The 121,896-nt window shown below is 42.8% G+C and overlaps 4 protein-coding genes across 12 annotated transcripts; 2 read left to right on the forward strand and 2 right to left on the reverse strand.

Moving 5' to 3' along the window:
• Window positions 1–22,677: 22,677 nt before the first annotated feature.
• On the forward strand, window positions 22,678–71,524 carry TRIM24 (tripartite motif containing 24). 2 transcript variants are annotated; one of them, XM_085049564.1, is made up of 19 exons: window positions 22,679–23,129; window positions 42,595–42,713; window positions 50,907–51,054; window positions 52,483–52,615; window positions 53,905–54,021; window positions 55,007–55,121; window positions 55,798–55,944; window positions 58,578–58,695; window positions 58,842–59,107; window positions 60,123–60,287; window positions 61,796–61,975; window positions 63,182–63,317; window positions 63,998–64,070; window positions 65,342–65,510; window positions 66,083–66,381; window positions 68,136–68,268; window positions 68,892–68,966; window positions 69,363–69,512; window positions 70,525–71,524. In XM_085049564.1, the coding sequence occupies exons 1-19, from the start codon at window positions 22,751–22,753 to the stop codon at window positions 70,732–70,734; spliced, it is 3,132 nt and encodes a 1,043-aa protein (XP_084905690.1). In that variant the 5' UTR covers window positions 22,679–22,750; the 3' UTR covers window positions 70,735–71,524. The 2 variants fall into 2 exon arrangements, with proteins under 2 accessions (XP_084905691.1, XP_084905690.1); XM_085049565.1 differs by lacking the exon at window positions 61,796–61,975 and having other exon boundaries at window positions 22,678–23,129.
• Window positions 71,525–72,885: 1,361 nt separating this feature from the next.
• SVOPL (SVOP like) lies at window positions 72,886–85,920 on the reverse strand. Of its 4 annotated transcripts, none has more exons than XM_085049567.1 (16): window positions 85,848–85,920; window positions 83,752–83,910; window positions 83,127–83,218; window positions 82,129–82,227; window positions 81,649–81,720; window positions 81,443–81,567; window positions 80,567–80,630; window positions 80,243–80,368; window positions 79,696–79,824; window positions 78,323–78,396; window positions 77,003–77,205; window positions 76,401–76,512; window positions 75,930–76,006; window positions 75,421–75,510; window positions 74,994–75,107; window positions 72,886–73,118 (listed from the first exon to the last, which is right to left on the reverse strand). In XM_085049567.1, exons 2-16 carry the CDS (start codon window positions 83,828–83,830, stop codon window positions 73,078–73,080), a joined length of 1,497 nt encoding a protein of 498 aa, XP_084905693.1. In that variant the 5' UTR covers window positions 83,831–83,910; window positions 85,848–85,920; the 3' UTR covers window positions 72,886–73,077. The 4 variants fall into 4 exon arrangements, with proteins under 4 accessions (XP_084905693.1, XP_084905694.1, XP_084905692.1 ...); XM_085049568.1 differs by having other exon boundaries at window positions 75,930–76,011; XM_085049566.1 differs by lacking the exon at window positions 72,886–73,118 and having other exon boundaries at window positions 74,219–75,107.
• A 4,028-nt stretch (window positions 85,921–89,948) lies between these two features.
• ATP6V0A4 (ATPase H+ transporting V0 subunit a4) lies at window positions 89,949–117,209 on the reverse strand. 2 transcript variants are annotated; one of them, XM_085049570.1, is made up of 21 exons: window positions 117,086–117,208; window positions 111,483–111,675; window positions 110,960–111,038; window positions 110,027–110,121; window positions 108,996–109,121; window positions 108,527–108,621; window positions 107,638–107,764; window positions 107,163–107,245; window positions 103,282–103,375; window positions 102,623–102,835; window positions 102,189–102,339; window positions 101,199–101,338; window positions 100,748–100,905; window positions 100,204–100,297; window positions 98,496–98,614; window positions 97,361–97,577; window positions 96,455–96,562; window positions 94,433–94,558; window positions 93,354–93,471; window positions 91,443–91,614; window positions 89,949–90,416 (listed from the first exon to the last, which is right to left on the reverse strand). In XM_085049570.1, exons 2-21 carry the CDS (start codon window positions 111,597–111,599, stop codon window positions 90,323–90,325), a joined length of 2,526 nt encoding a protein of 841 aa, XP_084905696.1. In that variant the 5' UTR covers window positions 111,600–111,675; window positions 117,086–117,208; the 3' UTR covers window positions 89,949–90,322. The 2 variants fall into 2 exon arrangements, with proteins under 2 accessions (XP_084905696.1, XP_084905697.1); XM_085049571.1 differs by lacking the exon at window positions 96,455–96,562 and having other exon boundaries at window positions 117,086–117,209.
• Window positions 117,210–118,302: 1,093 nt separating this feature from the next.
• Window positions 118,303–121,510, forward strand: TMEM213 (transmembrane protein 213). Of its 4 annotated transcripts, none has more exons than XM_085049572.1 (3): window positions 118,303–118,576; window positions 120,205–120,261; window positions 120,743–121,510. In XM_085049572.1, the coding sequence occupies exons 1-3, from the start codon at window positions 118,495–118,497 to the stop codon at window positions 120,913–120,915; spliced, it is 312 nt and encodes a 103-aa protein (XP_084905698.1). In that variant the 5' UTR covers window positions 118,303–118,494; the 3' UTR covers window positions 120,916–121,510. The 4 variants fall into 4 exon arrangements, with proteins under 4 accessions (XP_084905698.1, XP_084905701.1, XP_084905699.1 ...); XM_085049575.1 differs by having other exon boundaries at window positions 120,208–120,261; XM_085049573.1 differs by having other exon boundaries at window positions 118,314–118,576; window positions 120,746–121,510.
• The last annotated feature ends 386 nt before the right edge of the window (window positions 121,511–121,896 follow it).

Consider the following 121,896-nt stretch of genomic DNA (forward strand, 5'->3'; position numbering starts at 1 on the left):
CTATTCTTTTCAAGTTATCAATGCATTTTAATCTCTTTTCCCATTTATCCACCTATTATTACCTCCTTCAAAATGTGTTCTAAACCCCTACATATGATGGCAATAGGATTCACTAGCTTGGTGGGTGATTGAATTTTTTTTTTTCTGAAATTTTGGTTTGATATGCTCCCATCAGGTGACAGCACTGAGCACTGGTAGACAGCAGTTATATTTGTAGTGGATTATTGGAACCATGGGAGCATGGGGTTTCCTTGGGTTCATGACTTGTGTCTGCATCATCCTCCTAGTTGTCCCAGCTCCTTCCCAAGCTCCAGCCAGTTTTGTAGGAAAAAGGGAAGTTGTCTGGACTACCTGTGGGCTTTGTTGTAGGTGGGACAGTGTTAGCTGCTTGGTGTCTGAGCTGCACCCACCATTCCTTCATCTCCAACAGTCATTTGGGTCTTGTTCTTCTCTAGGAAGCTGCTCATTTGCAGCAATAATTAATGATAGGAATTAATGATGGTAAGGTTAATTTTAAGCACAGAAAACTCATCTTCTGTAATCCTGAAAAGCCCCATGTGGTCACTTATTCACAACTCATGCATTTTCTTTGCAATATTTTCTATTACACCTGAGGAAACAAAGATCCTATTCATGTTGCAAGAGAGTCTGCGTAGTTTCACAAATGAAGGATTTTTTTTACATTTGTAAACCAGAAAACAGAAACCAGGCATCAGGTCATGTATACAGGCCATAGTTTGGCAGACACTTATGCCCAAATTTCAACTGGAACTTGACTTCCAGGAAACTTCAGGGTATGTTAAAATTCACTCTGCTGCTCTGAGGTGATAGCATGTTTGCATGGCTTGATAAACAATGCATGTGCACCAGAAGTATTTTGTTGATTGAGTTTAGCCTGGTGAGGTCTCACATCTGTGCTGATCCATTCACCAGTGGAGAAAGAAAGTTTTCAGTGCTGCTGCTGGACTAAATCACCAAGTGCTGGCAGCCTGCTGGGGTGGTGTTGCTGGGCAGATCATCAGGTGTTGGCCAGGAACTGAGGGCTGCTCACACAGGACAGCAGATCCTTCCTTCCTTCCTTCCTTCCTTCCTTCCTTCCTTCCTTCCTTCCTTCCTTCCTTCCTTCCTTCCTTCCTTCCTTCCTTCCTTCCTTCCTTCCTTCCTTCCTTCCTTCCTTCCTTCCTTCCTTCCTTCCTTTCCTTCCTTCCTTCCTTCCTTCCTTCCTTCCTTCCTTCCTTCCTTCCTTCCTTCCTTCCTTCCTCCCGCCCTCCCTCCCTCCCTCCCTCCCTTCCTCCCTTCCCCAGTCAAGACAACTGTCTCCCTGATGAACCTGCAGGACTACAGCTGACTTTGCTACAGGATAGCATGGGGCTTCATAAGCCAAATTATCACTTTTTCTCATCCCTCCATCTTCTTCAGCATTTTCTCCCAAACCTTGACACTCCCACCGCTGTTAAATATACATTTTAACAGCCTTGTTTAGCTGAAATAAAATGATAGCTTATTTAAACTTAAAAAAACCCCAAAAACCAAACCACCTTTTCTTTACACTTGTTCCTAGCTCTTTCTTTTTCTTTTTCTTTTTTCCAGCTTTGGGGCCAGCTCCTTTGGCTAATGGATGATCCAGTGAATTTCCAGGATCCATTATGTGTCTGTGAACACCACAGCCCTAGATTGCAACACCAGCCCAATTCATTGCTCTGCTGGCAGTCATCCTAAGAGGTGGGGAGTGTTTAAGATTTTAGGAAGAAAGCCAGAGTTTGCACTCTAACAGTACTAATTTCATACATTCCCACCTGCATTCCTCATTCTGTAATTGGGCTGTGCTTCCATCTCCACCCACATCCTGCCCTGACACATCTCCACGTGCAGGTGACAGGGGCAGTGACAGGTGAGCCAGGCAGCTCACAGGCTGAGTCACCCAGGGAAGGGAGCCTGTCACCTGGCAATTAGGATGGAGGAGAAGGAAGTGTGCCAGCCAAGCAGGTGATCTCAGCAATGCATGGCACCCCACATTCCAAAAAGGATGTTGCACAATGCTGGCTGTGACAGAGACATGTGGAGAAGGACACCAGAATGCATTTCCAGAACAGCTTTCATGGCAGGGATTAAGAAATACCAAAGCTCAGCCTATTTCTTTTCATGGTCCACTTTAAAACCAAATATAGCAATCAAGCAGTGGTGGAGTAAAACCCTCTCAGCCTTTTTGGTCACTTTTATATGGGTGTCTTTTCCTCTGCATGGAGGCTCAAAAGCAAGATCACAAACACTATTGATGAGTGTGGAGCAATTATGCTATTTGTTGGATTGCACACACAATAAATGTCTGTGAGTCATGTGCTATTAGCCTAAGCACTGACACACTCATCACCTCTCCTGCAGGTAACCACTGGATTTCTGCTGGTCAGCAGATGGTAATCACATGGGGAAGTGCCAGACTCCACTGCTCCTTTCAATGGGATGACCCTCAGTTTGGCTGAGTTGCTCTTTTATTTTGATGGGTTTCTTTCCTCAGAATTTTAGAGTTATTTCAGTTGTTAATTTTTCCATGAGTGCTCAAGTGACTGCTGCCAACTCAACAATTTCACTTCTGTTCTCGTTTCAGCTTTTTTTTTATATGTATATATCTTTCTTGGCTAAAGTGTTTGTGCTGTCACCTATAGGTTAGCAACCTTTTTTTAGTAAAGCAGAGTTGGGGTCACACAACCTGCCTAAGCCTTGTGTTAAAATAGTACAAGTATGAAAAATCTAGCAATATGGTGGGAGACAGACTGACCTGTACTTGTTTGACATATTTTTGAGCACCTTGCTGGCTTAAACATGTGGGTCTTGCCAGATATGGCAAACAGACTCAGAAATGGATACTGACACAACCACCATGCAGGGTCAGATGTGATGTGTAACTGGTGGTATTAGTGATTGTAATGCCAAGCAGAAAGGTCTGGGAAGAAATGGACTTCAAAGGCAAAATTACCTAGAAATCAGTGAGATGAAGCTGAAAACAAAACAGTGCTGCGTGATATTCTGACTTTGACCATGCTCAGTTTTATAAGAATAATAATAGAAAAAAAACCCACTGTGAGGATAATTAATCATTGGCACAGGTTGCTCAGAGAGGTTTGGCACTCTCCAGCCTTGGAGGTTTTCCAGAGATGGATAAAACCCTGAGCAGCCTGGTCTGAGCTAAGCATTGACCCTGCAAGGAGAGAGATGAACCCACTGGGCACCTCCTGAGTCCCTTCCAGCTCAGATCACTCAGGATTCTGTGAGTCAAGTTACCTTTGGAGCCAAGGGCAGGTGAGGTGAAGAAATAGTGGGAAAACAGAGGGAAAATGCTCAGTGTTTTCCAGTATGCCCATGTCTCTGTACACTGGGCTGCTGCCATCTGTGTGAGGTGATGCTGTCTCTCTCCAGGTCCTGTCCTGCTGTTCCTAGTCTCTCTCCAAAGCTGCTGCTGGCCTTTGTCCAACATCTCCCTGAGCTGTTTCAGCTCACCAACCTGAGAGAATGTGATTTTATTTTTTTAACTGGTTGGCTTTCTGCTGATTTAGATAGCTGAACTACTTCCCTAAGAGGCAGATGAGTACCACAGCATGAGGAGGAGGTGGGAACATTGGAAGGTGGTTAACATTGGAAGGAGTCAGGGTGGGCTGAGCCCTCTCAGTGGGAGTGAACCATTACATTTGCCTTGCTGCTTCGTGAAAACAATGTGATGTATCTGCAGCAGCTTTAATATGGGCAGAGCAAATTGGGCAAGCCCAAAAAGCATGCATTATAAAAAAAATAAAAATTCAGAAATAAAAATTCTATAGTGCTGAGACAATGAACAGTGTGGAATTGCAGGAAGGAACGTGAGAGTAAACAACAGTGACAAATAATGTCCAAGGAAAGATGAACAGAGATGTATCAAATACCTAGCACTTGAAATTGAAACTCCTGCCATGGTAGGAAACCACAGATCTTGTTTACCAAGTTACAAAAGTCCTGTGTGGGTTGTTTAAACAGGAAATGGGCTGATGGAAAGCAAAGATAGGGAAATATGTACAACAGAGATAACATGGATAAGCAAAGCATTTGAAAGAAGACAGCAGCAGAAAGTTAGCCCTACTTTGACATGAGATTCTGTGACATGAGATCATGTGAATCTCTTTAAGAAGAGGTCATCATTGGTACAATGATGATATCAGAAAAGCAAGTTGTAGTCCAGTAGGTAGCAGCAAAAACACAATGAAAGACATTTTGGTTGTAGTAGAAATGCTAAGAGACCACGATGTCACTGCAGAAGGAAAATTTAAAAAGTTGTTTATAAAAACCTAGGGAAAAATATCCAATTTTTACAAGGGGAAACGTGGAGTTGTTAAAATAACAAAATGTGAGAGTGGGAAAGTGTCTCTCTGCCCTGTGCTGTAGGGGAGGTCATCTGCAGTGGAATACCACATGAGATGACAGAGAACTCGAGGAGAGCAGCTTCTGGACTCAGGCCCAGAAAACCAGCTCTTCATGCAAAACAGCATCCTGAAAGAGCACGTGGAGTGATGTGCTTTGCTCACCACCAATTTCATTCATTATTTTCTAAGGTCCCTTGGCACGGGCGTCAGGAATGCCTTGTGGAATTTCAGCACTCAGCTCCTGCAGAGAGGGCTGGATGGCTGCATCTGGGAGTCCATCTGAGTAAGAGCCTGGTTCCCTTTGAAAAACTGGTGTGAAACAAGGCTAAACTTACTTTTTGGGGCTGTTTAGAATTATCCTGCACAGCTCCTGTGTAGGCAGCACAAGCAGCAGCATTGGTGGGGTGGGTGGCACATCTCTTGGAAGTGTAAACTGTGCTAGTAGCACTGCTTTACTGAGCCATAGACCTGAAAAAACCTGGGAAGATATATAATCTAGCAAAAAAAAGGAAGCCAAACAGGATTCAGAGTCAGTTATCAAAGCAAACATCCCTGAAAGCATAATACCAGGCATTGAAGTCATGCTAGAAAACACAAATTCTGGGAAAGCAGAGCAGCTTGCCAGTCCTGTCCACATCCCACTTCTGAGTAATTAGGAAAGAACTGACAGTAAAAATAGGAGAGTCTTCCACCTCTCATTTCAGCATATGGAAATTCAACATATTCCATTCCAGAACGGAAAAAAAGATTTTTTAGAATTATTATTTGCATGTAATTGCAATGCTAAAATAGACCCTGAAAAATAGAGACATCAAAGATGCTAGGAAAACGAGATGCCTTGAGAAAGAAAGTGCCTATGAAAAAGTCTGAATGTTGGTCTCTGTCTCAGCATAGAATTGAACTTCCCACTACCAGCTCTCCCTCCACCACAGCCAGCAGCAAGCATGGGATATAATTGTTGAGCACTCTCTGAACAGCAACCCCCAAGAATTCCCCCTGAGATGATCCAGTGTGTGTGAAAAAGACTCACCTGACAGGAATGATGTGATCAATGCCAACCATGTGTGCTGGAAACTGCAAGGAATGACAGAAGGAAATGGAAGACAATTCCCCAGCAAGAATATCCTAAGGACTGCTAAGAGGATCCAATGTATTCCCCACAAGTGCTCTGTTTGCTCTTCAAAAGCAAAACTTCCATTAGCTAGCTTGCCACTGGAGGCAATACTTGAGAACATTACTGAAGGGGAGGAAAATAATGCTCTTGCTCCAGAGATGCAAAGAGCAGCTCACGTCCAGGCTAAAGCACTGTATGAAATGTTCAAGGAGTCAGGAGTTTGGGAGAAAGTCCATGCCAAGAAGAGCTGGCAGGTGTGGGACTCAGGTAGTCATGCTAGAGTGGAAATTATTCCATCCCTGATTAAAAGGGCTTTGCTTTTCATGTGTCTTCAAAGGTATCTAGAGTCTACTGGTTTTACTAGCAATGATGGTTTATTTTTGTTACCTAGACTGAGTGAGAGAGCTTTAATCAAACTGTGTTGTATTAGAGACAGTTCTGCTGTTTAACCATAAATATTTGGCTGTGCAATCTGGTGTTGATCTGCAAGGTTATTAATATCTGTAAAATAAGTAGTCCTTTTTTATTTGCATCATCTACCAAGTTTTTTTCAGCTTCAGCTTATTAAGTTTGAGCTCAGAACTGAATGTGCTTTTTGAGATGATTCCTCATTGAAATAAGGAGGCACATTGAATACATTCAGGATAGATTGTTTCTGCTACAATTCCCAGCCATTTTCTTAGCCAAGTTTTAACACAAAAGCACTAAATCTGTGCTTCTTTAGAAAAGTAAATCTCTGCAGTCTGTTCTCAGCTTTCTTCTACATTTCTCATAATAACAAGCCCACACATAGCCCAGATTCCTCAATGGTAGCTGTTGAAATTTTTCCACCTTCTTGTGCTATATATATTCCTATGTCCTGAGCAGCAGCCTGTGTCTGTGTTTTGAGCACAGGCTGCTGTTATTTTAGATACCTGCCTCCAGAAAGGAGCATCAGTGTTTCTTACATGTCTCCATAATGAGAATTTTTTCATTACTTTCACAGAGGTTTAACCTCGTTTCCAAAATGAGGCCGTTCCTGTTCTCCAAGTTAAATAACTAAATACATATATGTGTGTGAGTGTGAGTATATAAAATGTTGGGAGGCTGTCAATCAAGACCCATATGTATTTATATGTATAGAGTGGTTGAAGTAAAGAGTTTTATTCAGGAGGGACTCTTAAATGTGTCTCTTCATTTTAAGCACCTACTGAAGATAAGCTTCATGTGTGTTTACACATTTTTCTGAATAGGTGTGCATGGAAGAATAGGCTTATTTTCCAGAATCAAAACCCTGACTGAAATGTCACTGCCTGGATCACTTGCTGCTTGCAGGGCTGACAGCAGCAAGGGGATATAAACCACATTTCACACTGGCCTCACCAGTAATAAAAGGATATATTTCATGTGATCATACAACATGTTGTTCCTCAGGTGAGACCCTGAGCTTTAGCAAGCTGCATTTATGCAGTGGAAGCACCAAGATGAAGGTCATGGGTCCCAGAACACAGCTGTGATGAGGCAAACCTACATTGTGACATTCAAATTTGTTATATAATTAGAGCATTCAATTATAGACTGAAAGACATACTTAGGCTGTGTTAGAATATTCTCTGATGTAAATGAGGTTGGGTTAATTCCCTTACAGGCTGGGCAGTGACAAGAGGTGGAGATAAGCTCTCAGTACTAACTGGGGACAAAATTAGGCAAGTGGCATTCTTCCCTGCCCTGCCCTGCCCTGCCCTGCCCTGCCTCCTCCTGTGCCCTGGTCCTGTGGCCATGACAGCCACCCTGCCACTGAGAACAACAGGGCAATGTCCACCTTTTGTTGTAATCTGCTAATAAATGATTTCTCCTTTGGGTTCCAAGGGCAGCTCTGCCCTCGTGCAGGCTATCCCACAAGCATTGGGAACAGCTAACTCTTCAACAGTTTCAGCAGTTTTCTTGGATTAATACTGGATTAATTTAGTCTCTGAGAACAATAAGTTTTGATGGCAGAGCTTGTCTCTCTAGGCTGATCTGGCAGGTTCAGCCATAGCTTATGTAAGCTGGAACATTAGGGCTTGTTTCAAAGAGAGAGGGAAAGTGAGCCAAGACACAAACATGGGCCCCTATTTTCCTTTGAAAAATATGATCAGCTTTCCATTTTCCTCATAGGCAGCAACAAGCTACTCCTCTGAGTGAGCAAAGGGTCCTTTATATTTTGGAGATATTTGAGGAAATTACCATGGCATTATTGTTCCGTAAGTCACTTCCAAAATATTCTAGATCTCATGCAGAGATGGAAAGAGTTTGTGACCAGACTGCACAGCCTAGAAACAACTGAGATTAAATGCAGGGGCAGCAGGCACAATGTCCAAAACAGATAAATCAGGGTGACTGCATAGTTGCATTCTTGTTTTTCCACTCTACTAACAGAGAGTGCAAAATAAGCCTGTGCAGCAAAGACATGGAAAAACACAGACTGGAAGAAATATTTATGTTGTATTAATATATTCTCTGCTCTAAATGATTTTGGGCTAATTACTTATCAGACCAGAATGGGATAAGCAGGGGAGATAAGCTCCTAATATCACATTAGGAAAAATCAATTAAACAGAATAAACATCATTTATTTGATTCTGCTCTTTCCTATTTCAATTGCCTTGCTTAACAATCTCAGCAATGTTCTTTAACAATTTATCTATTTTCTTAAAAAAAAAGAGAGAAGAATGAAAACAAGCTGGAAAGAGATGAATTTTATCATGGCTCCTGGTTCTCCTCAGCAGATGAACAACTGCAGTATCAGCAGAGATTTCTGCTACTCGAGTCAATGGAGTGCCACTGCCAGTCAGGGGTGTCATCCTCTGAGAAAAGCACTCCCAGAAGAGGATTGCTGATGGGCACTGGTGAGAAACAGGAACTGAGGATTTGCTTGATGGCTGTGGCAGCAGATAATTGGATAGATGTATATTCAGAGAGAAGGTAACCCGTTGTGTCTCCTCCAGCCTCTCACCCTCCTTGTCCTTTTCCTTTCCCCACTTCATTCCAGACCCCAATCATCTTCTCCTGCAGGAAGTCACAGTGGATCTCAGCTCCTGATCTCCCAATCTGATTAGCTCCTTAATCACTCCCCAATATGACATTCTTTGCTTCCAATCTACTTAACTGGACAGCCCTAACTCCCCGATTCCTTCTCATGACCCCATTCCAGTATCTCTGAGAAATTCTTCACAGTGCATTTGAGCAACTCTGTCCCCTTGATCATTTGTGTTTCTGGGACCTGAGGAAGGCAGACCCTTCCTTTTCTTTTGTTGCCTAGACCTCTTACAGCTCCTGCCCATCCTTTTTCCTTTTTCCTTTTAGGAAAGTGTTCTGTTGAAATCAAAGTCATCTTTACTAAACAGCACCATGGCTTTTCATACACTTATTCAATGAGATTAAAACCAACATGTCACTGACACAAAAGCTGTCTTCTATCAGATTTTAAGTCCTTACACCAAACTTGCAAGATGTAGGCTTTGTCACAGAAGACACCAGAATTTTTAAGCACAGCACATTTTCCCCTACAGCCTGTCAGACATGTCAGACATGTCTGAGTTGTTTTGCACTTGTTCCCCTTGAGAATGTGTGTCAAGTAAAAAGTCCTGAATGATACAATCTCATATTCTTTAGACAGGACAATGCATTTAATCTTATAAAAAGCATTCTAATATATTTAGTGACCACTACACAGACTTTTATTCCTTCGAGAAGATAAGGAATGTCCTTGCAAACAAGAAAAATTAGATCCTGTCGTGCCAAGGCCTCTGCTCTAAGTAGTTCAAGGTGACCAGTGTACAGCTCAGAGTGTTACATAAAACAATTTGCAAAGATCAGTGAAAATTAAACACAAAATGACAGCTTCTTCAAGAAAACAAGATCCAGTGAAAAGCCCCAAGGACTAGGTTGAAATCATGTCCAGTGAAGATAAAAACAATTGAGACTAGACCCAGTAGGACTCTGGCAGAGTAGTTGAGAGAAGATTCTCAGTCAGGTGCAAGAAGCATGACACTGATTAAGTGGGTGATTATGATGAGATTTATTGCTAATACAGTCTCTACATATTTTCATTGCAGTGCATAATAAAAGCAGGTTTAAAGGGCATTAAGGTTCAGCTGGAAACATGCAGGTTTGCAGAAAGCACAATTGCAGAGCACCCATGGAGCTCCTTTAGGATTTTATCTCCACATGTGGCTGATCTTGGTTAGCCCTGTTACTCACCTGTCCAAAACTGAGTTCCCATGCCTGCAGGGGTCCCTGCTGGGTGGGATCCACCTGGAAGCTTCCTGCAGCCTCAGGAGGTCACTTTGCCCAGCTGGCCCAGTCTGCAGGAGCATTTTGTGTCCTTCTGCAGCCCATGTGCAGCAGGATCGATCACAGCCATCACCTCTCCCCCATCTCTGGAATGCATTCATTATGCAAGAATCCAGACACTTCCTCCTGCAATTCCCACCTGCTGCTCTTATCTTAGGATAAATCACATTGCCCATCAAAGGCTGCAATGGAGAGTGGGGTGGTGGATGTGCAGGACACACTCCAAGAGCAAACTACTTTTTGTTGCCATCCCAGGGACAAGATTGATATGGTAGAGTAAACCTTGCTAAGAGCAAAACCATGAGTGGGTAATAAGAGTCATTCTGACTCTCTGGTAACCCAAATCTTGAGCTGCAAGGATGCTTAATTTGGCCCAAACTGCAGACAGACAGGTAGACAGCAGTAGCACAACAGCCTGGTTTGTGCTTTTCCTTCCCTCCCTGCTTTCTTTCCTTTTTCACGTGTGTTTCCCTTTGTTTTCTGTTTGAGGAATTTGAGGAATTGCCTGAGATACTAAAGCTATGTCCTTCGGAGAGCTGCTGCGATGCTGTTAATAAAAAGCCTCCAAAAAGCTGTGTTAGAGACAGAAAGGCATTGCTGCATTTCCATCTTTCCGTGTGACCAACAGACAACATGCTGTCCTGAAGTTTTTCTAACAAAAAACCTGAATTTGCTATTCAGTGCCAACCCCAGAGAGATGCTGAATTCCCTTTCCCTGCAGCTCTTGTGCTCTTTGTCCCTCACCCATGGCTCTGCCTCTCCAGGGAAGGACTGGGCTCTGTCAACAGCTCCACTAGAAGTTCCAGCCCATCTCAGTGAGCTGAAAAACTCTCTTTTCTGAAACAGAAAACCTAATACTTTGTCTTTCTTTCTGTGCCTAAGCCTGTTAAACAGTGGTGCTTTTCTCACATGGACTTTAAATGGTGAATGAAAATTGGGGTTTTAAAATTAAATTTTGCTTTTCTGCATTCTAAATATTTTTATTCTTCTTTTTCCCCTTATATTTTTCTATCTTTAACAAAGGGTTTAAAAGATTTCGTGTGATCCATATTGCCACAGGAATAAATGAGCATTTGAAACATCAAACCCTATCCAAAGCCTGTTTAGTAATGCAGTTTTGTTACAGTGGCACAGTACCTTTAATTCATTTGACCCTCTGGGTCTGTTTGCTTTACTAAAATTTGACTCAGCAAAGCTAAATCCCCTTGTATCACTCTGCAAGACAACTCGTTTTATGTTTGGATACAAACCAAAGCTGCATAATCAACCCTCACCCTATTCCAGTTAGTACTCAGAGGGCTGAATGGAAAAAGAAATTGTGATGGTTGTACAGAAATGCACCTAATTTCTGTGGGATGCTCACAGAATATCACGACAATAGATGATGTATTAACTACTATGTTTACAACACTCTTTTTGCTTGGCATAGTTTATGTATTTATGTAAGGGCATGGCAGCCTGCTGTCATTGTATTGTGCAAAATTCTTGAGTGGATGCCATGAAGTAATCTTTCTTTTCCAAATTTATTTTTACTTGATAGTTGGGAAAGTGTTCCATAATGACAAGCTCTGGAACAAAATCTAAAACCGGGGCATTTTCTGTGTTTGAAAGATTTCTCCACATGATTGCAAATAAGAAAATTATGGAAATATCTTTTCCTCTTTCTATTCCATATTGTTTGGTCAATATGGTTTGTACTTCTCTCTTGCTATATACGCATGTGCAGATTTTATTTTGTCTCTGGTTTATTTTTAATATTTATTTCTACTTATTAACAGAGCAATCAGTTGCCTAAGGATGTGCTGGAGCGAACCATTAGAGGAAAGTTACATTCATTTCCATATTCAGGGTATGGAAGGCTAGCCATGGATATCTCTTTCCATTTAAGTATTTTAAATCCATTGGAAGAGAATTAGGGGGTTGGTTAAATACAGTTTTTCTTCCTTTTTTTTTTTCCTTTCTCCCCCATTTCATGTTAAACATTCAAATCCATGAAAAACAGCCTATTACCATGAGCCATAAAGCAGTTCTTTCCCTCTTTCAGAGAAATCTCCTTGAAATGTGCACAGCCTTTTTGATCTCCAGGCACCCAGTCTGGCCAAACAGATGGAGTGTTTCTACCTGGGCTATTATTTTCTTTTCCTCTTCTCCCCTTTGAGCTAAGCCATGTTCCCTGTTCACCCCAAGGAAGGACTTTTAACCTGCTGTTCATCATCAGCTGTACATCATCAGCCCTGAGCAGATCACACAAAGTTCTCAGTACTCTTCAGTGCCAAGCAGCAGCTCTCATGGACCCCAAAGCATAGGGGCACATCTGCCTCATTTCCCTGCACTGCCTGATGGCATTTCCAGCCTCAGCCAAGCTGGGGATGCCACAGGACCACTATCGCTGTTGAGTCGCTAGCAGACTGAGAAGACCCAGGTTCAAAGGGGCATCAAGAAGAAGAATTTTATTATTTAATTCCATCCTATATAGACTTTTCAAAGGTCACCCAGATTGGTCAGTCAGAAACCTCCCCCTAGGGCTGACTGGCCAGGCCTGAACTGTCCACATCCCGAGAAACTGTTTTTAATAACATCCAAACTTTATCTTTGTTTATAAAACACAGGAAGAAGAGAGAGAAGGATTCTCACGGGAAAGATCTGTGCTAGCCACAGCCCACAGCCTGAAGAGGAAAGGACTGAAATACTGCTTTCACCTGGGTATATATGAGAGGTAATCGTTGGCTGCTTTTAAGTCTGAATCACTCAATTTTCAGTGTCTTGCAATATCTCTAACACAGTTTCTGTCTTCCACTACCTTGTTAAATGGAAGAGAGCCTTCTCTTTCATTTGAAACACTGGTTTTCTTCAGCTCCCTCTATTTCCTCTGAAAGTCCTTAGGCGTTTTTCCTACTATAACTCTGTGCCTCAGTACAGCACCTCACAGATAACCATATAAAAGTGTGGTATATGTGATACAACTCCTGCCTGGCTCTGATCTGACACAGCCCTGAAATGCTGTTGGGATGTGATTGCTGCATGGCAGTCAGCACAGAGCTAGCACAACACTGGGGGGAATATTAGAGGCAACAAGGATGCAGCAATATGGGGAAGAAGGCAGTCAAGTGTGACAAAATGTGAGTAAAGGAATGGAAAGGCTGAAATGGAATATTAACAATAAATACACTCGGGTAAAAATATCGGAGGGTGAAGGTTCCTGCTCTCTGCAGACACTGGAAACAGATGCTGACAATGATAATAGAGTTTTTTTTCATTTGTAATACAAAGGAATGTATGCAGGAAAAATGAGGCAGGAAAATGAAAGGAAAATATTAACAATTGCACCGGAAACTGGGAAAGGTGTTGGACTGGCATCACTCCAGTGACAAGAGCAGGAATCATTAACTTGAGCTATTTAGCATTCCTATCAGGGCAAAACTGGAGAAAATTACAAAATGGAAAAAATTCTGCACTGATCTGTTGGATAACCATAAATAATTTAAAGAAACATCTATCTTATTTCTTGCAAATCAGTAGAAAACGGATTATGCTGTAATGTAGTTTCATCACAGCTACCTCCTTTTATCAGGAAATGGTGGAGGTTTTGAAGCTAATGTACATTTCTTTGACCACTCCTATTTTGGTTGTTCAACTTTTCTCCAGGTAAAAAAAGAGTTGTCATGTTCATTGCTTGATTCTGCTGCTATTCAGATCTGGTTTTACGTTAATTCTTTTCCGTTTGTCACTCACCTGTGATTAATCAAGCAGAAACTAAGAAATAAAATGATGTATTTTGTAAAGGTGAACTAAGGTTTCAGTAAGTGTGAAACCGTGGGTAGGAACACTGTGACAGAACTGTGTCAGGAACTCCAGCTTGGTCTAGTTCTTGCTACTTTGGGTGAGTTATGCTGAACCATATTTTCTGAGAATCTGAATTTTAAGTATCCCTGCTATGTTCTTCATAATACAGTACAACCTCTGTAGGAGTAATAACTTGGGAAGATTTGGCTTTGGTCAATATCTGAAATGAAAATTATGTCATTAGCTGTGAGTTGTCTCCCAGGGCAAAAATACACCCAGTTATTACTTGAGACCAGGAAAAAATTGCGATATTCTCGTTATTTTAATCTTTTACTAGATGATGATAGTGGCAAATTAGAAATTACTTCTGAGTTCCAACTTCATTTTAACATTTAGGATATCTGCCTGCTGCACATTTAATATGATTTCCAATTACAACAATATGTGAGATATCTCAATCTTTGAGGTCCCTCACAACAGGCCCATGGGACAGCAAAATGCAATTTCTGTGCAAATGCAAACAGAGCAATAGACTGTTTCTCCCAGGGAAGTATGTGATTGATATATGTATATATATAAAACATCTATATGTATGTTTTATAAATATAGGTGTGTGTATATATCTATAAAGTCAATCCAGTTGTGTTTAAATCCAGAACGTGTCTCTGATGCATGAACCACAATCCTTGATCCTATATCCTGAAATGTCAAATGATACCCTCAAAAAATATATTAAAACTCATTATATTCTAGATATATTACTAAAATATTCCTCTGGGGTATGACTTGTTTGAATAGAAGTACGAGAAAAAAATTAGGTATTTTTCACTTACATATTGCCCACAGTTCTATAGATTTATGAAGAAAACAAACCTGGAGTGCTGCATTGCACAACTTCATAACACTGCAGTTAGCTTTTCCCTTGTATTTACAGACTGGCTTACTTTAAAATCTATTCAAGCACTGGAAAATCATAAATATGCAGCTCCACCGATCTGGAGGTCAGGTTTCTGTGACTGTAATACATAGCTTCTTTTGGCAAAGCTCTCCAGTTTAGGGTCAAACTCTTCTTGCTTTCCTCACGTTTGATTTAGGATGGAAATACACACGTGAGTGAAAGAGAAGGTTTTGTCACAGTATTGGATGGCTGCACAGTGCTGACTGCTCCAAAGATGAGTAAAAATACACACTAAGGTTGTAACGTAAGAGGAGCAGAATATGCAATGTTTGGTAGGAATATTTCTAAGAGGTGTTTCAGCACCTTCGTGGTTTCATAGGAAATCTAACTGAAATATTGCTGATATATGGCTATTTGCCTCTCCTTACCAGAACTTCTGAAGGCTCATAGTTGAAGCCTCATTTTCACACCTATATTAATATCATTAATATCACACATTTTAAATAAAACAAGTCAAAGGATATAAAAGCTAGTATCAGTCTTAACACCTTCAATTTCTGATCATAAATGCAATGAAGAATCACCCCTTCAATTTAAATCCAGAGGAGAGCATGGCTGAGAACCTCAAAAGTGGCATCACTGATGCTCTATAACCCTCTTGTGATAAGACACAGTAGAGCTGCCACTGGCATTGTCACTGAATTTTGAAGATTCTCTTTCCTGCAGCCAACCAAAGAAAACCCCCTGCCCCACAAAATAAACCTGGAACATATAGCAGTGCTGTGTTCAGGGCGTGACTGAACATTTGAGCAGCTGAAGTGGCACCACTTCGTCACTTTTTATTTTGGCATTGTTGCCAAAAGAGATGTACATCATATCATAACTCCAGGAAGGAGTTTCTGTGGAGGTGGAAATTGGATGTGGAAAAGCAAAGACAAAGTGAACCTTGCCTATCACCCACCCTTCTCCCCCAGATATTAACCAAACACAAAGATTTTGAGAAGGAAATGTTCTTAGATGTTCAGTGTTTGTCTAGATCCATAAATGTCTTGAGGTAACAGAGAGCAAAATTGTGGGGTTTAGCTATCACCTATCCAAAGTTCCTATATATAAAATCTTCTCTCTTTAATTTCATTATCATATAATGCCCTAAGAATTAATACCACAAATAGTTCCATTATCATATAATCCCCTAAGAATTAACACCAAAAATAGCGACGGCAGAATGAACAAATTGGAGAGAAGCTTGGGATATCTCATCCCTTCTGTCTCGGGGCTGAAATGAGTCATATTGCCATGTCTCCTAGGGCAAAGAACACTTTCATAGCTGAGAGGTCAGGCAAGAGCCTTGAAATTTGAGTTCAGCAGTCTTGGGGTCTGTCCAGACACAGGTGGTTGAAGGTCCCAGAATGTGTTATTCCAAGTAACACAGTCCTGTGTCTATGCCCTGTGGCTTTTAACCAGGATTGTGACTTGTTTATCCTCTATTTTGTTGTCCCACCCTCTATTCAGGGCTGCTCAGAGAAGTTGCATAATCAAACAGAAGAGTTGGTTTGGCTCCAGCTGCTCCTGGTGCCTGTTGACCAGTGTGGCTTTGGTTTAGTTGTGGGGACAACACTTGGGACACAGTGAGAGAGAAACCCAAAATAGCTCAGAGGCTTTTGAAGAGCTGAACGTTTTATTTTACTAGCTAGTTACCACTGCAAAGAAAAATTTTAGTACCCAAGATAAGATTAGCTTTATCTTTCTGCTAGGAAATTTGTAGCATGCTCCTTTGACTTAAATTGATAGACTCTAAATTTTCTAATAAGCTTTGCTTCTTTGAAAACCAACTGCCTAAAACCAGCAACATGTGAAAGCAAACCAACCCTCCTTATTTTCCCTGTAGGTATAGTCAGAATCCTATCTCCAAACAACCTTAAAGAAAGTTTCCAATGCTACTTTTCTATTCTTGTTAGTTCAGCATAGCCAACAGTAAAGGCCTTGTTGACATTAAGCAAATGTGCAGTGATGCAGCAAAATCAATTTAGTCACACTGATGCAAATCCCTCACACAGATGTAATGCCTGTGTGCAAAGTAGGGCATTTCTGAATATACCCAATATTTAAAATGAAGGGAAAGAGAGAGATCCTATTCCTCCCAGCTGATTCCTTAATGTGATTCAAATAGATGCCCCTGAAGTTGAAAGAAAGGGACTTTCTGGTCAAAAATAAGGAGTACTGTTGATCGGGAAGGAATATTATGAGCTTTAAATTGCAAGTTGCAGTAGCTTAACAGATGGAATAATATTTATTAAAATACCCTTTAGATTTAAACTGAGGACACTTGACCTTAAAATCACTAGGAAAAGAAATATGTGATTGCATAACTCCATTATATGGTTACTTTTCAGAAGTGAAAATTAATGTGTTTTTTGGTCCTGGGCTGTTTTTAGTAATTTAATGTGATCTGCTGTCAACAAGAGGGAAAACAAACCTCTGATGCTCAATAAGAACAAAATGTACCTTACTGTGGGTATTCAGTTAAAGTTCTATGGGCAAAAATGGCACAGCCTGCAAAGGTGTTATTGAAAAACAGGTGGGGGCAGCAAGGGAGGAGACAGTAGGAATACCAGTAATGAGGTAATGACCATCTTCCTTTGTGGTCTGCAGAGGTTTGGGAATTTTTTCTTCTTCTTCTTCTTTTTTTCTTTTTATTTATTTTTAAATTTTTAAAATAAAAATGGCTTAGAAAACAGTGAAATTGAAGTAAAGGTTTTAGTAATTTGGTAAGTGTCTTTTAGATGTTTTTGGAGGAAAAAATTTCCAAAGACTTCATGAGGCAGTATATAATTTATTTAACATCGTAATTAATGAAATATCAAAATCCAAACAAAATACATGTATTGAAAACATAGTTTTATATCAAATCCAGACCATGTTGCAATACTTTTCTCTTAAAAGTATTTTAAATTTGGGGAAACTCTTTCCCATCTGAACGGAAGCACATTCTGAAACCTGGGAACCTTTTTGTTAAGTGAATCTTTGACTCTCCTTGCAGCTAAAGACTCACACTAGGGAAATGAAAAGCTATCCTGCAGGGCTTCTTTTCCATCTACTACCTGACTCTTTAAACAACATTTTTCCTCCTCCATCCTCCCTGAGAAAGCAGTCTAGGACATCCCTTTTCAGGAATGAAGTCAGGACAAAATCTCATCCTGGTGGGTTACAGTCTCCCAGCAGAGCCAGGTGACTTGAGGAAACACTGTTTTGTTCAATCATTCACAGGAGCTGGCAGTGCTTCATTTTTTTGTTCCAGTGACAATCCTAAGAAAAAACGGAGCAGGAAACCCTCATGAGATAAGGAATCACAGAATATGCTGAGCTGGGAGTGACCCACAAGGATCATGGATACAGGGCAAGGAAGTGCTTAGCCAGGTAGGGAGCTAAGCAATCAATTATTACTGAATTTCAAACCCACAGGCAATACAACTATACCCCCTGCTTGGTAATTACTGAGATTCATCAACAGAAGCTGTGGCCCCCACTGGGCAATTCCCAAGTTCCTTGAAATGAGTCTAATACCCAATGAGGTTACTTGTGCTGCTGCAGAGAGATATTTCTGGCCTTTTACGTGTCGGAAAAGAAACTGGATGTGACAGATTTGGAGCTGCCCTGTGATAATTTAGGAATATGGTCTGCTGGCCTGATTATTTGGTTGAATATCTGGGTTTAACTCATCAGAGGTTAGCTTGTAGTTGCATTCTTAAATTATCAGGGCTGATCTGTACTTGTTAGCCTGGGATGCTGTCACGGTCCACTCATAAACAGACACGTGATGCTTTGTACCAGCTACGATTTCAGAGTGCAAAAAGAAAAGAAAACACAAAATGCAACAAGTCAAGGGAGTTAAATTTCAATCCAAGGGGGAACTTTATTAATTTAGTCCGTAAAGCAGCCTGCGATAGAGAGAGAAAGAGAGAAAATTGGGAGACTATGGGGAGGAAAGGGAAGGAAAGTGGCTATAGCTACCACCACGGGTCCACAGACGTCCGGCGTCTCTGGGGTCCCGGTCAGTAGGTGTTCCTTTGCCTTTGCAAAGATCCGTGGGATCTCTCCGTGGGGAAGATTTTCGGAGTTCAGCCACTCCAAAGTTGTCTTTTATGCTAGTCCATACACCTGGTCCCTCCTTGCGACCCGCCTTTGCTCCCCCTTAATTCTTGTGGAGATTTGCCAAACTCCACTTGGCAGGGCCAAGGGAGGAGTGTCCGAGGCATGGTCGGCAGGTTTTTCACAACGGGTGTCAGGGCAACGGGTGCAAAGCCTTCATCACATACCCACATTGGCAGGCACAAGGCCTTTGTTTTGTACCAACTCAGGCAGGTACAAAGCATTTGTTCCATACCACCTTAGGCAGGCACAAAGCATTTGCTCCCTACCAGCTTCAGGGAAGTACAAAGCATTCTCTGCCTAAGTCCTGCACCTGTAGTTTCTGATGAGAAATGTTGAGACAGAACTCGATTCTTTCATCGACCCTTACCGATGCCCCACTTCCATTGATGCTGCACAGCCAGGGAGCACAGGGACTTGGAAGGGGAAGAGATTCAGTTTTGAACCATACCATCTCTACATGGGCAAGCCTAGCATCCTGCTCATCCCTAGGAGAGACATCAAATCAAAGCCAGCAAGTAAATTCTAAGTGCAAAGAGCTTTTAGTTACAAGATCTCCATTGAGAAGTTCTTCAGTGCAGCTGGCAGCCTTTTCTTTCTGCAGCTGAAGTTTCTGAATGATAACTTTTTGGGGAGTCTATTACAAGGATGTAGATTACAAATGGCAAAGATCTGGACTGCAGTCACAAAGTGTATATCTGAACAGAAAGCAAAATTCTGCAATTCACCTTAAATGGGATGTTCAGCAGAAGCAGAGGATGGAGTAAAACTCACAAATTGTGAATGAAGTAAAGAGTAGCTTAGTAAGCTCTAAAGCTCTTCTATGAGCGTGGAAGAGAGAAGCAACCTCAGCTTCTGGATGTTTCCTGTAGCTAATCCTCCTAATTCCCAGCTATCAGCTTGTCACCATCATCATTCCTTCTTCACTGGTTTGACTCATTCCAGTGAAACACTAGAGAGCCCAACAGGTCATCTTCTGTGAGAAACTAGACAAAACCATCAGCTGTTTTCAGAACATATTGCCCTGTGGTGGGCTTGTCTACATGACCTTTTCCAACAGCCCCAAGCCAGCTCTGGGGTCCCTGGTGGCCAGGTTTGGGGTTGCTGTGGCCAAAAGCTGTGCACCCAGAGCAGGATAAGGGATGCCACTTCTTTCACTGATCGTTGTCACCTTTTGTCTAAACAATGTGCTTGCATTTAAAGGCTTTTTGCCTCCCTCCCTTTTCTTCATCTACCCTGTAATCACCCTGAGATAACCAATCACGTGGAATGGTTGGTTATCTCAGGGTGATTATTTCTGTTCCTCCATGCCCTTTTTCTTCCTGCCCTGAGTACTCCTAATATGGTGCCACCACTAAGAGGACGGCTCTCAAATTCAAATTATGCAAGTTCAAGCTTTCATTTTCAATCAGATGCTGTTCAGGTGCCATGCAACTACAGATTTTACAGCACAGTTTGAGCAAGCTTTGCAAACATCCCAAGCAAACAAACTTTGCAGGAAACATAATCCTATTATTTTACTAATCTTTGGGATACTGCCTCATGGGGATCATCATTTGCAACAGAGCATGTGCTTGGCTCCTCCACAGGGTGATCTTTGTACCATTACATAGTATTGCTGTTTTCCTGTGTGGACATCTATTGGAGAAATAGTTTACACTAGTTACAGAATCCACCTAGTTTGATGATCTTATGCCTTGTTCTTACTCCTCACAAATGTATTATTTGCTGGGTTTCCGATCATGTTTGCTCTTGAAACTAATCAACCATTCTTCAGTTATTGCCTGTTCCTCAACAGAACACTTCTAATGGTGTTTCTGATAATTTTCACCTTGCAGAACCTGTACCATCCCCCTTTAATTCCAGAACCCATTTCATCATTCACACTTGCATGCTCTCAGCCTGTTAGCTCCTGTCACAATGGGCTGTTAGCACATCATCATAGGGTGCTGGATAGCCAAACCCTTGTGGGGGAGGAAAGTGGACCACAGGGCTCTGCCCTACTGCTTGGTGACTCTTAACAAAGAGACAGAGGCAGCTGGACCGGGAAACAGAAGGTGCACTTCAGGAGACTCCTTCTGGAGGCATTTTTGCCCTATGTGTTGGCAGGTCAAGCCATGAGAATGTATGTCTTGTCCCCTCCATTCATATTCTTAATCAGAGAATGACATTTCCCTCTTAACAATTCCTCATTGTAAAGCCAAATCCGTTCCTCCACCCTGAAACAACCTGTAGTATTGTTCTCCTGTTAGCATGATAAATTATGCATGTGAGACATGCTGAATCATGACAATGCTCCTGTACACAGTTGTTCCTCATGCTGAAGAAACTTGTACTTTTCCATGAGCAGCTTTCTTATGGTCCTGTTTATTATGGGACTGATGTTAGGGTCTTGACGAAATTGCAAGGAAGTGAGAAGTATACTAGCTGCTCTGGGAATTTAAGCACAGGCATCTGGAATATTCTGAGGAGTTGGATCAGTTTATGGTTGACCAGCGACCAGTGTGAAAGCAATGCTTGGTGTCTGCACACAAAGAATCTTACATAATCTTAGAACAGTTTGGGCTGGGAGACCTTAAATTTTATCTGTTTCCACCCCACCCTGCCATGGGCAGGTCACCTTCCACTAGTCCAGGTTGCTCAACGTCCTGTCCTGGTAGATAATCCAGAGAGCAGAAATTTTCAGTTCCCCTGAAGTTGCTAGATAGAGCTTAAAGACTGACTAGCAAAAAATGATAAAAGAATGTCAAAGTGTGCACACAGTACGATAAACGTAGCTGGAACCAGTAGATAAACAGATAATGAGGAAAACAGTGGCTTTTTGGGCGAAGTTATGCAACAAGAAGCAACAGCACATGCCCAAGAGAAGTTCAAGGAAAGGTCATCTGTCACACTGGGGGCACTTGGTATGACCACCAAAGCTTTACCCCTTTAGACAACCCTCTAGGAACATTAAAGGACTTCCAGCAGGAGGTGGATGCATGTAAATTAATTCTATGAAAAGTGATATTATGTATTAGCCAGGGTGTATGCTGCAATCAACATCTATGATCATGATGGAATAAATAGCTTGTAAATTTCATGACACACATGAGATTAACAGAGCTATCCTGATGTGTCCAGAGCTGTAATAAAGAATGCCTGCTGTTGAATACTCAAAATTGTGTTAGTTTTCTAGCTGATTTCAGTATCAGTCCAACATTGCCTTGAACACTTCTCTAGGCAGCCTGTTCCAGTGTCTAACCAGCACAATTCTTCAGGCCCTTGACTCAATGAAATGCTGTGTCTCAACCAGAACTGTACTTTTCCATTGTACCTTTTTAATTGCACCAATCTCCAATTAACTCCAGTGAGGTAACATGGATGCATGTGGTGGTATTGCTGTGATTTGCCAAGCCAAACAGAGGCCAAAACTTACAGACTCTAACCTGCACATAGGGGCAGGGAAAAGGGTGACTTCTTTTAATGCCTTGTCTGAGGGACTAAGCACATGGCACAGGACTGTGTCCAGATGGCTCTTGAATATCTCCAGTGAGATACTCCACACCATCTATGGGCAATCTGTTCCAGTGCCTGGTTATCTGCACAGTAAAGAAGTTCTTCTTCATTTTCAGGTGGAACATCCTGTTCTTCCTCTCACCCGGACAGAGCCACGTTATGCACCCAACCGAGAGAGAACACCCACTGGGACTGCTGCCCGGCCAGACCGGGGACTGGCTGTGCTCCCGGGGTGGGCGGGGCTCCGGTGCTGGGGCGGGGCTCCCGGGGTGGGCGGGACCCCCGGGGTGGGCGTGTCTCCCTTTGGGGGCGTATCTCCCTTTGGGGGCGTGTCTCCCTTGGGGGCGTGTCTCCTTTGGGGGCGTGTCCCCTTTGGGGGCGTGTCTCCCGGTTCGGTTGGCGCGGGGCGGGCGGGGCCGCGCGGGGCTCACGTCGCGGGGCGGGGCGGGGCGCGGGGCGGTTGGCGGCGCGGCGGGGCAGCGCTGCCGGGCGGCACACAAACACCGCGCGGGGCGGGGGCCGGGCGGCGGCGGCGGCGGCGCGGGCGGGAAGCGGCGGGGCTGCCCCGCCTCCCTTCGGCTCTCCGGCGGCGGCCGGCGCAGGACAATGGAAGAGGCGGCGGCGGCGGTAGCGGCGGCGGCGGGGGGTCCGTGCCCGGCGGATCGAGCGGGGGCAGCGGCGGCGGCGCTGAGCGGGGAGAACGAGGCCGAGAGCCGGCAGGGCCCGGCGGAGCGCGGCGGGGACGCGGCCCCGCTCAACCTGTTGGACACTTGCGGCGTGTGCGGGCAGCCCATCCAGAGCCGGCGGCCCAAGCTGCTGCCCTGCCTGCACTCGGTGTGCCAGCGCTGCCTGCCGCAGCCCGAGCGCTACCTCATGCTGCCCCCCGTGCTGACCCCCGCGGCCGCCGCCGCCCCCAAGGAGCCGCCGGCCGCGCCGCCCTCCTCGCCCGTCTCCTCGCCGGCCTCACCCCTGCACTGCACGCCCGGTAAGTGTCCCTTCTGCCGTACCCCGGGGGTGCCTCCCCTTCGCCCCGTGTCGCGATGGGAGCGGGGAGCTGTCGCGACAGGCTGCCGTGGGCGGTGAGGTGCCCGCCGCCGGGCTGCGGGGCACGGAGCTGCCGGGACGGGCTGCGCTCGCTGCTCGCCAGCGCCGAGCCTGGCGGCGGGGCTGTGCTTCGGCTCGGCTTGTTTTAATCGTTATTTTTTAAATTTCCCACCTCGGAGGGAAGGCAGAGCTGCTGTGCTTTGGCAGGACCTGTCTGTGGCTGGAGAGGAGCGGTGCAGCCGGGCCGCGGTGCGGGGCCGGGCAGCCTTATCGGGGCGGCCGGGCGGCTTTGGCTCCCGGCCCCAAACCTGAACCCGGGCTGATACCGAGACACTAAAACCTAGCGAGAAAACACTTTGTGCGGGTGACGTGTGGCCGGAGGGAGTCCTGCAGGTGTCATCCGCGGAGTGACCGAGCCTGGGCGGGACCGGGGTGACAATGACAGCACTTGTCGGCGCTGGGCAGCCGGATGGCTCTGCTGATGCGTTCGTGCTCCACTGACTCGCTAATTGCCGCGCCGGAGGGAGAATGCCGCGGGAAGTTTTGTGGAGCTCGTGTAGTCACAGAGCAGCCTGTGTCAGTGTGGTTGGAAAGTACATGGCGCTGGGGAAGATGTGGAATAAACTCCTTCACGCTGAAACTACTTTACTAATGTTTTTGATTTTTTTTCCTAGCCATCTTACGGTAGTTCTAGTGGTTCGTTTAGTTTTGTTAAAGTCAACTTCGTCTTAGAAAGACGTGCAAACAAGTATCTTGTAGTGGAAGCTGGTCAAGGTCCTGGAGAAACTTGAATGGAAAAGAGGGAAGTGTGGTGGAAATTGAGCTGCTCTGTAGGTATTAGTGGAAGTTGTGCTTATTGGGACGTGAAGTGAGGGCTTAAGTGAAAAGTAGTAACTCGAGGTTGACAGTTCTTAAGTCCTTTAGGTGGGTTTAGGAAAATTTCCCCATCCTTCCAGGAGTTCTGGCCAAAAGGTTACAGCTTGAATATGCAAAATGTTTGTGGCAATTTGTAAAGGAAGCACCCTCTTGAGAGAGGAATATTTGGGATGACTGGAGAGAGACTTGCTTTGAAATATCTCAGAAACTCTCAAGTGTATTAACAGGATATACTGAGCCTCTTCATCTATGTGCATGTCTGTGTTAGTGTATTCATTCAGTCTTTAATTTTAGCATGTAATGTATGTCACAGTCAGATGGTCTAGTCAAAAGTTACAGAATGGGAAAATCTGTGAGACCCAAAGACCATATATTAAGCTTTGTTTATCCAGGAGATGTTATTGCTCGTATGTCTATGAGTAGAGCTGTGAAGTTCTGCATGGGAGGAACAGAAAAAGCACAAAATCTGGGCTATGATATTTCAAGAGGAGTACTTGAAAATAGGAAAGAGGGCATAGGTACTGCAAGCTCAGAGTTTGCAACATAGTTTGAGAGGTAATATCATCGTTGTCTTTTGAGATTTGAGGTTATGAACAGCACAGGTCCATTCCCAGATGTTCTCTTTAAATATAGCAGAAATAGGGATGTGGAGCTGAATGAGGAATGAGATGCATCATAAGAATTAAAAGATTAGTGCTATTCAAACATCTGCTTGGTAATGAATCATAGCAACAGTAAACTTGTAGCTCTGTTCCCTCCTTTTGATTGTGAGTTGGTTCTGTATGAATGACTTTCACAGTACTCTTCATTCTGCACATTTGCAGACATACTGTGGTTTTGGTGGCAATTTTTTTTACCCTGTTGACTTTTCTCTCAAGCCACTTTCATGCTTCCACACTGCAGTTCATTGTGCAATAGGAAGAACAAAATCACACTCACCCTGAGTGATATATTTTTAATATCTTTTCTTGTCTTGGGTTTGCCCTGGTTAAAAATGACAGGGACTGCATATTAGGTAGCTATGGCCAAACGTGGTGATGTGCATTGTCTGCTTTCTGTTTTCCAACTGGTAGGAAAAAAAGCTGTGAACTTGAAGTTAGGATTGGGAAAAAAACCCACCTGTTATTGTCCAAAATGGATTATATAGAGGTAATTTGTTACAGTCAGAGGAGTTCTTTAATTCTCAGAAGATGGAAGAAAGGACAGAGCAGTGCAAAACTGTCACCTCTTCTGGTAATAAGTTGTGCAAAACGCTTATGAGGAATGACATGAAGAAATAAACTGAAGAGTATAAGCTTAGAAAGCTGGATAACAAATGACTCCTGTGATGAAAATTATGAAATTACTGTGACTAAACTGAAGAAATAAACAGCAAGGAAGCTGCTTGCGCTGGAAGGAACGTCCTAAGTAAGGAACACAATAGAATTGCAAACTATGAAAGTCTCCTGAGAGATAAGCAGACAGGCTGCTTGTGCACGTGTGCTGAGCACTGAGATGTTGCACAAAAAGAAGCCTGAAGAGGGATTGGTAGAATGGAGTCTGTCTTGAACAAAAGAGAAAATGGGATTTGAAAAGTGCTTCACCAAACCAGCCTTGAGATGGAGTGTTGTATCAATACTGAAATTAGTTGAGAAGCAGGTAGCAGAAGAGGTAGAGTTTCAAGTGTAATTTGGAGATGGTTTTTGTCTTCATCAAACTGTTTCCAAGAAGAAACATTTGTTCGCTTTACAAAATAAAGTGTGCCTACAACTTCCAACATATAGATGAGTTTATTTGGGAAAATGTTGCCTCTCTTTCTGTAAAGATTCCAAAAACTAATTAAGGAGCTGTGAAAAAAAAAGAAATGAAGCTTAAAGATCTAGAGTGAATTATGAATTCTAGAGTTGCTCACTTGAATACAAGATTCAGCATGGATAACAGCAGACAAATGGCAAGACATGCAAAGGAGTTTCATGTGATGAATGTTAACCAGAATTTCTCCTGTGAAGGCAAACTAGTGGATATGGATATACTGGATGGATATGGCATGGATATACTCTATACTGCCACATGCACTCTGTTCTGAAGCAGAATAACTTCTATAGTAAAGAAAACCTGGAGTTTCTGATTTCTGTACTGTTTCTGAAGTTTGAGGTGTTGAAGAATCGTCTATGTGTCAGACACTGGTGGTTTTAGCACTGGAGAGCTCACTTCCTGCTTTCTGAACGTACAGTAGCATCTTCTTTGCTGTAGGTGATATTTTTGGTGTTGCATTGCCAAAAAATAGGTTGTCAGACAAAACATTATGACCTGCAAGGAGTGCTGCAAGAGCAGCTCTGTAAATTTGACACTTGTGAATGAGTGACTACAGACACCTCTAGTAAATATTGGGCTGAGTTCATGTTGGTTTTCTTTTTGTTTCTCAAATGGCCATTCTTTACTATCCAGTTGTGTGAGTTACAACTGGTGCATACAAAAAAGAAGGCTGTTATTAGAACTCTGCCATTTGCCCGGATTTTGTGCTGGGATCTGCTTCAGTGAGTAGTTGAGTAGTAACCTCTACTTAAAGGGTAATGTTTGTAGTGTTGAGACCTTCATAGTACTGTTCTGGAATTTTCAAATGTGAAACAGGTACATGAAAGCTGCAAAGTTAGAGATTCTATTCCTTTTCAAAACTTTTTAAGTTGCAAGTATCCTTGTGTGTTCTTTATCATAAGTACATGAAATAAACCTGGAACTGGTGTGGTGAGATACTTGGGAACTGTGTAGCAAATAAGTAAAACCTTACAAAATGAGGAGCTTGTTACCTTTTTACCCTTGTAAAATCCTTGCTCACTCCTGTTACTTCAGCTAACTAGAAAAGCACTCTGGGAATGACTTACCTAAAATAGAGGTAAAAACCAAGTTACATAACCTTAGAAAACAAGTTATATAACCAGCACGTGTTCACATCGTGGTTTATGGTGGTTGGTTGAAATATGTTTGATGTGCTGCACAAGAATGTAACTGATAAAGGGCTAACTGCTTAAAAAGGCCTGGTTTTGCAAAAAAATCAATTCCTCTTTGCTCCTGTCTGGGGAGTTCATGTTGTTTCTCATCATTACAGAACTGCACAGCAAAGTTTTATGCACACATCATCATGAACTCTTACTAGTGTCAATGCCAAAACAGTAGAGGGAAACTTTATTTTTTGGTAACTCATCTGTAGACAAACCTGCTAGCAAACAAATCTGTATGAAGCTGGTAGAAGCATTTAATGTTTGGACAATCCCATTATAAAAACTTTTGAAGTGCCCAGACTAACAATTCAAATATGTTCAATACATGCTGTTAATTAAGGAATAAATACTTCAGAGTTACTAAACAAAGATTTCAGAGATGTTCATGTTTCAGTTAATTCCCGGAAATAATTGTATAGCAACACAATTTGAAGTTCTCTAGTGCATGGAATGAAGACTTTACCCTTGACATCCTCTCCTGTATGTGGATGGCATCTGCTTTTTTATGTCCCACAGTCAATCCTCACACAGATAGCTTCAAATTCTTTCAGATTCTCATCTGATCTTTATATCTGGACTTTCTAATGTCATCACTTCATTTGACCTTGAAAATACAGCTTTTGACATCTTAAATGTTATTTGTCTGTATGTAACATATTGTTTCCTTCATTTAGTTTGATAATGATTTGAATCCTTATTAGTTAGTTTGAAGGATGAAGTAGCTTCATTTGAGGTTTCTTATGGTGAAGTTCAATTTTTCTTCCACATCTTGGTGATCTAAGAAGACTTAAGACTCTTTTTCTAATCTACTGCTACAAATGATTTTTTTTCCATTTCATCTTTGATATTGCCACTTGCCTAAAGTGAATTTTCTCCATATTTGCTAGTACAAAAAGCCCATGTTTTATTTGTGTAGCTATACACTCATACTTTCACAAACATAGTTGCATCTATGCATCCTTTTCACAAGAATCAACTTGTTTCTGCTGTGGTGCATCAAGAATTGAATTCTTTAACCTCCAACATATGTAGATTGGGGAGTGCTAATATTTGGAAATAGTGTGTGTAATAGGAATATGTATAGGAAAGACATGTCTAGTTTTCATTCTGTTTGGATTTGTGCTTAGAGTTGAAAATTCCCAGAGCTTGCCTGTGTGAAATGCATTTAACATTGTTACAGGTGAAATACAATGTTATTGTTTTGATAGCCTGTAATGGACAAATCTCCTGGTTAAAAAGTCACAAAGCTAGTAAAAGCTTAAAATATTAATGAATGCACTGTCTAGAGAAGGTTCTTATTTTCCAGTTATAATACCCTTCTTTTAGAGAAAAGTATTCTGTCAAGATATGTATAATGGGATATGATACTTATTGTACCAGTGTAGCTTGAAGTAGGGATATATTTGCCAAAAATTACTGCATTCCTTTCTACCAGGAATCCCACAAAAATCTGGAGGCATGCCTGTGCAGCCTTCATGAAGGCAGACAACTATATGTTGTGGAAATAAGCTTGAATCATGCTTGCTCTGATGTATGATTAATATAAGTATGTAATAGATGTTTATTATCTCATGTATATATGCAGAATAGTATTTCTAGAGTAGGCTGGATGCATTTATGTTCTTCTTTCATCCATGGAAAGTGGGAGATTGAAAAGCTGGAGCATCAGGAACATCAAATGAGTGCTAAAACAACTGCAGTTGCCAAGCTCATTCCAATTGGAAGCCTTACAGAAATTGAGCTGTACAAGTTATCAAAATAGCTGTATCATTGTGTGATACTTTTTTTCAGACAAAGATCTCTATCCTCAGAGGCCAACTGAGCTCTGTTTCAATACAAAACCAGCTTATAATGTCTCTGGTTAGCAATTAGTACTTTTAGCAGTGGAAAGGAATCCTAGGTCATGAGGTGAAAGGATCATAAGGAGGGCAAATACACACTAATGTATGAAACATTCTCAAGTGTGTGTCTAATTGAGAGTGTATTGAGTTGTTTTAATGCTTATAATAGAGATATCTCTTAAAAATGCCTTGTCTGGAGAGCAAGGGAAAATAGGGATGGGTATGTTCATGAGGAGGGAAGTGGAAGAACGAGTGTGCTCTTTGTGGGATAACTCATTCCTGGGAAAAATGTCCTGAAGAGCTACTCAGTTCTTTAGCAGCGTTTTAGCTGAATTCCATGAGTGTACAAAGTGACCATGTTCCTTCAGCTTTACCCATTTTGTTAAACTTGAGAAAGAAATTTTGTTGAAACTCTTGATTCTGAATGGAATGTTCTTAAACTTGTCTTTGGTGCACAAAAATCTTTATGCCAGTATTGTGTGTGTTTGTTGAGATGCTGTAGGAGGAATTTCCATGTTATTTAGTGGAATTTCCCAGTAACGGTAAACTTGTAAAGCTGGTATTTTGCCTGTTATGTCTAATCTAAAAACAAGTCAGGGGAAAACCAAAAGGAACTTAAAGAGAATTTTAAATATGACTGTATTCCAGGATGAGTAACTGACTAGATTAAAAAATCCATTATTTCTGAAATTGGAAATTTAGGCTTTTAAAAGGTTTTTGCAATAAAATGAAATACTTTAATACAGTAGTTTGACTTTGGATGGATGCCAGATGCCCACCAGAGCTGCTCTATCTCTCCCCTTTGCAACTGGAAAGGGGAGAGAAAATTTATCAAAAGGCTTGTTGGTCAGGATAAGGATAGGAGGAATAATTCAGCAATTATCATAATGAATGTCTGCTCCACGTGGCCTCAATAACATACTGGTCATGCAGGGCTCTTCAGGTGTATATGGCCTCAAGTGTGAGTTGTGGGCCAATGCAGATGATCCAAATCTTCTGTTGACCTTACTATTTTTTACTTTACTTTTTTTACATGCCATAATGGTTTTATGATGCATTCTTTTTTCTTTGGCAAATTTAAAGGTCGCAGAAAAATTCATTTCATAGAAAAACTCCAGTGATGCTTTAAAAATTAACCTCAGCAATTAGGTAGCTGTGGCGTTGTATGCTGTTTAAACTATGTACTTAGAGCTCAAATGTGCTTTGAAGGCATCAGTGCTGTGGTTGAACTGACCAAATTATCTACTTTTTTACCTACTGGCCAGATAGTATGTATAAAACCCTAAATGTTTACCATCAAAGAAAGCATGAAACAGTTGTGTGAAGTAAGTAAAAAAAGGATGCCATTTTTAACAGGAAAAAGTCTTGTAAAATTAGCTATGAAACTGAAGGTTGAGCCAAGGAATGTCCCTAATTACTTGATGCTGTCTCTCCAGTGATTCAAGTAAATGCTTATTTGGAGCTTTTATGTGGGAGAAAATTGCATATTACCTTCCATACATTACTAACATGATAGAGGACTGATGTTAAACAAGCTTTCTAGTTATTTTTGAAGTTTATCAGTGGGCTATGGGAAAAAGGATGACAGTAAGCAAGGCTCAGCTCTTTGAACTGCACTCATGGGTTTTGAGAGCCCTTGTTTGTAATGTGGATTTGGGTCATGGAGACATCCTCATTCCAAAAAAGGAATCTGCAACTCCAGTGCTAAATCCTCTGTAAGTGGGAGTGCATGGACAGGGGAGCTAAAGCATTTGCCTTTTGAATGTAGAAAGATTTCTGCTTCTGATTAATAACTAAGTTGCCACAGGCAACTTTCTATTAAAATGGAGAGTTCCCCTTTCAACTGTAGTCCCTCAAGTGAATACAGTGCAATTTGAATAAAACAAGACTGTAGTGCAAACACCCTTTGAACTCAAATGATTGCCTAATTTGAAAAGTGACTGTATAATTTTCCCAATGAGCTGACACATCTGTCTGGACTGTAGCTCATAAAAAAGAAACAGGACTATTGTTACATACATGTTGACTTGGAAAATCCCCCTGTATTTTCTAGGATGTCTGCTTGAGGTCAGAGGCTTTTAATAAAATATACTTGGGTCAGCTTCATTCATTTCTAGGTATGTGCTTTAGAGTCTAAGCATGGTCAAGGATGTGTGGAGCTGAAGTTTGTTGAACTAATGCTATAATCCAGCCTCACACAAGTTCACATCGCTGCTGCTGAAGCTGCTATGTCAGAGTGCTTGTAACACTGATGCTCTTAGGGGAGGGAATGCTGGCAGCTGCACAGGGAATGAGTAGGTGGAAGGGAAGAGGGAGAGAGCTGCAGCACTGCTGGGACTGGAGAATGAGACATTTTAAAGTGGGAGCAAGGTTCTAATTTTAAATGCAAGGTGCAGTGCCTTGATAAAACAGCCCAGCACCAACAAGTCTGTTACTAGAAATAAGCAGCATGCAAAATGGTCCTGAACAGCACAAGTATGAACTGAAACACGTATTTTTTTTCCAACCTGGACTCTGCTTTAAAATGAGTAAACTAGTTGCTGAAATAATGTGGGAGTGTAAATTACATTTACATTGTAGTCCTACATTGCCCTCCTAGTCAGTTGGTTTAAGGAGAAGGGATAGTTAGTAGCTTTGAATCATCTTTGCCTTGGGAAAAACTTCTGTGACTTGCAACTATTGTTTCAACAGTTTTCAAGTAAAACTTGAAATTCATAGCATTGCCCAGCTGATAGTAGAACAGATCATTTTAGACTGAGGACAGTAGAACAGAACAGCACAGCCGTGGAGAATCAGATCAAGGATGTAACTTAGGCAAACAAAAGTCATGCAAAAGGCAAGTAGGCTGCCAGCTCAGCTCTGCGAGGCTGGCAAAGCAGAAGTTATGGAAAACAATATTGTGCTTGCTCAGAAGTGGGGGTTGAAGAGCAGCCATCTGAAAAGGACACTGGACTTTGAAGACCACTGAAGAAGAACCCCAAAGAACCATGTAAGGAGTGCCAATTAGGGGTGTGTCAGTGTAAAATAAAGTAATACATATATGTCAGGCAAGGGGGGATAGCTAATGAATATGTCTGCAGTGTGTACGATAAAAATTCTGTTTACCCAACACTCAGGGCACTTGATTAGGGGAAGGATCCTCCAAGTGACCAATGCTACAGTAGAGAATGCCTGATTTCTAATACTCAAAATTGTTAAAATGTTTCTGTTTGGCTGATTTCAGTATCACAGCCCCCAAGTGGTAAATTAGGATAGTGGGCAACTGATCACTTAGAAACTGAGATAGACAATTTATTTAGTAGCAAGCTTTGTTGAATGAATGTAGAGCTATATAATGATAGGTAGTGTCCCATAGCAGGACCTCAGTAATGGCTAAATGTCTGGGAACTTCAAAACTCTGGATGTAGCATTCTTCTGGATTAGATTTAGGTTTTGTGGGTTCGAAGATTCGTACCTTTTCCTGCTGAAGCAGTTGGTTTTCAGCACTCAATGGTTCTGTTCCTGACTTGCTTTTGCCTTGTTTGGGGGTCTTTCATCACACATTAGTAGCTATTGTTCCCAGTTGTTTTAGCCTATGGACTGTTTATTGAGCTTATTAACTACAGACTACTTGGCCTTCAAAAGTTTATCTTCCCACTGTGAGCAGGGAGAGGGGACTGTGAGGGTATAATCCACTGGCTAGCATATCTTGGAAATCACTGAATTTAGAGTGCTTAGATTGTTTAGTTTAAACAGCTGTTGAAGGAACTTTATCTCCTTTGAGAACTCCTAAACTTTTTCTCAGTCCCTTCTCTATGCAAGAAGCTCAAATGTGGTTTCAGAATTCATGTGTTTAACGTTGCCTGAGTAAGTATTACCTCAAAACAGACTGGTAAAATTATTTCCTTGGATAAACATAGGTGGTGTTCAGATAGTTTATCTGAATGGGAGTCCAGAGATGCTAGCAGCTCCTTCTTCAAATATTGCACTCCAGGTTGTTAAATACAATGTTTATTTGCTGCTTCAAAGCAAAGGCAGAGTCCAATGTTGTGAAAGAGTGTTCAGAAGTTTCTGGAATGGAACATAGGGGAGGACCTGTGGTCTTCCCACATCTAGCAGTGAAATTTAAACAAAAAACAAAATAAAACAAAATCAAACCCTAGTTTTATTTTAATCTTAACTCCTATCTGTACCACAAGACTTGTAAGTATTGCTCTCTTCACTCAATAAATAAGTATTCTGTGTATAGACTGTTGGCACTGGCAGCATCAATAAAATTGTATGCATCTTGTTGGATTGAGCAGGTCCAGCTGCAGACTGGGAGACAGTACTTTGTGTTGCCTTTTTCTTTTTAGAAATGGCCTTATAGCTGGACCAGATACAAGTTAGAAGCAAAGCCATGGTTTGGGGTAACTCCTGTGTCTTCTAGATTATTGTCACAATCGTTGGCACTCAACAGGGCCAAAGATCTCTCCTCAAAATAGTGATTCTAGAAGCTGTTTTGGCAAAATGAAGATGATAATGTAGGAGTATCCCAAATGGATTCAGCCAACAGTCCTCTTTGCTGCATTCCTCCCTTTGTGCAAGAGCTGAATGTAGTCTGGATTCTTTAAGAAGCTAAATGCTAATCTTGCATCCTTTAAGAGTCCATTTAGCCACAGTGTTATTGTATTGTGCTCCAATCTGATTGTATTTATTGTGTGGGTTTTCCTTTTTCCCTGCTCCCAGTTCCATTGTGATGAGGTCAGATTTAATATGGTTTCTTTGGCTGCCTTTTTGACTGATCTAAATTTTTGAGAGTGAAGTGTAGGTGTTGTGAGCTGTGGGATATCTGACTTCAAACAGCCAGAATCACTGTTGTTCTGGCTTAAAGTTGTGGCTGATTGTTTTTGCTTTTCGTTTGTCATTATGCCAGACAAGTAGATCAAGAACCACAATGCCATGGTGGAACCCTTTTGAATATTCCCTAAAAATAAAGCAGGAATAGAAGTATTATCCTATTTCATTCCCAAACTGGTATTGGATGCTAAGTGTAATATTTCCAGAACTTTGTTATAAATCCTTTGAGTCAGTATGGTGCAAGAAGGTGGAAAGAGATTGAGTGACTCTAAAGGACAAAAGGTAAATAAATGGCACTTAGGAAGACCAATTTTGGTAGAAGATGAATTTTTTTAAGCTTCATTCTTAGTACCATGAGTGTCCTGCTGGGAAAGTGCCTTTGAAGGAGCTTTTCTTTGGTTCTGAGAAAATGGAGAAAACCATAGGAAGACTAGATCTCTTCAGTGGATGTGGATGTTCTTTCACATCAGCCAACAGGATGTGGCTCATGGTTCAGTTATCTGCTGCACATTACAGCAACAGAAGGAGATTCACCCCAGGAACATAAGTGCTATCACTGCTGGCTCTGTAACCTGCTGTTTGCTGAAAGCTGTAGGGCAGCTGTTAGAAATCCCTGTTGTTCTGATTTGATCAATTAGTGCATCTCTTCAACCCAGAAGGAAGATGTTTTGTTAGTCACATTCAGTAATTTTCATGTTAATGCAATGTCAGAGGAGAAGAGAACACTGCTTCTTAATTAATGCTGGTTCATGGAGGCTGCATAGCCGTGTGTGAATCTCACAACTTGGTAGTTTTAAAGCTATGTGGGAACTTTAAAAAGCTGGGCATTTGCTTTTTGAATCTTTACAACAGTGCTGTGGGATACTGGGCACATGTAAAAGACAAATGTAAGGTGAGCTGGCTTTTCATTCCTGAGCATTTACACCCAAAATGCAATCCCTGTGACTTGCAGTATGCTTAGAGGATATTCTCCTCCCTTAATTACTGGTTGTAGGATACTGGAGGAGTTCTTGTGATTGAAGAGGATGCCCAATAGTGGATAAGAGTATTAGTGTAGTTACTGGAAAGAAGTGGATGATTTTAAGGTGTAATTCATCTGACCAAATGTAAATATCTGCTATAACAATTAGACCACTCATGACCTGACTGTTACCTAGGTCTGCAATGACTGTGAAGGAAACTTCATGTAACATTTAGATGAGTCCCACTGAAGGTATTAAAACTTGTCAGCACTGCAAAGAAACTTAATCCATCTTTCAGGTGCTAAATTTTACTCTACAAAGTCACTTCAGCATAATAAATCAGTATTAGTTTTGTGCTACCATTAAGAGTTGTGTTTTCATAAATCCTGCCTGTGACAAGCTGTATTGTTGAACAGCTTTTAAATATAACAAGTAGGCAAAATGGACTGGATTTTGGAGTCTTGGGGTTGTTTTACTGAAATAAATTAAATGGCTTGGATCTTTACTTTTTTATTCCATTAATAATGTCTTGCAGAGCACCCAGACCACTCAGAGCAATCAGACTCTGATTTAAACTGCAGGAAATAGTTACCTTTATTGTTTTCTCTTATTAGAGTGAGAATTTTCATCAGGTATTTTTTGTACTTTTCATTGTGTCTCTCCCTGTCAACAGCAAGCTTTAAAAAATAAATCTAGAAAATTTTAAAATACTGGTTAAAGTATTTGTTATATAACTGATTTAAACAGGTTTTTTAACCTTTAAAAATATTCAGAATTTATTGATAAATACATAAATTCCTCTTTCTTGCTGTTGGGGATCCAAGTCTTGGGCAGTGTACTTGGATGGTAAATGTGCTGTTACCATTCTGTCATTGAAGAATATATTGAAGAGACACTAATTAGTAAAAAATTAATTTGTCATAACAGCCCTTTTCTTCTCTCCACCCTCTCACCAAACAAAATAACCTAAACAAAGGCAGAGCCTATTATTTTAAATCAGCACATTACTTCTATGTACTTTTGAACATCCATTCCCTGCACAAGTTGATGGCTCTGAATGTTGACACTTCAGTGATTTTAGCCAAGTTTTCCTTTGGAGTTACAGGCTGCAGTTTGTTTGGGTGCAAAGATCTTCTGTGTGCCTCGATTGTGTTTTCCAACAGGAATTCAAAATCACAATATCAAAAATACATGGCATAGAATAGGCAGGTAAGCTGAAATTCAGCTGAACTAGACTATCTTCTGCCATTTCTGAATTTTTGGGATGCTTGTAATATTTAAAAAAGGCAGATATACTGCACAAGCCACTGGAGCTCTATTTCCTTCTGGAATAGTAGCTGGAAGCCAGGCAGGATATCACCTCGAATTAGGTGTGTCTGTTTAGGCATCTCAGTTGCTCCCCTGAGGCTAGTGGCTGGAAAAATGAGGGCCAAGAGGGTAGTTTGCCAAGTCTCACAGGCAGTTTGCAATTACTGAGCAGTGAACAGACTGAGAATGGGAGGAGGCTTGGGAAGGAACAGGTTGCAAGGATGCATCTCAGCACCTGAAGGAGAGAGGGAGTAAATGAGCTAGTTAAAGCTAGATAAATTGCATTATCATTCCTGTTTGGATGGCATTTTTACTGAAATACTGACTAAAGCCTGCTAAACCTACTGTTGTTCCCACTACTGCTTCTAACTTGGTTCCCTTCATATGATCCCAATTCTTAGCAGTTAATTTTTGAGGCTTTTTTCACCTTCACATCTGCTCAGTGTTGGTGGGAACATTAATGTAGTTGGGGCTAAACAGAAGAAACGGGTGACACACTCAAGTGTCACATGTTGGAGTGTAGTTTTTGCCTTTTCAACAAAGGATTTAAAGCAAACTACTCTTTCAGTGCCTGAGAAGGGCTTGGTTCTTTGGGTTGTGACTGGCTCTGGCTGCCCAAATGATCCTCTGCTAACCTGTTATTTTTGTAACTATGATTTCTGGGAATAGATGCATTGTACTGCAACTACTGAACTAGCAGCTGGTGGTAGATGAGAACTCAAAAAGATGAAGACCAGAGTATGGAATGTAGTGCTACAAAGAAATTATTATTAGCTGTGTTGTTCTCATTTTTTTTAATCCCAGTAATCTTTTTTTTAAATAGTGACAACACGTTAACATGCTGCTATTTATGGGGAAAGGTACTAATTTCCTTGTTCCAGAAACACAGGGATACAATGGACTTTGAACACTGTTGGCAAGATCCTAGAGGATCTGCAAAATGGTATTTTGGTAGAATGTATAAATCTAGACAGCATTAAACCCACTTTCAAAATGTTATTTCAAAATTAAATACTTGGCTGATCAGAGTAAATGATGCAAGAATATCCCAGAATCTTAAAAATCCTTGCATGTTGTATGTCTGAATTCATTACATACCATTTGGAAATACTTGACAATTTCAGGACTTGAAATGTATTTTAATTTTGATGAAAGAAATGCTCATCCCAGTCAGCAGTGACAATTGGCTTAATTGTTGGCAGCCTCTGCATCATCATTTAAGCACGTTCATTGCAAGACAGTGAGACTTTTTATTCATCATCTTGTACTTAAACATTGTCTATCCCACAATAACAATGTTTTCTTTTGTTAACACTCTAACACTTCTTGTAATTGTGTTGTTGAAGAAAATGCATTGGACAGTTTTGGATGTGAATGTAAACTCTCCCATCAGAATTTAAGGTATTCAGAAGTGGTTGGAGAGTCAATCCTTGCAGAATTTACCATTTTTGAAGTCTAATGCACGCTATCTAAAATGTTTGAAGGTTGGGCACGTGTAGCAAAAACAATGAACCATTTCACAGAGCAGCTGAAATATTTTAATTCAGCTCTGCAGTGCTTTCCAAGAAAGTCAATGTACTGCAGCATAAAAACTGGCCTGTAACACTCTTCCAGAGGGGGGATTACAGCTAATAGTCTTTGTCTGGCTTTCATTTATTTGCATTTCAAAGGATTTAAAATAATTTTAATTAACCACTGATTAATTATAATTTTAATAAACTTTTTGCTAGATTGGAGGTCGGTTGGAATGTTTCTATCTTGGCAGTAGTTGCCAGATTTCCCTTGAGATGTGCCTGCTTATTGGTTTAACCTATCTCCCCTCTACTAGCAGCAGCAGGCTGTCACAACTAGATGGGAGCAGCTTTTTCTGGAACAAACTGGTTTGAAGAAGTTGCCAATTTTGCAGCACCAGTAGTGGCTTAATGAGAAGCAAGAGGAAGGCAGTAATTATTTTAAAAATTGATTCAGACGTTATTGCATGTGATACTGCCTCTCAAATTAAGTTTTCTAAGTGTTTGTTCTTAAGTGGGAAACATGACCTGTGTAAATATAACCAGTTTACCCTCAAATCCATGCATTTTAATGAAAAGACTTGCAAGTATTAATAGTATCTGTAGAAAGAGCAAGAGGAGAAAAGAATCTGTAAGTCACAGTCAAAATGCCCTAATTTTCTGTGTACTTATGTTAAAAATCTTATAGCTGGTGCTGCCTTCAATCTCTGACATACCTTTTATTAGTTTTAATTAGCATGTCCATGTTTTAAACATTTTAACTGCATGTGTAACTTGCTGTTAGTATTTTTTGTTCTGAAATCTGTGTAGTTAGAATTTCAAGACAAACATCTGTGAAACTGGGAAAGGTTGGTGTACAAAACTCTAATTATTTATTCTGTGATGACTGTCATTGCAGGTAAAATTGCCAGTTGCTTCTGAGCACTCAGTTTAATAAAGAGAGCTCTCTTTCAGAAAACTAGTGGGTTTTTTGACTGATTTGATCTGAAGAAAGGGAACCATTAAGTCCTCCTTTTTTAGTAAAGCACTTTGCATCTACAAACAACAGTACTCTCTTGAATCCACAAATGATCATCCAGTGGCTTTATTAAATTGGCTCTGAAACCTGTTCACAAGACACAAATGAGCCAAAACTGGGGCAAACCAGAACAGTGTCCTCCTATTGTCTCAGGATGCTTCAGCAGTCTCGACTGTACTCCCAGGAAATGGAGATTCTAGTTGGAAATAATACTGTGTAAGTTATAAATCCATTCTGCTGAATGGCTTGAGATGCCCTTGTGGATGCAGCATGTAACTGGTGAAGAAGGCTAAGGATGGGCCATGATTTTCTCTGCCAAAAATGCAGCCTAGCATTCCTTCAAAGAGGTGCACATAGCCAGTGGGGAAAACACTTTGTCCTGATTTAGCCCCATAGGATCCATATTGCAGTCCCTAATCCAGCTCACTGCACAGCAGCATAAATCTTGGTGTTGTCATGAAGATTTATGGAACAATGGAGCCAGCATTGTTACTTTGGTTAGCAGTGTGGTGTCCTGGCCTGGTTCTAGCAAATCTGAGTGTGAGATTGCACAGCTGCTTGGGCTGCCTAAGAATGCTAAGAAGGATGGAGGTCTTCTTCTCTACTTCCACTCAAGAGCTGTATGCTCTTGATCCAACTCCAAAACAATGCTCTTGGTGCTAAGATCCAGCTATTAAGAGGTTCCTCTGCCCAAAGTAGGGTTCAAACAGGACTGTATGCTGAAGTCAATAATATGGATTTTATTTAATGTGGAATGTCAGGGAGAAGAGTAGAAAGAAATGGAAAAGAGAGCAGAAAGAGAGAGAGATTGAGTAGAAGATTGTCACCACTGGTGGATCCAGTGGTGTCCTGTTGATCCTCTTCACCCTGGGCTTGTTGGTAATGGGAATCTCGAGGTCTTTTCATTATTCATACATTATAGTAAAGAGACAAATTACTGCTTATTGGCTACACAGAGCTGTTATGCTGTTGGTTAATTGATTCCCTTGCTTCTAATGCTAATTAGTCCTCATGCTCAGTCTTCCTCTTTGTTTGAGTGGGTGGGTTTCTTGCCCTACCAAAATTACCCAATCCAAGCTGATTTCAGCACAATTGCTGAGCTGCCTTTCCTTATGGCTGTAAATTCAGCATTTGTGTCTATTATCAGTGATAGATTCTTCTCCCCCAGCTTTGTTAGCTCCCCCTAGATCTGAGATAACATTCAGATAACAGCACCCCTTTATCTTATCTGCAGTTCCTGCTGTGGTGGCTTATCTCACAGTCCAAGTTCCAGGTATCCAGGGAGGCATTTTCAGGAGGCTTCAGTGGTTGGTGGTGGTCTCAGATTTCAGCTGTGCCATAACTTGGGGTGATCTTTCAGCAATGATATGCATTCGAGCACTTGTTTTTTCCACAGTGGGAATTTTTGTCTGGATGTGTTACCCAGAATGAGCTAACCAGGTCTCACCTCTGCCAAGCCTGGAGATAGTGCTGTGCTGTCACTCCATCCTGTGCTTATCTCATGGCAAAGTCCTCCTGTGGCTGTAACAATGTTTGAGAGAGGCAACTGTGCTCTTTTTAACTCCTTACATCTGGAACAAAGGAGTAGATGGAAATGTGGGACCTCCGCACTTACTGTCCTCACAATTATCATCATGATGATGAAACTCCTCCCAGTTTAAGTAATACGTTTTTACCTTCCTGTGCTTGCTCCATTAAAAAGAACTAAGAATCTTATAGAATTACTTTGACAAATATAAACCCTGATAATTGAGATCTTTCACTTAAATTCACCATCCTGAGGTTGACTAAATATGGCTTAAAACTGATTAGTGTAGCAGTCATCGATCTAGGATTATAGCAAAAGCCAAGTTTACCCTCACAGTGGCAGAAGAAACCCCTGACATAAGGCTGGACAGCATAAAGAATTTTAGAAAAGAAAATTCATGAAGATTTTTGGAGTTGTAGACAGTTTTCCTTTTCTCCCTTCTCCCGTCTCAGACTAGAAATTCTAAGTGATCCCTTGAACAGGTAGCTGCCAATATTCTGTTGGTGAAAAGGCACATGAACCATTTGGTTTATGTTAGTATATTTCCTAATTTTTTGCCTCCCCTTCCTTTTCTTCCATATTCTCAATTCCAGCTGACTTCCAAACCCTGCTTCATGCTGCTGACACATCCATGTCTGAATTGGTTTGCCAGTCTCATTCTGTGTCTATACCCACCTCCCAAACACATGCCAAGCCTGACTCAGACCTGCAGTAAAGAATGCCTGCTTTTTAATACTTCAAATTGTGTCAGAAAATTTCTTCCCTAGCTGATTTTGGTGTCAACCCAGAGCACTGTGCTTTGTCAGGGTCAAGAATGAGCAGTGAAGGAACAGGGAGAGGGTGGTTTGTAATGGATGTTGTTGAAAAATGTGGAAAATAATCTTTTTTGGCAAGTGCGTAGCTTGAATATTAGGAGATGTGTTCACTCTTGAGTGTGGTAAATTGATTTGCTTAATTAAAGGAGAAAATCAGTACTTGCAGTTCTATTAACTACTTGACTTACCAGGATTGGATTTGCCAATTATCCTTGCGGATGACAGTATAAAAAATGTTTCAAAAGTTGTAGCCAAAATATGGAATTTATATATCAAAGGAAGCTGCACAAATGTCTGTTGAAACACAGTCTGGTAAAATGGCACTTAGAGTAAAATCAGGCTTAACATCATAGCTGTTCAGATGAAAGTGAAATGCCTTGATAACAAGTAAAAAAACTACTTGCTGAATTTCCATAATGAAGAATTCTTTAGTAAAATGGGTGGACTTTCATCAGAGCACTGCTTTATAGTGGGTTGCCAGTTAAATCTTGAGCATCTGTTGGACGAACCTTATGAAAAAGTTACTTAAATCTTGTATGAAGCACTTAGAATAAGGAATTAAGTTCTCCTGCAGAAAGTGAAATATTTAATAGTTTCTGTACTTCTACATTTTATTGTAAAAATGAAACAGGAACAGAATTAAGCCCATGCTGGTTTAGTTAAATATGGAAGTGGTAAGTTATATACTGGTGTTAAATGAATCTTGGGTGCCTCTGGATCTTCTTTAAGGCCTTAAATCTCTGTCTTCTCTCAAATGGAAGCTGCAGGTTTAGAATCTATCTCAGTGTGGACTTGAATGACTGTCCTACTGTAGGCTTTTTGCATGTGACTTCCATGTGATAAGTGATTATTTCAACCTAACTTAGTTTCAATTCCTTTTTTTCGGTTGTAAAGACTGTGGTAATTTTCTTCAAGCAAGATGTTAGTGCCTTGCATTTTAGAGATTGTTCTTGGATGTTCAAAACAAGCCACAGTGCTAATAAGACATTCTATTTTGTGCAGCTAGGAAAGGTGTCTGCTTTAAAATGTTTATATAGATCTTTTCCATTTCAACCTAGTCTAGTCATGGCCCAAGTTTTGAGCTTTACTTTGTCCTTTTCTTTCTGTTGAGAAGACTAATTGTTTAACCCTTTGTGTTACTGGTTCTCAGCTCCTTCTTCAATGTATCCCATTGTGTCTTACAGAGGAGAGGAGGGAGAGAATTATTTGTTCCTAAGCTTTTTTGCTTTCCCTTGCTTAATGTGAAGGTAGTAATGGTATTAATACAGATCCATTCTTCCTCTCTACAAGTGACCTCATTGATTTTGAATGTCCTACATTTGTGTTTCTCATATGAAATGGGTGAAGGTCAGTCACGTCACATGTAATACCACCCAGTGTCACTAATTCATATTCCACACTAAGTGTTTACTTTAATCCATTCTGTAACAACAAATCGTCAATGGGAATACATTCCCTTTAGAGTAAAAGAATTAATTTTTTTTACAAGATTAAGGCAAATTCTTTATGGCATTGAAACAAGAAAGTGTTTGACCTTGGCTGATAGAATATATAATCAGGGAAGAACAGGTAAAAGTTACTTCAGTGATAAATGAGAATTTGCTTTTTTTTTTTTTTTTTTCTCACATCTTATTGACAGGAAAGTATTAAAGCATCCTTTCAAAAGTACTTATCCTTGCAAGCTGTCTTTGAAGTTGTTTAATATCTCTTAGTTTGTGCAAGCATAATCAGATATTTTTTTTTCCCCCCAGTCGGTGTTATCCGCTGTCCAATTTGTGGTCAGGAATGTGCAGAGAGACACATCATAGATAACTTTTTTGTGAAGGATACCACAGAGGTTCCCAGTAGCACAGTAGAGAAATCAAATCAGGTAAGTGCATTACCATGTAATCAAGTTAACACCTTTTGGATGTGTGTGCATATCCTTGGCTTCTTGCTGTGTAGCCTTTTTGCTCTTGATATGCAGACAGAACTTTAAAGACATTTCATGGGGTAGCTACTCTAGAAAATCAGTTAAAGCATATGAAAATGCATGTGAAGAAAGTTAGTATCTTTCCTTAAACTATTTTACGTTGTTGATATAAACTTGCAACTTAATAGCAAAAGGTAAAAGTCAGGAATAGGCATTAGAATGGGAATTTCTGTACTTTGGACAAGGTACTTGAAGAACTCTTCACAGCAGAGACTTGACTAACACTACATCAGGAGTGTTATTGGAGATCTAAATGGACTATATCACATTACTGACAAAACATGGCATTAAATAACTGGAGCCCAGTTGCCAAGGAAGAGATTCAAAATGTTAATTGGGGAAGATGGTATATCGTAGGGATTTCTTGTTTGTTTTTCTTAAGTAGACTGCCTCTTCCTTTTACAGTCAAGTTATAGCCATCTCTTAAAAGCTGCTTATCTGGAAGAATAGTATTATTGGGATGTTTTTTTCTCATGATGTTTTTTTTCAGGAGGCAAGTACTAGTTAGTGTGGAAGCAATACCAAAGGAATAATCACATCTGTGTAGGACCAGAATTTAACAATCTCTGTTAGCAAAATATTGCATGTCTTCATTTTTAGCTAGCAAGAGAGTATCTCATATATCTCTTTACTCATAAACTTTTTGTTAACCTTCAGGAACTCATTGTAAATAATTCAGCCTCTTTGTATGTTGCTCATTCTTCATAAGAATAGTACTATGAGGTTGCTATATCAATGTGGTTTGCACTCCATTGCTCTAATATTTGGATGGTTATCTCCTTTTATTTTGAAAATTCCTCTTTTTCACTTTCCCATTTCAGGGGGCACTGAATCATTGGCTCTTGAGCTGTTTGCTTCAGGGGCAGCATCTTAGAGGTTCTTCATTGTGTGTTCTGCCTGTTTCAAGGCTTAGCAGGAATTTGTGCTTGGTGTGTGACTGAGCACATCTCTTGGGAACAATGACAGGAGCAGGTCAGGCTCATGACACCAATTCTGACCATTGAAGGCACAAGTGGTGTCATCAGCTCTGAGGAAGAGAACTTACGTCTTGCAAACCATGAAACTGTTCAGATTTAAGCAATTTTGAAAGTGGATTTCTGAGAAATGGTAGACCGTAACAAGAAACTGAAATTAAGCTGTGAGTCGCTGGAAGTACAAGTAGTGTTCTTGCGATGTAGGACTGTTTGAACTTTGCTTTTTTTTGGATTTGGCTAGGGGACATGTTGTTTCTTTGTTTGTCCCCTGGGAATTGCAGGATTGTATCTTGAGTTTTCCAGATGGTTGTGAGATTTACACAGTCTCTCAATACTGTCCCAGTAAGACTGACAAAATGAGTAGTCCCTGTTGAAAACTTGATCATAACTTTTATAGTGACATTAAAATTAGGAAGAGAAAGAAGATAACAAATAATATTATGCAGAAGCAGTTCTAAGTGTTTGTTGTTTTTTGGGGTTTTTTTGAGAGGGTGGAGCTGTACCACAGCCTCTGCCTAGTTACATAACAAGTCTCTGAGATACTGCTTTGGGGGAGAGGTGATAGAAATGGATTTTTTTTTCTTTTTATTTGGAGTAGTAACAATCATTTTTAAAGTCTCTGCTCATCCCTGCTTTCCCCTCCCAATATTTTTTTGCTTTCTGTGAAAGTTAACTGGAGAATTCCTGAGTGGTGTGAGCAGATGTCAGGGAGTTTCTTCAAAGCATTTTTGTTTCCTTAAGATTCTTCTAGACTTTGGTCTTAGTCTTCCATTCCATATTTGTTTCTCCCTCTTTGGGACACAAACCAGCAGGTTTGCAGTTAGAAACCAAGTCTGTTCTTCAGTTAAGTTCCCTGATTGAACTCAACACACTTTCTGCAGCAGTTGAAGGCAAACAAGCAGACTTTGAAGCAGCAGAATAGGACATTCATGTGCTTTTCTGCTGACTTTTTTTCTTGAAAAAATGGAGCTAGATGTTTTATTAGATACCTGCTTAGTGATTGTGTGCCTTACTGCTTGGAAAGGAATGATCAGCAGTTCTCCTTGTTTGAATAGGTTTATTTTGGTATGATAATGAAGCTTTTTGTACATTCCTTTGTACCTTGACATAAGAAAAAAACTACACTGCTCTGTAAACTTCTCTGTTTTGGAAGAGCAAAGTTAAATCAATAATAGTTAAACAGATTAGTGTACTGTCCAGGGGGGAATATTATGAGGTTTAAGGATGATACAGCCTTGTAATCAGCCTGTCTTGTTTTGCCTTTGAAGGAGTAAAGACAAAAGAAAGAAAATTTGCCATTGGCAACAGTGGCAACAGATCAGAGGAACTAAAGTAGAAAAGATATTGACACTTGCAGGAAATATTGCATCAGAGATCATCTGAATTCTGTCCAAAACTTGCTATTTTATGGGATTTTTCTACTGAGCTGGTTAGTTTGTCTTCAATAGTTTTGCAGATTTATTTGAATGCTTAAGAAATTAGAATTGAAGGCAAGGCATGGGTTTTGTGCAAGAAATGTTGTGGCTCAGAACTACTGGTCTGGAACTATGATGAGTCTGTATGTGTGTGCTGTCAGGAAGGACTGCTTTATTTCAGTCCAAGAGAGACTGCAAAAGACCTCTTGCAAATAAAATATTTGACTGCTTCAGATTCAAAATGGTACTAATGCTAAAGCAATTTGTAGCATATTGAATTAAAACTGTAGGAGAGAATGGCACATGATGGATCCTGGCATTGTGGGAAGAGAAAAATAGCTGGAACCCATGAAGATGCAATCCATCTATCTAAAATCATGTTTATCTTACCTGAGCCTGATTTGGGCAGTTCAGTACTCCACTGGCATAGCTGTGCTTTCTAGCAATTACTGCTGAAAACTTCAGGAGCACAAGAAGTGAGCATGAAGAAAGTGTAGAACTTCCTATTATATGTTCCACAAGAGCTTTCCTGGGTAGCATTAAAACTGGCTATTAGCACAGAACTTGGCAGGAGAAAAGAAACTGAAAGGAAATGCAGTTGTGATCTTCCTGAAAATAATCATTGTAGGTTGTGGGCAGCTAGGACATAAATACTTTGAAAGAGCAGATGCTTTATAATTTTTTTCACATTGGGATTTATTGAATGACTTGGCAAAATTATCAGCTTTTAAAGAAAAGTTTGAAAATAAAAATTAATTATACTTCATTTGTAAGAGTGAGCAGAAAGGGGCTTCAGACCTAAAACATGTAACTGAAGCGAGTGCTAGATTTGGGTAAGACTAAAGGATAGACAAGTAAGGGAAATTTAGGAACTTTAACAGAAAAACATGCTGTGTGCAAAGCCATGAAAATAAAAATGAGAAGTGTGAGATTGATACAAGAGAGAAGACCCTAGTGATAACATGGGTGTTGGTGCAGCAAACTGAGCCTCTAGTGCATTTTAGGTGCTAATTTTCATAGCTTCTGTGTCCAAAAGAGAACATGTGCAAACATATTTTGATAGTAAGAATAACTTTCTGTATCTTTACAGGCCTGAGAGTTTTAAGTATTGTAGTAGGAATGAAGAACAGCTGGGCTTTATGGGAGATACTAGAAATGTAGTAACAAAACTAGGTATGAGCTCAGATCTGACCCTAGATTCAGATACTAGGAGAGCAAGTCTGACTGGCATAATGAGGTGATTAATGAGGGGAATTCAGAGCAATAAGGCTCTCCAGGTTTGTATGGTGCCAGAGAAGCCACTGTTGTGTTTTTCCAAAGAACTAACATGCTTAAACAGTTTATAATAGCTGTACCTGTGGCCAAACCATCTTTGAAAGCCAGAGGTTTAGAGTGATGGGTAATAGACTCAGGAAAAGGCACAATGTGCTTTGAAGAGATGTGCATTGATGGGATGGGGGGTAAGAAGGATATGGTGATCAGATTTCATGCATTTTGAGCTATCAGCACGTGGTTCATGTTTAGAATTACACAGAGTCACTGTCTTTGGGGATTTTGTATGTGCCAAGAGTTCCATAACTATTAGCATCAGTGGGGTTTGGATCCAGTAGGGGAAAGCATTGCATCTCATTTACATTGGTGAAGTTTGGAGTTCACTGAATATTCATCTGGACTGCTTTGCTCTCTTCCTTTGAAACCTTTGCTTGATTATTTAATCTCTTTACTACTCAAAGTGTATTTAATTGGAAGAGTGGTTACTTACTGCAGTAGCTGAGAAGACAGGTCTATTACCTCAGCTCTTGCATGTAGATCTGTTTTTTCTGTCATGAAAGCTTGTGTATTTACTTAAAATAGTACTTACCTGCAACATGCTGAGTAATTTCTGCTTTCATTAAATTTGACTGAAGGCTGAATGAACACTTCCCGGGGTTATAAATACTGGAACTCGTAACTGAATTAAATGTAATTACAAGGAGAACTCAATTAAAAATAAATGTCTGGCTGACCAGAAAAAGGCTTACAGGTTAACTAGGGAGAGTTTTCTTTGAAATCACTGAAACACTGCTTGTGTGAGTCACAAAAATAAGAATGAAATAAGTTTCAGGTCTTGTAAGAGCATAACAAATATTTGCAGTAATTATACTTCCATGTACTTTTGCTGTATGGATTACTGTAATAGCTAGGAATTCTAGCAAAAGCCAACCAGTATCAGAAAATGCACAATTCAAATCAGAAGTGGATAGGAGCAAATCTGGTTTCTACATAGAAAGCATTGCTGTTTTGACAGCTTGGGTTGTGATGTCTGTGAAAAGCTTTAGAAATCTGTCTCACATCCACTTGGTGGCTTTTAAAGAGTGCAAAGTTGGGATAAATATTTTTGGTGCTACAAAGGAGGAGTTTGGATTCATTTGGCAGCACCTGATTATTGGTTATTGAATCATAGTCTTCATCTCATTCCACATAAAGCAGGTCAAAGCAGTTGGAAAAAAAAAAAACAGCTAAAGCATATTGAAGAAAAAAAAATAGGTAAAGCTCATGGAATCTAGAATGAATTAATAACTTTAAAAATTCATTGAACTTACCTAAATGCCCTGGCATGTAGCAAGTTCATCTGCCTGATTTTGCCAAAGGTGATCTGGAAGGGCTGTTGTTTGGGTTTTGTTTGTTTGTTTTTGATTTTAATTGGGTTCCTGCCTTTTTTGGTCTTTATTTTGGTTTTCTTTGACTTAAAGAATGTCTGAAAGCCTTTTTAGTTCATTTTTTTTCCCTCTGCTTATTTTGTGTTCACTGCTGGATTTTTTTTACAGCAAACCAGCCATCCACTATGTTAATCTCCACTGTGACTTTTAAAACCACGTTTGGCTATCTGGGGGCACACAGCACGATCACACCTCTCTGGCAACAAGGCTGATTTGAAAACTTTCTTGTGCTGCCCAGCCAATTCCCTCTGCAGTCAGCATTGCTGATGTAACTGAGCCTTGGGCTAGGATGGTGTAATCAGTCCTGGTTTGCATCCCAGTCTTGCAGAGGGCACAGCAAAGGAGGAGACAACTGGCAAGAGAGAAAGGAGGGAGAGGTTTCTTTCCCCAAGAATGAGGAATGCTTTTTAAATTTTTGTTTGTTTTTCAAGATGTTGAATTTAAGGGTTAAGAGCAAGTGTTAGGTTTTAAGCCCAGCTGGTAACCAAGCACCATGCAGACCTCACTTTACTTCCCCATTTCAGTTTGCTTCCTCCTTCCCTCCCCACTTTGCCTCCAGTGGGATGGGTGAGAGAATCAGGGGAAAAAAAGTAAAGCTGTGGGTTAAGCAGTTAAATAATTAAAATAAAATAATATGAAATAATTATAATAATAGTAGTAACCAGAGAGACAGAGAGGAATAAAGCCCAAACCAAACAAGTGATGCCCAATTAATTTGCTCACCACCCACTGACCCACCCTATCCCTGACCAGATTTTGGTCCCTCCCACCCAAGTGCTCACAGTTTATATGCTGAGCATGATATTGTGGTGTGGAATATCCCTTTGGCAAGCTCAGGTCAGCTGTCCTGGCTACACTCCCTCCCTGAGCATGTCCTGACTGGCAGAGCATGGGAAGCTGAAAACTCCTTGACTTTGCATAAGCACTGCTTAACACACTGATGCTCTGCGTGTTGCTATCAACATTATTTTCATACTAAATCCGACACCACAGCACTGTGCCAGCTACTGAGGACAACCCCCACTCTATTCCAGCTGAAATCAGGACAGAAAGTAAAAATTGTCCATTTCCTGATTACAGTTCACTTCCTTTAATTGTTTTGGTTCCATTTTCTAGATTTGTTTTTTTAATTATGTCTTGACTTTGGTATTTCACCCTAGTCTGTCGCTGTTGAGCAGCTAGCAGAGTAATGAATGCATCGGTTGTCAGTGGCAAGAAGGAATGACCTTTATTGTTTTGATTTCATCACATTTATAGAGTTCTCAAAAGTCACCCAGATTGGTCAGTCAGAAGCCTTCCCCCAGGCCTGATTGGCCAGGCCTGCACTGCCCAAGTTTTGGGACACTGTTCCAATAACATCCAAACTTTATCTTTATTTACAAAACACAAGAAAACTTCTCATGGGAAAAACTGTGCTAGCCACACTAGTCTACTGGTCTAGATAGGAATAAGAATTTTTATTGTTAAGAGAAGAAGGGGAAGATGAAGAAAAACCAAGGGGAGGTTAAATTTTTGAGATTATTTTGAAAAAAACCCCAAACTTTCAGGCCTCATTTTTGTAAAGAAACAGAAAAAGGGGCACAAGCCCAAGTTGTTCTCCTTTGCAGGTGACCTTTAATGAAAAGAAACTGCTTCAAACTCCCAAGTGACAGCAAGAGGGGTCAACAGCCCTTGTGTTGTAACTTCATTTCTCAGAAGATACTTGCTTTGAGAGCTAACATGATCCAGAAGAATAAGCACAGCATTGGGAATCTGGAACTCATGTTCAAATCCCACTTCTGTCAGTAACTTGCTATCTGGCCTTAAGGCAAGTTTTGTGCTAATTTTCCTCTTTTTCCTGAAGGGGAAACTGGAACAGAGTTCTATGTATATCTTTTTTTATTTGCATAAGATGTAACTATTTCCTTCCTCTTTGACTTCATCTATATTTACCTCGTGTGGGTGCAGAAGTCGTTTGGTTGAGTTTTTTTAATCAAACTGAAAACAAAACCAAAACCTAAAATTTTCTGCTTGTTGCTTCTGCCAGCAGAAATCTGTCAGTGTGATCTGTAAGGTGTAGCAATCTTCAGACACCTCGAGGCTTTGGTTTGCTTTAGCAGCAGAGCTAAACATTGCCAGAAATGGGTGGGAGTTAGCTAAACAAGTATCTGCATTAGCATGTTCACTGTTTTTTACTACCAGAACCCCATTGGAGGTAGGACTACAGAGGCATTGTAAAAGAAGGAGGGTAAAAAAATGAAATAATGTTATTATGAATGTGTGAAATGGTGTTGTCCATCATTCAAAGTTTCCAGCCTGTTGTTCAGATTGTGGCTCTAGCAATTTTTTCTTGGGTATGTATTTACTCTGTGCAGAGAGGTTTAGGTCTGTTGTCATGTTTGTTTTCCTTATTTTTTTTTTCCTAAATCTGTTGGGTATAGTCCAAAGAGCCCCAGGAGTTAACAGGGCACAGTTTGAAAATTCTTATGCATTGGTTGCAAGTCTGCTCTGGGGTAGCTTTTTTGACAATTTACCTGGAATTCTGTCTTTAAGTGATGATGCTGAGATTCTTGAGAGGAACTTAGCTGCTCAGTGCTGTGTGTGCTTCCTGAAACCAGGCAGGAAACTAAAATTAAAATTAAAGCTGTGTGAACTTAGGGAGGCTTTAAAATTAGAGCAGTGCTGGTCATGTTCTGTCATTAGCAAATATTTAACAGCATCTTACAGTAAACACTGTCTGGCTTCTCAGTGTGTAGGGAATGGCAGAAAGTACTGGTCTGACTTTTATCATGTCAGGCAAAGATATTAGAGTAACAGTGACAAAATGACCTGTTTCTTTGAAAAGTCACATTCAATTACTTCTGTGCAGTTATTTATAATGTTCCTGTACCTCAGGCAGTTTTCCGTTCTCATTTCTCTGTTTTCAGAAAACTGTAAAAGTGCACTGATGATGTATGAAAAATAACTTGTGTATATATATATTCCAAACTTGCTTTAACAGCTACCTTTTCTTCCTCCTGTCAGGTCTGCACAAGCTGTGAGGACAATGCAGAAGCTCATGGGTTTTGTGTGGAATGTGTGGAGTGGTTGTGCAAGACCTGCATCAGAGCTCACCAGAGGGTTAAATTCACAAAGGATCATACTGTGAGGCAGAAAGAGGAAGTATCTCCAGGTAACAGATTGATAATTTCACCAAGGATGTGTGTCTGCATTGGAAAATTATATTGGACCAACACACATTTTTTAAAAAAGTGATAAATTGAAATCTGTTTTTCTGTCAGTTTTTTGTCTCAGCTAAGTTGTAGAGTTGTACAGGTTGGTTTTAATTTTTTTTTTTATGTAACGTTTCAAACCAACAAATACACATAGATTTTATCTTTCACATGGACTGATTGCAAATTATTGTCTAGACTTTAGAGATCGGCTGCAGAAATTACTTCTTTAGGTATTTGGCTCCTCTTGCTTGTACTTGCGTGATTTTGCTTGTAAATATATAATTTTTCATTTGATTTTTAGAAATTGTTATATATTATTTTAAACATATGTATCATAATAGATATTTATTTTCATTCCACCCTATCTAGTACTGTGAATTTTATATATAATGTGGGATGTCACTTCTGTAATCTGTTACTCAAAGGGTATCTCCCACTTTGATACTTTAAAGATATACACTGTATTCTGTATCTCACTTTCACACCTGGTTAATCAAAAGGGAGTACTGAGTGTGCTTTTGAGAGAGGACAAAAGCAGTGGGTAAAAGTGGCTGATGGACTGTTAGGCAGAACATGACTTGGTGGTAGGAATGGTCTCAGTGCAATCAGGCCTCCTTAGGAGGAAATCTGTTGGTGAGTTGCAAATAATTTTGATTGAAAAATACAGATCTGGAAATCACTTATTCCCGATTTCCTGAAAATAAGTAAATGAATGGGTATGAAGAAGAATCCTTATGGATCTACAGTGTGAAGCTAGTTTTCATTGCAGGCCATATAATCCTTATGAGCTCAGTGTCCAACCCAGCTCCTAGGAAATCAGGCTTTGTCTGTTAAATTGTTTAATTAACAGATTCCATTTCTATGACCTGGTGGTGTTTCCTCCACCCTTTGATATTTGCTCACTAGAAACTGAAGTGAGACCTCTCACCCATTTAGAATGGGGTCCTGAAGGGACCTTTATATCCCCTGGTTATTACCTTCTGTATGTTTTACACATTTCAATGCCCATATCCTTGATATCCTGAAGTCCCTTTTCACCAAGTCACCTGAGAAAGAAAAGAGAGCACAGATTAAGTTCATCTCCATTTAAGAAAGCAGCTCGCTGGTTGTGCAATGTCTTTACAGCTGCAACAGTACTGACTACTCCTTTTGTAAATAGTTTTGTGAGGCCTTAAGAGATTATGTTAAAATAGGTTCTAGACATTTTCCATTCAATAGGGTGCTAGCTCCATGCTTGAGCAAGGAGTGAGACATTGCAGTTTGAGTTTGTGGCTGTTATATTTTCAATAAGGGCGCCTGGTACACACTTGAGCATCTAAGGAGAATTAGGAGAATGCAAATCTTTAGTTCTGTAGGCTGTACTAACATCTTCCTTTACTCAACAGAGGCAGTTGGTGTGACCAGCCAGCGACCTGTGTTCTGCCCTTACCACAAAAAGGAGCAGCTGAAGCTGTACTGTGAAACTTGTGACAAGCTGACCTGCCGAGACTGTCAGCTGCTGGAGCACAAAGAGCACAGGTATCAGAGCAAAGCAGGTGGTTTATCCATCTCACTTACAACAAGGTAGCTTGAGGTAGATTGTACTTCTGGCTGTGTGGAATGCAGTCAGGTGAAAAAAAGTGCAAAATGAAATTTTGTGCTGAGACATGAAACTCACAAATAAACAGAGATTGTATCCCAAAAATGTGACTTGTAAGTGTGTGTTACTTTTAGAATAAAACCCAATTCTTCCATCTGATCTGGTGACTTGAGCACAAGATCTTTCTTTAGTCAAGCTATTTGGTTGGAATTTGTTGCTGTGCAGCTCTTCAGAGAGTCCTTAGAAAGCACAGAGGCTGTGTTATGCAACTGTACACTTATGTGGAATTTCTCCATTTGTCCTTCAACAAGATGATTATGTAACAACATTACCAAACAGTTTCAGAATGGAGCAAAGGGGGATCTTTTTCTGTGCAGAGCCCTTTCAAAGGAAGAGTTAACCTACAGTTTGCCTCATACTGTACTTTGTCAACACTGTGACACTCAAATCCTTGTGTTGCTGTTCTTTGGTCATCTCTAACTGGCCACTGAAGCTGAAAAGCAGAATTATGTACAACTTCTGAGTACAAGGCAAAAATCTCGCTGCTTAACTCATGCAGTAGTGGTTTGGGACAGAGGCACTCTGGTTAAATATTAATATACTTGCAATACCTGATGCAACCATCCAAAGAGCTTGCTTGCCTGAGCAGGTGAATGTCAGTAGGTGGAGAAGTGTTGGCTGCTGTTGCTCCTTGGAACAGGCTAAACATTGCAGTCTTCCTCTTATATTCTCCTTTTCTTAGGATTTATATCCCTGTTATAATGTGCCACCTCTTTTTTTCCTCAAAATTGTTAAAGATTTCAGTTCTTTGATTTAAAAAGTTGCCAACTTCTGCCAACTCAGCAATCTCTCTTCTATTTCTGCATCCTTGTCTTGCATGAAGTAATAGCTTACATGCATTTTCACATTCAAAGTGATGACTACCTCAAAACATTAATTTTTCTTCTGCTAAAAGTAGGCTATGGTCACACAATATCCTTTCGTATTTATGAAAATCGTAAATTCTTCCCCCAGTATTACAGGAAATAGGCTATAAAATTAAATATACTATAAATAAAATATATCAGCATTTGCTGACATATGCTTCCTTGATCATAGTTAAATTGTAGATTTGAGCAGTTTCTTTAACTTCTTCAATTAAAGAAGTATTATTTTGTAAGTCACTCTGCTTTTTAACAAATATATCACACCTTTTACAAGTGTAAATCCCCACTGCTTTTGACTACAGGTACCAGTTTATAGAAGAAGCTTTTCAGAACCAGAAAGTTATCATTGAGACACTAATCACCAAATTGATGGAGAAGACTAAGTACATAAAATACACAGGGAAACAGATCCAAAACAGGTATGTATCACATTTTGAGGTTAAAACTGACCGAAGGCAACTTTACACACACTGAAGTTTCTTGAAATGTTTAAATTAATGTATTTTGTGCTTCTCTCCTTTAATTCTTCCAGAAAGAGGAATTCTAAAGTCTTCAGTTCACTGTAGTGAGTGTTGGCTATTCAGTGTGCTTGGTTGTGTTTGGTAACTTCTGCTCAGCCTGAGGACTCAATGGGCAGCAGTTGCTTGGGTTCAACAAAACAACTTATGCAATAAACACTGTAGAAAACAGTCTTAAATGCTTCCCCACCACCAGCACATTAATTTTCTTTCACTTAGAAAGTGAAAGGTTATGACACAATGTTTTCCTAATGTTTGTGACATGTATTTGAAGATTTATGTAATACTTTTATGCTTGGGGCTTTATTCATGGGTACTACGAACCTAGGAGAAAAATAAATCTGTAAAATGCAATCTGCAGTGAGCCTTGTGGCTGCTCCTTCAGCAGAGTTCAGGGCCAGCAGTACCCTGGGAGATTCAGCTCAGCCAGGGATGCTGAGTGGGACTTGAACTCTTCCTTCATCTTAGCAGTAGAGATTTTCCCCAATATGATATTAAGTTTTGCTGTTAGGAATTTGAGCACTGTTGTTGAAATGGCTAAATTAGTGCCATTCTGTCTTAGGTGGAAATTAGACTTAAACTGTTTTGATTGCCATGGACAACTGAAAACTGACAATTTCTATTACAATGAGCATTTAATTTGTATCAGTGACAGATGTCAGCAGTTTTACTGAGTTTGCCAGCAGTTCATTAATTTTATCATAGGTCACTCTTACTTGCCCTATTTCTCCCACTAATTTTCCTGACTATAAGTATCTGATGTTATATCTATTAATTGGTGCATATGACCAAGAAATATTGTACTCTAAGCAACAGATTTTTAATACTGTTTAGAGGGTGTGTTTGTGAGCTAAAGAATAATATTTTCTATACTGTCTACTTACAGAATTCTTGAAGTGAATCAGAATCAAAAGCAGGTGGAACAGGATATTAAAGTTGCCATATTTACACTGATGGTAGAAATAAATAAAAAGGGAAAAGCTCTGCTGCATCAGTTGGAGGTAATTTCATTTCTATCATAAGAAAGAAAAATGTCAGTCTTAATATTTTTTTCTATGTATTTATATTAAAGTAAATTTCTAGCATTGGTCTCCTGTGCATATCCTATCATGATTCCAAAGTGGAGAGATGACAAAAAGCAACTTGAGCAAGTGGGGTTTTTGGTGGAGGAGAGTTTGGTTTTTGAGGGGTGGTTGCTGTTTGTTTGTAGTTATTATCTGTGTTCTCTGCTTTGTTGATCAAGGCTGTCCCTGAGCCCAGTTTCTTTCTCCATGCTTTTGCAATTCATAATTCTATGCATCTTGCCTGAAAAGTTTTCTATCGGAATTTTTCATAAATTCAGCAATCCAGTAGCAAATGACAGGAGAGAATTGTCTAGAATGGATACCTGGGAAAATACCACCTCCAATTGTGTTTTAAAAACTGTGTGTGTGCAGAGAGGCAAACACAGACATACATATATATAAATATATATATGAAAATGGGTCATTAGCACAGAAAGTCCTGATATCTTGAGTAAATGTATACTAATTTTTCTTTTTGATAGCTGTATCAAGGGGCAGGAGTCCTCTTTGGAGGAGCTAAATACACTAGATAATTGTGAATTACCAATATGAAAGCTAATGCCTGTTAACTGTAAATCGAACCTTTTGACTGGAACTGCTTTTCTGCTTGCAGACTCTGGCAAAAGAGCATAGGATGAAACTTCTGCAGCAGCAACAGGAAGTGGCAGGTCTCTCCAAACAGCTGGAACACGTCATGAATTTTTCCAAATGGGCAGTTTCCAGTGGGAGCAGCACAGCACTGTTGTACAGCAAACGCTTGGTAAGGTTAGGAAGACAACTCTCTCCATTCCCTTAGAGACTGGAGTTAGGTCAGATATGCATGAACATGCTTGTCAGCACTACTAGGGTATTAGAATTTTTAATGATTTTCTATGAATTGGAATTTTTGTGTATAGTTTTTCATGGTTTTCACTTTAACATAAATACAGAATGTTTCTGTTAATTTAGCTCTCTGGTCATGGTTCTCCCCTGTTACAATACCATGGAACTACTGTAGATCTGCAGAAGTAGGAACAACTCCTTTTTTTGGGGTTGAAAACCATGAAGCCACAAAACACTGGGAAAAGATGTTGTGTGTCCTACATCATCATTGCACCTCTTTTCAGTACTTGCTGCAGCATCTGAGTTCATGAGAAACAGTATTTGTGTATAATTTGTCTGGTATCTGGCATTTTAATGTAAATATTATTGTATGTCTTTGTTCTGTCAGGCTCATGTCCCACTGAAAGTCTTCCAAAATAGATAAAAATTAGGATGAGGCTTTAGTTTGTCCATGCAAGCAGTTGCAAAGCTGAATATTTAATTGCTATAATAACATTTAAGGTCTGAGTGCATGTTGTCTCACTAAGCTGACAGTTCACGATGAACAGAAATTCTAGAAGATTTGAAAGGAAAAAACCAAACCAAAAGCTGGCTATGGGTTTTCCAAAGGTTACTAGACTGTACTTGCCTGATAGGAGAGATCTGCAGCAATGCTGAGGAAAGATGCTAGATGGCTTTTTTCAATTCCTAAAACTTGATTCACAAAAGTTTTTTTCTTATTTTCTCTTTGCTTAGTTGAGAAATTACCAGGGGATTTTGTGGGTTTTGTTTGGTTGGTTTTGGGTTTGCTGTTGGGTTTTGGTGGTGGTTGTTTTCCTTTTTTCAATACCCATTATTGATACTGCAGGCTATAGCAGAATATTACTTGCTTTTATCAACTTCAGGTAGTTAAATTTGTTTGGTCTGCCTTAAACTGCCTCAGCCAGTCAGATTTTTTTAATTGAACACACAAAAAGGACATCAAACTGAGTCATGCTGTTTATAATTGCTTAGTGTTGCCACAAAGACTGTGCTCCATGAGTTAGAAAACAAGTTGCATTTCAGGCTTCTTAATCATCCAAACATTAGCCAACTGAAGGAAAGGACCATCCAGCCCATAAAGCCTCAGCAAATGAGAAGTATTTTTCAAAAGAACAGATTGAGCTTTAGAAAGTTGGTGCTGCTTGGGAGTTGAGTAGCTAACCTATCTGTGGGCATTTGGAAAAATCGATTTCCAAGCAGTGATGCATAGAGGAGCATGTGTGAGACTTCTGCTCCAGCATATCCAAGCACTTCAAACCAGGGGGGAGGAATGCCCATCAGATTTAAAGGCAGCATTACAGCTCAGGGGCTATATTTTATTTTCAGGCTGTACTTTGCACTACTGCTAACACGAGGTAACTAGTCATGAGTTTATCTGCAGGGCATGTGTGCACAATGGGAGGGAAATAATGGAGCCAACTATGGCAGGAACTGTGTGTGACCAGTGCTGGGAAAAGGACAAAAGGCTAGAATTTCTCTAGTGTCATCTACTTGATTCTGGTAGTGTACACTGATATCCTATAGTAACAATGCACTTGAAATTTTTCCATGGTCATTTAAAAATCTTGAGTCTTGTTAAATGTTTTTTGTATCTGGTCTTCAACTGGCCTGCCTAAAGTTGAAAGAAAAAACTTGTGAACTGGAAGCTCTTATAAAATTCCTCTGTTTAAAAAAAAAAAAAAAAGCCAAACTTGTATAATTTTAAACAGTTGATTTTGCTAAGTATGTTGCTTGAACTTTTCCAGGAAATAATCTATCATGCAAGAAAAACAAGAGTTGAACTCCTCATTTGGAGTTTTGTTTTTTTTTCCCAGTATCTGGTGTATGTGATTCTAAACTTAGTGCCTGTTGTATTTCAGTATACCAGTGCCTGATATTTCTAGTGAAACAACTGCAAGACAGTATTTTCTTTCTAGGAACTAGATAAATACTGAGCATTTGATGGAATATTCTCTTGTGTAATCACAGTCCAGTTCTTTGGAACCAAGGAAGAATCTGAAAATATCTGTGAATCTTGAGTTTTCAAAGACAGTTTATAAAAATCTGTTCTTTGGCTGTCTGAAGAAAACTTAAATTTAGTACAAAAGAAAATTCCCTCTGATCATACTTGTTGCCAAATGGATGGCTTACTTTTCTCTGAAAGAAAAGTGAATGGGCTAAAATAGATTTGTGGGGGGAAAATCAATGGTTATGTAAATCTGAACTTCACTTCTAAGTAGCTAAAGTCATTGAACATAATGGTCAAGGTTTTGGAAGGATAGGTATTCTACAGGGAGGAAATATTATTTTTGTTTAGGCTGTAGTTAACGTATTTTTAAAACTACTTTAAGAATAAAGGAAAGATGTAAAAAATACCTCTTTATTTGTAGCTTGGACAAGTTTATCAACTCAATTCTCTAGGGGCTTGTTCAGGAGATTTTTTGTTGGTGGTTTTTTGATTGGTTGGTTTGGGGTGGGTGTGTGTTTGGGTTTGTTATGCTGTTCAGATACATGGCTCTGGCCCCAGAGTGGGGGGAAAAAAAAAAAATCTTATTTTTGTTCCTGTTCTAGATTACATATCGGCTACGGTATCTTCTCCGAGCAAGGTGTGATCCTTCACCAGTGACTAACAACACCATCCAGTTCCACTGTGATCCCAGCTTCTGGGCTCAGAATATTTTCAATCTAGGTATGATAAATTTTTATTAGCCCTTCAGTGTCTTGATCCTATTTTGAAAGCAACTCTCTTTGTGACAACAGCCTCTGCACTAATTATTTCTTGATTTACCACCACGCTTCGGTATTGATTTTATTTATTTATTTGGGTTCAAACAGGTTCTTTGGTAATCGAAGACAAGGAAACTCCACCCCATATACCCAAGAGCCCTGTGATGGAACCAAACCTGCAGCCCCCAGGCGGTTTAGCTTCCAACCAGCTCTCCAAGTTCCCCACGCAGATCAGCCTGGCGCAGCTGCGGCTGCAGCACATGCAGCAGCAGGTGATGGCGCAGAGGCAGCAGGCGCAGCGCAGGGCAGCACCCGTGCTCCTGCCCAACCCCAGGGTGCCAGGAGCCATGCAGCAGCCTCCTGCTTCCCATCAGGTAAGGCAGGACTCTTTCCAACGTGTCTCTTTTTTCCGTCCACTGAGGGAGAAAGTGAAGTGAGATAGGGAAAAAAAAAGAAAATAACTTGAATACAGATACATCACTTCAGTGAGCTTCATCTGTAGCACATCACTGTGTAGATGGGTTAGAGAGCCCATTGATTTTCTTCACTGGGAATTGAATGGGCATTTTAAACTTGCCTTGTAAAATTCATGTTAGCACTCAGCTGTATTCATTAAAAAAATAAAATCTTGTTGGATCCAGCCATGTATAGTGCTGAGCAACATTTTTGTATTTTTGTCAAGTGATCAAAAAGTGAATGTTGTTGAAGCATGGCTCTCAGAACAAGGCCATGTAAATGGGGTTTTTATGCACAAACCAGTCTGTGTGACTGACCCTGAAGTGTCTTTCCCAGGAGATAACGAAATGTAAAGAGCCAAGAATGTGAACATCATAGAAGAATTATAAACAAGATAGGGAAATCACACAGACAGGACTTTAGCTGATGCTAGGAGAGCGTGATTAGAAGCTTACAGCCAATTAGCAAGTTAGATTAGGCACGTGAACTCAAGCAATTAACCAATCATACATACCAGTGTGTCATGTGAACAATGCTTTTGTCTATAATAATGCTTGTCCTGAGAATAAATGAAATGGCACCAATACCTCTGTGAGTGAGCGTGCTGTATTCAGGGTGACTCCCAACAGAATGTCATTAATGTTTTTCTACACCTGTTTTGCTTAATACCCAATGACTCTCCCATATAACTTTCAAAGTTGGAAACACTCTCACTGGCTCTTGTGATGCATCTTCATCTATTAAAATAATTCATACCTATCTACTAGGTTTTAACATTGAAGCTCAATGGTTTGCTTGTCTAGATAAATGGTGTGGTACTATTTGTTCACATATAATTTATGAAAAGTTTCAGAAGTTTAAAAGTAAAAAATGTGTGGAACACTGCATAGGTATCAGCTGACTTGCAGAACTGTTTTTATTGTTTTTATGCAGGCACCTCCACGCTTGATCCATTTTCAGAATCACAACCCCAAGCCCAATGGTTCAGCTCTTCCCGCACAACAGATGAGATTTCCCCAAAATCAGAGCCTACCAAGGCAAGCAGTAAAGCCCAACCCATTGCAAATGGCATTCTTGGCACAGCAAGCTATAAAACAGGTAGAGTTTCTTTCTCTTTTCACTCTCCATTTAGAAATAAAACATCAAATGCGCTTTGTATCATCTTTCATATTATACTTCTAGAGTGCTTTTCCATTAAAACAGAGACTGCATTATTTCTCTATGACAAGATACCCATAGTTTTCTTAATGAGGTAACTGTCAAGTTTCTTTTATTTTGTCAGTTCTAAGCAGCTGAAGCATTATGGAGGTGTGTAGGTGTTTTCATTCTCTTATTTTGCTATCACTGTGGTTTCTCACCACTTATGCAAAACTTGGTGTGGCCATGGTGTGCACACTGCAGTCAGTGAGCAGACAAAACAGAAAACCCCAGTTCAGCTTGGTGACAGTGACTTCACCAGGAAGCAGGGAAAATCTTGGCTAAAAAGCTAGAGCTGCCAGCGTATGGCAAATCTGAACTTTTACAGGTGAGGGGAGAAAAGAAAGTCCACAGTTGTGAGACCTCTGCTGAGACTGATCAATGCCCAGCTAATCAGCAGCTGAACTGGGACAGAAGCAAACACATCATATGTTTAGAATGTTTAGGAAAGCTCATCTTTATTAAAAAGCATATTATTAACTCATGAGTTGTTAGGTCTTATGGAAGGAAAGAGAAAGTCATGTCACTAGAGTTAAGCAGGAAAGGATCAAACAAATCTGTGGCCTGAAAAGTGGTGTAATACCATATATATTTGCAATGCTTGTGGTGTCAGAGAGCTAGATATTGTACAGAAAGCTGTACAGTATCTGAGAGAACTCGTGAGAATAAAAAGTGAGTCACTTCTATTCCATGCCTCTGAAAAGAAGACTGGCCTGTCTACAAGCCTTTTTTTCAAGATCCCTCATTATTCAGTAATGTCTTTCTGAAACTAGAAGCCACTAAATAGAATGACTGACTAACAAGGAATTGAGCAGAGTCAGATTTTGCCTTCAGTTGCCATGAAATTCCATTAAAGTCATTGAAAACTGCATACATGTAAATGAGAAAGAAATTTGGTCTGACTTGACTGTGCACTTCATATCATGGTGTTCAAAGTATATGTGAATGGAGATCCAGTCAGCATTTCAAATTCTTAATGACTTAATGTTGTTAAGGGAAGCACAGCATCAAAGGCTTGAAGGCATCCAGGTGACACTGTAGCCATTTACTTAGTGAAGCACTGGAGCAGTTGTTCATTCAGCCTATTACCTGTAATGCTTTTATTTCACAAAAACTGTTACATTTCTTCCACAACACTGTCAATGCAGCATGAAATATTAATAGATACTTAACACCAAGGTATAGCTTTGAATTTAAGAATTTGCATTCATTTCTTCTATTCATAGTTTTCAACTCCTTGTCATCTTCTCTTGTCTTGTGAGATTGGTTCTTGAAAGGAGAAATTCAGAGTAGATCAGGATTTTATGTTTGAATTCAGCTTCCTACAGGTTATATCAGTATATTCAGTAGATGTGACCTGTTGCAAAGCAAATAACACCAAATTGTGGGTTACTCTCTCTTCTTTTCAGTGGCAGATCAGCAGTGGACAAACCTCAACCACCCCTTCAACGGCGAGCAGCACAACATCAACTCCATCCAGCCCCACAGTCACCAGTGCTGCAGGAGGTGATGGGAAGACATATGGCCCCCCCTTGATAGATTTGAGCTCCCCAGTGGGTAGCTCCTATAATCTGCCATCTCTCCCTGATGTAAGTGGAACCTAGAAGCAATGTTTTATGGATTCTGTTTTGAAGGCTTCATGTCTGGGAGAAATAGAAACCTTTTAGGCTGAAATTCTGTTTGTCAAGATGAGACAGTTCTGGGAAATAAACAGTGCAGGGTTGCCTGCATGTTGCTGGAAATACTCAGAGCTGTTCTGGGAGACAGCTGTTTGGACAGTTAAGAAAAATAACATTACAGGTTGTAATTGTAATTGGACTTGTTTATTTGGATGCTGCATATTTTTCCCCAGCCCTCGTAATGATGCTAACAAAAATGTGTTAACTTTCATTTACCAGTGCTCACAGATAGCAGTGGGTTGCTGATGGCATTTCTGGTAGATTTTTAACATTTTTAAAATATATTTTAACTTACTGAAAGAGCTATCTTGGGTAGGTATTAATGGTCAGCATACTGGAAATATTCCTTTGATAGCAATGCATTTATGAGGTGTCCACTGAGAAAACTGATACCAAGGTGAGGTGTTTTCTTATCAAACATTATCTTTCATATTGGAAGAAACCAAACATTTCAGAAAGTCATTCCTCCTTATCAAACAAGAGCATGTGATTTTTTACGGGAAGTTAGAATACTACACTGAGAGCCCCTAAAATAAAGTTCAGTTATCTGGCCTGAGCCGTGGTGGAAAGGACAAGTTTCCTGTTGGTTTCCTGTTTCCATTTTGAGTCAATATGCATGGCTCCTGTCCAGAAGGTGTGTGGGACACAAGGGATTGAGTGTCCTTTGAGGTACTTCCAGTCCTGTTAAACACCAGTGGATTAATGGGTGATTTGTGTATAACTTATCTTTCCTATAATATTTAATGTGAGTATCTCCAAAGAAGGTGTGGAGATAAACTTATTTGCATGTCTGAAAGCTCCCTGGCTGATTTAAGCCTTCTCTGTAGTCAGTGGGGAAAAATTGGCACTTACAGAATCATCTGCTCTTAAAATGAAGCACTGCCTGGATTTGGCTATTTGGTTTTCTTCTTAGGGAAAGCAAGATGATCTGTTTTAAAGTAACCACTTCACTTTTGGATGGGTAAACTTAGGTGAAATGCATTTTGGTCTTTGCTTTCAAAATAACAGTGACAGAGGCTTTTTTGTTTTGTTGGGGGTTTTTTGTTGTTTTGGAGGTTTTGGGTTTTTTTTCCCCTCCCAACACTAACTGCTTCCCCTTGCTTCCCCACTTTTTAGATTGATTGTTCAGGAAACATCACACTGGATAATGCTGGAAGGAAGGATGGCACTGCAGAGCAGAATCAGCCAAAACCCCCTTCAAACAGGACTGTGCAGTCACCAAATTCCTCAGTGCCATCACCAGGCCTCTCAGGTAATTAAATGTGGTGCAATTTTTGATTAAAGTGGTGCAACTGAAAAATCGAATGTGGCAATGTTAACTCTGACATCAGAATTAATCCTGTTTTATATTAAGGATAAGAAATAAGAAAATGAGGGCAAAGTTGTAGAAACCTTAGTAGGAGGTAGAGTTGAGACCGTATTTTAGCATTGTGATCAAAAGTTAAGCATCCAAATCTTAAAAACAGGGAGGGGGAAAAAACAGATTTTTCCCCCAATTTTTAGCAAAATTGGCTAAAAATTGGATAAACATTTTTCAAATTTTTAGCAATTTGAATTGAAATCCATAGAAAAGTGACACTTTCAGGTGTACAGCAGATTAAAACCTAGCAGCTGTGGTAAGAGACAAGTATTTGAAAAGGTAAGATAGTATGTAAGAGCAGACTAGAAATGATGCCTTGGGAAGGGTGCTGCAGCTCTGACACAGGATGGCCAGAGAAATTCCTGAGATGGGTGGCTGAATTTGGGCTGAATTTGGGCTCCTTCACAGTCCTCTCTTTTCCCCTTGTTATCTCATGCCTCTCATGAAAATGTATTAAACGAGGCATTTCTCACTGCAGGAGAATTTCCCCCTAAACCTGGGTACTTCCCTGGCTCATATCTCAGGCTTGGCACAGAGCTGTGTTTTGTTCTAATCTGCTCCTTGTGTCCTAGGAGGGATCAGCGTGACAAACGTGCATCCTCCAATTCGCTCACCCAGTGCCTCCAGTGTCGGGAGCAGAGAGAGGTAAGGAGAGAAGAAAATGGAATTTCCACCTCCCCAGAACATTCCTCAGTCCCTTTCTTTAGTGCATATAGATGTCGATTTGTCTCACTTTCTCTGTTAGCAGGTCAGGCCTGATGGTTGTTAGAGCAGTCTTTGATTCTAAAAGCAGTCATTTCATTTGTAATGTATTAATAGCACATCTAAAAAGGTATTAACTCTGTATATGATGGCTAGGTTGGCGTTATTAAAAGAACACCAGTTCTAAATTAAGTTTTAAGTTCAGAAAAATCAGCTGAAGGGAAAAGTTGCCTATTGAAAGCCCTTGTGGAACTATAAATTACTTCAGATTCAAGGAATTGATGTTACAAAGAGGGTTATTATGAATTTTCTGCTGCAATACAGTTAGTTAAGTGAGCACTAGATATCTACTGAGAGTCTACACAAATGTTTTTATCCCTGATGGAATATTAATGAACAAATATATTTACACAGTGTTGTTTGAAGAGTGCAGATCCATTAATGCGTTGCAATAAATTAAGGCATACATCTGACATGAGATTAATTTTTCATGCAGAGGAAAATCAGATGACATTCATCCTACTTGAGTTGGAAATGCAGGTGCTTTTTAATTTAGAATACCTTTTGCTCTATTCCATTTACATGCTAAATGCTGTGAAGGACTCTTATGAACAGTTTAAATGCTTGTTTGAAGGGTCTTTTACTTGCGTTTTAAAAAATGTGATTATATATGCTGCTGCTAGAGTTCATTTTGTTAGATTTAAAATTCTTCATTTTTATTTTAAAAAGTAAGCAGGTATTTTTGAGTTTGATTGTCCATTCTCATCCAATTAGGAGTAAAAGAAAAAAGACAGATCTGGTTCTAAAAGTAGGGCCCCAGTTTTGGTAGAGCTTCAAGGCTCTAAGAAAGTCTTCCAGGATGATATAAATATGGTGTTTTATCTGCCTTATGTGGTTGTGTGGTTTACAGTGATCAGTGGAAGTGCTTTTTTGTGTATGATCTGAAAGAAATGGAGATTATTTGCAAATCTTGCACTAATGGGAAGTCAAACCATGGTAATTCTCTAGTTTTGGAGCTGCACCATTAAAATTTTCCCTTTTGGTAATCAAAGGAAATAAGCTAGGATGTTATATTCCATAAAGAGAATAAGCTCAGGATTCAAAGCAGCAAAATAGATTAGCATCCTGAGACCTTGGAAAGCATCAGTGTTCAAAAGGTGTCCAGTTCTGACTCCTAATTTCCCTTTTTTCCTGCCTCTTGCTGTCCTTTGCAGTTCTGGCTCCTCCAGCAGACCCCCAGGAGCTGATTCCACACACAAAGTGCCAGTGGTGATGTTGGAGCCCATCAGGATCAAGCAGGAGTCAAATTCATCCAATGAGGGCTTTGATTTCCCAATCGTTGTGGTGAAGCAGGAGGCAGAGGAGGAATCCCGACCTCGGAATGTAATATTTACAGCTGGAAAGATCTCCTTGCTCTCTGGAGGGTGGTTTGTATTTATGGGGTGTAAGATAATTTACTTGTATTCCCTTGGGAACTGTTTCAGGGGAAAACTAAAAAGCTAAATTAAAAGGAAGAGGTGAAATTCAAAATCAAACTAGCCCTACTGCCAGTTAAATTAAATGGTGTGATCAGACTTTTATCCATTGAAAACCTGTGAGGATTGGAAAAAACCTGCAGAGATGAAATTTTCAGGTGCCACTAGGAAGTGTTTCCAGTCACAGTGCAGGAATAGACATAAACAAGGTTGCTAGATTATGGGCCATCAGAGATTAGTTTTTTATTAGTAGAGCAGTAAATAAATTTTCATAGCTGATTTCTTGTGCTCAGTTATAGTGTGTTAGTAATTTTTGCATGCATGTTGCAAGTTGTGTGGTTGCTTATAAATCTGTTATTAAATAACATGATAATAATAAATAACAGAATAAATCTGTTTTTCAGGTCAGTTTGCATGCTGTTAGGGTCCTATAAATTCACATAAATATTATAATCTGGCTTTATTTGTTCCTTCCTGCAGTCCATACTCACTTCATTGCTGCTGGACAGCAATCACAATTCCACTTCTGACGAAGCTGTGCTGAGAACAGATGCCCCAGACAGCACAGATGATCAGCCAGGGGTCCTGCAGGAGAGCAATTTCACTGGGAAAACAGGATGGATGGGATCATCCCACGCTGGGGAGGGCAGGAAAGAGGATGATCCCAATGAAGACTGGTGTGCTGTGTGCCAAAATGGAGGGAAGCTCCTGTGCTGTGAGAAGTGTCCCAAAGTGTTCCATCTTTCTTGTCATGTCCCTACACTGATGAGCTTTCCAAGGTAATTATGACCTCTTCAATTCTATCTGAAATTGCACTAAAAGACATTTGGTTTCTATTGTGAAAGTGTCAGTCTCAGAGGAGGAGCAGTGTCCTCTTTGAAGTCTTGTATCCAGAAGTTTTTTTAATTGGAAAAAATTTGAATTTTCATTGAAACTTCAGCTTAATTGTATTTTTTTCTACAAAATCTTTAATAAAACTCTCCCCTTATTTGACAATTAATCAAGAGCACATCTAGGGCATCTATTATTAAAACTGGGACACAGAATTAATAATCTGTCATACAGTGTTTTAAGGGTGACTGAAAACATTTACATTTCTTAATAATAATGATAAAAAAAAAAAGAAAAATTAAGAAATGTCTACAGGAAAAATCTGAAGTAATATAGTATTAAATATATTACTTTAGTGCTGAACATGGCTGCACTCCAAGCATGGGATGTGTAGTGACTGACATCTTCTATAACATCTCAGTCAGTGTTGAAAGAAGCCTTAAGCTTCCTTGATTGGCTTGTTACAAAACCATTGGTCAGTTTCTTGACTTTCAAAATAGAGTCTTAAGTAGGTTATTGTTGCAAGCATTACCAGTGTTTGCTTCTGGAATTAGTATCTTTGATTAAAATAAATGGTATTTTGCAATGCCCCAGCTTGGAAATGTCATGCAATAAGCTTGTTTGTATTAAAGGATAAAAACATTGGTCATAACATGCTTGTGGGTTAATGCTTTTATAAATATTAGGTTTTCTGATTAAATATCAGCATAGTTTACTGGTGGAAAACATTTGGATAACAAGTTAGATTAGCACATCGATCATCTCTGAATAGAAAACAGTAAGGTTTTCTTTTTAAATTTGTGAAAACTTCTGCCTTACTGTTGAAATGGAATAAAGGGTGCTGCAGAAACTATTTCCCATTTATGAAGATACTATTGGTATAACATACCTCTGAGTAAATACATGCAGTTAGATCTCCTAACCGGTTTTTGCTGAATTCTGTCTCCTGTGTGACGATTCAGCCCTCTGGTGGTGATCTGCAAGCATGCAAGTTCCTCCTTTTGTGGAGAATTATATTAAAAACATAGACTCCTCATAGTTTTTTTAAAGTTTTAGGTTCATAAATTGTGTTAGACAATCAGTGGACATAGCTTGCAGAATTAATTACATCATCATATTATGCTGATCTTTAAATCTCCAGCATTATCTTATACACCAACTGATAAAATCATGAACATCTGAAAGTTTTAGGGAGTGAAATATTTCCAGTTTTACAAAAAATCTTCTTGTCATGGGTAATCTCTGTAGATGAGTAATGTGCTGTAGATGAAGCTTGCAGAGAATATGTAGTTCTCACATATAATACTAACACTTTTCCTTCTGTTCAGCTCACATGATTCCTTCAGTCTCTCTGTAGTTAAGGTTGTACAGAGCTCTTTATAGTGCTTTCCTTAAATCCTGTGAGCTCAAGTGAAAAACTTGATTCTGACAAAGGCAGACACCATCTCTCTGTCTGTCTGTCTGCTAGGACACCATTAATGGCACCAGTGACACTAAAAGGAAACAAAGTTGTAGGTTTTTTGCCAGCTGTCTCTGCTTTTTGTAGCATTTTAAAAACCAACAACAGCAAAACAACACAGACACAGAAAAAAAAACCACCCCACAAGTGGGCAACTTACCCAGGAATATGTGGAAAAGGTGGAATATTTTGTCAAAGCTGTGCTGCCTCACTGAGGTCAATGTGTCTGTTTATCTTCTACAGTGGAGAGTGGATTTGTACATTCTGTCGGGATTTGTCCAAGCCAGAAGTTGAGTATGACTGTGATAAACCTGCTCACACCTCTGAAAAAAGAAAATTGGAAGACACTGTGGGTTTGGCCCCCATAGACCGTAGGGTAAGGATAAAACTCTTATTTAAAACTTCTAAGCTGAAGTAATTGTGGGCTGTGCTAGAAACTTTCATCAGTGTTTTACCTGCTTTCAGTTGGCAACTTGTGTAAATACACTGAAATTAGTATTTTATGTGGGGTCTTACTCTACGTGTAGAACCAGTTGTGGCAGAGTAGTAGAGAAAAGACTCTCAGGCTCATGATGTTGACACTGATTATGTGGATTATTATGATGAAATTTATTGCTAATACAGTATCTACATATTTTCATTGCAGTGTGTAATAAAAGCAGGTTTGAAGGGCATCAGGAGCAGTGTGTGTGTGGAGGACAGACTCTGTCACACCATGACTTACATGTGCTCTGTTTGTATTTTGCATTGAATGTAAGTTATAAGTCCTGTAAAAATTCTGATAAGGGATCATCAAGCATAAAATCACACAGAAGGTTTTTTAGAATCTCTTTCATGGCTCAATATCCAGATTAATATCTGGATATATTAATAATAATAATTAACACAAAGAAGAAGGAGGAATACTGAGCATCTGTTCATATTTTCTGTAGTTTGTGATTTTAGAATTAACCATGCAGGATTCCTGAATTACTTGGATATCTATTTTTCTTGACACAGAAGTGTGAAAGACTGCTGCTATACCTCTACTGTCACGAGATGAGTCCTGCCTTTCAAGATCCTGTTCCTCCCACAGTATGTACCTCACTTTTTTCCATTTTATGCTATTTTGGCATGCATATTTGCCATGTCTCTAATGGCATTCTGAAGTCCATTATCAGCTGTCAAGTTCCACATATGTTGAGTGCATTAAACATATTTAATTTTATTAAAACTCTCTGAAGGGGGAAGTTAAAAGTTGAAGCATTGGGTTGGCAGGGGATTTACAGGTAAAATTCCCCAATAACTGATTTTACTTAATAATTGAAAGAAAAAGTAAATTCTAACACTTGTCTGCTAATTTCATGTTTTGAATTATATTACTAAGAAGGTGAATTATATTACTAAGAAGGTTTTTTAAAATATGATTACCTGATTTTGAAAATTAGGGTACTCTATAGTACTAATATGAAGTCGAATTTCTCCACTTAGGTCCCTGATTACTACAAAATAATCAAAAAGCCTATGGACTTGTCAACCATCAAGAAAAGACTTGAAGTGACAAATTCGTTCTACACAAAGCCAGAAGATTTTGTGGCTGATTTCAGACTGATTTTCCAAAACTGTGCTGAATTTAATGAGGTTAGAAAAGTAAATATGTTATCAGCTTTCATTGGCTTAGTTGCTTTCAGGAAAACTGTAGTGGGGGTAGAACTTACAACACAAGAATTTATTGTATGAAACTTATTTTGATGGTGAGCCTGCAGTAAAAACATAGATCGATTTGACACAGCTGAATGTCAGGACAGCAGCTAAAGAAAAGGACAATTTTTTATCATAGAGGTTAATGGTGGGCATTATGATTTAAAATTGGTTTAGTCCTCCTTGCCTCAGATCTTCAATTCAGTGGGATTTTCATTGTGGGAGCTCTGTACTCACCCTTCTGATTTCAAGTTGCATGTTGAGTGATTGTTATTATCCCATACTGCACCTAAGGGAACGTGGGGTGAAATAGGGATGCAGCTTCTGAGTGGACCATGGAATGAGGGAGAATTACAGTGGGAATAAAGGCTTTTCCAGTGGCCTCAGTGGGGTTCTCATCCAGTCACCCCTGATAGGCAGGAATTATTCCTACCATGGTGATCTCCACTTCAGAAACTGATAGCTCTGATGGTGTTTATCACTTCAGGCCTGCCCAGTCTTCCATGGTACACTCACTGTCTACCAAAAGATCTGTAAGCTAGAGAAGTTCCTAACACCCTGAGGGCATTTCTGTGTATTTCACAGCACAACACAATTTCTCTCCCCACCCCAGTCAGGATTTAAGAGTTCTTAGAACTTCCTAGAATCTCTGTTCTTATATAGAATCTGTATATAAAGGGATTCTAAGAACTCTTAAATCTAAGAACCCAGGCAGTGTTGTTTTTGTGAGTGGCTTCTGTGGTCACCTGTCAGAAACAAATCATTGGGAGGTTTTGGCCAAAAGATCTGCCCTTGCTCTGTGATTTGCACACTTTTGCTCTTTGGGGTCTTGTGTTCCTTAGCCATTCTTGCTGCTGATGGATTTTTTTGGTAGTTTATACCTAAAAGTCCTAATGTGATCTATTCACAAAGCTATTTCCTGATGCACTGACGTTGTTAATTCACCCAACAGCCTGATTCAGAAGTGGCTGATGCTGGCATGAAACTCCAAGCCTACTTTGAGGATCTTCTGAGGAACCTTTATCCTGATAGGAAGTTCCCTGTACAGCCAAGCAGCCAGAGTGAAAAAGATAATCCAGAACTGACTGATGACTCGGATGATGACTTTGTACAGCCCAGGAAAAAACGCCTCAAAGGAGAAGACCGTCAGCTGCTGAAATGAGCCACGTGTGTTACTACAGACAGTTTTTTAAAAACTGAGAATATTTATCACTGTTATCACTGGTTTGACTTGTAGGTTTGTGAATATTTGCTAGACTTTCTACCCCCCGTCTGAAACACAAATCTGATGGAGATCAAGGCATGTGAAGAGCTTCTCTGAAGTTCCAACCTTTCATCTCATTGCTGGAGCAGCTCAGAAATTGCCATTTGCATGGGGTGACAGCTGTTTAACTTCACTTTGAAGGAGAAGGTTGTACAGAATTCAACTTCAAACCTGACATGGGTTCAACATGTGGCTTTCTGAGTTTGAAGAAAATGTGATCTCACCAGACTTTTAATTTTACCAAAGGCATGTGGCTGGCCATAATTGGATCTCGCTGTACTGTATTTAACACAAGCCATGAAAAAAGATGGTGTAATGTTATTGTCCTGCAGTACTGATTGGTACAATGGAATTGTTGTTGCCCCCAGAGAAGTCATTGGGAATTTTAAAATGTAAGGGAGAGGGTATTAAAAATAACTTTAAAAAAGAAAAAAAAGAGGGATTTGTTTGAGAGTTTCTAATGGAGAAAGAAAAGGACAGAATACTTTGGTTTGCACCATTTTTCTCACCACCAGCAGGAAACAAGGGTATTTCTGTACTATTTTGTTTAACAGGTGTCTCAAGTGTGATGTACCTCTGTTTGATGAAGTTGATGGGAAAGTCTTGAGCAGAAAAATGTTTGTTTGCAAAACCAGTCATTTTTGTGTATTTTTAAAGAGAGGAGAAAAAGCATCCTTTCTGTCCACAATCTCTTGTTCTTTTTCCATATTTCTAAATATGTCAGTCAGAATGCAACCAGCATCCACTTGGGAATACACAAGTTTAAAGAGCAAGATATTGCTCTTCAGCCCTTCATCTGCCCCTGTTAAAATCACCAGAAAATGAGGATTCTTTACTATGTTCTGTCTGCTTTCTGGGAGCTCTGACAACATCATTGGGGTTGTTTCTGCCCTCACAGGCTGCAGAGTTAGAGAAATACTTGTCTATGGTTGCCCTAGCTATTGTTTTTTACTCTTAATTTATGTCATCTTAAATGAAAACTCAGTGTTTGGGAGAGCAGGCAGTGTTTGGATGAATTGAGCTCTGATTGTGGTGAAATTTTGCAGCTTGAATTGTGAAGGGAGCCATGTGTACACAAGCCTGCTTTTGGCTCACTGTGCAGAGATCCCTGAAGAGACTGGAGCCACGTGCTGCTTGTGTGAAGGGAAAAAGGTCTGGGTTTGCCTCTCACCTGATGGGATCCTACCTGTCTTTGTCATAGGGTGGCACTGCACGCTAAAATATAGTGGACACTCCCAAAAAATACTCAGCTGGGTTTGCAGCAGGCTTTTGACATAACCTCTGATCATGTGGTGGATTTTCAGGCTGCCCAGAGTAACCATTTATTGTTCCTTTTTTTTTGGTGGATTGCAGTTTGGTGGGGGTTTATTTTTATTATTATTGTTGTTGTCGTTTTTGTTTGGTTTGGTTTGGTTTGGTTTTTTTATGGAAAGTTTTTACTACTGAAGAGAGTTGATTGTAAGTGCTTCCATCCCAGAGTAATAGAAAACAGTAAAAAGAGGTTAAGGACAAGAGCAAAAGGGTGAGGGAGAGCATTCTAGCAGCACAGGTGGGATCAGTGCACTCTACAGTAGCAAAGAAAAAATAAAGAGGCACTGCCACTGCAACATTGGAAGTCTTAAAGATCCAGCCTCACAATCAAGGTGTTCTAGAGGAAAATGCTAGGAAGAGGAGAGTGGATGTTAGTTAGTTACTTACCTGTCTGCTGTAAACTGCCTGAAAATACCTCTCTTTAAATAATCCACTGGAAAAACGATTCACTTTTTGTGGTCTTGAATATCACCCTCACAATCATCAGAAATCATCACTGCAGTGAGGTTTGAGATTTAAATTTTCCTGCCTTCAGGCAGCTGGTATTTGCTCAAAAAGTTGAGGTAAGTACTGTAGTCTTTCAAACTGCTAAAGACTGTATCTACTTTGTGTATATTTTCTCCTTTAATTCAGTTAATCTATTTTTTTCCCTTTTTTTTTTTTAATTTTCTGTGTGTTTGTGTGCAGCGTCACTACTGATAGCACTAGAAGTAGAGAGTCTTCATCCCACTTCACAGGAAGGGTAGAAAGCATCTGTTTATTGAACCATAAAAAAGGGAATGTCCTTGAGAAAGTTGCCATTTGTCTACACAAATCACTCTTACACTGTTCAGTTGCAATTTTTTTTAGAATGGAAACAGTATGGAGAAGCAATCAACATCAAATGCAGGTCACAGGAAGTGACAGAGTCCAAAGGGTTGTTTTTCTTTCCTACTCCATCCAACAGCAAACATTCGCTCTCATTTTACTTGCTAAAAAGGGAGAAAGAAAAAATAATACATAAAATTAATAAAATGGACTTAAAACCCATCAGGAGAGGATGCAGTGGAAAATAACAAGTGTTTGGGTATGTCTAAATGGTCTCAATTCTGACAGGCAGTCCTGCTTTGAGAGTGGACAGACACTGTCCTAGCAAAGTGAAGCAAGAGTAGATTCACTTCTTAAATGTCATTGTCTACATTTCACCAGAAGTTACTTATTTTTTATTTAGCTTGTTCATTTAGACCTAGTTTTAAGGAACACAGATATTATCTGGGGGACTCAGGACTAAATATTGCCATGGTAAAAAAGCTTTTATGTCAAATATTTAAATTCTTGTGTGGATTGGATGGAGTGTGTGAGGCCCTTGGACCACCACTGGCAATCCCTGAATGGCTACACAGACAAATGTAATCTCTTAAATGACCATGAGAGGCTGCAAGCTGAATTTAAGATGTAGTAGGAGCTTCTCTGAGTACAAAATAGTTCCATAGATTTTTGTTTTTCCACCCCTATGACTTGTGCCATGTAAAGGCCAGCAGCTGGAGTTTATAACTCTTATTTGCAACAAGGAGGATAATAAATTAATTAATTCCCCAGGAAAAGGAGGATCCCTTTAAGGAATGATTACACTGCCATTTTTCTCAGCCACTTTTAGCCAGTCATTCCAACTGTAGCCGAATCAAAGCTTTTGTGTTTAAAACAGTTTTAATGAAGTGTTATCCTTAGTAATTATTGTAAATCCAACCCCATGAAGGCCTAAGTGTCTCTGGCCTCTGTGCATGGGGTTGAATTTCACCCACAAGGGAAGAATAAGTTGGTTGGTCCATTTGCTTGTCAACTTTGATCCCCCCTGTCCTCTGTGAATTATCATACATACATACATTTTAAATTATATAAAAGAATCGCTTGCATTTCTAAAAAGGCAACCATTTAAGGAAGCAGGCAATAATTCTTGGTTTTCAGGCTTAACAAATTAATTAACTGTCCCATGCACCTTAGGAAAACCTTAGATTTGCCCCAGGGAAGTGTATGTATATGTGTTTATATACATATACATGTATATATATATATATATATGTGTGTGTGACACAGGTGGGTTTGTGGGGATTGGTTTCTTTGAAGTGTGATTCTGAAGCCCTCATAAACCAGTTTGATCAAACATCTGCCATGCTCTAGGCTGCTCAAAAGTATGGATTATTTAGCCCACAGTGTTGTGGTTTGTACAGGTAAGACTGCAGAGTGACACAGTGGTGTGACCATGAAAATCTCCATGCTGGTATGGATTAATTGATTAGAATCACAGCACTGCTCACCACTTCCTCTAATTAAACTGCTCTGACTTCCCCAGGGCAGACTGCTGAATTTAAACTTTGCCCCTTAACCTTGGTGCTCAGAGTTTTGGCTGATTGCTTTATAGAAAACACTGACCATGAGTGCTCAGCTGATGGACTGATGGAGGTGGGGCTCTTGCCTTGAACTGGATGCAGAAATGACTTTAGTATTTTAGGTGCTCTGTGCATCTGCTGCCCTCTATCCCTGCAGCACAGGCAGAGCAGAGCACAGGCCTGATGAGCTGCAATTTCGAGTCAGGATTGGAGATCTGTTGAAGAGGGGCTTGGATGAGCTGAAGCCAACACTCTTAGACGAGGTGGCTGGGGCTGGCAGGCTGGCTTGCTCTTTTATATGAAATAAGCTTTGGGCAACTGGGATAGCACTGCTAGAAGCTGCTGCAGCAGCATGTTCTGTGCTTGCTTATCAGGCTTGTGAAACCTCAGGAGAGCTGGGTTTGGATTGTGTCTGGATCATCACCCACCAGCCCCTGAACAGGTCTGGACAGCCAGGAGCTCCTGGGGTGCTGTACTCACCTGCAGGGCCCTGCCCTTGGTCTCGATGGGCAGTGTGGCTGCAGAGATGGCACAGGCCATGCACACGGAGGAGAACAGACACAGAGCCCCTGGGAAGGAAGCACTCATAAGGACCTGCAGGACAAAGAACATCAACATTAAGAGTGGACAAAGGGTCAAAAAATACTGAGAGACTCTACAACAGAAAGAGTATCTTGTGAACCTTAAGAGCTTTCAGAGAATAACAAATACTAGCCTGCTGAATTCCCTGATGAGAGTAAGTTAAACCTACATCTGGCAAAGACCACCCAAGTACTCTGTGTATGGGTTGGGGAGAAGGAATTAATCACATCCTCCCTTTTTTTTGGATGAATTTCAGAGGACTATCTCTGTATTTGACAGCAATGATCAGCACAATGTTTACCAAGATTATCAAGCATGCTCTTACCTGTGATATAAATGGGGCCACCATAGCTCCCACACGGCACAGTGACCCACTTGTCCCCATCCCCAGTGCTCGCATGGTGGTGGGGTAAACCTAAAATGGGCCAGAAAGAAAACTGGATTAGTGCAACAGCAATCCACAATATTTATATTTTTTTTCTTCTAAATTTCAGTCTATTATCAGACTGCAGGAGTTCAAGGAGAGTTCAAGAGAGACTGTGAGTTTTGGAAGATGGTGGTACCCAGCATCCCCAAAAACAGTGTTTTATGCGGACTGACCAACAGGTGGCTCAGTAGGACAGTCCTTTTCCACCTGCCCTTGTCATCTCCAGCTGCTTTTCTGATTCCTTCTCCCACCTTGCGTATGAAAACATTGTGGCCAGGAAGCCAGAGATACGTAGTTCAAGGAAGGCGACTCTAACTAGTCCATAAACTAGCAGTCAGAATTCCTGGCTATACACTAACGGTATTTCAAGCCTCCAAGCAGCCTAACATCCCTCAAGGAGAACCCACCTCTGCAGTGTAAATGTAGATGGTGTTGAAGTTTGCAGAAACCAAGGCACGCAGCATGAAGAGAAAGCCAACTGTGCCTGCGCTGGGGACAAAGGAGCAGAGTTAGTGTCACTGAGCAGCATCAGCAGAGATGCCAAAAACAAAGGATGCGAAAATAGTAAATGAAAAATATAACTTGTTTCTGGTGGATGTTGTTCACGTATTTTTAAATTTTCTGGGCTGTGCTAGAAAGCTTGGGGGGATGCTTGGGGGAAGATGTGTGGGCTCAGTAACACAAGTGAGCCCCTCTGCACACCACTGCAGCACAGCGTCTGCTGTACAGCCTTCCCAGCAAGGACAGGGAGCCAGGCTGAGGCTTTGCTCAGACCTACAAGGATCACTGGCCTGACAGACTGGTGACCTGAGAATCCCAGAGGTCCTGCTCTCAGCACTGCACACCTCAAACAAACCCCACAGTCTGAGCCAGAGTACCTCGAGGTGCAGATATTAAGCAGAAGGAAGAACAGGGCTGTGCATCCCATGGTGATACACAGGCTCAGACGTCTTCCAAGGAGATTGATGCTGAGAATGTTCACGGGATTTACTGGAAATAAAAAGGAAAACCATAAAATGTTAGATGATCCAACAGCAATGATTGTGTGCATTGATAGACCTTACACAGTGTGACTCAAAGATACCTCTGCATTCCCAGTCCAACCAAGTGTTCCACAAAAGGCATAAACCCTATAATTCTCATCCTGTACCCAAAGCATGTGATTTTCCCCCATGCCCCTTTTTTCCACCCTTCCCCTCAGAAGATGACGCCTGTGCTTCTCTGAAATCACCTAGCCATGCTGAGGCAGGGCAGCAATGTCTATCCTGAGCTGTGCCAGGAAGGCATGGTGAGCAGCACAGCCCTGGGTGGTTCTGCTCCCTCTGGCCACAGCCCAGCCAAACCCCAGGGCCTCAATGTTCCCCAGTGTGCCACAAGTTGCCATTAGTGCCAGGTTCATGTCCCCTGGCACATCACCAAGCTCCTGCACAGCTCCAGCCTGTGAGAGGGGAATGGCAGGGCAAGGAGGGGCAGAGCTCACACGCGATCTCCCCGGCGGTGCTGATGATCATGCTCTGGTAGGCAGCAGCCCCAAGGAGGTGGCAGTGGCAGGGGCTGTGGCTCTCCTCAGAGCCATCCCCAGGGTTCTGCAGCACTGGGGCTGCAGAGCCACAGGCCAGGTCTCGCTCCAGGAGCTCAGTGCTGGCCAAGATGACGCCGTAATAAGCGAAAGCTATGCCGAGCCTGTGGGGAGAAATGGTGCAGTGAGGGGTGGTTGGGATGGGGAAGGTGAGGAAACTGAAATGCAGCAGGTTTGGGGTGCCCTGGGGCCTCTGCTGCTGCTTGCACCACCTCTAAGTGATGAACCCCCTAACCTGAGCAGAAAGGTGGCTTGGGAATCCACCAGGCTGCTGGTCACCCATGCCATGGCACAGCCCTCCCACCTGTGTCTGTACACTGCTCTGCCTCGGTAAACCCCAACCCAGCTCATAGTTCAGCTGTTTATTTGGTTTGCCTGGCCAGATTTTGGTAGTGGGTGGGGACTGCAGGGGTGGCTTCTGTGAGAAGCTGCTGGAAGCTTCCTCCATGCCTGATGGAGCTGCTGCCAGCTGGCTGAGGATGAACCTGCTACTGACCAAGGCTGAGCCCATCAGCAATGCTGGTAGTGCCTTGGAGATAATGCTTGTTAGAAGAGGAAAATGTGCAAAAGCAATGGCAGCCAGAGAAAGAAGTGGAAACATGTGAGAGACATCTCTGCAGACAGCCAGGTCAGTAAGGAAGGAGAGGCAGGAGGTGCTCCAGGTGCCAAAGCAGAGATCTTATCCTTTCTGCCCATCAAGAGGATGTTTCATTAAGTGCCTGGAGAGGCTCACATTGCAGCCTGTCTGGCTGTCAAAAATACAGCATTGGTGATGGCAGTCTTGCCTTGTCATTGTCGAGTAATTCAGAATATGCCTGATTGTAAGCAAGCTGAAAAGTAATTTTCACTTTTTTATCCCCTCCCTGGCAGTTTCAGGAATGAGCAGCAGAATCTGAGCCACCTGGGAAGGCAGGGAATGCTGAGGGGGGATGCAAACCTGAGAACACACCAGCAACTCCTGGGAGGAGTAGGAGGCAAAGAAAGATTAAAAAACAATAATATATTTCATATCACTCATAGAGGTCAAAGGGAAAAAAAATTAAAAATTCAAGGCCTGACTTCACAATATTTTGGGTCAATGGGTTTCCACAATCCAAGGGTCTGCAGCCACCATCTGAGGCAGAGTGGTATCCTATAAATGGCAGAGTCAATGGGAGACTTCTGCTCTCTGCACACTTTCAAATGAGAGAGTGAGCTTAAAATAAGAGAAAAAAAACTTACCATATAATCCATATCTGCAGAGTGGTTCTGCGGTATTTGGGGTGGATGAGGTCCTTGAATCTTCCCCTTCTTTCCTGCAAATCATGTGATAGAAAGAGAAGTTTTTATAAAGCCATCTCTTACACAGGAGCAAGTGTTCTGTGAGAGCAGCTGGCACTGCAGGCTCTCCCGTGCTGCCCCAGGCTGCTGGTGGCACAGCCAGACTGAACATCACCAAAAACACCAACCCTCCAGAGAGGAAAGCCCTGCTTCCCCAAAGAGACCCTAAGCTGCACTCAGAGGATGGAGGAGGGGAGAAGAGAACATGCTGAGCTCTCCTGGCCCCCAGGACACCCCAGATCCCACAGTCTGCTCCCATGGTGGTGCCAGAGGGGCCCTGGTTGCTGCTGGCCGCCAGCACTGCTGGGTTGCTGTCAGCTCCCATTGCTGCTCTGCCTGTTAATCAAGTTTTTGGCCACATGCATCTTTCTGGGAGGCCTGAAGTGAGCAGAGACTGCAGGCACTGGGGGCCCAGCCTGGGCTGCTGCTCCCCAGCATCCCACCACAGAGGGGAGACAAGTTCACAGGGATGGGCTGGGTTGCCTTTATTTTTATTTTCCTCATCATTGGTTAAGCCTGAGAGGGTGCAAAACTAACAAAAGCCCTTCCCACATCCAATGTGGGTCCATTACATAAATTCAATTAAACTACAGGGAAGCTTTAATCCTGACTAATTCCAATACAATAGCACCATCTTGCATGAATTGCTAAGGACAATACTTGGTGCCTGTGGGATTGAATAAGCAGCAAAGAGGTCCAGGAAAGGGATTTAAAAGAGCTGGATAATAATTTTGAGGCCCTGGACAATGGATTTGTCTAATCTTCCTCTCTTGGGGGTCAAAGGACCTGACTAAGTCCTCCCAGCCAGCAGTCAGCAGGGCACAGAAGTCACAGGAGAAGCCTGGGGGGACACTGCACCCCCTGCAACACCCCCACAAGATTTGGGGTCCTGGGACACAGTGGATAAGCCAGGAGCACCCCTGCAGGATGGGTGAGCAATGAGGAACAACATGCTCTGCCAGGAGCCTTTCTTGTGGCAAAGAAAGCAAATCTTTTCTTAGCACAATATTTTTCTGAGCAAACACAAACTGAGCAGGAAAAAAAAGAAAAAGCAGAGGACTCCATTCCATTTTGAAGGCCAAGATTACTGTTTCTCCAAAAGAAAACTGACATCTCCATCCTCACATCCAACAGTTGTTTGGGAAAGAGCCGAGCAAGGAGGATGAGAGAGGCAGAGCAAGATGTGGTTGGCAGTCCTGCTCCCTCCCCAAAGCCCTGATGCCAGCAGCCCTGCCTGGCACGGGTGGCTGGGCAGTGCCACAGCCTGGACTCACCTTGGGAGGCTCTCTCAGCTGTCCCTCTGGCATGGCCACCCCGTTGGTCCTGGCGATGCTCTGCAGAGTGGCCAGTGCAGCCCCTGTGTTCCCTGTGGACATGTTGAACCGTGCTGACTCTGGGATGAACTGAAAGCAGAGAGGTGTCTGATGCCTAAAGATTGTTAGCTTTTTATATATATATATTTTTAATATATTTGCAGTTTTGTAGATTTTTAATACATGGCTGTATAATTTCTAACACTTGCACATACTTTAGTAGAACACCCTTTGTCACAAATTTAAGCCACCTTCTTGGAATTCTGTTTAGTCTTACTTTCAACAAAAGAATTTCTAACAAGGACATCCCATTTTGTACCAGCACTTGTGGGACATTACAAAATATAGGGTGAAGATCCTCTAGGATCTTCAGGCCCAAAGGTGGCTTACCAGGGCAACCAATGTCCTCTTGGATGTACTCGTTAGCTATACTAATTAATTTAACTTATAAAAATTGTGATAATCCAGAGGCAGTGCAGCAGGGAGTGGGGAGTGGAGATTGTCCTACCCTGAAGAGCAGGATGAGAAGGATGCCAGGGATGGAGGCAATTCTGATCAACCACCTCCAGCCAAGGGTTGGGTTCACCACTGATGCCAGGCCAATGATTAACAAGGATCCTGCCAACCAAAACACCTTTCCAGGGGAAAGAAAGGGGTTAGAACATGAACACATGGCAATGAGTTATTTGCTTCCCTTCTGGTCTGGTTCTGTGGGGAAATGTGCTAGGGAATGCTGAAATTCTGATGTGGGAGACACCTGGCTTCTAAACTGCAGTGGGACAGATCTCCCAGGACTGGGAGCTAGGAGAAAGAGGGATGTGCTCCCTTTTACCTGAGATAAGGGCAGCATGTATCCTCGGTATTTGGTGGGCAAAAATTCCGTTTTTATGATCAGTCTAGCAAAAAAAGGGGAAAAAAATGCAGAAATACAGCTACAATGAGAATTTCCATACAAATCAATTCACAGTTCAGCTCAACTTGTAGACTGAAATCCCTCTTCCACCCTGAGCACTCAGAGACAAGGAATCCCTGTCCAATATGCCAATTACAGAAATAAATTACATGCCAATTATAATATATAAAAATATTTATAGAGATATAATATTTACAACATATTATATAATATATAGTATATATATTTATAATATATAATATTGATTATAAATTAAATGCCAATTACAGGCACCAACCAGGCTTTGAGGAACCATGGAAGATGCTGAAATGTTTCATTTGTTTCCACGAGAGTCAACAACAACAACAACAAAAAAATTATTTTTCCAGGCCCCTAGTGAAGTTGTTGGTTAATATTGCGAATTTCTCCTCCCCACATCCCCCTTTCTGCCCCAACAGGACTAAAAGTTTCATTTCAGTGGGAACATTTTACATCATTCAAAAAGAATTTCCTATTTAAGCAGAATTGTTGTGACTTTTTCTTTTTTTAAGGGGGAAGCAGCCTTTCCTCATCTGTTACCTGTCTGATTGTTTTTATATGTGCTTAATAATCCCCCTGTCACCAACTTAATGCAAACCAGCTGCCCCCTCTAGTCCAGACCTCGGGGGTGCTTGGGAACTGCAAATGAGGTCAATTGATGGGGATTTAGTGAAATTGAGGAGCAGCTTTGTGTTTCAAGGCGATGTGGGAATTTGGTCCCCTGTCCCCTGCAGCCCCTCTGTCACCTTGCCTGGGCAGGGGGTGGCACAGCCTTACCCCTGTGCATGGCCTGCCACACCACCTCCCACCATGGCCCTCAGCAGCACAAACCACAGGTAAGACGGGGCAAACGAGGTCAGCAGGGAGAAATAGGCTGCCCAGAGGAAGGAGAGCAGCAGGATCTGCAAAAGGGCAGAGTTGGGGACATCAGAGGCCAGGCTGAGCGTGGCTCAGAGCAGGGAAAGGACACAGCAGTCACTCACCTTCCAGCGGCCATACCTGTCAGCCAGCAGCCCCAGCACCATGCTGAACACCATGTAGCCAAAAAACACCATCTGGGGGGAATTGGAACACAAATGTGGAGGGTCCACTCTGCTTCTTGAGCTGCAGGTGAGCTGTGTGCTCTCAGGGCAGCAGGATGGACTGCAGTGCCCAGAGCCAGGAGCACCTGGCTTCCTGCAGGCACTCACTGCTGCAACCCTCCAAGCTGGGGCTGCAGGGCAAGGATTTCAAAATAAGGATGTGGAAGTGGGGATTTGATGTGGTTTTGGCATTACTCGCTCTGGGCATGGATATCTGCTCTCATCAGCTTGATTTCTGGTTGTCTACAGTCATGGTAGTGTTCTTGCCCCTGAAAAGAGGCCCTGGGAGTTTGTGAAAGACACTTCCCAAAACCCATGGTGGTGCCCCTGACCATGACCACGTGGTGGCTGAGCTGTCTGGGGGGAACAGGAGCTACTCACTGTTGTCACTAAAGCCACCTGCCAGTCTTGAAGCTGCCACTCACACCGGATGAGAGGGGACACAACAGCTATCAGCATGATCTCCATGGCTTCAACCACCTTTGGGAACAAGGGTGAGCGTTAGCCAGAAGGGAAACCACCAGAAGCCCACAGGGAAAATCCCTCAGTCCTACAAAGCCTGCAACCAGGACAGTCCCACCATATCAACAGTCCTGTGAAACCATGGTAGCTCCACAGTGGTCATAGCCCTGTGCCTGATCTGGAAGATCTTGGTGACAGGGAGAGGAGGAGAAAAGGTGCACCTAGAAAGGAGGTACCTCCTTGGCAGAGAAGACTCTTTCCCTGCTGTGTTAGGAGATCTTCAACTGTCTCTGGAAACCAAGCTGCTTGGTTGGGTACCTGGCTGTGAATTCAGGCATCTGACATGAACTCTTAAAGCTGTTTTTGATTAAAAACATCATTGCTCCATTGGCTGGCTGCCCCAGCAGCTGGCTTCAGTTAGGAATGAGCTGATTGTTTACAACAGCTACAGACTTTTTCACCTCAGCTGCAGCAATCCTCATGGATAGACCCTCATGACATCTTTACCCCAGCCTGGCCTCAGGCTTTTGCCCAAGTTCCCAAAATAGATACACAATTAACCCAAAACCATGAAAGTTAGGAAATTTTTCATGTAGCCAGGGGTGAGAAGATGTCAGGCCTCCTGAGCCAGATTGCACAGGGTTTGGGTGGTGTGGGGGTGACATGAAAAATGCCATTGTGAGGCTGAATCTGACCCTCAGGCACTACTGAAGATGTGCCCTGAAATAGGTCTGATATCAATGGGGCCAAAATCTGCTTTCACCCATGATGACAATAGCAGAAATCCTGCTTGAGAAGGTATGAGTGGAAAAAAATGGGCTGGCTGCAATATGTGCTTATGGTTGTTATTGCACAGTAATGAGGAAAATAAGAAGAGAGCTTTTTTCAGGCCAGGGCAGATGGCTGCAGATACCTACCCCAGTGCTGCCCATGATGAGGAAAAGCATGATGTGGAACCTCCCAAACCCAATGGCTTCCACAGCTTCTTCCACTGTGAATGTCTTTTGCCCTGACCATGAAAAGAAAATTAAGACACAAAAACTGTCAGCAGTCAAATTGCACCTCATCTTTATGAAAAGTCAGTGTTTTTCGTGCTACTGTGGGACTGCACCAGGAAAAAGGCTGGAAACATCTACCAGCTGTGTGTCCACTGACCAGCCTGGATGTCCTGGTGGCCAGGAACAACACAGGGTTGCTGAAACAGTGGGAATGGAGGAAGGCAAACCTTGTACACTTTAAAATGCTTTTGAAACAGAATAACATTTTAAAAACGATCCCAAGTAAACAAATCCTCAAATTACCAATATAATACAATGTTTACACAAAGCAGAGGCCTGAGAAAAGCCAAGCCAGCCAGCTCTGCCCTCTGCCATGGGCAGCAGCCACCAGCCAGGTAGGTGTGATGGGAGGGCAGCAGAGGATGCTGATGCTGTGGCTCCATGTCCAGATGTTTTAAGCAGCTGGAGTGGCACAACTGAGGACCTTCCCTCTACCCCAGATTAACAAGGACCCAAATTTCTAGTCCTGCCAGTACAAACTCACCTTTTGGTGGTTCTTTTACCTCTGCATGGATTTCTTCCAAGCCAATAGCATTTTCTGCCTCTCCTGAACCAGTGTCCATCTCAGCTCCTGCTGGGATCCACTGTCACCGTGGGCAAGGCTAGGATCTACCTTTGAAACCTCAGGACAGTCACAGCTCACCTGAGCAAGAAGACAGCCAGTCAGTTTCTCATGCTGAGGTGGAAACATTCAGGTACAGTGAAACATGAGTTTGTTTCATGCAGCTGCTGGAAGATGTCCCTTCCCATTGGGGTTTTGGTGAAAAACACATAGAAACTTCACAGGGTTAGTTGAACTGACAGAGGTCAGTCATCACATAGCACTGGCTGTGCTGATCCCCATCCTCTCAGGGTATCCATAAACACAGCCAGATATTCTGGATTGCAGCTGGAAGCTGGATTTATCTGCCACTGTTTCTGGCTTCCTGCACCAGATCCTTTGGCCTCATGGCTGTTGCTTTTCCTCATCAGAAAAACTCATTTTAATCCCAGGGCAGGGATTAAGCACACTGATTGCTTTAACCCCCAAGTTTTCCTGCTCAGACACTGGCTCATCCTCACTCTGCTGACACCCTCTCCTTTGATTAACTCCCTCCAGGAGAGCTGGGCTTGGCCCAGGCAGCATCCACAGCCAACCAGCAGAGACCAGGGAGAGAGAGCTGGGGGGAATTAATGGCCAAGAGCATCTGATGAAAGATACAAAATTCCATTTGAGGTAGAAGGCAGCATGAACATAGAAAATATGGAATTACAGTGCTCCAGGATGGATACCTTGGCTATACTGAGGTACAGTTGTAAGGAGGTCACTATGGGCTAATGGCAGATTAGTCAGTTAGGGTCACACACACTGACCTTGCTGTCACAGATCATTACAGTCCAGCAGCCAAGAAGATCCAAAGGATATTGGTTACATCTGTCTCTCAGCAATGTCCTTGGGGCAGCAAGAGCTGCCAGCAGCATGCAGTGCCACCAGCTGATGGTGATGGCCAACAGCTAGGGACCATTTCCAAGGGGAACTGGCTCAACACAAACCAAACAAGGTGCTTGGAAGAGCCCACGGGAAGAGGTGAAGATTTACTGTGTGTCTGAATCATCAAAGGCTTTGCAATAACAAAATCTGGGCACCTGTTTTTCTCCTTTTCTGTTCCTTTATGACTAGGGACCTGCAAACACATTCTGCCCTGAGCTGCCACATCACACCTCTGGCTGGTTAAACAGATACTCTCCTCCAAAAAGTCTGTGGCAGGCACAGCCCAGGGTGCTGGCAGGATGAGCACCAAGCCCTGGGCCTTTGCCCACCCATGCTGATGCTGGGATACTCTGCTCCTGTTTGCTGAGGCATGTTGGAGCTTTTCACTGGCACTCATCTGCTCTGGGCTACATGCCCTCCTTCTGGGAAGTGCCACAGCTCTTCCAGAGAAGGGGAGAGAACCCCAATCCCTGGTGCTGCTGTGCAGAACTCCCAGGGATTGTTAGAAGGCTGCAAAGCCACCTCCAACACCTCACAGTAGCCAGACAGCCCCAGAGGTATCAGGGTATTCTCTAGCACTTCAAATAACACCAGAAATCTGTGCAGGCACAGAAAACCTCCTAACAGCTCCTACCAAACCTGTGTTTTGATCACCCCAAACCTTTGCAGCCCTGTTTGCCTTGATGGAGCAGCTAGTGTCTATCACAAATTTCCAGTCATAAATTTCCAGTCATAAATCTCCCTCTGTTTGTAAATCCAACTAAACGCCACTTCCATGAGCCAAAAGAACAGCAGTGACAAAACTGCTGCTGGCAGGGAAAATAACAATGCTCCAACTGAAGGGAACAACCAAGAGCACAGTGAAACTGCTGCTGGGACCCAGTGGAATGATGCTGTGACCCCATGGGACATGGAGAGCACACAACAGGCAGTGCTGCCTGTGACACCACCTGGGAACTTTGTCACTAAGGTCAGAGACCTTCTCTGGCTGAGAAGTTCCCCCACAGGTGAGAGTGGGGGTATCTGATCACACAAATGATCAGATGGCCCCAATATTAAGCAAGATTTGATTAAATATTTGTTCCCTTTTTTTAGTGAAGCTTTCTTACCTCTGTGGTGTCTCAGGTGAGGAGGAGAAGACCTTCCCTGTTTTCTGTCTGTTTCTCCTCTGCTCTTTCCTTTTCACAGTGTTGGCAGAGCTGTGGCTTTGGGATTCAGCTCCCAGGAGTCAGGTTTCTGCCTCCACCACCCAGTTAGGTGCTGCAGGCAGGGTGCCCAGCTGCTGCCCTGCTCCTTGTCTCATGGCACCCACAGGTCCTTCCCAGGCACTGCCCACCCCTTCTTGTGAGGATGACTCCAAGCAGATGGAAAGAAGATGCTGGGACATATCATGATGGAAACACCAGCAAGATGTTTGCAGGTGGGTTTCAGAGGTAGATCCTGCAGCAGTCAGTGCCCATCTGAGGCACCTTTGCCATCCCCTGCCTGGGCACTGCAGCCACCAGCCCTTCTTAGGCCACAGGAAGCCAACTCGGGCAGCAGCACTGTGAGAAAAATCAGGTCTGTTTCATCCTTCTCCTGATGAGGTAACAAAATGCAGGGATGTCCTAGGTTGCAATATTGATGTAGTTAAGTATTCTATTACCACCAGCTGTGGGCCATTAGCTGCTATCACCCACTCCGGATGACAGGCAATGGGCCATCCATTAGCTATTATCACTTGCTAACGACCCACCCCGCATGACAGGCAATGGGCCATCAGGGACCCACCGTGTGACTCATGGACTTATCTCATCCCATTGTGGGATGCTCTGCCCAGGAGGGAGGAACCAGGTGTTCCCACCTGGATATAACCTGGCCCTGGAACTGCCTGAGCTAGCCCTGTCTACTGGGTTCCCAGAGGACCAGAGCTACCACTGGATCTTTCAGCTGGAGACTAGACCTTCACAGGATCACCGCTTCAACTGGACTACTTCAGTTGGACTGCTACTACCACCCTAACAGGGTGTTAGGTTGTATCTGACTTTGTCAGTGCTTTTCCTTGTATTATTTCACTTATTTTTAATTTCAATCTTGACTTGTGATCTCCCACTGGTTTGTTTTCAAACCAATACAAGGGAGAATTCATGGCTTAAACTGCTACAGTGATCCCAACCTTGTGCAGCAGATCTCAGTGCTATGATAGGTGTGAGCTCCTGACTAGTAGCATATGTGCTTTACTGCTCCCTGTTGGTATTGGTGAAGGCCAGCAAGGATGCTGGGATGTTTTTTACCTTTCCCTCTCACAAGGGTTTCCAAAATCCTGTTTTGAGTTTGTACACTGAGCTGGCAGCAATGGTGCAATAGTTCTATCAAAGTGTGTAACACCCATGCTGAATCTTCTGTTTCCAAGCATCTGGAAGATATTTGCTACCAGCCAACATATGCTATCTCACAGCTTTATTTTATATCTTCCTCTTAATAATATCTAATATTCAGCTGTTATTGGCATCTGCTGAATGAGATGCACGATCCAAGCTGCCAGATCCATACCATCATGTTTTCATTGCAAAAACTCAGTGTGTGTGCAATCACACGAGGGCGCAGACGTTTCAGCATTCCAGCTCCCCAGCACTGAAGGGGGAAAATGACCAAAATTCCAGTGAAATTCTAAGCCACAAAGATGAGCTTTCAGGCCCAGGCGTTTAGGGTTGCACAAAGGGATATGACAAAATATTTATTGCATTTTTTAACCACCTAGTGATGTTTTATTTGCCATGGAAAGGCAAAGGCTGGTCAGAGTGAAGCACAAATGGATATGTCTCCATGAATGAAAGGTCCAGGAGAAAGAAAAGAGTGGGAGCAAGAAGAAAGGTCTCCATGCTGGCCAAGGACATGATGGAGAGCCATGATATGGGTAAACACTGAGGAAAGTGCTGTTTACTGCAGAAGCCAGAGACTGGAGTCCATGAAACTGTTGACTCCTGCAGTTTCTGAAAGCTCAGTCCAAAAATCAGTTCCTTATCACCAGTCCAGAGGACTTAAGAGGCTGGACAAGAACTCAATACCTGGCTTTTTTCATCTTTCACATCAAAAAGTTGTCCTGGTGGGAGGGCCTGGACACACATAGCAATGACTCTCACCAGAAGGAATAAAAAACTCTGCAAAGAATGGCAATGAGTGACTAAAAACAGTTTGCTTGCCTTCCTGTCTTTGCCTTTCCTTTCCTACATGCTCATTCACTGAATTTTGTTTTATGTTTGTTTCCTGCAAAAAGACTAAACTCATGCCACCAGTTCACAGAAACGAACTACTCCTTGGTAATGAGATGAGCTTTGCACCCAGAAGCAACCTCTTCCAGCAATGGGGAAAATTCAGATCAAGACATTGGGCTGTTGGATGTACCAAGAAGGTTGATCAGTCTGCAGGAGTGGTCTCTGCTGGTCTCTGCCATGTTCACAGAACCAGCTAAAAACCTTGTGCCACTCAGCCATGCAGGGGAATGGGCAGTCACTGCTCTGCTCCAAAATCCTCCTCACCTTCTGCAGGAAAACCTTCTTAAACCAAAGCACTCTCTGGAACGTTTCTGGATTTTTAAAGAATTCTTTAAAACAGCCCAGGCGAAACCCAGGGCTCTCCTCAAAGTGAAGCAGTGCAACCCTTCCTCTCAGCAAAGCTGAATGCTTCCTGAATATGAGTGGGCTTGGTCCTGTTGTGGAGAGGGGAAGGACCATTCCCATATCAAAAATGCTCAAGTCAGACTCAGTCTCTGCCGTGTTATTCAGGTTGCACACAGAGAGCTGAATACAGAGACCTTAATTCTGAATACAGAATTAAGCCCAGTGTTTGAGTTGCTGTTCAGCACAGTAAACAACAGACCATCTTGTCACCTGAGATGTTCACAGGACAACTTGTTTTTCTTGCTTAAAATGTGAACCTTGGATAAAGAGCAAAACACCAAGAAGCTCTGAAAGGAAGGGATATTCTGTTGCTGGTAATCTTCTCAGTTACACTGCAATCACATGAAAGGCTGCAATAAAGATAAAATATGTGTTTGTGCAGAAAATTCACCCACTGTTTCATAAAGCAAATTGTTTTCTCTGTGTTTGGTAATGCATCAAACTAGTTTGGCCTGTCTTGCTGCCAGGCAGCTTTTCTCCTGAGTAGGAACAGACAAAATGGGCTGGAAGGAAGAAACAAAAGTGATGTGCATATGCTGAGCAACTGTGACTCCATCTGTGTGGTTTTTGCCTGTAGCAAAGGTTACCTGTGCCCAAAAACTGGTGACACAGGACCAGCATGGGTCATGGGCACACTCCTGTGCCCACCTCTTCTCAGCTCCAGCTGCTGCTCCAAACCCAAGCTGGTGAAAAAGGCTCCTGGTAGCTGCTGCCCAATGTCTGTACATCTTCTTGAGACCACAAGGGAAAAACTGGGACAACTGCTTGGCTTGGGGCTGTGTTTTCTCCCCTTCACAGTAGCTGGAGGTGACTCTCAAGCCTGACTACTGCAGAATCACAACCTGTGGTGATCTTACACTGTGTGTCCTGCTGGGAACACTCCCAGGTGGGTTTTTATCCCTCTGGATATGGAGGGAGTGAGGTTAGAAAAGAAGGACTTGTTTGGTCAAACCCCTTGGAAGGGAGCACTGTCCACACAAAATCCCTTGGTGAGCTCTGTTTTCTTTATGTACTTCAGGGTTAAAAGAAGCATGGCTTGTTGTGATTAACACTATTCAGCTTGGAAGATTAGTAATTCATGAATATTTCAGAAGATCGCAGTACATCAGTACTTCAAATTCATGCCAACAGTTTTGATTCCACTCTTCTTTCTGTTCATTAGGTATTAGCATTTCTACACAATCTGCTTTAACAGCCCATCTTGAAAAATAGAGCGCAGGGGGAGTCATCTAGAGTCTTCAGTGAGAAACAAGTCAATAGAGATAAATAAAATGGCTGCCAATGTGGAAACTTCTGTTTACACAGCTCAAAACTAACACTTTTGTTAAGTGATGATGTGTGTACATTTCTATAATCCAGTGCTGTCAAGCCCTGGAGCAAATCAGATTAAAAAGGGGTTATTTTAGTAAAGCATGTAGGAAACTGCAATCCTGCAATACGATCTGTGTCTGAGCTGGTTTGCATTGTGTGCTAAATGAAGGGCTGCAATCTTATAAGGGACTTAATCATGTCATATGATCAACCACAGCCTGAAACAACAGACGAAACATGTTTTCCTTGGAAAGAAATTTACCACAATGACAAGGCAGCAAATGGAGCAAAATGCATGCGAGTCAATTGTTAATAACCTGTTTAATTCCAAAAAGCACCTCCTCTTCTCAACCAAGCACAGGCAGCTGAGCCCATCAAATGCTGAGGAGCAGGAACATGGCAAAGACATCAGTGGAGACACTGAGCCAAGGGTCCAGCCAGCCCAGATGATATAAGTCAAATCTCAACTGATACATCTTTCATTTTTCTTACATTTTCACCCAGAGCTGCTCTTCTTTCAGGGTCCACATCCCATTCTCCTTCACCCCATGTACCCTGCTCTGTGGGTGAGCAACCACAGGGAAACAGTGGAGGGAAGCAGTGATGCAGTGGCTTCACTCTTCTGTGGTGCCATTGATGATGTTCTTGAAGGAGAATGGAGAAAATTTGTACCCAGCTCCCACGTAGAACTTGTTCTGGAATTCCACCCTAGGGAGGAGCAGAGGGAAGCATCAGTGCTGCCTGTGGGCAGGAGCTACAGCCAGCCAAGAGTCTGAAACAGGGCAACCATGGCAAAAGGGGGGCCAGCAGAGATGGGGGATGCTGAGCTCTTGATGGAGCAAGCAGGGAGACAAAGGCAGCCCAGGGAGCAACGTGGCACTCATCAGCTCTGACTATCTGTCCAGCCAGACTGGAAATGCTCTTCATGAGGCCAACAGCAGAACCTTGCCTTGTCACCTGCTCCCAGCAGCTCTGAGAGCTGGGATAACTGCCTGCTAGCTGCACACTGGTGGGAGACAGACATCTCCACCTCCCTGCACAGTAACAAGCACCTGCACCATGGTTTGCCTTGGCAGTGTTTATGATTTGTGGTGGGACATTGCATGGTGAAAAAGACCACAGCAGGGGCTCAGGCAGGATGCAGGGTGTTTTGTCACCTTGCTTACGCACTGACAGTGTGTCTGCATTGCTGTCCTTGCCTGGACTGATGACCACTTAAGGCAGACATGGGCTAACTTGGAACTGGTTTGCTATAAAGCCTAAACAGCCTGAAGCTCAGCTCAGGGCTGATGACACAAGCCCTGACCCAGGTTTTCACCAGGTTTTGCACCCCCAGCTGAACTTCTGCTGCCCTAGGCAGCTGTCTTGCTAGATCCCTGGTGGGATACACAGCCCAGCATGGCTGTGGTGCCTTTGGGCTTCGTTGTGCAGCTCCAAGTGGCCACAGTGGCTCTGCATTTTTCCCAGCACAGAACTGCAGGTTACTATTTGCCTCACATGCTCACAACCAGCAGAGCTGCAGGAGGACAAGCAGGTTGCTCCAGGGAGCAGCTCAGAGCAGGGATCCCTGAGCTCCCTTTGGAATAAACTCCCTCACTTCATTTGCCAAAGGCAACTAATGTCCCAGTGCACTGGCCCAGCACGGCTAACACTGGCTGATGTGGTCACCTGTCCCCACAGCCTGTTCCCCCCAAAGGCCGCTCTGGGAAAGCCCCAGAGGATCACCCCACGTACCAGTGCAGGCGCAAGGCGTGCAGGAAGGCTGAGAGCCCCTCCATGACCAGCAGGATGGCCACTGTCAGCACTGCAAACGCCGCGAAGATGATGAAGATGACGATGAGCCCTGCCCAGCCGCTGCTGCTGAGCCCGTTGTGCATCACCATGGTCCACAGCACCTCTGACAGCTCTGCAGCAGGCAGGAAAGGGGAAACAGTGCTGAGCAGCAGCTATGGACAGACATGCAGCCTGCCAGCTCACCCATTTTCCCCAGTGGATGGATTGGCCCAGGCTAAAATGCACATGACAGTAAAATACACCTGACAGGAATCAAATATGACCACCTTGCCTCCCTGGGATGGCTGAGGAGGGAAAGTGAGAGCAGGTTGTTTTCCACTGCTCCCCTTCACTGTGTTAGTAGCTGATGGTGCTGTTTTGGCTTGACTTTGCATCACAAACCCATGGAAGCACACTGCCAAGGCTGCTGATGGATATCAGCATTCACAGCATTGGTACATCTGATGTACTCTCAGCTCAATAACAAATTCCTAACTTAACTACCCCAGTAACACAGGGTGGACTCAGAACTGAGCAATTTTCCTCTTGTGATACAGGCAAAGCAAGCACAGCTCTTCTCCATCCAGATGCTCCAGCCACCAGCTCAGCCTCCCATTTTGCCAGCCATTGGTCCTTCAATTTCAATTACCTGTTACACTTGATAACAACTGATGCAAGGGATCCCTTGCAACTGCTGCCCTCAGGAAAAAAAAATCTTGTCAATGCCAGTTTGTAAGGCTGCAATGAATTATGGTGGTTCTCCAGGCAGAATACACAGGACTGCCTTCAGCTAAGCTTTCTAGTTGTTTTATTTTATTTTATTTAGATATGTGTCCTCCATGTAAAACTAATGTGTATCAGCTTCCACTCAACTCCTACTAAGCTAATTTCTGTGCCAGAATCACAGCTTGCCCCTGTCAACCCATGGCACACCACACCACAATCCCCACTCCCCCTCCTTTCTTTTTCACTTTTTTGTGTGCTCAGTTCTTTAGGGCAGGTGCAACTCCTAGCCAGAGGCATCACAGCAATATTAATAAAAAAACATTTCAAAAAAATTAGAAACATTGAAAATCTAAGTTCCAGCCTGAGGCAATTTCTAGTATTTTGAGCATCTGTTTTTATCACAAATCGAGACAAAAGACATTGAAATGCTGTACATTCCTCATGGAATGTGATGTTCCACTGAATGTTTCTGGGAAAAATCCCAGTGAAAATGACAAACTCCAGAAGCTCTTGAGCCAGACCTTCCCTTTCTAGCTTGCTGAGCAAAATCAAAATAACTGTTTCACAGCATTCATCTGCATACCCTAAGGCTGTAGCAATTGCCTCTTGGGAAAAGATATGAGTCAATATCAAATTGATATAAGTCAAATCTCAGCTGATACATCTTTCATTTTTCTTACATTTTCATCCCGAGCTGCTCTTCTTTCAGGGAAGAAATCCCATTCTCCTTCACCCCATAACTGTACTCTGTGGGTGAGCAACCACAGGGAATCTTGTGGTTTCCACAGGGAATCCTGAGACTTCCACAGGGAATCCTGAGATTTCCACAGAGAATCCCATCCTGCCTTCACCTCCATGGACTGGACTACACAAGTGGACTGCACTCCCACTATGCCACACACCATGAGAACTATCCCAGAGGAGCCCCAGCCAGTAAATTCAGACACAGATCTGCCAGGGATCACCTCTGAAACCAGGAGAAAACCACCATGAAACACTCGGAGTGACCTAGCCTGAAGCAAAACATCCTAACACACCAATGTCCACAAGAACTTGGATTTCACGAGGGAATTCACAGGAATGGCCAAACCCCAGCAGAAGCTGTGGGCAGCATGGGGAGGTGACCAAAGGGGGACAGTCACTCACGTGCATGGGCCAAGCTCAGCGCCCAGAGCCGCAGGTAGGAGGCTGTGTTGGAGATGCAGCCAAGGCAGTATTCAATGGTGTGGATAGCTTGGTGGACAAATATGTCTCCAAAATTGAACTGAAACAACATAGAATCAAACATTTTATTAGATCCTCCTTCAGAGCTTCCTGCTTAATAGAGCAACACTCCACCAAAGGCTCTTCATACTCCTAGCTATGTCCTGAGCAACACAACAGCAATATTTCCCGGGAAAAGAGTGCTCTGGAAAGTGTCAGCTCTGTATGATCTTCCCATACATTCTCTCTGGAGAAATAAAAATCCAGTGAAAACCAAATGTTCAGGAAATCACTCATGTTCCACTCTTGCAGTTGCAAATCCTTAAATGTCAATCCAAGTTGCTGCCAATCTTTGTGATTTCTCACAGAGACAGAAATTCTTATGTAAAATAGGGGCTTTCAGACTATCTGCCTATGGGCATACACATTTTGGGAGATATCACTGAATAACTGTATCTCATGGTAATGAATAAGCAAATCTGTGAAGATTCCCTCTGGCTGGGAACAGCCAGCCATATCCACACTCAATATTGTTGATACTCTCAACTGCTACAAATATTTTTGTCACTTTTTCCTGTGTTGCTTCCTACTGTAGAAGCTCTTGACAATTTCTGCCAAAGGAAGGATTGTCTCTCTAGTCAACACTTCTTGCTGCCAACTTTTAAATGCTCCTTTGCAAGCTAGAGGAAGGAAAACTCACTGACTCTTGGGAAAGGGTTGACCTTCTCTGGGTGCAATGTGGAAGTGAAACAACTGCCCCTGAGGAAACAAAAGCTTGAGGTTTGCAAAAGCTTGAGGTTTGAAAGGACACCTACCATCACCAGGCAAAACCAAAGGAAAAATGGAGAGGAATTAATTCAATGATAATTCAAACCCTGTTCTGTATGGAAACACAAACCATTGCAACAGTGTGTGGATATCATGTTAGAAAGAAGAGCTGGCAACTCTGCAAAATCTTCTGCTTGACTTTGTGTTTCTACTGTTGTGTCTATCTGAACAATTTGCTGTCCGAATTTTCTTACCTCTTCATCATCACCTTCATGGCCACCACTGTGGTCTCCCTGGGAAGCTTTCTTGGGGTGATTGGTCTCTGGGACATCTACCTCATTTTCACCTCCAGGGTTTCCTGAGATGGCTTGAGAACGGATCTTTCAGAAACAAAATGCAGTAGGTTTGGTTGATACCAAAATGAAGAACTCCATGGCACAGAGCTCCCTCAATAACCTCATGATGGGCAACACATGAAGACATTTTCAACAATAATCAGATATCATGGACCACAGAAACTGAATATTCCCACCCAGTGGCTAATAATCCCTCAATATTTTCCATCCTAGAGCATTTCCCAGTGATTCCAACCATTTTGTAGCTCGTTTCTAGCTTCACAATGCTCTCTTTGTTGCCACCAGGAGAAGATCCATCACTTTTGGTGACTCAGAAGATTGAGGTATGTCAAAGCTGATGATCTCAATTAGATGGATGCAAATCAAAGGAATTAGTGTCAAGTGAGAGAGCAATGAAGCCTGAGAGCATAATGTGACTTGATGAAGGTCACAGAGGATACAGGCAGAAATACAATTCAAAGCTCTTGATTCACTCCAAACTGACAAAACCCTCGTGGCAACCATATTCTCTCTGCAATTATTCTTTACAGAACTTTTCTAGAGGCCTGAACAACCTGACCCAGCAGTCAGATTATACAGCACAACCAAATCCAGACCTCATGGCTCCTGTCAGGTTCTGCCCTGTCACCCTTCATAGCTTCCAGCAGGTTTCATGGGAAAGGTCTCCTGACAACATATTGTTTCCTACTGCAGCAGTAATCATTGTCACACCCCCTTTATCTTTGCTTTACCTGAATGTCAGCGTGGAAAACAGACTTTGCAGCAAACATATAAATCTGGGGGAATGCAGGATGTGATCAGACAGCTAACATATGAAAATTAGGAGCAGAAATATGGGGGCACAATAGGAGGTGGGGAAAACCTGTCAGAAGTTGCTGGCATAAAAGAAGGAGAAGGAGTCAGCCATGTCAAGCCTTCATCCAAATCCCAGGAGAATGACAAAATAAGAAATTACAGTGCAGAGGCAGGGCTGCAAAGGTCTCCCAGGGACCTGGCTTTCAGTTATAGGTCAGAAGTGACTGGGTTGGAAAAGGTCAAGCAGCAAAACCAGCATCTCTTTCTTCAAATGGAAACATCTGTGCCCTATAAAAGCTACTCCAGGCACTAACTCTGACTTATAAAGTGAAGTAAATCTTGACTGACAAGTAAAGTCCTGTTAGTATAATAAAGGAGAGAATTAATGAACAAGTGGGAAGCTGCAGCTGCCACAGTTGTGTGTTGGGAAGCTGTGGGCAAACCACAGAGCCCCTGGGAAGGAGGGCTGAGTTAATGTGAATGCAATCACTTAGGGAAGAAAGCACTGCTAGAAAGCAGGCAACAGCTTTTAAATCAAACCTCTCCTTCCAGCAGTGTTGATCTTTTCAAGGCCAGGACTTTGACAGATTCCCCATTTCTACAGAGCAGCAAACTGCTGGTTAGTGGAGATTGTGGACTGACAGCTCAGGTCTTTTCCCTGCCTTGGCTTTACCTGCACTTCAGTCTTTATAAATCTTCTTTGGTTTTGGACACAACAGATGAGAGAGATTGGTGTCAGCTTAACAAATAGGGTATGTCCTTGCCAGCAAAGCTCCTGCTTCTGGGGAAATGTTTCCATCTCTGGAGATGCTCTCTGGACACAAACCTGAGTAACAATCTCTAGGGGACTCTGTCTGAGCAGGGAGGTGGGACCAGGTGACCTCCATGTATCCCTTCCAAATTTAACCATTCTTTTCTAGTTTAGATAGTTCAGACATGTCCATACACACGTCCTGGGTGTATGTGGCTGAAAGCACACTTTGAAATTGTCAGAGAAAGCCTGAGGTCAGAGAAACACAGAATTAGCTCACTGCAAACAGTTTTTGGGGTTCTGTCTCCTCAACTCTGACTTTGCTGTGCTGAATCCCTCCAGACTGATGCATCCCTTACTAATACACCCCTTACCATGCGCTGGGCTTTCTGGTGGTTGGCTCTGAGGATGAAAGGTTTAATTAGGAGCATCCAGGGCACAGCAATCAGGGCAAATATGACCAGGAAACTCTGCACTTCTCTCTGAAAGGCAAAACAACAAGAGCAAAAAGTTGCTTTACTTCCTTTAGCCAACTACATTGATGGTTACTTGGAACTGATCAGGGTTCTGACTTGCCAGCTGTCCTTAAAACTGAGCTTATGTTGCCCAGAGTGTGCAAATATAAAGATGTAGGTGCATACATGTGGCTGAATGCAGCACTTACAGATTCCTCATTGATGCTGCTGATGTAAAATCAATCAAAGAAAAAAGAAATCCATGTTTTGAGAATATAAATAGCGACGAGTTTAAAACAAGTTTTCTCTGAGGGGAGATTTTTTGGCTTGCTTTATATTTTTTTTAAAGTGAACTCCAAGAGGAGTTATTTCTGACAAAAAACTGCCAGAAAATCCTCTAGCTACTTCTACTTTTTTAGGTGAAAATGCAAAGTATTAAAGCTTTCCAAAGATGAAATAGGAACTTATCAGGAAAGGGAAATATCTCTAGCATTGTGACCAGACTGCAGGACAGCACACCTGCAATACTCAGCTTTGCATCTCTAGTCACATTTTGATTTTTTTCCCCCAACAGTATCTTCAGTTGCATCACCACTCTTGTAAGGATGACACTAGGAAAGAGATTTCCTCTGCATCACTGATTGATAGCTTCTCTCTCCTCCCTGCTGACAAGGCCAACACAAACACCAGAAGAATAAACTTCATTTCTGTGACTGACACTTGTGATTGAGCTTCTGAGCCTTTTCCCCACATCTTTATGCCCACTCTCCACAAAACCCACTGCAAAGACAAAACTACAGGGGATTCTAGCTGCTTGATCCATACCTGATGCAGATACAGTGGAGCATTTGAAGTGTCACTGTAATTGAAGAGAAACATGTTGATGAAGTGGATGAGGATGCTTGGTGCACTCTGGGAGGAGTGGACATCAAAATGACACCATTTGAAAATAATCATGAAGACCAGGTAGCCAAAAAGAGAGATAATAAAAATCATCTCTGGAATGAACTGAAGGATGATGTTTATGTATTTCCTGAAGTAGCTGGAAAAAATCGGGAAAGATAACTACAATTAATATACTAGATATTAATACCAGTTTGTACCCAAGTACTGTACACTACTTAGTGTTTGGAAAATAAACTAACAAATATACAACTATCACTAGCTAAGAAAGGAATCCATAATTACAGGCTTTATCAATGAAAGCCATAATTACAATACAAAAGCTCTGTTGTACTTATTCTCTTCAGATTTTTGTACTTGACCTACCAGTATCTCAGCACCTCAAAAGATTATTATATTGAAATAAAAGCCAATTTTCAAAAAATGGCTGATTTACAAAGTTAAGCTTTATATGACAAGAAAGATCAGAACCAGATGTAGTATCACTTCTGTAGAGTCCTCTCTGTCCTCTGCAAACACTTTCTGTTCTTGAAGGTCACCACACACATTGCAGCTTTGGAGAGTCTCTTAACACAATACTGTCAGTCCCTCCTCTCTACCACCATTTTTAATTTGTTTTTGCAAAATGTAGGGGCAGAGATACAGACGAGCACACCCACAGGTGAAATGCACACAAACACATACTCTGCAAGACCTCAGTGTGCTTTTTAGGCCAAAAGAGCTTGTCTTTCAAGAGAAAAGTTGTCAATAGTGGGAGGTGCTACATATTTTTAATTTAGTCTTCTCCAATATTTCTGCAGAATCGAGAATAGAAGAAAGTTAAAAAGAGAGTTAATTGAAGAAAATATCTGCAATGCTATGGCTGTTGTTTAGACTTAGCACTGTATCACAACCATGGTGTGAGTCAGTCAGTGTGTGGGATATTTCTGCTCACACTGGGGAAAGGACAAACTTCAAATCAGCCCAAAATATGAGGCTTTCTCTGAGTGAAGGACACCCCTTTAGTGACACACTTTTGTGTGCTGCTGCAGCAACAGGCTTGGTGAAACAAACTTACATGTGGTTGAAGAGACTGAGAATCACCCCAAAAATCATGTGCACAATCCCTATGACAACTGACATCTTCATTTTGTAGGAGTTCAGGAAAGTCAGCTTGTTCGATGCAACGTTCCAGATCTTTGGGTCAAGGAGCAGGGAGAGAGAGGGAGAACAAGATTTTCAGATGTTTGATCAATAACAGGTTTGTGGAAGTTGTTGCTTTGACACCATCCATTTACTCCTACCAGTTCTAGTCAGAGGGAAACAAGCAAAGGAAATATAAATGTTCCTTTTAATACTTTTCACTCTACCAAGGTACTCATCTCAAAGGTATAAAAGTATTAGACTTGTTTAACAGAGGAAATAACAAGGATATAAATGATCTTATGACTTTGCTTCAGTCCTCCAGAAGGAGGCTGGTAGCAGAGCCTAGACTTTTTCTGTGTTATTTCCTGTCCTTAGGCTGAGTCATCTTCTTTAGTAAAAGTGGAAAGGCATGAGAAAATCACTCCTGCTGCTACCAAAATTAGTTCCACCTTCACCAGAGAAGTCTTGAGGACAGAGCATTTACAAACTTTTTGTTTGAACAGAAAAAACTCTTTTCAACTCTTCAGCCATGGAGATCAGCTTATTGCCTGCCTCTCTGCACTAACTTTTTAGTTATGTTAGGACAAACATATCTTCTCAGTTCTGCCCCTTTTTATGCTACAGAACTTCAGGGTTGTTTCTCCTTTCTTCTAAAACTTCCTAGACTCAGGAAAACCCTAGGCTCAGAGACAGTAAGTAGAGATTGTAGCACAAGACCATTCTCCAGGAAAATTGAACTAATTTCCTGGTTACCATTTTGCTGCTGCCTGTGCAGAACTGTCAGCAGTGTATTAATTACTAATTGCTAAAGAAAAGCACCAGAAGGACTGATGAATGGGAGGGGAAGTGGTGGTGAATGAAGTTGTATTGAATAGTGTGAGACCTGAGCACGATGTAAATGGTATGGAATAAGGGGTGGGATGTGCTGGTTTTGTCTGAGTTAGAGTTAATTTTCTTCACAGTGGCTGGTTTGGGGCTGTGTTTTGGATTTGTGTTGAACACAGGGCTGATAATATAGAGGTGTTTTTGGTATTGCTGAGCAGGGCTTACACAGAGCTGAGACCTTTTCTGCTTTTTGTTTTGCCAGGCTGGTGAGGAACTTGGGGGTGCCTGGGAGGTTGGGAGGAGACAAAGCCAGGACAGGTGATCCCAACTGGCTAAAGGGGTATTCCAGACCATAGGACGTCATGCTCAGTGTATAAAGCTGGGGTACAGAAGGAAGAAGGTGGAAGGAAAAAGGGTCATGTTTGGAGTGATGGAGTTTGTCTTCCTGAGTCACTGTCACGTGTGATGGGGCCCTGCTCTCCTGGAGATGGCTGAACTCCTGCCTGCCATGGGAAGAGATGATTTAATTCCTTGTGCGCACAGCTTTTTCTTTCCCTGTTAACCTGTCTTTATCTCACGAGTTTTCCAGCTTTTTTCCTTCCAATTCTCTCCCTGATCCCACTGGTGGGGAGCGAGCAAGGGGCTGTGTGGGGCTGCTGGTTGGGGTTAAGCCACAACAACTGTGAAAGGAACAGACAAAGAGCAAGAAGTGAAAAGCACGGCTTCAGGAGAGAGTGCAGGGAGCTACTGATGTATCTGATATGTAGAAACAGGATTGAAATACAAATTATCGTAGAGCAATTTAATTTAATTACCGGATCTATTCCAAATGGATATGGATTTCCAGAGTAGACTCCTGGGACTGCTGGATCCAACTGCAGCACTGTATTGTCTAGAAGCACATCCTTACTACAAGAGAAAAGGGAAATGACCTTTGCAGCTTAATCTTTCCATCTAAGCCTGAGGTGTATTTATGTGAGGTGTGCTGAGGGCTACCACAGGGTATCTGCAGCTGACTGCAGCCTTTGTGGGACCTGTTATCCTGCACTGGTGTGCGTGGAAATGGCCCCACACAATGCCAGCCTCCCTCTCACTGATCATTCTCTGTGCATCAGCCCTGGACACCTGCAGATTGCTATGCACATCAGTGCCTGAACAAACAGGCGTGTTCCCGGGGACTCTGCATTTCCATTTCAATAGTGAGTTCATCTGTGTGTGTCAGACAAAACCTCTGATTCATTCATGACTGCATCCACAGCAGGGAGTCCTTCCCTTCCCCACACAGGCAGCCTCTCTTTCCAAGCCTACATGCTCCATTTGGTGTGGTTTTTTCTCTTCATTCCTACATTCAGCACTTACTTCCAAGTGTTATTTTTAAACATGGGGATGATGTGCCAGGAAGAGCCGAAGAAGTTGAAGGATTTGGAGAAGCAGTCGTTGTAGATGAAGCCAGTGTACATGGAGAAGATGCCCATGAGCAGGATCAGGTAGCGCCCGCTGAAAAAGGTGTTCCAGATCTGCAGGGGGAGAAAGCAGTGCCAGGGATGAAAATAGCTGCAGCTCCATCAGCTCGTGAGCCTCCACTCAGAGCCTCAACCAACAGTGGACTTGACTGTAATACTCTGGGTATATACAATTGTTCTGAGAAAATTTTGGGTCCCTTTGGCCCTCTGTGTAGACAGAACTGCCAAAGCTGTGCCCCACAGGGATCTTTGAAGGCTATCTACTCAGCCTTTGGGAGGATGGACATCCCCCTTACCAAACAGGGTGATGAGCCTTTCCCTGTGCTGACAGGGCTCCCTGAACTCACCTCATTAGTGCTTTTCTGGGCCAGAAGGCTCTTCTCATTAATGACCATCCAGAGTGCAAAGCCCAGCATGACAGCGCCGTGGCCACAGTCCCCAAACATCACCGCAAACAGGAAGGGGAAAGTAATGATGGTGTAGGGAGCTGCAGGAGGGAAAGGTTGAGAAGCTCAGCTCCCTCTAAACAAAAGGGCCCCAGCAGAGCAGCAGTCTAGCCCACCAGGCCACTCCTTACAGGTTCTGCCCTTAAAGTCCTCCTCAGTGCCTCCCCTACACAGTAGGCAGTCAGATCTAGGGCAGAACTAGCTTTACCATCACAAAGATTGTTCAGGTCCAGTGCAGAACTAGCTTTACTATCACAAAGATTGTTCAGGTCCAGTACAGAATGAGCTTTACCATCACAGAGATTGTTCAGTTGTATGATTGTTCAGCTGTACTTCCTTGCAATTTTATCCTTCTAGTCTCGCCATAATAAACACTATGTGTAGACAACTGCATTCTGTTTTGCCACAGAATAATGTGTTTGAGGTTTACTACCATCTTTCCCGACCTGCTCAGCCTCAACAATCTGAGTTAATCTGACCCTTTCCCACTGGCCCCATTTCCAGGTTTCTGTTAATTCTCAGTGGTCTCTCTGAGATTCTCTACCATTTTTTCACACTTGTATCAAGTCCTTTTGGTGTTCTTTGCCTAAACACAGTGAGCTCAGCTTCCATTTTCCTTACGAGCTTAGCTCTTTTCCTCAGAACTGCCACCTCACCATTTGCTCCCCATCCTGTATTTGTGTAGTTCATTATTTCCATCACAATCATTCACAGAAAGCCAACAGCCAAATTCTCTGCCTGAGAAAATCCATGCCCATACACCGAGCAGTTCCAATATGGTTCAGATTTCTCAGTCAGGAATAGGATGGTGAGGGATTTTAGGATAGTGAGGGAGCTCAAAGGCTTTACTTTGGCTCATGCAGGCCAGGTGCAGGCAGGTGAGTTTCTCACCTGGGTTCATCTCCCTGTAGTTGCCCACACCGTATGCATCCACGATGTTCTGAAATCCAGCTGTGAACTTGTTGGTCCTGTTGAAGGTGGGTGGTGCCATCCTGGTGTGGATGGCAGTGAGGATTGGGGCAATTGTGGAGCCACTGCGCTCCTGCAAACCCAGTGACAAGGACAGTCAGAGCAGATAGGAGAGAAGAAGATAGAAGAATCAGCCCTACAACACCACTGCTGGCTCAGGGGTCAGTCACAAACCTGCTGAGGTTTAACGCTGACCTTAACCTCCCTCAAAAGATGGAAGGCCAAACAATCATGCAACAACCTCAGACTGAAACAATAGGGAGCCCCAGATGAAGGTAACAGACAACAATGTGCTCAACACATAAACAATTCAGTTTGGGTGAGAGCTTCAAGGACCCAAAATGTTTCTCTCTTACCATTCCTTGATGGAGAGCTCTTTTTATCCGCTCAGCATCAGCCACTGGGAACCAGATCTCTGCAATGACACACTGCTGGGTGACATCGATGTTACAGCAATTCAGGATGTGGTAGATGGCCTTGATTTTCCTCACCTTGATCCCCCAGGACCACAAGTTGGCTGCTGCCTCCTGCAGCAGGCGCTGGCGGTGGGACTCGGTTTGTGTTATCACCTGTGGGCATGAAATAGGCAATGCTTGAGAGAGGGAAGCACAGGGGGAATGATTTAATTAGTCATTAATTGGAGAGGGCAGGTGGAAGAAGGTTGGAGAAAAGGAACTGTTTGTAGGAACGTGTGGAGAGCAGCGTGTGGGCACAGGATCACCCAACAGCAGGTGCACAGTGCTGCTCACCACGGATTGTTGAGGCTGAGCAGGTTGAGAAACATGGTAATAAACCTCAAATAAACCCAAAGTCCCTCCTGGGACCTCCATGCATCATGTGGCCACCACAGTGCTGCTGCGTAAGGTGAGCAATGGAGATAATGAGATTGTAATTATCTTCCCAACACATCTATTGGGAAGATAACCTGTGTGGTGTGCCACATTTCAGACAGGACAAATGTCTGGGCAGGTCCCACTCGCAGGGCTCAGCCCTCAGTAAAGCCACTGCCACTCACTGTGTTTAAATCCTCGATCCTTGTGTTGACTCCATCCAGCATTTCCCGGCGCTCGGTGGCAGACTCTGGGCAGGGATACACTGTGGCACGAAATCTAGCCTCGGGAAGAGAGAGTTGGGAAACACCAGTTGTTTAATTGAGGTTTGTCTTCCTCTGTACTCTGCTCAGCTCAAAAGCAGGGAAATTAGATTTCATTCAGTGTGCTCTTCTCACATACTGCAAAGTTGTGCCTGGTCTGGCAGAAAGGTGCAAATAGGTATGTTTATCACTTAATGAAGATCCTTTGCCTGCTCTAGCTGAAAAACCCTCCTTGTCTCAGGTGGTTCACAGCACCTGATGTCATTCAGTGGTCAGCACTAACACCCAGGCACCTCCCTTCTGTCCACAAGCTGCTGGAATTGAGGAGACTCAAGAAAAACCCACCCTGGCGAAGGCAGCCTCGCTAACACAGCAGCCAACAGATGTCCCTCTTGCACTGAGGCTGGAAAAATACCATTTCCCTGTCCCTGCACTGGGAGAAGGCAGCAGCACTGCAAGCAAACGCCCTTTGCACGGGCAGGCTGCATGAGGAAATAACCCTGTAAAAACAAACAAACGAGCAAGCAAGCAAACAAACAAAAGGGCTGTATTTCCAGGATAAAATAGGAGAATGGCTGTGTGCTTCTGGTCCACCTGTTTGGCTAGACACCTTGGGAGCAAGGGAAGGATGGGTGAAGGGTTTTAAATACCTGAGAGCTGTTTCTGTTCTGTCAGCTTAGATGAGCCAGGAAAAATGCTTTTATGAGCTTTCCCCCCAGGTTCTGTTTGGGAGATGACGTGTGTTTGTTTGGTGTGGTATAATAAGGACTATATATAATATAAGGACCATAATAAGGGTATAATAATGTGGGATTCTAACATGTGAGTGCAGGTCTGAGCTCCATGAAGGTTCTGCTTCAGCTGTGGGATGGAATATGACCTTCTCTGGCACAGCTCAGGTCACCCTGGTGTGAAGCTGCTCCCACCAGCACAGCACTGCAGTGCTGCACTGCCACTGCATGATCCCAGCACAGACAATCAGAAATGAGTTTCCTGTCTCTCTGGGAAGTGTGCAGCTACCTGTCCTGCCTGCAGAGCGAGTCCCAGAGTACTCTCCATGCTCACAGCAGGCACAAGGAGTTCCCCTGGGAGCTCACAGGGTGCACTGCTGCTGCTCTCTGCTGCAAGCCTGAGCTGAGCTGAGGTGCTGCAGTCACTAAAATAGCAGAGATCCCTCCTCTTCTCCCTGCTCGGTTTGTTCAGTGATATCTGGTGTGTGTGCCACCCCTGGCACTTTGATACTGACCATCAGATCTGCAGGAACAGATCCCTCCTCTTTGCAGAGCAAAGATTTGCTGCCCCTGGCCTAAGGCAGCACATTTCCACCATGCTGGCGTGGAGATACACTGAGTTAGGGCTGCTGAAGGGATGCCTTTCTGCACGTGAGATGAATTAAAAGACGATCTAACAGGGTCATAGGGGTCTATCCCTGCTTAAGAGACAAAAATGTGCAGGTTTTGTGTACAGATAACATCATCTTCTGGCTTTGTCTGAGCGCAGGATATTTCACCACCTGCTCCACAAAATCAGTTCCAGCACACACCCAAGTGAGGACAGTTGCAAATTGAACCAAACATGCTGCAGTTTCCTAGAGATCAGCCCAGAGCTGTGTGTAATGACAGCACGTGCTCTTCAGCTAAACTTCCCTTTCCAGAATTGAATTTCTCCTCACTCAACACCTGGTATTCCTTTCCAAAGGTTATTCACCCTACCTAATTATTTCCATCTCCTTATTCTTCACAGCTCTTAGTTCATCTTTAATAAGGATTTTTAATCAAACTTGAAAGCTTATTCCTCCATGCTGTACAGTTCCCCCGTTCCCAATAACGTTATTGCAGCAGTGCTGCTTTGATCTTTTAACAGCCATTTTGCATACTGAGTATCAGCTTTGCCCTAATGGCACAGACATCTCTGAAAGCTCCAGGAGAATTCAGCAGGGAATCCTTACATTGATAAACCCAGTTTAGTATTCACATTAGTACCGAGGCAGCCGCAAGAAGAGGAGGAAAAGAAAAATTCTTACATTTTCCTCCTTCCTGCTCCCTCTGCACCTTTCACTAATAAATTTGTGCATGGACTTAATGCTCATGAAATTGGCAGACTAATGTTACCAATTAGAGTCAAGCAGGGACTACAAGGGTAACCTGAGGCACACAGCTCTGCAAACAAATCTTAGCCTGCCTTGCAGGAGGCTGGCTCAGACCAGTCCCATGATTTTTGCAGGGTATTTACTTGTCATGAATGATGACTTAGTGAGGAGCAGAAATGTCCTGCTGGGGCTGGAATGAAACTGCCATCTGCTTTAGGTGTAGCCAGCCCTGCCTGAAAGGTGGACCAGGCTGGAATGTCTTGGCCTGGGTACCAGGGGTGGCTGATGCTCCACAGAGCACAAAAGGTAGTGTCAGGAGATAAATACATTTAGAAACCTGCCACTCAGCTAAACAGCCATATAGGTGCATATTAGCAACCAAAATCATCTGAAAGGAAGAAGGAACATGAAGGATGACTTCATCAGCACTGCAAATGGTGTCCTGTGGATTTGTCTTTGGTAGGTGTATTTTCCTTCAGTTACAAGGGCCTGAGAGAAACCAGTCTAAGTTCCTTCCCATGAACCTTCCACCACATCTGCAACACCACCTCCTAGGAACTCTGCACATCACAACCTCCCTGCAGTGCTCACATTTCCAGCCCTGCCTGACCCCTTGCTGCAGAGGTTTGTGCCTATGGTTTGGGTGATTTCAGTGCCAATCAACAATGAATATGCTGACAGGCACTGCATTGCTTGTTTTTCACTCCCACCCCAGAAAAGAGTGGCCATGGCAGAACTCCCTCTGTGTCCGAGGTTCAGGATCAGAAATCAGAGCTGGGAATCTCCCCTCAGCTGTGCATGATGGTTTGTAGACAGATGCCCACCTCAGCAGGGCTGAGCTGCTCTCTGGATGGGCATTGCCCTCCACTGCTCATGGAAGGTCCCTTGGAGAGTCCCATCTCCATGCAGGAATTGCTAACAGACCCAGGGCTCTGCCACTTCTTGGGGCTGAAGTCACTCCTGCCAGCTGGATGAAAGATCCACCTGCTTTTATTCCAGTTAAAGGCAGGATGTAAGGAAAGAGCTGCCCTGAGTAGGGATGACAGGGAAGAACAAATTCACCTTCTCCCTGCAGGCTGCTGGCTGGCCCTGCCTGAAATGGGTTTGGGGACAGCAGACAGATCCTCTCATCAAATCTGACTCACTCTGCAACAAAGCTCATCGGTCAGCAGCCTTATGAAAGAGTAACAAAATACTCAACCTGAATTATCTTTTCAAGGTGCTTAACAGGGTGGAAACAAGTCAGGCTGTATGAAGCTTTCATTTCTCTCCTGGGCTCTGTCTCTGATTACACAGATATTGCTCCAAAGCCTTGGGAAAAGGTTGAATAAACTACAGCATCATCTTTTCATGAAGAAATGCAGGCAGGCTTGAGAGCAAGTTGAGGATTACCATGTTCCCAGTCCTCAAGGTAGGGACCCTGATGTTCAGGGGAAGAGTGCTGAGTATTTCTTAAACCACAGCCTCCTTTTAGATGTCCCAAAAGTTAAAAACCTAGCAACTGAAGCTCTCAAGAGCTGTATGCCACTTTGGAAAATGTAGGATCTCGAGTTCCAGAGTGATGGGTATCTTTCATGATGAGGAGCAGCAGAGCTGAGGAGAGGAAGGGAGGTTGGTTGCAGAGGTGAGAGCTGGAGATGTGATCTCTAGCTCCAAATTCTGCCAGTAAACACCTCTGAGGGAGTCACTGTGGCTTCCCCACAGCCTGCCTTACCCATCACAAATCTTCTTGATTTTTTGTTTAAGCTGCTCTCCTTGATAGAAGATAATGAACACGTTCTTCTTCACCTCTTCTCTCTGCAACACACAAGTCGAGCAGAATTTAACTCACCCAGAGTCCAGTGCAGAAAAGCTGGTGTGGTTTATTTGACAGCCTCTCCACTGGGTTGTTTTTATCTCCCACCCCCAGTTTCCCATAAGCAGTGTTTTCCCATCAGGAAACAGGCATGGGCAGCAGCTCTGGGTGCTGGGGAAGGAGCAGTGTGCAGCAGAGGGGAAAGAAACCACCTCAGTAGTGGCAAAAGGGGAAAGCAATGTCAAAGAACTTCTCCCATCCCCAAACCTCCCACTTTTCCCCTCCAGGCTGCCCTAGATCCCCAGCTCTGGAGAGGCCAGGGCAGCAGTTTTGTGTCTGCAGGCTACAAGCATCTCCAGAGGGCAGAGGAGAGCAGAGCCAGGTTGGCACCTACTGTGACAGGGTCCTCCATGGGGGTGTCCATCTCCGTGTACCTCAGGTAGATGTTTCCCCTGCAGGCTCTCCACAGCAAACGCTCAAAGGGGATCATCCTTTCCCTCCTGATCACCCCTGCTGTGAATCTGAGCAGAGTTACAAGATAAATAGATTGCAAGCCCATTCTCAGCCTTTTAGGATCTGCAGTGCACATGATTTCCCAATCCCTTGTTGTCTAGTCTGGGCTAGCCAGGGCTCTGCTGCTGCCTTAGGCACTTTAGGAAAAACTTCCCTGCTCAAGCCTGGCTTTTATCTCAATCTATTGACTTTATCCTATTGTTCTTTGTTTAAAAAAAAAACTTTCCCAGATGAACAGGTGAAGGAGAAGAGACAATTCTGGCTCAGAATGGAGGAATGGAGAGATGCTTAAAGTCACATAAATAGTGCCTGAATGGCAGAGGCAGGAGGTAGAGTAAAGATAAACCACCACTTCAAAATTTCTCTTGTTGTCCTTTTCTGAGAAAGCATCAGACTGCAGCCCAGTGCAATGCCATGGCTTTTTGCTGTGGTTAGACCTCCATCCATGGGGACCAGGCTGGTAGCCACATGCCTGAGTCCAGAAGCCATTGGAGAGATGCCTTCAGATAACAATTTTCAGTCAATACCTGCTAAGGGGTCACTGGAATTGGTGGCCTGGAAGCTGAAGTCCACTTACCCCACTGACCCATTCTGACCACAGTTTTGATGGTAACTTCTGAGGACAGTCAGCCTCTCATTTTCATGAAACAGCTGTGCAGGGAGGCTGGTGAGCATCCTCTGCTAAAGGCTGCAGGGAGCTGTGCCAATGTCACAGCAATGCAGCACAGGTGGGAAGTCTGGCCAGGCTGGAGAGCATCACCAATACCCACCCCAGCTTGGCAGCTGCAGCAGCAGGAGTGCTTCTCAGCTCCAGCAGTCCAGATGTGTCTTCACTGAAGAAATCATCTGGCAGATTGGTTTCTGCCTGGAAAACATTGGTTTTAGAAAAACACTGTTCAGCATTGCCAGTTTGAAAACTATTTTCACATTTTTCTCCTAATATATTTTCCCCCCAAAGGTAGCTTTCCACAGAGTTTTAGACCAAAGGAAAAACAATAAAAGTAAACTATATCTCAGCTTTGGAAAAGCATAAATATTATTTTCAAAGAGACCTGGGAGCCAGGTTTTTGAGCCCCAGTGAGTCACAGAGCAATGCAGGCTCCAAAGTGACTGAGGTGCTTTTGCAAACCTCATAATTGCTTGTTGTAAAGACCTCTAAAAGCCACAGACACCAAATGAAAGTGCCAGTGTTTTTAAAAACCTCCCACATCTCTGCTGGAAGAGCAAAGAGCCTCTCACCTCAAAGAAGTCCTGGGTTTTCTTCAGCAGGTGTTTGAGTTCCGTCAGCTCAAGGAAGTTCTGCTTCAGTGTTTGCTGGTTCTGGTTGGCTTCCAGCAGCTCAGCTTCAAGCTTCTCCAGCACTGTCTGTTTAGGGTCCAAGCACACCCAGAAAAACTCTGAAGCAGATCAATGGCCTTTTTCCGAGTTTATACCATATTTCAAACGACAGTTTGGGTTTTTATCTCCAAGGGAAAATGCATAAATATTCAATGAACACTTCAATAAACACTTTTGGTAGGAAGATATCCATCAATGCCAATGCATTGCAAACATTTATTGCAAATTTATTGCAAACATTCCCTGATGGGTGTGTTGTCCTCTCCTGGCATTACAGTTCTGCTGCCCCTGAGCCCAGCACAGGCAGGGTGTGTGCTGGAGGTGTCTCAGCCTGTCTGCTGTCTCTGTGGTTCCTCACACACAGCTCAGACCCCAGGCTGAGTGACTCTCAGCCTACTGACTACAAAAGCAACTGACAGTGTTAGCTTAAGTTCATAAGCTGTAGGCCAAAAATTAAGTGATGACTTGGGGCCAGGAACACACCAGGAACCCAACTTGCTTGTGAAGCTCTTAGAAAGCTTGATTTTCCTTCCTGGTCACCTGGGTATGCAACATTTTAAAATTGCCCTGCCAGTAAACTTTGCTTCCAGCTGGGCTAGAATAAAGCATCCCCTGTACATCCTGAAGAAGGAGTTGTGTCAGGTGCCAGTGTCACAACCATACTGCCAGCAGGACACACAGTCCTGGGATTGTATGCAGTGAAGTTGGTTCTAACATCAGCTCTCCTGGTAAAACACCAAACCCCTAATTCTCTCCTATAGGATGAGGGGACATTCTGTGAAAGTGATAATTTTTCATTAATATATAGGACCAGAGGGATGTTTCACTGGGGAAGGGAAGAATACTGGACTCCCCTAGGAACATGCAGCAGGGCCAGCCTTAACCTAAGTGCACAGCCCTTCTCTCTCCTGGATCCTCTCCAAATTCTGTACCTCCATATCAATCATTTCCCGAGGCAGGGGCGTCTCTGGGTACTTTTCTCCTTTGACTATCTCAACATTATCCTCCATCTCGTTTTCCAGAAAACCTGCAGGGAAAGAGCACAGAAGTCTCAACACAGAATCATCCCTGGTGCATCATCATCCTGGTCACCAGCTTGTTGCTCAGCCAGGACTGAGGCATCCCCTGGAGGTGTGAGAAGATGGAGTGATTTACAAGGAGTGTTTACAAGAGATTTACATCATCCCAGTGCACACACACACTGTCCCCAAGGAATGAACACCCCCAGCCTCCTTTCTCAGTGAAGCTGCTCTTTCTTCTGAAGTCACAGTGCCAGCTCACACATGGGCAGCTCTCAGCCCTGGCACAAGTGGCCACCGTGGCCCCCTTTATTTGGGGCTATTAATTTAAGCAATTTAAAGCTGAGGTTCCACCCCTCTGCCCAGCAATGCAAACACTGCCAGCGTGGCTACAGTGGGCACCAGCATGGTGCTGGGGAGAGCACAGAGCTCCCAGGACACACAGCCACAGCACAGAGGGCATCACCAGCTCTGCTGCTTGGGCTTTCAGGACTGATTTTTAAGCCCTTGGCCACAAGAAGTGTGTGCCAACAGCTGGTGCACTGGTGTAAGAGTCAGATTATCTGGATTAGCCTCCTGCCCAGCCCCAGATTTACCCTGTGAGTTTACAAAAGCTAATTAACCTTTCAGTTCAGTTAACCATTTTCAAAACAGGGGCAACAATTTATTGCCCATATGGGGTGAAGTGGTAATTAGCTGACGCATGGAAAACATTTCCAGGGGCTCAGATGAAAACATCACCATTTTGCCACTAATTCTGCTCCCCAGAGCGAGAGCACTTAAAGGAATAAATCCCCCAGCACCAGTTGGCAGGAAGCCGATTGCATTTGACAAGCGTTTACTCACGCAGGATCCTCTCCAAGGATTCACACCTTCTCACTTCATTCACAAACTTCCTCTGGAAGCTGTTGACATTCACATTCAGCTGAAAACAGGAGGGGAGACAAGCCTGGGGCTGAAGGCTGCACAGTGCTGTGCTCGTTGTTAATATGGGCAGGGAATGAGTGGGTTTGGGGAGGATGACAAACATCCTGAGAGGGTCCTGGGGAAGGGCAAAACCTCATGGCAAGGGTGTTGTGGCCTTCAGACAGCCCTGCTGGGAGAGCAGGGTCACCCTCATGGAGACAGCCCTGCTTGCTGGGGATGGAGGGAGCTGGTCTGGGGTTGTGCACAGGGCATGCAGAGCACAGGGACTCAGGGAAGGGTTGGGTCTTGGTGAGATGTTTGGCTTTCCTTGGGGAAATCCTGCTCTCACCACGGAGTTTCTGGCCACCCTACAGGTGCATCTTGCCCAAGTGCTTTGAGGGAAGGACAAGCACACCCCAGGCACATCTCCACCAGCCCAACACGCCAGCCAGGCTCTACTCACATCTCTGAACTGCACCAGCCCCAGCTCCCCCAGCTCAGCCACGCAGCAGTAAGCAGCCTCCACCTGCAGGAAGAGCTGCCTCAGGCTCATCTCCTCGCTCCTGAACACGGAGGACATCTCTCCTGGTCTCCTCTGGAGAGCCTTGCTGGCAGCAGCACAAAGGTGTTCCTCGCCCAGGGAGGTGCAGAAGTTCCTGCCAAACCCTGCAGGAACATTGGGGTCACTGAGTCAGAGTGCTGGGAGACAACCCAGCTGCTCATCACATGCTCCAAAAGGGTTTCTTCACCTTCTAAGAACCAATTTGAACCCACATGAGGTCTCATCCCACCCGGTGTGCCATCCTGGGTGCTGAGGGATGTGTGTGCTGCAGTCACCAATCTCCTGTGACAAAAGATGAGCAAACCCCCTGCCCTGTCTGCTGGACCTAAACACTTCACACCACAACACTCAGGCTCTTTTTTGGGGGTTTGGATGCTGTGATTGGAAAATAATAGATTTCTCTTTGCCTTACACACAAAGATAATTTTAAAAAATCGTTAATTTCACCTTGCAATTGGACAAGTGAAAGAGGCCTGACTGGTTTTGATCACTTTCATTGGTTGCAATATTCACACTAACACATCTGGAGCATGTTATATGGGCGTGGGGAGAAGATCAGACTATTTTCTTTAAAATAAAACAAACTGTAAGATTTCAAAAGATTTTTCTCCCCATAAAGGGCTGTTTTCAAAATGAGATACATGAGATAACATGCATTGCACAGTATTTCCTCTCATCTCTAGGCTTCTTATTATTTACTTTGAATAACCTGAACATAGAAATTGTCTTTAGTTGTTCTCACACAAAATTAACTGATTAGCATGCACAAACACAGTAATTATCTTTTTCCAGAGAAAACCATGCAAGTAGATACACTTCTTGCATGCATTTAATTCTGCAGCAAGCTTATGTTTTATAAATAGCAAAAAAAAATGCCTTTATAACCTCCCTTCGTTAACAGGAGTAGCAAGTCAATTGTCTTTAACCCCTTCTGCTTCTATGAACCTTTTTTTAAAATTGTGGATTCTATGAATTTTCTTTATGACGTAAAGAAGATTTATCTTAAATATAAGATAAGCATTTAACAAGATTTTAAAGGTTTGTTTACCAGGAGCATGATAGCCACAAATCTGTATTTGCTCAAATGTCCTGGGAGTTTTCCTTCTCTTACTCTCTGTGCCCATTCCCTCAAAAATTTAAGATGTTGAAAATACAATACATGATAACTAATAGCTTGTGAAAAGCCAGCTTAAATAGATTGAATAGGTATATATATTTTAAATTTGGTTGGACATTTTTCAGCAAACTTTATTTTTCATAGGAAAAAGAGACAAAAGCTGCAAGAGACCCTCATCACTCATAAAAAGTAAATCCACAGCAAGTAAATGTGATTTTCAAAAAGTTTAAAAGATCATCAAAATATCCAGCCTTAATTTCTTTAGACTGAAAAATGTGAAGAAACTAATTAAAAGCAGTTTGTATTTCTAAGCATGCAGTTAGCGTCCATTAAAAAAATTCCTAAACTCTTAGAATTCATAGAAAAAAACTCAAATAAAATATTCAGAAATATCTCAATTAAGCTGCTTCAAACCATCCAAAGCCTGGCTTCTACTTTTCCCTGCTAATCTGTCAGTGCAAACCCCAAAATCTCACTTTCATCTTGATTTGGAATGAAAGAAAAACCTACTGGGAGGAAGGCAGACCCCTCAACCATTCCTACAGACAGGAGGTTCACCCAAAATCACCTGCTGGCAGCAATGCCTCGGTCAGAATCACCTCCCCCAGGTTTTGCTTTGGTAGGAAAGCAGTTAATTGAGAAATCCCTCTCACTTTTCCCTGCTATTCCCATTAAAAAGCATTAAACGCCCCGGGTTTGGGGAGGGCAGAGCCCAGGGCTGTCAGCTGCTGGGCAGCAGGAGTTCCTGGGGCTTACCTGGCAGCCACCTCGCTCCTGTCCCTGGGCAAGGTCCCCTGGCTCCCCCGGTGTCCCTCCACAGGTGACAATGACAGCAGGACTCCCCAGTGTCCCTCCACAGGTGACAATGGCAGCTCCACAGTGGCACCAGGACAGCAGGGCAGCCCTGGCCAATGTCCTGTCCCACCCAGGGCACGGCAAAGCTCTGCTTTTAAGGTCAGAACCGGTCTGGACCAGAGAAGGTAAACCCTTTCTGCCCCAAAACAGTCCCCAGGTGGAGAGAACCAAACCCATCCTGGCTCTGTCACCACCTCTGTGTTGTGGCAGCACTTGGCTTGTTGGGACTGACAACAGAAGGGACAGCCTAGAAATTTTTCTTTTTTTTTTTAATGGAAGCTAGCTGCAGGCTTAGAAATACAAACTGCTTTTAATTATAGCTTCTTCATACTTTTCTGTCTAAAGAAATTAAGATTGGACACTTTAATGATCTTTTAAACTTGTTGAAAAGCAGATTCGCCTATTGTGGATTTACTTTTTATGAGTAGAGAGATTCTCTTGCAGCTTTTGTCTCTTTTAACTATGAAAAGGGACCTGCTGTGTGCAGAGGGCTGCAAACCCCCAGCACCTCATTTGTGAGCTCTGGATGGAGGATCAGTGCCCAGGGAGGTGGAAAAAACTCCTGCACTGTTTCTTACTGGTTTTTCCTCGCTGGAGGCAGTCTGGGAAAGGCCAAGGAAAGAATGGGAGATTAATGATTTTCCTGGGAGGGCAGGGGCTCTGTTAACCAGGAGCTTGATTCTCACCCCTTGACGTAAATGCTGGGGGAAAAGGGATTTGTAGACTTTCTGCCATTTCAGCTGCTAAAGCAAGGACTCCAGAGAGATTTGGCCTCTCATGAAAGCAATGGCTTATCTCCCACTGAGGCAGAGGAGGAAGGGTTTCACCCTGATGGATAAGGCTGCCTGGGACTCTACTAAATCTAGCACCCAGAAGAAAAACCTCATCTCAGAAGAACAACTAATGAAAATGCATGGCTCTATGCAGATAAAGTACCCTTAAAATGCTTTCCCAGACTTGTTCTTTTGGAGGTACCCAGTGACCCTGTGCCAAGAAGCCAAAGGGCATATTTAGTCTGTGGGAACATTGCCAAAAAACAAGCAGAGGGTTTCCCAGCACAGGTGTTTTCTATGCAAAAGCAACAAAATTGCCCCACTTTGCAAGGTCAGCTTGGGCAGAGAGGACCTGCTGCTTGCTCAAGTCCAGCTGTCTCAAGCTAGGTGACCCAAAAATGAGATAATCAAAAATTATAAGGTAATTTTGACAGGTGGGCCTAAAACTTGCATATTTCTCAGCAAACCACCCAGATGAATAGGCTGTGGGGCTCCCTGGGCTCCCAGCAGCTTTGGCTGCACTGTGCTTCTCCTGGAGCAGCCCCTGCCCATGGTCAGCTCTGCTCTCTCCATCAGTGCTGCCAAAGCAAATCTGATGAAAGTCAGCACCTTCTGCTGGGAAATAGGAAATTCTCTTGATAAGGCAGATGTGAAGTCACTGCCATTGGCCACGTGTGGAGAAGCAGGTGTGGCAAAGGAAGGACTTTGTCTTCCAGCCCATGCAGTGATGCTAAACAAGGAGTCACCATCCAGCTCCAAACTGGTGCATATTGACCCAACAAAATGAATCAGCTTCTCAGGCTGCTCCCCTCACCCCTGAGCCACTGCGTATTTTTTCCCTGGGCTCATTTGATGACACCAGGGTTTGCTTCCTCTTTGCTCCTTTTGCTCAGCTCTCCAGTTTCACTCAGCTGCTCCCCTACAAGCTGTGGGGCAGGGGAAGCAGAAGGGACCCCAAAGCACATTTCATCCCTAAAACAATCTGCACTCCACCCCATTATCCAAGGAGTGAGCAAACACAGAGAGCAGGGATAAAACCATCTCTGCTGCCCTCCCCCATCCTTCCCGGGTGAGAAGGAGAAAGCATATCCCATTTCATGCCTCTGGCATGTGGAAGTAAGAACATTATTTTATAATAATCCTATTAACGCAGATCCGATGATGATGGCTGGCAAGAGGCAGGGTTTGGAGAAGCCCCATCAGTGGGCTCTTTGTTGGTGCAGGCAGCTCTGCCCAGAGAGCTGAAGGCAGCCTTTCTCCAAACCCTGCACTCTCTGGGGTCTCCACACTGGGGTCAGAGCAGGGCCACAGCCTCAACATTTGTCTAATAGCAGCCCCAGCCTGCACTGCAAAACACAAAGGGCAGGGCTGTGCAGTTTTCCAAAATGCTAGAGTGGCTTTCTTCTGTGTGGCAAAAAGCACATCCCCTCTCCCCTTCTCTCATTTAAACATTTGTGATTTTGATATTATTTTCTCTGAGTTTTAAAAATCAAATGCCCTGTTCACAGGTAGCTTTATCTTAGATGGCTATTTCTCACATCAATGAAGACACCAAACAAATCAGCTCCCTCCCTGATGGACACGTTATTGGCAGCAAGCTTAAGATTTTGAGCTTTTTTTCTGCAGCAGCAGCAATCAGATTTCATTGGAATGAAAAATACAAACCAGTTGCCTGTGTAAACAGAAAATACATATATATATATTTATATATACACACACACAGACTGAGTGTGTATGTGTGTGATAAAGGTAACAACTTTCTGAGAGCCACACCTGGAGGTGATGGGTCAAGGGCAGCACTTTGGTCACCAGAGAGTCTTAAACATCATCTTTAATCTTAAAATTATCTTGAGAGCTGCATGGAAATGGGAGCCCAAGGAAAGGGAGTCCCATCTCTGCAGTTGTGCCTCACCTGCCAGGGAGGGAGGGTGGGAGCAGAAATTAGGGGAAAGCTCTGGAGTGTCTTATCGCTCTTTGGGCACTCACAGCACTGAAATATAAACCTGCTCCAAAGAAGAAATGACACAAATCCAAATCTGTGTCAGGAGATGGTTTTGCAGGGCTCCCATTGTGCCTGAACTTATCGAGCAAAGCCTTCATTTCCACCCTGATCCAAAAATCACTGAAGCCAAGCGCAGCCTGTTCAGTGCTTCAGGAGAATTTGGAGCAGCTCCTCCTGAACCACAGAGGGAGAGCATTTTGGAAAGGAAAAGAAATACATTATGTTAATTGTGCAAATGCATTTTCAGCATCCCTTAGAAATGGGGACATTTACCTACCAGCCGACAAAGAGTATTTAGCTAATAGTTAAAATTCAAAAGAGGTTTCATTAAAAATTGAATCGTTCATGCAAGAGCAGCGAAGTTTTGTCTTTTCATTTCCCCTCAAGCATTTTGTGCTGCACAGAACATTTTTGAATTCATTTACTTTTGCAAAATTAACTACCAGGTCAATTTTCAGTGGGAATAGGAAGTGAGAAATTCAGGAGGGAAAGACAGCAGAGGATCTCTTCCCAGTAAAGAGTTGAGGTTTAGTTTTGGTGCAACAGGTAACTAAGAAAAATACACAAATTAAAGGCAACCACCACAAAAGGAGACAGACACTGAAATGAGGCAGAGATGAAGACTACCCCATAATAAAAAGGGTGAAAAGGCGAATTCCAAGCAGCTCTGAGCATTTTACAGCATCTTGACCATCTCTCCTGAGGCCAAGAGCAGTGGCTGCTGGGGTCACCCCCAGCCTGGCTGCCAGCAGAGCACAACTCACCTGGTGCCACACCTTGGGATCAGCTGGAGGACTGAGGGACAGGCTGTGCATTCCAGCAGCAGCAGGAGGAGGCTGTCACAGACCAGCCAGCACAGCCCCAGCTCTGCCAGCACTGGTGGCATGTGGACATGAAAACAGGAGCCAAGGTGGGTAAACACGCCCGTCTCAGCTCACCTGCCTTCACCTGCAGCTCCCTGTGCCTCTGGCTGCCTTGTCCTGATGTATCCTGGAAATATTTACAGCTGGGTGGGAGCAGAACGTTTGTGGTGGTGAGGACAACAAGAGGGTTCACCCTGCAGAAATGCTGGGCAGGGCGAAGCCTGTGTGGGTTTGCTGTCAAGGTTTTTCTTTCCAAATCAACCTCACAGCTTTACAGAGCCATGCCCTGGTGTGTGCCATTCATAGGGGAAGTCTGTAAAGTCATTCCCTGTGAGTTTCAGCTGTGTGGGAGGGAAAAGAGAGAAAATTGTGAAATGCTGTCCATCCTACAAGGACTGCTGCCCCAGGTGCCTTCCTTGTGCCTCCCCCGAGATGTCTGCACATCCCCAGCAGGCTCCAGACAGCTCCCTTCTAATGTGAGCAGCCAAAGCCATGAGTGACCACTGCAGAAAAACAGCAGCAAGCTGCTCCCTGCAGAGCTCACTCTCCCAGTGCCTTCCTGCCTGATTTAACGCCTGATGTTTCCTCTAACAAGAGCATCATCACATCAAAGACAGCAGCAAGCACAGCCAACAGCCTGGGGAAGAGCAGCAGTGTGTGCTGCTCATCAGACCAGGACAGCACCACATGCACTCCAACAGTGTGGCTTTTCCAGCCAGGACTGCAGAACAATTGCTGCTCTCCAGCCAGCATCATTTTTCTATCCACCCTCCCGGTCTGCAGACAGGTGTCAAGCAGCTTCTGTCTTTCGAGTCTCTTTTTGGTCTAGGAAGATGGTTTAAAAGAGCTGGGAAGGAGCAGAGGATTGGGGCAGAGAATTTGTCTCCCAGTTTGGCTTTCTTTTCCTGCATGTTCTCTGGTTGACTTCTCCAGTGTTGCTTTTTTGGAATGGCTGTGTAGAATCCCAAAACCAGCAGCCTTAGGTCATGCTGGTACAGCAGCTCTGGCTCTGGAGGTCTTTCCTCCCTCCAGAGCAGCATATGCTGGGGAGAAACCTTCAGGCTTAACCTTCAGGAGGCACCCCTGGTCTCCACTCCCACTGAAGCTGTTTTGGTCACAGCCCTGCTCTGTCCTCACCTGGCTGTGGCAGGGAGGTTCAAGGTGTCCTGGCAGCAGGAAGGTCCCTTGCTCCACCCTCTGCCCAGCACAGAGGCTCCCTGAGCTCATCGAGGATTTGCTGCAGCAGATCTGCCAGCGACAGCTCCCTGCTCTGTGTGGTCATTCGGGTGGGAGCTGGACTGGCATGGAGCACCTCTGCCGTGAGCCCTGGGCAGCCCTCGCCGTGCTCCTCCTCACTGCTGTGCTCTGGGATTCCTGTTCAGCAGGTATTTCCCTTCCCTTCCCTTCCCTTCCCTTCCCTTCCCTTCCCTTCCCTTCCCTTCCCTTCCCTTCCCTTCCCTTCCCTTCCCTTCCCTTCCCTTCCCTTCCCTTCCCTTCCCTTCCCTTCCCTTCCCTTCCCTTCCCTTCCCTTCCCTTCCCTTCCCTTCCCTTCCCTTCCCTTCCCCCACCGACAGTAATTTGTTCTTTAAAAATGAGGGCAGGGGGTCCCTCACCTCACCTAAAAACTGTGAAGAGTTGGAATTGATTGATGCTAATGAGAATTACTAGACACGGCTGATCACAGCATCATTCTAAAGGGATGCTCTTTTGGCAGCTATTTGCAGAGCCACTGTAAATGTGACTGAGCTGCAGGTTGCTCCACTGAATGGCAAGGAGACAGGGAACCACAGTTACTTGGCCTTCCCATGCTTGCTGAGGCAAAGGACCATCTGCATTTCCACCCAATAGGATCACTGTAGCCCAATTTAGCTCTTATTAGGTGCTTTTTTTGCAGAAAATCTGGCTTTGGTGCTACCTTAACTGTAGAAGTTGCCTGAAACCAAAATGTAAATGAGACCTGTGAGCTGCTCCTTTCCCACCAGGCTTCTGCCTGCATTTGTATATCAGCACCAGACGAGACCTGCCAGCTCTTTAAAGATGGGCAGACTCTGACAGCCTGCTCTTTGGGCTGCAAAGTCTGTAAATGTGACCCAGAGCTCAGCATTCTGCAGCACTGCCTTCCACAGGTCACACACAGGTTTTAATGATTCTCCCCAGTGCTTCTGTGAGGTATTTATTAACTGAGAAAACAAATTATGGGCTTGGCCAAGGTCATTCAGCATATCCTATGAGAGTCAGAGGAATGGGTAATACTCGGAGCCTTCCCTCAAGCAGGACCCACCCTGAGCATGGCAGAGAACATAAGGAAAGCTCTGGTATTGCTGGTGATCCCAAGGGGGACATCTCCCACAGAACAACCCCAGTTTATCTGCTATTACTTGGAAAATGCCAAACTGAAAGCAAATGTTTGGTCAACTGTGTTGTCCTGTTTTGTTTTCCTGAGCTGAAGCTGAACCTGAGCTATTACTTTGCAGCCTTCAGTGGAATCAGGCTGGAGCTGATTTTCCCTATTACATTCCAAATTACCAGCTCAGAGTGATGGCTAGATTGTAAACAGTTCTCTCCCAGCTTCTGCCAGGTCTGTGGGCAAGCAGAACATTAGAGCTCCTCCATGCAGCAGAAGTCCTTCCTCCTGGAGCCTCTCCAGGACAATTTTCATGTGTGTGTGCAGGGGATGTTCTACCCAACTGAGCTTGAGCTCTGCTGCTCATGGCAGCACAGAGGTGTTTCTCTGACCCCATGGCAGCACAGAAGAGGTGTTTCTCTGCTCCCCTTCCTTCTGCAGCAGGGGCAGACAGATGCTGATGCACAGGGAGCAGGGCAGCTTGTGTTAAAAGGGTGGGATAAGCAGCACACTCTAATGCAGCAATGTTTAGGGGCAGGAGTTTGGTTTCTCCAAGTTGTTTCCATCCTACAGACCTCTGCAAGGCCAATGGCTTTCAGATTTTCCTGCTTGATGCCCAACTTGGCTTTTCTAATCCAACTTGCCTTTTCTCCTGTGCTTTCCTTCCAGCAGCAGCTGAAGATATCTCCAATGCTTCAACAACTGAGTACGAACCAGCGTGTCTTAGTAAGTCTTCATCAATCATCATTACCTGTTCAAGTTAGGAGATGAGTCTACACAGGGACTGAGAGGCTGCCCTGGAAAGGAATTTATCTCTTCTCAAGGCTTCCACTGTGGGTAAACCTCTGGGATGTGTTTCTAAGACTCCTCCATTGTCATGGTATGATATCTTTAAGTACATTGAGATGGACTCATAGCTTTGAACAGACTGATGGCTAATCTGTGTGTCCCAAAGCTCCCTGCCAGCGTGCCTGTAGCACCATACAGATTCCCAAGAGTGCCTCTTTCCCCTACCAGGACTTTCCCAAAAAGCCAGCCCCATACAACCCCAGATCCCACCACAACTCCAGAGTCACCCCCCAGGTTAAGAGCCAGCTTTAGGGGAAAGATGCCAAAGCAGAATGATAGGACAGAACCCATCTGCCTTCTAGTTATGTAAACCTGTCACATCCTTGGTTTCCCATGACTCACTTCATTTCTCCCCCTCCAGATGTGAACTTCTGCAGGCAGGCAGCCTCGTGCTGCCCCTCGGGCATGGATGACTACGGGTGGATCGCAGCGGCTGTGGGATGGAGCCTCTGGTTCCTCACCCTCATCCTGCTCTGCATGGACAAGATCACGAAGCTCCGGCCTGATGAACCCAAATACTCGGTGGCCTGAAGCAGAGTGAGCCAGCAGGAGCTGGGAGCAGTGCAGGCAGGCTGGGAAACATTGCAAACACTTGCTGAGAAACAAAAAAGAAAGGAATGCACCTTCAAACAAAAAACCCCCAGATCAAAGCAGGGCAGCTGCTGAGGCTTCACTCTCTCTGGCAGGCTGGAGCTGCCAGCCGAGGTGTGGAGTTGGCCAGTCCCTGCAAGCCACCACATATGTGCCACAGGGCAAAAAAATCACTTTTCCCTGAGCTCTCTCGTGCTTGCTGTGAGTGCAGCAGCAGCAAGGAGAGGCTGAGGGAACAGTTATCAGCCTATAGCACATTACCTCGAGACAACCTGGTGCATGGCCTTTGGGTTTGACACAGCAAGTGGGCAAATAAAGCTATTTTCTGGAGCATCAGCATTACCAGAGCCATTACTGAGCTACAGGCCAGGTCATCTCAGGAAGTGGAGGTAACTAATTGACTTTACCCAGTTCTTCTCACTCACCAACCTGTGATATTTAAAAGTCTATTAACTGATACATGGGAGAACTCTCTTATGGAAACTTAGGGATTTTTTGGGCTGCTTTGAAAGTAAAACCAGTTTTCCTCATGCCATTTATATGTGAACTGCGTTGCAGGAATTGAATGTTGGTTGTATTTATTCTGCTTCCACCTGCCTGAGAAACTAAGCCAAGCTGAACTGTGGCAAGCAGGTTTAAAACAGCACATCCAATTAATGAACAAAACTGTTCCTATTTATACAAGACAATAACAAACACTCCTATCGATTGAAAGACTCTCACTGACTAGTTCATACGGATAAAACTTATATTGGTAAGGAATTACTCAACCCAAATTGTTAGGATTCCAAGAACATATAATCATGCCTTACTATAGTCAAAGTCTGACTTGGAGCAGTTGCACAGGTTTGATTTCTGTCACTAAAATAATAAATCAGAGTTAAAACCACCTCAGCCTACGCAAGGTTAGCAAACCTGCTA

The sequence above is a fragment of the Lichenostomus cassidix genome, chromosome 1Ab (genome assembly GCF_008360975.1).
Source record: "Lichenostomus cassidix isolate B80296 chromosome 1Ab, HeHo_3.0, whole genome shotgun sequence".
Classification (NCBI taxonomy): Eukaryota; Metazoa; Chordata; class Aves; order Passeriformes; family Meliphagidae; genus Lichenostomus; species Lichenostomus cassidix.

What these genes read in the sequence shown, in the direction of transcription:
- TRIM24 (XM_085049564.1), top strand. Translation starts at nt 22,751, where the DNA reads ATGGAAGAGGCGGCGGCGGCGGTAGCGGCGGCGGCGGGGGGTCCGTGC. An exon ending in AGGAATCCCGACCTCGGAAT is followed by an intron (nt 65,511 to 66,082) that starts GTAATATTTACA and finishes TCCTTCCTGCAG; the next exon opens with TCCATACTCACTTCATTGCT. An exon ending in TGGCCCCCATAGACCGTAGG is followed by an intron (nt 68,269 to 68,891) that starts GTAAGGATAAAA and finishes TTCTTGACACAG; the next exon opens with AAGTGTGAAAGACTGCTGCT.
- ATP6V0A4 (XM_085049570.1), bottom strand. Translation starts at nt 111,599, where the DNA reads ATGTCCTCCGTGTTCAGGAGCGAGGAGATGAGCCTGAGGCAGCTCTTC. An exon ending in CTACAGGGAGATGAACCCAG is followed by an intron (nt 101,339 to 102,188) that starts GTGAGAAACTCA and finishes TCCCTCCTGCAG; the next exon opens with CTCCCTACACCATCATTACT. An exon ending in ATGAAGGTGATGATGAAGAG is followed by an intron (nt 93,472 to 94,432) that starts GTAAGAAAATTC and finishes ATGTTGTTTCAG; the next exon opens with TTCAATTTTGGAGACATATT.
- SVOPL (XM_085049566.1), bottom strand. Translation starts at nt 83,830, where the DNA reads ATGGACACTGGTTCAGGAGAGGCAGAAAATGCTATTGGCTTGGAAGAA. An exon ending in GTGGCAGGCCATGCACAGGG is followed by an intron (nt 80,631 to 81,442) that starts GTAAGGCTGTGC and finishes TTTTTTTGCTAG; the next exon opens with ACTGATCATAAAAACGGAAT. An exon ending in TGGCCCCATTTATATCACAG is followed by an intron (nt 75,108 to 75,420) that starts GTAAGAGCATGC and finishes TTTGTCCTGCAG; the next exon opens with GTCCTTATGAGTGCTTCCTT.
- TMEM213 (XM_085049572.1), top strand. Translation starts at nt 118,495, where the DNA reads ATGGAGCACCTCTGCCGTGAGCCCTGGGCAGCCCTCGCCGTGCTCCTC. An exon ending in CTGGGATTCCTGTTCAGCAG is followed by an intron (nt 118,577 to 120,204) that starts GTATTTCCCTTC and finishes CTTTCCTTCCAG; the next exon opens with CAGCAGCTGAAGATATCTCC. An exon ending in GTACGAACCAGCGTGTCTTA is followed by an intron (nt 120,262 to 120,742) that starts GTAAGTCTTCAT and finishes TTTCTCCCCCTC; the next exon opens with CAGATGTGAACTTCTGCAGG.